The 144,179-nt window shown below is 42.0% G+C and overlaps 1 protein-coding gene and 1 long non-coding RNA gene across 3 annotated transcripts; both read left to right on the top strand.

Annotated features, from left to right (window-relative positions):
* Window positions 1-73,456: 73,456 nt before the first annotated feature.
* Window positions 73,457-102,586, top strand: CTTNBP2NL (CTTNBP2 N-terminal like). 2 transcript variants are annotated; one of them, XM_083444406.1, is made up of 5 exons: window positions 73,457-73,524; window positions 82,089-82,196; window positions 96,126-96,356; window positions 97,727-97,834; window positions 99,041-102,586. In XM_083444406.1, exons 2-5 carry the CDS (start codon window positions 82,098-82,100, stop codon window positions 100,484-100,486), a joined length of 1,884 nt encoding a protein of 627 aa, XP_083300532.1. In that variant the 5' UTR covers window positions 73,457-73,524; window positions 82,089-82,097; the 3' UTR covers window positions 100,487-102,586. The 2 variants fall into 2 exon arrangements, with proteins under 2 accessions (XP_083300532.1, XP_083300531.1); XM_083444405.1 differs by having other exon boundaries at window positions 73,501-73,785.
* Window positions 102,587-112,981: 10,395 nt separating this feature from the next.
* Window positions 112,982-123,828, top strand: LOC310679433. The gene is made up of 3 exons (XR_014512257.1): window positions 112,982-113,809; window positions 113,888-113,968; window positions 123,600-123,828. It is a non-coding gene; the product is annotated as an uncharacterized lncRNA (long non-coding RNA).
* The last annotated feature ends 20,351 nt before the right edge of the window (window positions 123,829-144,179 follow it).

The raw sequence follows: 144,179 nt of genomic DNA, 5'->3' as shown, positions 1-144,179 counted from the left end.
CCGAAAACACAGTTAGGATATTTGTCTAGGGTGGGACCCTGGCAGGAAATGGATTTGAACTCTGGTCTAAATATACGAGCCAGCACCCTAATCATTTACCACTTTCTTTGGGGGCTGCTGGATGAGTTCCTTGAGTTTCTGTTATACTACATATACATGCAGAGACCACTGCAAGTAAAAGTGGAAGCCTTGTTTGGGATTTTGAGCACATTGTTAAAGATTAGTGTGAAGCCATCAGGAATAAAGGAACATCAAATATTGTTCAGTAAATTACTGTACATGGTTCTCTAAGCACCAAAGTTCAGGCATATTGCTTCAATTTTCTGGAACTGGGGATGATCGTCACACAAGTCACAAACTTGTGAACAGAACTCGCTTGAGGCAGTGGCTGAACTGATGGTTAAGACTTAGAAAAAGGTATAACATTGTAGGCAATACCCCGTGGTTGGTCACTGAGAGAGCAGAGGGGAATTCTGTCTTGCTGTTAATCTGGCACAAGTTAGTCACGTCCTGGTCCTGTATATGAGAACAAGGTGTTTGTCGCAGAGGAAGCCAGTCAGTAAATCATACAGTTCAAAGCTGGAGTTAACTCTTTATTAGCAAAACATGATCTTCACAGACTTGGCTGAGTTTCGGGCATAATAAGCACAGCCCTGTAGGTCCTTCTCCATGAAATCAGTTGCCAAGACTAAAAGTTCCCACCTCCCCACAGCCACCTATATCTCCTCCTCTCCAGGACGTCTTGCAAGCAAACTAAGCATAGGGCCTTCTTGGCAGTTGCGCCTCCCTGTGGAAGACCCTCCTGTCAGATGTCAAGGACATGAAGAACTATACAACCTTTAGAAGACATCTGAAGGCAGCCCTCTTTTGGGAAGTTTTTAATGTTTGATGTTTTATTATATATTTATATTTTGCTGGAAGACTTCCAGAGTGGCTGGGGAAACCCAGACAAATGGGTGGGGCAGGGGCAGAGGAAGGGGGTGAGGTGGGTGCGGGCCGCCCCGTGTGTCACCACTGAGGGGGGTGACAAATTGCCAGGCAGCATTCACCATGGGGCCTGCAGTACACCCGAGCCACGCGTCTTTCATGGGAGAGACGCAGTGGCTTGGGCACGCACAGGCTCCACACTGCTCAAATGGTCTGCCTGCTGCCTCCCCCCCCCCCAACTGTAGGGCAGCTGAGTGGGAGGAGGCAGGCAGACTCCTGAGTGGGAGGAGGCAGGGTATAAATAATAAAAGTGGTAGTAGTAGAGACTGTGCCTGCATGCAACTTGTCTTTGCTCCTCATGTTTCATGCCTCTCCTGCCTCTGGGAGTCAGGGGAGGGTAGCTTGTTACAGAAGGAGGAAATACCTGTGACTCTTCACCAGCCTGACACATTTCTGCCTCTTGACCTCCCACTTGCCAGCTTCAGCTTCTGATTCTTGACTTCTCTCTGCCATAGACTCTCCCAGCTCACTAAGCCTGGCTACCCCTTCAGTTTCCAACACCTTCTCTTCTCCATCTTCTCCCCATGACCACTCATTGTTGTCCAACCACCACTCCCCAGGCTCTGAGATGTCTTCCCTTGGTAGTTCACCAGCTAGTTCCTCCCACCATTCCTCTATGTGCAACCAGTCTCTGACATCATGCACTACACAGTGGTAGACAACATGGTGCCCTCCAGATGTTGTGGGCTATAAGTCTAAGCATTCCTGACCATTGGCCATGCTAGCTGGAGCTGATAGGATCTTTAGTCCATAACATCTGGAGAGCATCATGCTGGCTACTCCTGGGCAGAGAAATTCATCTGGAATTCAGCTCAGAGGAGAGGCAGAGGTTCGAGGCATGGATAAGAAACTGTGGCATGGGACTGGAAGTGGGACTAATCCTCTCTTCTGAATGACAAGATGGTGCACTTTCAGAAGAGAGGATTTTATATATATTGTTTACCAGCATATTGGTGCTGAGGCTTACTGCTTGAGTGAGGTCTCATGTAGGACCCTGTGTTCAGGAAACAAAAAGGTAAAGATTCAGAAATGCAATGCACACTACCAAATTACCAGTGAGCAAACAACTAATTCACTGAGATAACAACTGTGGACATGTCACAGTTGGAGTATATGGGTGATATATTTCAGAATTTGCTGGTACATTGGGGGGGGGGGGGCTTGCCAGCATCAAGTGGCCCAGGAGGATCTGGCTGGGGGCTTATGATGTGACAAACCACAGCAGTCAATCTCATCCATTTCAGTTGGACTTCCTTCCAACTGAGAACACTCAGGGTTGCAGCCTCAGTTGAGCAGTCATGTGCACAAGCTCTCTGAAGGGTTGGCGGATGGAATGAACAATTTCGTGTTTTAGAATGCAGTAAACATTTCTTCTAGATAGATGTCTCCTCAGTATACTGCAGGTTAGTTTGCAGCTGAAATTGTTATAAGCCCAAGTTGAAAGAAAGAAAGAAAGAAAGAAAGAAAGAAAGAAAGAAAGAAAGAAAGACCCTGAGCTGCCTGTGTTAGAAAGCAGCAGAACTTTCCCTTATTGGGGAATATGCAGGCAGGATCATTCACTCCAAAGGAAACTGCAATCAGTCATCTCTGAAGGGGGTAATCTGGTTTAGAGGAGTTAACAAAGGATCCCTGCAGTGAGGAGGGCAAGACTGACTAAGTGTAAGATGAAGGAAGAAGATGGAGGAGTTGCAGATGACAAAAACCGACAGCTCCCAATAAGTCTGACTCACATAAAAGTGTGCAACCATTATTAACCTTAGAAAATGCTGAAGCTGTGACTCACTCATACACTCACCTTGAGCATCGACTTCATGGAAGGTTTATGTATCCCAACCCTATTAGAATTAGCTGCAATAAAGCATTTGTAATGTGATGCACATAATCCCTGAAGCTATCAGACTCTTCCATCCAGTCATTTAAACAGTGCTTTCTGACATCATCTCCTCTGTGTGACAGCCAGCTATCTTGGACTTAACAAAGCAAGAGCCTCAGACATGCATTGGAGTGCATTTCCCAGCTTCCTCTCTTGATTAAAGGAGATTCTCAGTTGCCCCTCAGTGTCTTAACTTAATGCCTAAAGCCATCTGTGTCCATGCATATGCCCATCAGTTTCCATACATCTTGGTTTTTTACTTACTTACTTACTTACTTACTTACTTATTTCGGCATTCTTTTATGTCCTGCCTTTCCAAGGAGCTCAATATGTTGTATATGGCTCTCCCTTTCTCTGTATTATCCTCACAACCACAGGATAGACTAGCCAAAGGTGTCGTGGACTGGTTGGACACAGAGGTGTGGTGGGAGGAAGAAGTTGGAGAACCACTAAGGGAAGAAGACTCAGAGCCTGGGGAGTGGTGGTAGGACAATGATGTGTGGCCACAAGGAGAAGATGGGATCTGCTGGTACTTTTGCTTTTCCCCACCCACAGGAGACATGGGGAACCTGTGGCCCTTCAAAGTTGATGGATTCGACCTCCCATTAGCTCCAACCAGCATGACCAATGGTCAGGGATGATGGGAGGTAGTCCAAAAATATCCAGAGGGCTACAGGCTCCCAAATCCTGATCTGCAATCCCTAGACCATGGTTTAGCATTTCATCTGTACCACCTACCTTAGGATGTAAACAGAAAATTCTTCAGATTAAAGTTATATTGTTAAATATTACATACTTATATTTCACAAGTATCAAGAAATATGAAATAATAATTACCCCCTGAAATTAAAAAAGATTTTTTTAAAGGAAAAATACAAAAAGAATGGTGTCTACATCAGATACGTAAAACGAGCAAGTAAAACTTGCCAACTTATTACATTCATGCCATAGCCAGCCCATTATATATAGGCTTCTTTTATAGACTTTTCAGCATTAATTCCTATTAACTCTGAATTTGAATCATTGATCTTATAACCAGATATGGTACCAAAGTAATATAATACACTTGAATTAGGACCCCATCAGTGGCTCATAAACTGTAGAATTCTTTATCCTTAAATATCACCTATTGTATCTTACCATTACTCTGAATTGCTATAGCTAGCATTTCTTATGATAGATTAAATACCAGTGGAGAAGAGGGCAGGCTTGCAAAGGAAAACCCCACTTTTAAAGTAGAATCCATTTTCAAATACTTAGATTATCTAAGTCTTTCTTCAGGCCTCAGGTGACGCTGTGATAGGGACAGATTCATCATTTGAATTTCTTGATTGGAGCCATTGTTAAAATGGACAGGAGCCCTGCCAGAGCTGGATGTGAGGATATATTCAATTAGAACAAGGCTGTTATGACCACATATCTCCAATACTCTGGCAGGGGCGGGGTATGCATGCATTTGATTGCAGTTGGTTTCCAGCCACAATGCAAAGTTTTGGTTGTCACCTGTGTGACCCTCAGTGATTTGGGACTTTGGAATCTGAAGAACAATCTTCACCCACATGAGTCTGCCCAGCAACTGAGATAATAAATGATTATAGTCTAACCCTTTCCAGACTCATGCAACCCCTTCAGAAAGGAGAGAGGTGGCTACTGAGGAGAGGACCTCTTCCTTAGTGGCACCTCAGCTCTGGAATGCCCTCACCTCGTGCTCTCAGAATGATCATGTTTAAAAATCGTCACGACCTTTATTATTTTTTTGTAAGCTGCACTGCAGGAAAGTTGGGGTAGATATATGTGAAATAGCTAACAAACAATTCTTAGGATTCCTAAATGTCAGTGTCAATGAAAGGAGAGATCATCATCCTCTGTTTCTTGCACCAGCAATTTTTCAATCTAAAATGCAAATGAAACTTGTTGTTTTTGGCATCCGTCTGTCTCCAGAGACAATGGAGTGCACCTCTGGTTAGCAGCTGTGTTAGCAGCGCCAAAGTGACCCCCTCAGGGCACAAGCCTGGGCAGTGTGCATGGAGGTCCTGGGCTGCTCAGACAAAATGCTCAGTCCAAAGAAATGCAGAGCAATGCAGTTGGCACCAGCTTGGCTGCAGGAGTTGCCAGAAGGAGGCATCCAACTGTCTTATCTCCTGAAGATATCCTGCAAGGCAGCAGAGGTCTAGGAACAGAGTTTTCCTTCTCCAAGATGGGCTACTTTCCCAAGATGACAAGCCCCAGCTGTCCCTTGTTTTCTTCTGCAGCATATGCAGAAACCAATGGAAACCACTTTCTTGACTGTTGGACCCACTATTGGTTTTGTCCTCTCAATCTGCCATGGCCTGTCTTCTCATGCATGGAAAAGTCCCTAACACACCAAGGGTTTCCCTAACACCCCAGACACATTTCCTAAAAGATGCCAGTAGACTGGAGTCCTTTGCCACTTTGCACTCTGCCTCAGCCCATTCCATTTTGTGCCTGTCTGGAAAACAACCTGCCTTGCCAATATTCCTAGCAGATGTCACCAGTGGAATATGTCAGTTTATTTATAGCTAGTTCACTTTCATTTTCATCGATGCAAGGATCCTGTACGGAGATTATGTTCCTTGGGGAACCTTGTCTCATTTCCATCGCAGGGGGGTTGACACCCTGTTGCAAATGAACAGGAACCCACTCTCCACTGAGAATTTGTATGGCTTCAGACTCTGCCTCCCTCCTCATTCTCTTCCACTTAACATTCTGCACACATGTGGCTCCAGATGTGGTGCAACATGACAAATAAGAAACCTTTTTTAACCCTTAATGGACATTTGCTCTTATTTTTGACAGCTCTCCCAATCAGATTTGATTCACTCCAACCAGACAGCTTTGGGGAATGAAGATCCTCATTGTGCATTCCACTCTGTGACCTCCTGCCAAGCTGGACCATGCACAGCTTTCTGCTTTATTGGTTTGTCATGAGCTGTTTAATGCCAGTGATGCCTTGGGCTGCAATCTTGTTAAAGGCTAACAGTGTGTTGTGCCAATGGTATTCAAAGGTGAATGCTCACACTTGACTGCATTAGAAAACCCCTTTGGCTGAATGCATGGAAAGTGAAGATACCTCTCTGCTGATAGCTGAAGGTTGCTGGCTGGGCAGAGAATAGCGGGCCCTAAATAAATGTGCATCTTTTTATTTTCAACTCTGTGGGGCACAGTCCTCTCTTTCTGCCTATTGACACTGCTCTGAAATAGCTGTTCAGCTGTCAGGAGCTGCCGGAGTTCAAACTGGAGGTCTTCCGATTGGTGTGCAGCTGCCCTATGAACAATCTTATTGATGATATGGTGCAAATTTTTGGCACTCAGCACCCTAGGAGCTTCAGTTTTAGGTCTTGCTGAAATAGAAACTGAATGCACTTTTTATCACAGACGGAAGCCTTAGACCTGTCAGTCAACTACAAAGAAATGATTAAATATCTTAAAAGTGACAAAGAATATTTTAAACAATGGTTGGAGGAGCTAGAGAACATATAGAAATAAATAAATTTATATGTGTATGAAATTTTTGAGGCAGAAGAAGGCAACATCAAAACTTTTATTATAAATTGAATTAACAAGTTGTCACCTGTCCCGAAACTGTAAATCAGTGCTGTGAAATGAACTGATGGAGCTATCGGAACAAGACCCCAAAATGCCATTTTGCCAACGGACATTGTTTTATGCTTTCCCAGGTATTCAAAGAAGTAAAAGTTAATGCAAAAAATGATAACCATCTAAGGTCTACAATAACCCATTAGAACCCATTGAAGCTACACAAAACAAGGCTGCCTCCTTTTCCTCTTGTTCATATTGGTTACTGAGCTTCTAGCAAAGTGCAGGTGGCAGAATGTCTACCTCAGAATAAGTACCAAAGTTCACAGGGACTTACTGTGCATTTAGAAGTCAGTAGCACCGATTCCACTGATTATTACTCCCTGATAAGTGTAAGATTGCCTTAGTCTGCAATCCTATGCACACCTATCTGGGAACACAACCCAATGAATACAGTGGAGCATACCTCTGAGTAAAATCCAGGACTGTGCAGAGACTATTATTAAAAAGAATATGTGACTCTAAATAAGGCTCAAATGAAAATCTCAATTTTTAACAAAAGACCCAGAGTTCGTACGTGGAAGATTAATGATTCTAATATTGAACAGCCTAAGAACTTTAGATATTTAGGTACTCAGTTCCATCAACTGAGTATCTGGGCAGGCCCATAGGAAACAACACAGCTTCAAGCATTCAAAGTAATTAAAGTCATTTTAAACTTTGCATAGTTGAGACAAGGAAGACTATTCTCCCCGCATCCACCACAACCTTAAACATTATTGAAGGGGAGATCACTCCCCAGTTATTTTACAGGACTGAAATATGGGGTATAGGGGAACCTAGGAAATGGGAAGTGGTGCAAATTTCCATTTTGAGGGTGCTCTGGTGAGTTGCAAACTACACCCTTGCTGCTTTTCTAAGAGATGTTGCTAAACCATCATAGTCATGACAGTGGGGAAAGTTCTGGCCTCATATTGGCCGGAATTGCAGAAATTTATCAATAAATGATTGGCAAATCAATATTCCCCTTGGATAGATTCCTGAGGTTTCTAAGACACTTGGGTCAAGAGAAAGACTTTGATGTGGTTATGTCAAAATAGGGCCTGAATTCTAAGGAGCTGAATATTGCTTCTTTAGATCAGCTGGGGTAGGGGAGAGGTGGAGAAGGTCCTCCCTGATATTCCCCTTTCCCACCACTGATGCTGAGGGAACATAATGAAGGAGAGAAGTCACTCTACAACACTGCTGGTCGCTCCTGCTTACTGAAAGGGGAAGCAATGAGACATGAGGAGCTCAGCACACTGTGTGGTGGCATGAGTGTCACATTGACTCCACCATCACAAACTGAACTCACTGGGTCTCACCGTCTGAGAAAACAGTAGTGGCTGATGATGTTGGGAAGCCATGAGAGCAACAGAAACCCACCCACACTGCCTCCCAAGCCTCTACCATGTGTAAGGAAGGGAGTGGTTTGAGTGAGCTATGGGGTTTAGGGTGGTGGTCTCAGTTGAACTAGTGGGAGATGGGTGAGCTGTGAGGGGGTGGAGTTGCATAAGCTGTAAAGAGAAAGGGGGGTTGGGATGATGTGGAAAGGGAAGCAGGGTTGGTTAGGTGTAATGGGAGGAGAGTTAGCAGCGGGGGGGTGGGCGTTTGGTAGGGTTGGCCAGTAATGTGAGCAAGGCCACAGTGTCTATTATGTGTAGACACACATACAGCACAGCACAGCACATATGTAAATATTTGTATGCATCTGCAGCGCAAGAAATCAGAGAAAAAAGTTAGCACAACAATATCTGGCGCTCATGCTTTGGAGATCACCTAATTTAAGAACATTTGACTTTGTTGCTACTGTGGTTGCAGGTTTTTGGATTTGTGACCTTTTATCAGTTCATTCTGAGTAGTTGGGATTTTGTGATCACACGAAGTTCTAAACAAATGAATATTAAATAATTCATTCATTAGAAGAAAAGTGTTTTGACAATGTTTTCTACCTAATATATATTGCATAAATTGTACACTACTGATAGGCATGGAAATGGTTTGGCAGATAAGAATAAATGGCTGTGGGAATTGCCATCTGGTGGAAGAAAATGTGAGTGCACCAAAGTGAATGAATGAGTTTATTACTACTTAATGTTGAGTAGATAATTTGTATCATTCGACTGCTGTGAATATTGGTGTGCCAGCCCTTTTGTCATGTTGAGTTATAACCCCTTGTTTCCTCTACCCTGCAATTAAGTTAACTGGAGCAAAGAGAGAGGTGAAGTGGAGAATGATTGATGTGAAGGTTGATCTGATTTTTCAATCTGATAATCTCAGACCAAAGCTCTCCTGTTAGATATTAGCTTTTTGAATGGTTTCAAGCTTGGTACAAAGCAAATGCACTAACACGAACTGGCTTGCATAACTAGAATAAGTGTGTTGGTACTAGCTTAGTGGTAACTAAGATATCATTCACTACAGTGCTAAATGTCCTCCAAAACAGGTGCTCCACCAAGCTGGAGTTTATCAATCCTGTTTCATATTAGACTCTTGTGCCTTACACTTCAGCCATTACACTTTAGTCATGGTTACTGCTCTCCCATCACTGCTCTTCCCAGCAAGGGAATCATAGTGACATTTTATCCTTTAAAATAAAATCATGATATTTCATCCTATTAAAAGTTGCTTTGAAATAGACAATCTCCCCTGCATAAGGAATGACTTAGTGAACGTGGATTATGAATGGCCCTTTGTTTATGGAATGGGATAAAAGAGGGGAAATCAAGAACCCTCAACATTACTGGGAATGACTTTGACTTTGCTTCAGCAAGTCATGTACATAAACAAGAGGTCGTAGAGAGTTCAGAAATGTTGTCCCAACATGTGAATGTGCAAATAGGCCTTCTGTATTAACAGTGTTCTGTGCTGCATAGCACAAGAGGCGGCATCAAAAGCCTCTGTTTTATATGAACAGTTCTGGAAAACCAAGAACCCTGAGAATGATGGCCATGTTTTCTCCATGATGCATCTCTGGGAATATCTCTGAATATGTTCATACACCAATTGCTTCTCCCCAGAAACTCCTTCAACTGTTGGCATCATACCTCCATTGCCAGGGAGCTATAAAAGTGACATTAGGCAGATCAAGTACCTTTCCAGTTTCACTGCTGCACATGCCCAAAATCAGAGCACTGACTTTTACCTGGTAGATAATGTTCTCTAGAAAGATCAAGACCAAGTGTACATTCCCTGGCAGCAAAATTTCAGTCATCAGCAGACATCTGTTCTGAGTGGATGCAAATCATTCAGAGCCAAGCTAATCATGTTAGTGTGTGTGTGTGTTATGATAAGACCTTCCAATGTCCATTTTCCATAAAAGCAGACTTATGGGTATGTTGGGTAGGGAGATTAACCTCTCCTTAGACATACCATGTCCCTATTTTAAATCCACACCACAGCAAGTAAAGCTTTGGGGACATTTAACAGGAACAAGTGACATGTGGCCTTGTGTCTTAAAAAAAAAACATTTGAGGTGTCAATATCCTGACCAAGACCCCCCCAAAAAACTGTGTCTCCTTTTAAGATAAAAAGAAAAAGCAAGAAAACTAATGACAGATCTACCTTAATCCTTAGACTGCCTGTTTGCTGGCCCTTACCTTCCAAACAGCACCATTCTGCTCTGTCCAAGGTCCTGATGCTTTGCCCACAAGGCAGGCTTTCACTGTCTTGATGCTCTGCCATTTGCCTCTCCCTGAAGCCACCTATTACTTACCACCCTACCCTCCACCACAGGGAAGCTGCCTACTCTGAGCCTCTCTCAAGAACAGGCAAGTATGTATTAGAAGCACAACATTGCTGTGAATGTCCCCATGATGAAAATAAATCAATGCTTTTAAATAACAATCGGTAAAATTTGGGTTAGCAAGCATGTCATATAAATATTGGAAAGCATAACGTGTTATGTCCAGGGTTTCTGCATCTGCAGAGGTCTTAAAGATTGAGGACAATGTCCTCCTGGACTACCTTGAGTACCAGCCATCAATGCAACCACTCTGCCATAGATTTTGACAAGTGAGGATAAGAAACAATTCCTGTCACCATGGGTGACAGGAAACTACCTCAGTTCTAGGCAGTCTTCTTAAACATACACCATTCCCCAGAGACACCAGGAGACAGCATTAAAGGAAAAGTACATGGCCCTGTAATTGAGAACAGATCTTCTCCAAGAGGGAGAGTCTTGGATAGACACTTGTCTGGAGAACTATTTCAAAGGACTGTTTCAAAGCAGAACTATTTCAAACTCCTGTACATTTTCCATCTCTTCGTCCTTCTCTCCAAGGAAAAGAGGTGGATGTGAAGAATACAAAAACATCACTTGCTACAAAGAATGTCTTCCACACCCTGGAAATGAAACAATCCTCCATTACTCAAAAGGTTGTGCCAGTGTCACTAAACATGTTGAAAAATGCAATTTGCAGAAGGGGTACCAGTAAATAGCCGAATCTGTATAAGCAGCTGCTATGCACTGATGAAGGGAACTGGAAGAAGCAGCCATAATTTTTAGTGGCTCAAAGCACTTCCACTTCGCCTGTTGCTACTGCTGACTAACCAGCACAATCTGCTTTTCCTTGCAGAAGCAAGAGTTTGGGTGGGAAATAATTTCATTTGATCCACATTTTTAATGGAACCTAATTCAGAATTTCCAGGCTAATTCATGAATTAGTATGCAGTCAACTTTCAGATTGTGCACATTTCTGAATTTTGTGATGTAGTTCTCTACTCAAAATAATGTGTACAAAAATGCATATTTTAGGGAAAGATGCATACAATTTAAATGTGTTTTGGGGTGCATTTTTGAAGACATTGTAGAAAATGGGATAGAACAGATGTAGAGGCATCATTAGCAGGCAGCTTTGGTGAACAGTGGCAAAGATGCCAAGAATGGTTTGGTAATGTATGTTGATACAGCTATCTTTGTCCTTTCTACATTGCTACAAGGTTTAAAGGACACCTACCTTGTCATACTGGTGCTATCCCTTTAGAGTTGCAGTACATTGAAACATAGGAATGACTTTTTCAATCAATGAATGAAGGTGCCTCTTTAGCATCTACCGCAGACCATAGGTGGAGATATAAAAACCTTACGTCTATCACCCAGCTTAGAGAGATCCTGTTGGAGCTTTATCTCTTTTTGTTTTAAACACATTATACAAGGGAAGCTAAACCATTTGCTTGATGAAGGCAAGATGTTCTGAAGCATCTTCACACAAATCAAAAAGACTGTGCACTATTTAATATGTGTAAGGAACTGTGACAATATCTACAACAAAGAACAGGAAAAGAACAGGAAAATAATGATGTTTGCAAATTTACCCCCCCCCCCGGGGAGTTTCTCAAAATATAGACGTGATCTATGACATCAGTTGTAAACTCGGTGCTGAATTTTTCCATCTGACATTCTGCTCCTGCCTGAAGAAGTTCTGGAAACCGCAAGCATTCCCTATCTCAAAATGAATGCACTTGAATAAGTTGCATTGCTGGAGCCTGGACATAGACTTAAAAATGTTTGACTTCTGACTTTCAAAAGGAAAATGTCAAAGCGATAATAACCTTTAGTAAGTGTCAGTTGTCTTAAAGCGTGACTCTGCTTTCACTTTATAGGAGAGCAAAATGTTACATGATGAAATAGGTTGACCTAGAAGAAGAAACAGCAGGAGTAAAAGTTATAAATTCTGTCTTAACTTTGCAGGGATGTGACACACTTTTTATATGGGCTCTATAGGGTGATCTGTGGCAACAGTTATATAGAAGACCCTCCCACATTGTGGGAGTGAGTGCTTGAGACAGAGGGATTGACATATTGGTCTTTTAGTCTCTTCCAATGCCGCGCCACTGCGCCACTACTCATTGGCCTTGGGAGGGAGAAAGAGATGAGCGTGAGGGATGTCTGTGAACAAAGCAACAGGGTGAATAGGGATAGCAAAGCATGTTGGAGAAGTACAGCTTGACCAATTAAAGGAAAAACATAACAATGAAGATATATAGTGGACCCAGAAGCTATTGATCACATGTTTATAAAGCATAACATGCATCATATTAGAAGTGGCCTAGACAGTGGTATCTTGTGCCCATTGGGAATGGTGGGGTGGAAGACTGGGAGCCCAAAGAAGTAGGTGGAGCCAGAGACAGTGACAGGTGTTACCATAGCCAATGATAGGCAGAGCTAACCAGTGTTACTTTTGTCCCCATCCTTCTTTTTGCTGAGGTCTACAAGACATCACTCAGAACAAAGAGGAAGTTGATACTAGGGCTATCCACTAGGCTAATTGTAAGAAAGAGGGCAGGCAGGCAGGTGGTGACTAGCTGAAGTGGTGGGGCAGTCCCCCATTTGTACTAAAAATAGACCAGCCTCTTTTTTATAATTTTCATTTTACAACAAACAATAGTGAAATATCTTAAAAGGCAACTTATTACATGTGTCATATTTTGACTCCCCCCCTTTCTACAGTTCCTTATCATGTTTATGATACTTTTACTGCATTTCCAAATTAAACCCATTTATCATTTATCCCATATATTCAATATATGTTTTATATCACTGCACGTTTTTACATTAATCCTGCTAATGTCTTAAGCTGTTTACAATAATCTTGTAAATCTTCAATAAATGGTTTCCATTCTTTATTAAAAACTTTGGTTTCTTATTCTTCTGGTAAGTTTCGCCATTTCTGCATAGTCCAGTAGTTTCTGTTGCCATTCCTCTTTCGTCAGGACATTGTCTTCTTTCCACCTTTCAAATGGTATTTGTGTGCTGCGCCTTGTGATCAATTATGTGGGGTGGGCCTTTCCTAGCTTCCCCACCACCACCAATATTTTATTCAAGTTTGCATCCTTGTCTTGAAAGAATTATATTTATATTTGTAATGCAGCCACACTTCCCTGGAGTCTAGCTGTGAACCTTTCGACTCCCATTCACCAGAGGTTTTGTGCTTGCTTGCTTAAGCAGTCTGCCCGTAAGTGAATATGCTGTGATATGAAGCAATCCCTGGGAAAATCAGAAGCATAGAACCGATACCATGAAGCTCTTCCCCAGATGAGACAGGAATCTTCCGCCTAGTTTTCTCTGCAGTGTAGCAGAGCTGGGGATGGTGCTCAGGGGAGTAAGAAATCTTTACTAGTTCGCATTGCAACAATGCTTAGAAAGCGGAGGGGGGATAATTATAGCAGCATTCTGCATCGCTACCTTAAAGCACACAGGAGGCCTGAGAATAAGAGTGTCTCCCTAATGGGATAACAGAGCTGGATGTTGACAAAAGCCCCAGTGAGATAGCAAACAAACCAGTCCCGTATAATTACCAAGCTTGTGTGAATAGAAAATTGACCCAGCCAATTCAATTACCAGTGTGTGTGTGTGTGTGTGTGTGTGTGTGTGTGTGTGTTTATGACTGGAAACGTTTGAAAGAAACTGGTATCACAAGACCTTTTTCCAGCAGCCAAATTTAGATTTCCTTGGGTAGGAGCCATTCCAAGGTAGGCATCAACATGGCTGTGTGGGGAGGTGTTAATTAGCAGGAGCAGCTGGCTGTCCCCAAGGAAAGCAATCCCAGTTTGTGCTGAATGCCTGCTCCCTTGACAGAAACACACGCAGAGAGCACTCCCATCTCCCAGAATAAAATGCACACTCCAGTCTTTGCTTATCTAAGTCACGTTTTACTTCCTTGCACCGTCTGAGTAATTTTCCAGGCTCCTAATATCCCAGGGAATGGTCTGAGGGCACCTGATGCTATTCATTGTCAAAATGAAGCAGGTCTCAGCTTGTTTAAAGTCTGCAGAAGGGATCCCATGCCAGCTGCTCTGAGCTTCCTGGGAGAAGAGCAATCAGGAAAAGGGTCATAAATAACGATGAAATGGTGGACTCCAGGGGCCAGATACAGCTAAGCAGTTGTGCTGGCTGGAGCCAGAGCAAAGAGCCCTGCTAGTACAATGGGGCTTTCCCCTCTCTCCTTCCCCTGAGTCTCCTGTGCCCCCCACCCAAAATCACCTTGTGGGGGTGTTCCCAGAGCAGCACACAGGGGAGGAAAGAGAAGATTGTTCCATCTGGCAAGCAGAAAAGCTTGCACTGACAGAACTATCATAATAGCACAATTATTTCCTCCCTGTATTCTGGTTCTTTCAGACATTTTAATTAGGCTTTGGATGTAGCCAGGTTCAAAATGTGCCCTGTTCTGTGGAACTCCTTGCCAATAGAAGTCTAGCGAGAGTCACCCCTGCTTGTCTATTAAAACCTGCTCTATTCAAATGGGCCCTTAGAACTTGAATTATTTTTTTTACTACTCGGCTTATTGTCATACTATTGATATTATTATTATTATTATAATCATCATTATTATATTGGTAATGAGGTAATGGAGTCAATGATCTATTACAACCCTTTTGGCATGCCGTGAGCAGTGTTTAAGCTGGTGAGCCTTGGTTAGAGAGAAGACTTTAGTTGTTGCAATTACACACAGAAAGATGCTTGTAGGTAAGAAAGGAAAACAGTTGATTATTGTAGGAAATGCATAAGTTGGAGAGAGAATTTTCTACTTCCAGTCTAACCAACTAGAAAAGAATGAGGCAGCCATTCTTGAAACCTCTGGAAATCTAGCAGAATATAGCACAAGTTTAGTGCTCATTTCTGTGTTACTTTTCTCCTGCTGTATTCCACTGTTATTCCAGAAATGCCTTTTACATCATCTGAAGGCTCAGATACAATGCAGAAATTAAAAGTGAGGGAACATCAGGAAAACTGAATAAACTGTCGTGTGAATGCAACCATATTCTTAATGGATGTGAATTCACATCCTTTAATTTTGTATAGTTACAGATTTATATCTCTGAGCAGACAAGAAGGCTGGTTGACTGAGCAAGGATACCATCCTTTAGTTTCTTGTTTGACCAGCTGATTTCTAGAAATGAGAGACTGGGAATTCTTTTTACCCAGATTGCCTTGAGGGAAGCAAAGAGGCAGTGGGGTGGACTTCCCAATAGATATGAAGGCATACCCTCCAACATTTCTCCAATGAAAATAGAGACATCCCATTCCATAATGATAATTTTACTATTTATTCCCCACACATTCTACTGGGTTACCCCAGCCACTTTGGGCAATTTCCAACATATATAAAAACATAATAAAACATTAAACATTTTTTTAAAAAACTTCCCTATACAGGATTGCCTTCAGATGGCTCGGGGGTGAGATAACTCCATACGCTTCAACATTTCTCCAATGAAAATCAGGACATCCTAAGAAAAATCAGGACATTCTGGGATGAAATCAGAACTGGGACGGCTTTTCTAAATGGGATGTCCCTGGGAAATAGGGACACTTGGAGGGTATGTGAAGGTGGCTCCATTACTCTTTGCTCAGTCTTCATTACTACCTGCACATCCTTTTGGAGGAGGATTCTTCATTTTTCAAAAGACTCAAATGCCTCTTCATTTCTCTTTTAACAATTCAAGAGGGGGTGAATAAAATTCCCAGATGTGGCTCTGCTCCCTGGCAAAATGGAAGCATCTAGGAAGTTTTGACTGAAGTTAAACTTTGAAACTTATCTTTAAATCAAGGCTAAAGGGGGAGGAATAAGCTATGCTTCTTTTGATATTGGCCAGAAATCTTCCATGAGTTAGCACAGTGTCCTCTTGGCTCAGCCTCTATCAGAATTCTGTTTCCCAGCTTCGTGTAGCACAGTATCTATTTTTCATAGTGTAGAATGTTAGTAAGGAAGAAGGGGGGAAAGAAAGAAAGTCAATATTTGGCTAGTGATCCAGAGCCTGTAGAAGTCGATGCAAGAAGTCTGACTGACTCTGAGAAGGTTTGGGCCTAGCACATAAGTAGTCTCTGTTAAGTTAATTACCATGGCTGTGTATAGATATTGCCAGCTTCATACAAAGGTAGGCCATTCTTTCTCAATTCAGATTGAAGCTGGTTTCTGAGGAAACACATCAAAACACAGTAATCCATAAGAAACGAGAAGACTAACACTGGGTGTACACAGCTTCCCAAACCGGTGGTGAGAGCACACTGGATGAAGAATAAATGGGAATGTGTGCCCTGCACTCCTTGGAAGAGGAGATCAAAAGAATGTATGTGCAAGTAAAGGTGGTGGGAGGGAGATTTGACATAGGACAAGGATTATTTCTCTGAACCAATCAATGCTAGTCCCATGGTAGCAGCAAGGTTTCCTAGCTGGCTGCCTTGAGAAGAGTATGGGATTGTGGTCCAGCATCTCAACTATTCAAAAAGTGCTTGCCATCAAGTTTGGCTTATTTGTTTATTAAATTCATAGGCCTCCCTTCCTCTCGAAGGAACACAGGGGAGCAGCTGACATAAACTCTCCTTGCTCCACTCTTCTTTCACCTCTGTTGGCTCCAGGAGGCAGGTAACAACCCACAGTGAATTGGATTTAGCACAGGAGGCATCAGCTGTTTTCTCCTCTGATACACATTAATCAGATGAGGAAACTTCTGATCCCTTGAATGGATGAACATTCAGATAGTCAGCGTGATGAAAATATATTGTTTGACCTGGACTGAGAGTTCAAATCTCTGGGTGCTGTGATTAAGTCACTACCTCCCAAGCAGACAGAAAGGCTAAAATAGGATAGAATAACCTCTGGTATGATGACCTGTGCTTGTTGGAGGAAGGATGAAAGGGAGACAAAGGCAAAATGTGCGTGTTAATTGGTCCTTCATCCTCATATAATCATATGGGGGGTGTCATGGGAGGACACCTAGTCCAATACTCTGCTAGATGCAGGTAATCCAGAGGCTGAGCATCCCTCAACAGATGGCCTCTGCTTGAAGATCTCCAGTGAAGAATAGTCTCCCTTTTCCAGAAATTGTCCATTGTCAAAATGTTATTGCCATTGAGAAGATTCTTATTGCTCAGTTGAAATCTACCCCAGTATTTTAAGCCAGTGATGGCCACCAAGTTGGATGTGACAGCCTTAATCCACCCCTTTCCCCTTTTTAAAGATTGAGCCAACATAGCCTGTCTCTAGCCTTGTGTCATTCTGCCAGTTCTCTGGGCCAGGTGAATAGACTGTGCACCAAGAAGATGATACTGGTGTCTGCTGTCTCATTGTCCTTGTGTTTTTGAAGCTACATGAAGTGTCCAAGTTCACTAAGGCCTCTTTGTATGTATTTCTTCCATCCCTGTACAACCCGACTGTTTCTAGCTGGTGGGATGCCTGAACCAAGTTTCCAAAACATTCAGATTTCAGTGACATATTGGATGCAATGTGCTGTAATCACAAAGATTCTACATGCCGTTAGAACACATTGTCTTGCCATTTCTTCCTCTTGGTTCTTGCCAAGTGACTACTATTACATTGTACATGCGGAGACTGATTGCCGATTCCACCATACAGATGAAATCACGCTGGACTAAAAATCAAAACTAAAACATAGATTTCCCTTGGGAATTACCTGGCTTCAAAGATGCATTGTAATAGAGGACCATTGAGCCAAAGAGCAATCGAGTAGCAAGTGGCAGTTTGGCAGTTTGACTTTAGTATGCTCTGTCTGAGCCTGTGATTAAACTGAAAATGTGGCAAAAGCAATTCATTTTAAACACTATCACTGCTGCATTTCACGAAGTTCATTTAGAAGCAGATCCTCCAGTATGCTAAAAACTGCCAATCGATGATCACTAATTAATAAGGAGATTGCTGTTGCCTTCTTCTTAGTGCAAGCATAGTATGCTTACCCAAACAGGCCAATTGCACAATTGCTTAAATCATTAGAGTTAATCAGTGTTCCTTAATCAAAAAGCAAGCTCTCAATAATTAATTAAGACCTGTCAGGTGAGGTCTAACAAAAATGAGACAGAAGGATCACTAAGGGGCTCTTACCAATGCTAGGACCCGTCCCTCTCCACTTGATAAAATTTGTCATATAAAAATAACTGTGCCTAATGTGAGGGGGGGGCGGCAGGGGACAGCAAATGTTACAGGAGTATACATACTTACCCAGAAGTATATTTGAGTAGACATGTGCAGACATGTACAGAAATTCTATGTGGCATTTTAAAACATTAAATCATTTGTTATGGCATAAGCTACAGTCCACTTCATCAGGTGCATGTTGAGTAATCCCAAACTGGCAGGTGTACATAGCGTGGGTGGGTGTAGCAAAGTCAGGTCAGAGAGAGACACTCATGGCTACCAACTTGGATTCCTTTAACTGAGGATTAGACTAATTCATGGAAGACAAATCTGTCAGCAGCTACTAGCCACAATGGCCATTCTACCTCCATGGTCAGAGGCATTATGTATCTGAAAACCAGCTGCTGGAAAACACAGAAGGGAAAAAGTTCTTGGGTCCTGCTTTCAAGTTTCCCATATGCATCTGCTTCGCCAACTGTGAGAACCAGATGCCGGACTAGATGGGCTTGAACCAGCAAGCTCATCTTATGTTCTTATGTTCTCAAATGACATTAAAAGAGCAAAAGATGATTACTTAAAAGCAAAATAATTACAATGACTAATTAAGACAGTGTTGGTGATAGGAATGAGTGAATCTGCCAATTTCAGTTTCCTCCAGTTTCTCATTTTTCCAATATTAAGTTCAGTTCTCCACAGTAAAATTGATTGATTATATTAAACCCACCACTTTGCTCCTCAGACAGGCCCAATGCTGTCAAAAAGCCAGTTTGACAGTACTTGAAACAGTCCTTGATTTTGACAGTCTATTGAAGCAAGTCACAGAACCTGCTTATCCTCACAGGTAGCAAAAGAGTGACCTGTCTGTTGGCATGAAGGGAAAGAGTTTAATTGGGGTCATCAAAAATAATACAAAAGGTATGGGAGATCATTCCAGCAATGGTCTCTCGATGAAGCAATGGAACAAAGGATCATAAAGAATAGAATGGCACAAAAGATGAGAAACAGGATTGCCAACTTTTGAATCTGCAGCTGTTCCTTTGAGCACAGTTTGCTTTGATCTGTGGCAATTAACACAGGGATGGTCTCTGGATGTTCTTGGACTCCAACTCCAATCACCCCCAACCAGCGTGGCCAAAGGTCAGAGATGATGAGAAGTGTAGTCCAACAAGATATGGAGGTACATAGGTTCCCCATCACTGAATTAGAAAATGAGCATGTTTCGCTCCATGCAAGGTGGAACTGATATTAAACCATTGTAAAAAGTGGAGGAGTGGACCAGTTATCCCAAGCCACAAATAATCTGCATACTTTTCAGGGAATGCTGTTACGATTTGTGAACCGTTAAGGTTAACAACAAAGGTCCGTATTGTTAAAGCCATGGTTTTCCCAGTAGTGATGTATGGAAGTGAGAGCTGGACCATAAAGAAGGCTGATCGCTGAAGAATTGATGCTTTTGAATTATGGTGCTGGAGGAGACTCTTGAGAGTCCCGTGGACTGCAAGAAAATCAAACCTCTCCATTCTGAAGGAAATCAGCCCTGAGTGCTCACTGGAAGGACAGATCCTGAAGCTGAGCTCCAATACTTTGGCCACCTCATGAGAAGAGAAGACTCCCAGGAAAAGACCCTGATGTTGGGAAAGATTGAGGGCACAAGGAGAAGGGGACAACAGAGGATGAGATGGTTGGACAGTGATCTCAAAGCTACCAACATGAGTTTGACCAAACTGCAGGAGGCAGTGGAAGACAGGAGTGCCTGGTGTGCTCTAGTCCATGGGGTCATGAAGAGTCGGACATGACTAAATGACTAAACAACAACAACAAGGTCCCTAACAGATTGAGTGTTTGTTATCACTTTAATCCACTTCTAAATTTTTGCCCCATTCCATTTATTAGTGTCATATTTTTCATCTCATCTTTACTTCTGTTTCATGCATAGGTCTGAAACTTCTGTGCGATGCTTAACACAGTGAGCCTTGTTTGGTGGGAGTTCCCAGGAGTCTTAGGGGTGATAAGTAATAACAATCCTGATTTTTCTTCTGTGCACCATCTACTGGCTTTAAAAAGAAAGAAAAAAATATGCAATTGCACTTTGGATTCTGGCTGGGTTTTGGTGGGTCCCACCCCCGAACCTGAAGCTGTGTTTAGTTCTGCACAGGTTCTGGGCATTGTTCTCGCTTGAGACCTGTCTTCAACTCACTGCTATTAGCTGGGTGTCTCATTAGCAGACCTTCTGTAAACAAGGTCTCCAGATTCTTCTGCAGCTGCCAAATGTTAACATAAATATTGAATTTTCTACTTCATTCCACTCCATGTTGCAAGACGTTTTGCCTTAGAAAAGCAGCATGTTCCTGGCGGGCTGCAGTGGGAACGGTGGGAGGAGAGAGAGAAAGGAAAATTGAGAATAGGAGACTAACTGATTTATTTTTCTTGCAGGTAGGTATGTGAACAAAAATTCAAACTGATCAGAGAGTTAAATATTCATAGGACATTATTCATTAAGATTCATCTTGCCAAGTGGGTGAAATGAGGCAAGGGAAGAAATTAGCTTGCTTGAGAGTGTCAAAGTGATTATGTGATTAAATTGCAATTTATAATTTCTCCTTCAAAAAAAATAAAAAATGTTACTTCTTGATTTGTGTTTCTCCCCTGCTCCACTGTAATGAGAAACTTGAAGGAAAATATTGCATGTGATTTTGAAGAGAGAGAAAGAAAGAAAAAGAATGCCCGAGGCTTAGTCTATGTCAAAACAACAGACATTTTACATAAGGCCAATGCATCCTCATGTTACATTTTTGAGCTACGGTCCTGATTTCTTATACACATCAATTTTACCTAGCTAAAAAGTGCTTGTAGCATTAGCTGTTTGACGATGATCACTTAAAGAGAAAATATAATAGTCCCCCCCCCTCCGACTATTTTATAGAAAAGAAAACCTACACCATCTCAAGATTGTGATTCCAAGGAAACTGATGTTAATACAGGAAGATTTGCTGTAAAGCACAATGGTGCCTTGCTGCTCTGTCCTCTAATCCTGCTAGGATTCAAGAACAGATGTTGCTTGGTTTGATTTCACAAATCTCCCCCGTTTCTGCATATTTATTTTGCAAAAAAAACCCACCCAAACTCAACTGCAGCATAGGATGGTATCTATGGGCTAATATTTCTCTTTGATTTAAACAAGCTTGTCTCCAGTCTTCTTCTTTAATGCCGCCCAATAAAGATTTAGTGGTATGCCCTGGCAGCTGAAAAATGCAATATTAATTTGTGACTTGTTTATGAACACCATAAGGCTCGCCCAGGTTAATTAGACAAGGCAGGCTTTTCTTCAAGTGAATGAGCAGGCGTGATTTTTCCCTTTATGTAACTCTGTCACCCAGTTTATTTGTACATTTTCTGTTTTATTTGAAAATACGTTTATACAACAATACATAAAATCAACCGTGACAAGGCTTATGTCAGCAGCACAACATTTAAGCCCTGCCAAGGTAGTAATCCATGGAACAGTCGCAGTTATCAGGCTTGGCAGGAGCTGGAAACCCTAGGACAGGTGGTTAGGTGAGATAGTGAAATTTGCACAAAAGTACAGTGGAAAACGGGGTGGGGAAGACAGGAGGGTGCAAAGATGCAGGTGGAAGTAACAGAACAACAACAAATCACTGACCAGCATAGGGCACATAGAAGGAACTTTCTGCCAACAAATGCATTCATGTGAATCAATTGCAAACTGCTGGCTTTCTGACCAACATTTTCAAAGGAAGGAGGCATACCTATCTAAGAAATTAGGAGACATTTGGAGTGGGATATCAAGCTCACAGAACAAAGGCCATATGACAATGGCAAAGCACATGTTTTATTTCATTTTTATTTAATGAATTGGCCCCATTACAAAGGATCAGGTTGGAAGAAATTCCACTGCCAAACTTTATTGGCGTTTCCCAGTTCTTCACATTCTTAAGCCCTGAGCCCCAAATCCTAGAGACCAATATTTCCGTATTGTTCTCAGTCTTGGACTTTGGTGGAATACAAGGAACAACTTCATATAAAGTCAAACCGGGGCTTTTTTTCCAGCCAGAATTCACCGGAACTCAGTTCAAGCACCTCTCAGGTAGGCACCATTGCTGTTATAAGAGAACAAGAGAGGCATTCATGCAGTGTTGTATGGTCAATGGACGAGGGCAACTAGGTTAGTCCCCTAAATGTTGCCCTGGTGCATCCCTCCCCAAAGACAGGGCAGCTTCTTCCCAGCATAGAGAGGGAAGTTCCAAGAGCCCTGTCGTCCCCTTCCCAAAGCCCACCTGGCTTTGTGAGGGAGACAGAAGGGCTTCAGCATCCTGTCAGAGCCATGGTGCCTCATTCCCAAAGCCTGGGAAGCTTCTGCACAGCTTAGGCTAGGAAGTGTGATGCTCATGTGCGTTACGTCAGGATGTTGCCTCTCCCAGTTGCCCTCACAAGCTGGAGCCTCTGGCCCTAACTGTTCCCCTATGAAAAATTTCACCACATGCCACCGCATTCATAGTGAGTTCCGGCACCCCTTTTTCTAGGAAAATAGCACTGAGTCAACCACTGGTCCATCCATCTCAAGAAGTTGTTGGGACTACAGCGGCCATCATCCTCAGGGAGCAAGGGTGATGGGTGGGGAATGATGAGAGTTGTAGCCCAAAATCTTTCAAGGGCAAGCCACTTGAGAAACCTGAGAAACTCCAGCAACCTCCAACCATCAAGAGACAGAATTGTGGTGGATGCAAAATAGATCTTTAAAGACTCTTAAAGCACTCTTTTTGGCTCTCCTCACAGAAAAAGGCTGGTGCCTTCAAGCCTTGTGAGAGATTCTTGGTGGACTTTTGCATGTATACTCACAAGTAAACCCAAATGTGTCCATGGCAACGATGCTTTCCCAAATAAAGGATGCAACCTCAAAGGAGCTCAGTGGAACAGTCTTCAGCCACCTGTGGCCTGATCCTGTCTTTTTACTGTTTCTGTGAAGAAGGGACAGCCCACTAGGATGGATGCATTGCAAAGTCTCTGGAATTCAATGAGACTTGCTTATATGTGCTTAGGCGAGTGCTACTGGAGGTCACAGTTGGCCCAGCAAGGTTTGTGGGGGAGTCTGTGAGCCACCCCTGCAGGGAGGGAGACCATCCCTCATGCTGGCCTTTTTGCACAAGGCAACTCCGACTTCTCTCCCTTTATTTTGTTGTCCTGGGACAGGAGAGCTGCATGTTCTGCACTCTGAACTGACATCAGGGGTTTTTTGGGGGGTGGACTCAGTTCCTCTCTTTCAGTGCCCAATATGGACTTGGTACCCAATACAGAGTCACAGAGTACTGGCACTTTGCACTGACACCACCCCAAATTACAGTCTGAGGTGACAGCTCAAGGTGGGGACTTTCAATTCCTCCATCACCCACAAAACATGATGGACTTTCCTCCTCTTCCAATTCCCATGTTCTAAAGTAGTGGGCAGAACAACTAATAGATGACAGAGCAATTGTTCATGAGTGAAGGTGGGTGGTGACTCAGAGTTCCCCTAAAATGCAAAATACTGTTGCATGCCACCCCAATCTCCAAGCTGTGCAAGATTCCAATGGTTCCAGACACTTGTCTACACCCACCATCCAGAGTGGGTAGATGACCAATAACGCAGCCCTTGAGTTGATAAGGTTGCCCACCTTTGGTCTACAGCTAATGAGCTATGAAATAATAAATGTCCTGGGATGTATACAACACTATTTGTATTGCAAATGAATGGGAGAACTTTTCAGTTCCAAGTCATTTTCTTAGAACCCAGCAGATGCTCTCATTATATTAACTAATTGTTTAATCTTCTCTACTATGCATGGTCAACAATGAATATTCAAATTACAAAGTGCTTTTCTTCAGCAGTGCATTTGTATAGACCATCAGAATTGTGCAGCCCGGCTAGATTGGGGGGGAAATTGCCTGCCAGCTGATCAAACATTGTTAGAGAGTTGATGGGCCACATTACTCTAAAAAGGGAAACCATTGAATCATTTGCACTTTATGAGCAGTTAGTGTTGAAACAGGATGCTTTTAAGCTCGAAGACCAAATGCAAGATTCTGTAAGTTGTCTGGAATTCAGCCAGGTGGACTCACTTCAGAAGGTGCAATGAACAATGGAGCTATTGAAAAGTGGTGCTGAGAATGTCTTGCATGGTGACAGATGGACCAGTTATAGCATCACTACAGTCAAGAGAAGAGGAAGAGGAAGACTGTAATGTCATGTGCCTAACCCAGCAGGCTCTTATGTCTTTTAAATGTGATGTAAAAGAGAGTAATTATATGTGCAGGAAAATATACTAGAGCAATTAGGAAGTAGGAATAAGAGCAATGATAGGGACAACAACAACAACAACTTATTACATGTGCTCTTTGTTGACATTGGTTATGGCAACCCAGAGCTATGGCGAACCATAGAGGAACAGGCAGGAAAGGGGAGAGCATCTCCTCAGAAACTATCCTGCTATGCTGCTACTTCCCTCCACCTGGAGGGACACTGCTGAAACAGTCCTTGCTTCGAGCCTGTCATCTTATTAGAATCTACTGGAGTCTGTATGGCTGCCTGCTCTGTGTGTACTATAGTGAATACTGAATTTACCCTCTTTCTGTACAATTGCTCCATGGTGAACTATTGAACAGTAAGTGTCAGGCTTACTAATAAATGAAGTTCCTAATTTGACTCTATCCATCAAGACTGACTGTTGGCTCTTTCTGAGCATAAAGAGCTTCCTTTTCCAACTGAACCTTGCTTGAGCAGCAATATCAGCCAGAGATCTGGTGTGTTCCTAGAGTAATTCACCTGCTCATCCTCCAATGTGATATATGCTATTATCTCTGAATCATATTTAGGATAAACAAACCAGTCTCTAAACAATGAAAGAAATGGACACAAATCTGACAGCAGAACTGGAGAGGGAACATTTCAGCCTCTCAGGACACTCCGTAAGGAACTTTAAGGTGGCCATGCTGGAAGAAAGCAAAAAAATAGCAATGTGTAGCTGCTGAGTTGCAGTGCATCATGAAGTTCAATGCTTTTGAGGTTCAAATGGGGTTTTTTTTTCACTTCATGTGTTAATTGGCTTACAAATGCCAGGATATCTGTGTCAAGAGCAACTACTGGTATTGTTTATATGTGCGAATTTCCATTGTTAATGAATTAGCACCAATCTCACTTCTCTGCATTTTCTTTCCTTTTGACCTTACTGCTTACAATTCACACACACAGCCATTGTGTATATATACTTGTAATTCAGAGCAACACATCTGTTGAAGTGCACTGTAGCCTATTTTGTAAGGCTCTTTGGTGGTTTTGCTGTAGCAGGCTAGCATAGCTACCTAAATGGAGACTGTATTAATTTTTTCTTCTTTTCATGTTTCATTTGTTTACCACCTTCAGCAGTTTATGAGTTGAAGAAACAAAATATACAACAAATATTACACATCTTATAACACTTTGATCCAATACAAATGTCATAATAAAATATGACTTTCAAATAAACAATTTATAGAAAATAAAGTAACATTCCATAATCTATTAGAATATAATTGTACTGGTTCTTCTTTAGTGGCAAGTCCTAGTTTGTTGCTGCCTCGTTCTTTGGCTCTGAATCCCAACTGTTGTTCTTTGATCCAGCTTCCTGCTTTGTCCTTTAGCCCTGTCATCAGTTTTCTACCACTTGTCTTATGGCTGCTGGTTCCCAGCTTGACTTACCTTGGACAGCTGCCCATAACCTCTACCCAACACAGCTCCAGTAACATGTAACCCTAATTACAACTTATCACTAAACTGTATACTATGGAGAGACCTGGTCTTAATAGAGATATTGGATTCCTGTCTCATTACATATGCTAATCATCTGCATACTGCATACTGCATATTTGCTTTTTCCTGTAGGACTAATTGCAGTCGTTAACAGTCATCAACAGGTTTACCATACGCATTGAGTCAATCACCCATCTCCCTCTACCCTCCTGAGAAAAACCTCACCCCACCCTCCCACTGTATATAAGGGTTTGGTGACTTCTGTTTCAGTGTATCTGAAGAAGTGTGCATGCACACAAAAGCTTATACCCAGAACAAACTTAGTTGGTCTCTAAGGTGCTACAGGACATATATATATATATCTCAACTGCATCAGACCAACACAGCTACCTACCTGAATGTATAACCCCAAAATTTCAGATACCCCCAAACTGATGCCAAAGTTTAGTGCTAGTTTGGTTCTGTTTTGTGCTGTGAACCCTGCATTTTGTGCCACCGCCCCCCAACTGAGTAATTGATACAGCAAATCAGGGTCACAAGTCAATGCCCCAAAATCCAACCTTGTGGGATTGACCACAAGCCAGTAAGTTGTGTGCTGGTTTGGTGCTGTTTTTGCTGCAAACCCCACTTTCTGTGCCACCCCAAAAACTGAGTAATCAACACTCAAACACATCTTGTCATCCTATTGAATAACCCCCCCCCCCAACTTAATGACCACCTTAGTGGGATACAACACAGGTCATAAAAGACAAAAGAAGCCATTACTGGTCCATAACAGACATCAGTTTCTATGAAATGACAAAACAATGCTCACAGTTTCCTGCTTGGTATTAATGATTTCCCCGAAAATCTGTATCATAAGAAGTTCAGCAATGGGCTAACCATGTTGAAGGCTACTCTCAGTGGGTGGGGGGCACTTTGATTCCCTTAAAAAGGCTGTTGCCCTTCATTTGTAAAAGGTCTTTGAATTCGGCTAAGTGCTCCATTAACACTGATCAGCATTTAACCTTCCTCGATGGTCCTCCCACATAGCTACAGACATCTTTTAAGAACAGGGAGAGGTGATTACCAGGGCATTGTCAACATGACCCAGTGAATCGTGGTCTTGCATGCAAATCCACTTGAACTTGATTTTCATTTGGAACTCACAATGTGAATGTGGAAGGTTTTTTGTTTTGTTTCATTTTGTTTGGTCTAACCTCCACCGTGTTTTATCTTTTCTTATAAAAAGAAAGTGAATCAAGAAGGGCACTCAGTTGGCTTGGGTGTTAAGTATCATGCCAAGTATTGTGACCTTCATGAAGGTATGCTATTTCTCTGGACTCCATCTATAATGTGTCTATAATTACTCTGTCTTAATGGACAATTGTGAGATACGTACCAGGAATTTTGAACTACTGACATCATCTAATGCTTTAGAGTGAAAAAGCATTCTCTGGCAAAAAGCTGGCCTTTCAAATGAAATGAATTTTGAAGCCTCTTCAATGTTCTTGTTGACATATATTTGGAACTTTCATAACATGGAGTTCACATTATATTTATTCACTTTGTCATCCTATACGTGTGTGTGTGTGTGTGTGTGGTTGGTTTGCAAGTAAAAGTAAGCAAGCCTATTCTTCATCGGAGTAACTTTCCAGAATGGGCCTATATATCAAAAGTGAGAAAACCAGTGTACTTGCATATCCATCTATTATTACAATCTGATTGACAGGCACAAAATTCCAATGTGGCCCCAGATGCAACAATCTAATCCCACACTATATCCCGAAGGGAGGGGTGGTGGGCAGGCACCACAAAGATCTAAAGAGGTCTGGCCCATGATATAAAGGGCTTATATAGCCAACATTGGTGTAATGTGCAGCCAATGTTTACATGCCAACATACCATGTTTTCCATCAGGGGTGCTTGCAAAGCCACTCCCACCCACTCTTTACAGCAGGTGGGTAAGCATGCTTTGATTAGCAGTTTGATATTACTGAACCAAGAACCAAGAAAATATAGATTAAGAGCTTTCCTGGAGTCAATGGGTCACAGCCTGTAGCAGATCAAAAAAGGACAAAGAAAGAACCAAGTCTTCATTTGTCTACTCCACCATTTGCTTCACCATGTGAAAGGATTGTATTTAGCTGTAGAAGCTCTGGATAAGTGATAGTATGCTCACAGACAAACAGCACTCCTCCAACAATGTATCTTATTTTGCCGCCTGTGGCAAAATGGGAAGGCGCTGCCCCACCCTGCCTCTGAAGCCTCCCTTATGTGGGTTGTATAGTAGTGGCTGTGAAGTGGTGGCAGCAGCAGGTTACAGTGAGCTGTTGCGTGTGAAGACCCCCAAAACCACCTCCAAATGAACACACAATAGACACAGATTTTAGTTTAAGGTTTTTGGCATTAAATTTGGGGCACAACTTTATTGATTACAGCATGTGAGTGGTTGCTTAGACATTGGTTCCAGACTACCCGAACCTGCACAGTGGAAGGAACAGGACTGACACTGGGCACCACCATATGTCAGTAAGGGAAAGCATCCTGGGGGAGCCAGAACTCCTTCGATCTCACAGCTCACCCCAGATGCTCGCAGGGGCTCTGGCGTGGCCCTAGCCCCTTGACAGGGTTCGGACAAAAGCAAGGCGAGCCCCTGGATTCCTTTAACAGAATTCCCTAGCAGCAGCGATGGAGGGGCAGGCACAGCCAATCATGTCCCCTCCCCAAAACATTGAACCAAATGCCTAACCGCCAGCCTTACAAAGTTGTGACGATTTGCTACACAGTAGGCAAAAACCAAGTGGCACCAGCCAATCAGCCAAATGGCAAAATTCCTACTGGGCCCTTCTCCAAAACAGTCGACCCCTAGACGCTTGTCTAGCAAGGCCATAAGAACCACCCTAAATATAGGGAGATGAGGGCTGGTAACCTGCTGCACGTCGCAAGAAAGTGAAACTCTCCAGCTATATGCAGCAGCTTAAGTAGACCCTCAGCAGCCAATAGCCAACCCAGCTGACCAAATTTCTGCCCAACCAATGGGGCATTGTGGCCATCCAAACAGTCCCGCCCCACAACAGGGAGGCAGTTTCTGATGATCTCACCGCAACATATGGCCTCCATGATGGAGGACCCGACTTGCCTAAATCTCATGACATCTCATGCACTTGGTGAGATTTCAGCAAGATTTCATTGAGATCTTGTGAGATTTCAGCAAGATCTCAGCAGATCTTGCTGGAAGCCACTGCCGCTGCCACCTCTCCACCACCCAACATGGTTCCCTCATCCTGCCCCATGGGTGGGCCAGCCCTGGATTAGAGGCTCTGAACTGAGCATCCAATAAGTATGGAGGAAGACTGAGTGCACAGAACGAGTTTTTGCCAAGGGAATGGAAGGATATGTTGATTGGACTTCTTTCAGTTTCTCATTGTTGCAATCTTAAACACTGTTGTCCACATTTCTGCAGCTACTTGCAATTTTTAAAAGAAATTCTCATCAGAGTTCACCAGCATTTTACTTCAAAATTATCCTAGTAAAAACATTTTTGTTTGCACTTTTGGCAAATGTGCACATTTTTTTCAAGCACGGTAACTTTTCCTAATGCTATGCATTATGTATGTTATCTCCACTAATTTTGATTCACCAAGATATGCATTTTTGTTCACATTGGATGGAGAACTGTATCATCAAATTCAGATGAGTGTTGATTTCAATGTTTGAATTCTCATTTTGTTTTGGGAAGTACAGATTTGAATGATTCACCTTTACATTTCTCCCACATCCCTACCACAGAGAGGGAAAGGTAAACACCTCCTATTGTAAGGCACAGTTATTTTACATCATAACAAATATATTATTCCATTTTTTCTCTCCCACCCCCCTCATATAATTGTGTGATGTTTATCCTTTCATGAGTAGAACTGCTGCAGATTTCTAGAGAACCATAAATGTTTTAGGTTTATGAGTTCCTAAACCTCAGCATAGTTATAGTTTCAGAAACATGCCTTCTAGTTGTGCTGTGAAGATAAAGCTTGACTGATCCTGGGCATTGTACTATTTACATTTATTCAAGAGGCAGTACTTTGATGAATAACTATGATTGCACAGACTTGAGTTTTGTGTACTGCATGAAACCTGATTCTGGGACCTGCCCTTTATAATTCTACCAAAGGGAAAGAGTGACAAGAACTAAGCAATCAAAATCTTGAGTGTATCTGATAATAAAGTTTATCCGCCCAGTGAAATGGATGCTATTTGAGATTATTATTAGTTAGCAGGGCCACTATAGTTAGCAGGGCCACTATGAAAATGTCTGTATTTCAAATATCTTATGCAAGTGAACAGCTCTGTGTCTGTTTATTTGTTGATTTCAGCTTTGCTTGTAAGCCCTGGGCTGCTTTGGAAGGAAGGATGGGTTAGAAAACAAACAAACAAACAAACAAGGCCAAATTACTTGAAGCTGTGGTAGCAAAAAAACAAAACAAACCATGGTTCTTTTGCTTGTCTTATAAGCCTAATGAGCTGTATTGATTATCTGAGGATAAAAACTGTGTAGCAATCTTCTCATTATATATTCATATCATTGTATGTGGAACCTGAGACATGGAACTGAGTTGCTTTTAGGAAGAACATATTGTTTTTTTATATATCAAATGCAGAAACCATAACTTGGAGCATATACGTGATAATTTGTTTTCTCCAGCTGTGATTTACATTTGAAATGATACTTGGTTGACATTTTGTTTATTACAGTTCTACCTTTACCCATCAGCTAAGCAGTTCAGAATACCATAAATGGTTTTGCCCAATTTCGTTTTTCACAGCAACCCTGTGAAATGGTTTTAAGGATAAGAGACAATTCATTGGAGCTGAGCTACAAATAGCTGTTGAGTGGGACTTCAGGCCAAAGGTTGGAGTCCACATGTCAGAGCCAGAAAGTCAAGAAAGTATGACTAAACAGAGAACAAACAAAGAGCCAGATCAAACTGAGAGCTAGATCCTGGAAATACTATAATCACAACAGCAAAGTCCTAACCCAAGACTCTTATAGCCCTTCTTATTGAGGAGAGCCAGTGGCCAAGCTGAGTTGGTAGAGTCACTCCAAAACCTGGGAATCGCCTACTACTTAAAGCTGCTTTCTCCAACATGGTGCTCTCTACATGTTTGGGCTACATGCTTGAACTAGCATGGTCAATGGCCAATGGTGATGGCAGTTGTAGGCCAAGATATAAATTAATTATTATTATTATTATTATTATTATTATTATTATTCACAGGTACTGAAAGTCTATTTAGGGGGCAGGGGGGACAGCAGCAAGCTTTCCCCTTTGGAAAAGTGTCACCCAGCTGCAAATTCTATTACTCTTGATTAAGATATTCCAAAATCTGGATTCTGTGGGAGGAGCTAACCATTTTTTAAAACACCAAGTGAGCATTCATAATTCCGCCCATTTGGGAATGGCGTCTTCTGGGACTTGTACCAGAGGACAACATTTCAAAGCTTCCATTTAACAGTGATACTTCTGCCAGTCCCACTCTCCACCCTCTCCAAGATGCTTTAAAAGTGTCTTGCATGTTGCTAGTCAGGAAGGCAATGTAATTTATTATTCAGCATTCAATATCTGGCAAAGAGGAAATCAAATATTCTCCTTGGTGCTATAAATAGCATCATAGCTCATCTTGCGGAATACATGAAAAGCCTTCTTGTGCTGGAGGAGCAACAATTTTGCCAAGAAACAGATGCAAAAAGAAAGCCAACCCTCCTCTAAGAGTAACTTAGGGAATTGACGGCTGTCCTTTCCCCGTGTTTAAATTTCTATTTATAGAAGCAAATCAATGCCACTATCTCAGGCTGCAAAGACAGGAAGCCGGGGGGGGGGGGGTGTCCAACTGTCCAGCCAGAATGGCAGGTGTAAAGAAGCCCACATTAAATATTAATCTGCATTAGACAAAGGGCCATTTCGTCTTTGTCACTCTGGCAGCACAAATGGAAAATCCATGAGGCCTTTTCAATTAGGCTGTGCTGACAAGGCTCTAATCGATGGGGTAGCCAGCGGGGATGTGTAGCACACAAAGTGAAGTGAGAGCAATATACTACACATGCCATGCAACTAGCCGACTTGCTCAGGTAGAGTCGTAACGCTCAGATCAAATATTTCATCTAAGTCATATTCTCCTGATTAGCAATGAATTTCTTGGGGAAGTGGGGCCATAAATCTTTCTAAATCCCTTGCACCTTTCACCCAAGGACCTTGATTGAATACACAGCCTAAACCAACAGCGAATCTGCTGTTGTCTTTTGGTATCTTCTGCTGCAGAATTGTGTATTTGGCATTGTCAGATGCTGGCATTAGTAGTTGTGTGATTGATTATGGTTGGTTATGTTAGCCTGGTGTGCAGATCCTGGTGTCCTATCACATCTGGAATGCAATTAAAAGTAAAACTGGTTTGGTTATTTGCCTCCATCTAGACCAGGGATGTGGAAAGTTTTACATTCTGAGGGCTGCCTTCCCTTCTGGAAACCTGGGCCAGTGAATGTAAACGTTACTTTTTATAGTTGGCTACTTTCTACACATACTTCTCTGTAACCTCTATCCAGACAATCTAGATTCATTAGAAGAATTCAGGGACTCACTCCAACCAGGCAAAAACACTGGGGGTGAGATAGAGAAGCCAGAAGGACCACATTTGCACTCTGGTCCTCAGGTTCCCCACTGCTGACGTGACATATCCTAAATGAAGGGAAAGCTTCTTACACTAAAAGAGCCATGTGGAAGTTATTGAGAAATGCTTCTACATGACTGTGGCCCCATAGGCTTATTATGTGGATCAATTCTTTTGTATATGAAGTCTCCCAGTGAGCACCACACATTCCCACCCTGCCTGTCAAAACAATTCTCTATGCAGAAGGTTGATTGATGCAGTTAGTGCCTTTCAAATGCTTTGGGCTCTCTTGCCCTATTCAAAAAAATTTTTTCTTCTCACACACAGCACAATATATGAATGTGGCTTTGATAACTAGGCCTACCCTTTTTCATCTGCCGTGTACAGCACAAACATCGTGAGGGACAGAGCTTTTTGAGTTTTGCTTTATCCCTGCAGAGGTTAGCACTGTGTGCAGAGAAGCCAGGCGGTAGCAGTACTCAGTGAGCAAAACATCAGGGACTGAGCTGGTCAATATAGTCTCAGTCCTCATTCATATTTTGGTCTACACAGGAGCAATGATCTTCTGAATAGGGCTTTTGTGCAGCCACAAACATATGTGGCTTGTTCAAACTGCCAAACGTTTGCATGGATCATGTCCCCCAACAGTATAATTCTTCTTTGAATATATATATATATATATATATATATATATATATATGGGTGGCGCTGTGGTGTAAACCACTGATCCTTGGGCTTGCCAATTGGAAGGTCAGCGGTTTGAATCCCCACAACGGGGTCAGCTCCCATTGTTCAGTCCCAGCTCCTGCCAACCTAGCAGTCAAAAGTGCAAGTAGATAAATAATTCCGGCAGGAAGTAAATGGCGTTTCCCTGTGCTGTTCTGGTTTCACCAGAAGCGGCTTAGTCATGCTGGCCACATACACACAACTTGCAAACATCAGGAATGAATGTAGAATATGTACATCATAATTTGTAGTCTCACTTCCATGGAGGGTCATTTCTAAACACCTGCTAGAATTACTTAGATAGGCAGGCATTCCTGTGGGGTTGTGGTTGGCCATAATACTAAATCATAATTTGTTGCATCCATGCTTTATTGAACAAGTCTGGAACAAGCTCACAAATGTTCACAGAAACCATGGTTGGTTTCACCTAATGTTGGTTAGTTAACCTTGCCAGGAGGATGGCTTTCAAATGTGTATCAAGTAACCAAACCCACCTTTGTTCATGGCAAGATGTAGAAACAATCTAGATTGAAAGCAACATGTTGATTGTGAGCACTAATCATTCTGGATTGAGTAAAAATTGCATGCTTTCACTACAAACAGGCTAGTCTGTACACAACCCAAGTGATTTCCAAATGTGTGCACTTCCCAGTATGTGTCCTCTTCCTTCTCTCTCTGTCTGCCTACCTTCTTGATTTCATTTGACTTCAGGCTGACCACACTCCAGCATTGACATATATTTGTGTGGGTGGGTGTCAGCATAACTGTTTTGTGTATGTAGTGTACACAGTCTGTGCATATGAATATGAATCATAGTCATTTCAGAGGTAAGCCCACTTAATAACTTGGGGGAGAGGAGAAAGGGGCTTAAGCAAGATCCACGTGAAATAATATATTTGATGGAGAATGTGTTCTCAGTATTTCAGCTTTGGCTGTCTAAATGCAAGTTCCAAAGTAATCTTCCAAACGTGCATGAGGCTGATATGCATGATAATGTCAAGTTATATCCCCAGACTCTTTCCACTGTTCATGAATGTTTCCACTCCACTTCCTCTTACGCTGCTGCAAGCACCAGATACCTGCCCTAATGGAAGGTCTTTTGTGGTCAGTTCTCGCTTCATATCGGAGAAGCTGGAGATGGAATCCCTGCGCAGCACACCTCTCTTTCTTTGCAACCAAAACAGCATCCAGTACTTTGGTGTGAGGATAATCTGTATGCATAACAGCCAGCACGAAGATGATAGGCACTGAATTAGCTGCAACTCCCAGATATAAGCATGCTCACCCAGAATTAATAAAGGTAGCCACACAAGTGTATTCATGTTATTAAACAGAATGAGTAATTTCTTCAATAAAGAATGTTGCTGGAAAAGGGCTTCCTGGCTAATTAAAAACACAGCTGAAATTTCTCAGCAGACTTTACAGAATGGTGACTTGATTGGCTGACCTCTAGAGCAGTAGCTTAGCACAATCTCCCTGGAGATTCCCATCTAGTTATGTGAAACGACTGTGAGTTTTTATACTGTGGGATGGATTTCAGAGAGTCCAGCACTCAAACCACAGACGTTCAAGTGTGTTTGGTAGCTGCTAATGCATGCTCCACCATGAAAGTTTCACTTGGCTGTTCTGAAAATCCAGACCAAATATAAGTGCTGAGATGAAGCTGGATCATACGAATGTAAAGCAGTATAATAAAACTGTCCATTTGAAATCAGTGAGAAATTTTTCCAGACAATTGTCTAAACCCAGTGATGCTTTTATGGGTGCAAAGACATCTTTGGGGATCCTAACCCCTTAGTCAAAGAACACTGTGAATCACAGCCATCCCAAGCATATACACAATGAAAATTGCAGCTATGAGAACACTAAAGGAGCTGTCATCACCTTTAAAATAAATTTGAAAGTGTGAAAGCGCATGAGCTCTGTGTGCACATTATGGCTACCCTAAAGACTTTGGATTGCATTCCATGTGTTTAGGTGCATACTTGGCAAAAGATATAGCCTCTTGGAATTACTCAGTTGTATCAGCTGGGCTGTTCCTTAACCTATTGGTGCTCTTAAGGGAACTAGAATGAAGAACTTGATTGCTCATACTCTATTTTATAGACTCTATATTATGGGCTTGGCAGTCCTTTCCCAAATGTTTTTATTAGGGCTATTAAACAATTTTGAATTGGTTAAACACCTGTCTTGTAACCTATTCACTTGCTGAATGACTAAATTTCCACTGGCATATTACTAACACCTCAGTAAAGATGTAGTTTTGAGATATTGGTGGAAGTACACAATGCCGTTGTCAGAAGGGAAAAAAATGTTTAATGGTTTGGCAGTCATTTCCTATTGCAGCAAATGCACCAGAACCTAAATAGTTAAGGGAAGGTCTTTATTGAGACTAACAGCCTCACCAATTTAAACATTCAGCATTGACCCACTGATTGATCCAATAAAGGTTTACTCTATCAATCAAAGATGACAACCAGGATTTTTATCCCAATGATTGCCATTTAAAGTGTGTTCACTGTCTGCAGTACATCTGAATGACATCTACAGCTGGCTGAGCTTTCCTCCTTGCATGAAAAATAGTTTTAAAATATGTTGATAATAGTTGAATAACAAGACAATTGCAAATAACTGGTATTTTTCCTGCAAAATCGAAAAGAAAAAAACCTGGGGAGGAAAAGCTACTTTGAAGTTAAATCAAAACAGAGCATTCTAATTAAGGTTGCAATTCTAATCCCTGATCTGTGCTGCTGGGGGGGGGGGGTGGAATTAGGATATAGCAGATCTCCCCATATGCTGACCTCCACTGACCTAGCCAGCGTGGAGGAGGGTAGGTCTCTACTGCTGTGATGCCCCTCCTGCAGCCACAGAAACTGCAGCAGAGGCAACAATTCAGCTATTGTTGGGCTCTAGGGAAGTGGGTAGAATGGGGTCATCCAAGGACCCTAAAATTATTTGAGCCTCTCTGCTGCATTAGCCTGAAGCTGGCATGGCAAACCAAGAGGTTCTAGCCCCATCTTCTCTCCCTTCCTAGCCAGAGATGGTGGTAGCTCGACCCCTCCATCCCAGCCCACTGCTGTGTGGCCAAAGTTAGGATTGCTCTGCTTGTAGACATTATGGTTTTTACAAAGAAAGTTTCAGCTAGGTCTGGGCTTATTTTTGCAGTCTATTTTATTGGTAATGGTGTCTCCCCAGATCCCAGGAGAGCTTTTCCTTCTCTGTTTATTCCAACTTCAGAGAAGAGCAAATCCTTCGCTCCCAAATTACTTTTGCTGTTCCTTGTCACTGACATACTAGCTGACATGATTCACGGCGTCTTAACAGAGCACCCTTGGATGGAGAAAAGAAGGGCAAGAAAGAGAGCAGCAAATTACTGTTATGTCAGAACATGAGTACGATCAGACAGAGAAGGAGATTTCACTGTCACTTACTGTCCTATCACCAAGAACAGTCTGCATGCTATGGAGAAAAGTGGAGAAGGACGAAGTCTAATTAGGGAATGAAACATGTCCATCCATTCACTCAAAATAGCAGGAACTGTAACACAGGGTAAAAACAAGAAAGCTTTCCTCAAATGGTATGAAATTTGCTCAGGAATAACAACGGCCAACAGATAGAGTTTACAGCATGGCATTAGGTGGATCAGTTAAGATCACTGCTAACACATGTTAAACCAGGGATGGGGAAACACAGCCTCTGGGAGCAAATGCACTTCTACAGGCACCTCTTGGGACTTTGCCAGGCCACAAACCATCCCAAGCCACACCTGTCACCAGCTCTGTTTTGCACCCTCCTTAAATATTTTTGTTTGGCTGGATGTGCCTTTGAACTTGCATCTTGCTTGCCTCTATAGAGGGTAAAGAGGGATGTGTGAGTATGAAGAAACTTGCCTACTGTACTAACAGTAAAACCCACTTTGTTGCTCTGCCTACTTTTGCCTTTGGTTCTGCTCATCACTGGTTTGTGGCTCCTGGAAGCCCAGACAGGAATGTGGCTCCCATGTTGTCTCTGTTAACATGGAAGCCGAACTTTACACTGATGTGACAGAACAAAGATGGGGGGAACCTGTGGCCTTCCAGATAAATGTTGGTCAACTGGCAGAAGCCCCTGGCAGCATGGCCAGTGGTCAAGGATGATGGAAGTTGTACTCTAATAACATCTGGAGGGTCACAGGTTCCCTGTCTCTGCTGTAAAGCCAACATTGACTTGTTCAGATAGATTCCATGCATATGCCGGCATATGCTCTTTCTTCAAAAGTTTTGACTGTGCTGAATCATTGCCAAACATTCATCATCTCCCCCCCCCTCCCTTATTCTACTCCTGTTTCCTGGGTATCACTGTTCTTTTCTATCAATACATACAAAAGTAGATTTTAAAAATGGGTGGATTTTAATCATACTTTCCAGGTGACTCGGAATTTTTTTAAAAAATTAAAGTGCTATAATAATGTGCTTGGTCTGCGCTATAATTTGAAGGCTGCTAGATTAAAGTGATTAAAGAATATTCTGTCATATTTTCCCCTGCTGACCTCACATTCAAAGCTATGTGAAGATGCATGGGAACTGTGCACTCAGATATTAAAAAGAGAGAAACTGAGGGAGAGGGAAATGACAGCAACTGTTCATTAAGTGTACATCAGTATTGGTGGTATCAGGCTCTCATCAGTACAGGAGCAGTAACAGCGAGACTGTTCCAGAGGTAGGGATGGAGGAGAAATTCAATTCAGTACTCATTTAAAGCCAAATCTATCCACTTCCACTTTCCAAAACAAAATACAAACTGAAACACAGCTACCCTTCAATATTCACACCTATCCAAAGTTTGCTATGAAGTTCTTCAGGCAATGTTTGCAAGAATGCATATATTAGGAGAAAGTGTTTAATGAACCCCATGGAGATGTCCTGGTGGGAATGGGGTGGAATAAGAGCGGGAAGAATTGGGGAACTGGAGGAGCCGAATCCAGGAAACGGCTGTGTGAACTGTCAGGAGAATAGCTCACCTTTGGATCATTGGATACCCCAAGTGCAGCATCCAAACTGATCAATGTGGCACCCTCTGACAACATACAGCCTCTCCCTTCAGGGGATGCACAGAGAGATCAATCTGACAGTGTCTCAGTCCTGTCATCTCCACTCCTATCACCAAGAACCCATATACATCTGTATCATCACAGAAAGTCTTCACATGTTCAGCCTACTCAGCAAAGTGTTTGCTTGCTTATCTAGTTCCAAACTTCAGAACATCAACCATATGAATGAAGGTTACTGTCCTGCTCTTCAAAAGGAGATATCAGGGGTCATGCCAAATTTTTGGTCCTCTTCTTAGCTTCTGCCTAGCCATATAGGTACTTAGAGCTTTGCAATGCTCCCTGACTTTGTAACCTGAAATTCATCTTATGCTTGTAGTGAAGTTTGTGTCAGTTATGATGGTTAAATAAAGAATTCACTGGATCCCTAGATCCAAACACAGGACAGAACACTCTCTGGTTAGAGAGAGCCTCAGCAGAGGTTTTAAAACACAAAATGTACAAAATGGGAATGCTTTAGACCTCTAAATGTTAGACCTTTTCATTCACATGAAAGGAACCTACATGCAAACAAAATTGGTGTGCGTATTTTTCACTGCCTTGCTTGACATACTTTTGCCATGTTTCCTAAGCCAATTCTATAATAATTTTTCACAGTCCTAGTCTGACTTCCTCTGGGCAAATGCATTCAGAAAAACTAATTTTGAATGAGTCAAGCAATTACATTTTCCAGTGGCAATTTTATAAGCAGAACCACAGAAGGTAATGAACAGCCTTCTGTCCACTCTGTTACCTGGAGTGATGTCAGCCACTGCAGTACTGTCACCCAAAGGTAGACCTGCAGGAGTAAAGTTGCATACTTTGTCCTTGGAAATTAAAAGAACTTGTATTGATTGGTAAACCTAAAATAGTGTGCTTTTGGTATCTACTCAAAGCAGGACTGGGCAGGAAAATGTGATTTGTTGCTTCCTTCAGCTATGGCCAAAGGCATCAGCCTTAAGTAATTCTTAATCACGTGTTCATTAGCAAAAAATTCTTACAGACTTTACAGTGGGAGAAGCAGTTAGGTAGACTCCTATCCTATGCTTCTCTGTGGTTTTCTCTTACCCAGACATCCTGATCCATCTTCAGACCTTTTCTTATGATTCTCCCAAAAAGCAAAAGTCTGAGCAGGTGGTATGTCTGCCCCAAACATTCTGCAGCTGTATACCACCATCTGCTGGACTCTTCCCTAACACCAGGCCATCATTGTATGCAAAAGGGTCCTGCAAACATTGTAGTATACAATCTTAGGACCTTCTTTCAACATGACTTGGTATCACTTTAAATGTCCTGACCATGCCGTCCATGTCCAAATTAGAGCTGAAATGATTTCAATTTCCTGCAAATCTTTTAATCTTTCTTTTCTTTTCTTTTCTTTTTTTGCAAATATTCCCAATTATAGCTATCATTTGATTTAGTTGGATTGGGGGATGGACGGACATAAAAGTAACTTTGTTTTCTTAAATTTAGCAACAAAATCTATGACAATTCTTTACCCATCCAAGTGAAATTTCAAGTTAATTTCTCTTTCCATGCGAGTATAGAAGTGGGCAAAACAAAAATGGAAGGAAGACAAATCTGGCAGACTGAATTTGCAGTGGACTGGAGGCAATCCTTCAATTTCCAAGTATTAGATTCACTTCTTTGAGAACATGGTCTCGTAGAGCAAAGCAAGGGAGGGAGGGCCGTAGGTTGGTGGTAGAGTGTTTGCTTTTCATGCACAAGTTCCTAGGTTTAATGTCCGACATTTGGAGCAACTTCCCTGCTCCACCTCCCTGGGAGCTGCTGTAGACCTGCGTGCCCTGGTGGAAGGCAGAAGCAAAGGAGCCCAGGCCAGGGAGCACACATACCACCAGCTCCCATTGGCATGAGAGAACTCTATCAGTCTTCAGCCATTCATTATTATTATAGATTTATTTATACCCCACCTTTTCACCTGAAAGGGTTCAAGGCAACTTACGGATAATGTATTGGGTACCTTGGCAGAAAGGCAATATATAAATCCAATAAATAAATAATCTCCCAGTGGGGCTAGAAATGTCCCCTGTCTGAGACCCTGACAGTGTAGACATTGCTGAAGTAGATGGAATTGGTCTCTGTGTTTGTGTTTCACCATTTTTGTTTCTGTTCCTTTTCTTCTAGTTGGTACCCTCTGTTTCATGGTAGAACTTCAAATGACACACAACCAACAAGGAGTGATCTGTACCACAGCAATGATAGATTCCCTATATAATCCCCAAATATATCTCGACTCTCTATCTGCCTTTTGGACTTCTGTGAAACAGAAGATCAGAGGCAGGGGCCCGTTAAAGATTCCAGCCCTGCTGCTTTCACCCTCTTTGATTCAAGTTAGTTCTTCCAGCAGACATCTGAGGAAGGGAGAATCATGCTAATGAGACACAAGGTCAGTCTTGAAATGTTTTATTTGGCAAATCGGGGAAGAGAAAAAGCCCTGACACTCAATTTCTCAGCTGTGCTGGTGTGAGCCTGAGACACATCAGCTCTTGAGGCTGCCCTGAGAGCTCATCTGTCTGCTCCAACAGAGCACAGTATGTTCATTTCAGGGGGAAGTGATGGGACACACGACAGCCTTTAAACAGGACCAAGGAAGCTCAGCAGGGTCAGGGTGAAATCAAATACAGAAACAACTAAATAGGTAAGGGCTCTCTGCTTGGCTTCACAAAAGCCAATCTAGGTAGAAATAGTGTTTCACAACAGCTGGTTAAGTAGCAAATGAAAGAGACAGTTTTGACTTGCTATGGTTTCCTACAGGTTCTAAATTCACTAAGGCACTTTTGTGGCACATGCGCGTGCACACGCACAGACATTTTTTTCTTGATTCTTATTTCTAGAGCCACCCAAAAAGCAAAGGTAGTGATGCTGGCCCATAAGTAAACTTCCAAAATCCATATTAGCTTCCCAATTGGTGGTCTGTGTAACCCACCCAGAGAGTCAGTGGCAACATTCACATAACGAAAACTACCACAGAGATATCAAAATTTTCAAAAGTAAGAAGCCCATCACTTGTTTTTTTGGGGGAAACTTACTTAATTGGGAACCACTGCTCTACACAGCCATATCCTTCCTGTGTTTGGGTGACTGAAGGGGGCTAGTATGTGCCCAGATTAAGAACATAAAATAAACCTGCTGGATTGGGCCAAGGGCGCATCTAGTCCAGCATTCTGTTCTCATAGTGACCAACTGGATGCTTGTGGGACACCAGAAACAGGACCTTCTAGCACAGCAGTTAGTCTATCGTACTCCTGCAGCTCCCAGTATGAAAAAGTTCTGTCCACAATAATCAAAAGATCCCTTTCAAATGGAATGGTGGCACAATCCATTTAGGGAATGACTCAAATTCTAGAAAATTCATTTGATATTCCATATAACCTAGCAGAATTAACGTTTTCTGCACTTTCTATCTGGCTGGGGGTTTCTTTTAACAGCACTGCTATTGCTTAAACTTCCAAACAAGTTAACAAGTTTCAGAGCAAATTAGAGTGTAACTAATTCATAGCATTACCCCCAAATTCATTATAAGAACCTTTTTGCACTGCATAATAATGACAATATGATTAATGAGTATCAAAGCTCAACAATCCAATGTTCCAGTCGAATAGACTCTCGGCTCCTTGAAATCCCAGCCGGCTTAGGATGGGTCAAATGTTCATTTGTTCCAGGCCATTAAGTAAAAGGTTTCTTTAAATATTAACCTTGAACTTGGCCATAGATTAGTTCTGTTTGTTTGTTTCTTATTGAAGTTTTGAAAGAGACCATTGCTGTGGGGAAACAAACCAAGAAACTTATTTAAGGAACTAATTCTAATAAGTAGAAACTCTTTCTGCGGAAGGATAGATTAAAAAAAAAAAAAAAGATGTACAAACGGAAGTTCCACAATTTTTTCCTTAAAATGACTATCATCAGGCATCTAGCAGACATAAAGTTCAGTCAGATGCATGGGATGTCTTCTGCCCATTTATTCCCTTGGGATCTGATGGTAGGTAGTACTGGGGATTCTCTACCCCTGGGTGAGTTATGTGGGGCTGGGGGGAAAATGAAAGGTAGTCTGGTGGACCATTTACATAAAATAAAATTAAGGTAAAGTAAAGGATTGACAAGCTAAGATATTGATGTGTGCAGAGGAGGTTGATGATAAACGGTCTAGAAACAAGCCTTATGAGGAACGGTTGAGGGAGCTGTGTATGTTTAGCCTGGAGAAGAGAAGTCTGAGAGCTGATACGATAGCTGTCTTCAAATATCTAAAGGGCTGTCACACTGGAAGATGGAGCAAGCTTGTTTTCTCCTGCTCCGAAGGGTAGGACTCAAACCAATGAATTCAAATTACAAGAAATGACGTTCTGATTCAACATTAGGAAAAACCTTCTGATGATATGAGTGGAACAGACTCCCTCAGAAAGTGGTGGACTCTCCTTCATTGGAGGTTCTTAAACAGATGTTGGATGGCTATCTGTCAGGGATTATTTAGAAGTGTTTCCTGCATTACAAGGGGTTGGAACAGATGGCCCTTGGGATCTCTTCCAGCCCTACAATTCTATGAGTCTATGTTTCCTCTATCACTTTCTTATTATTGTTGATCAAGATGCAGAGCTTGGGCTATTAACTTCTGATCTGTAGACCCCAAAGAGAAGCATTGCCTTACAGCCTGGTCACTTGGATTCCAGAACTAGTGTTCTGTATTGGAGGGGGGGGTAGAGAACTGACGCTATGCTGAAGAACTGAAGTTATGCTTGCTTTCCTATTTTCCCAGCATCTTGAAATCTTTGAAGCCATGTGGAGTGGAATCTCCTGGGAGAAGAGAAGTCATTGTGGTGTCTTCCACAGAGCCTGGGAATCTTTCAGAGTGTTGGAAGACTTGCATATTTGCCTAACTGAAACTAAATTAGCTGAATTAGACATGAAGTTAGATTTATTATTGCATATGCCGGGGTTTCCAAATGCAAATAGCAGGTTCTGTGGGCATGGTGATAATTATCAGGATCACAGGAGGTCGGGAGAAGAAATATCACCCTTTCTTATGCAGCTGCTGCATTCCGCAGGAAAATACCTCCTCTGAAGCTGATATTTGCTTTGGGTACCCATTAATTACCCACCCCCCCAAAAAAATCTGGTGTTATTTACATTTCTAAAAAACAACAACCTGCATGCTAAATGCAATGGTACATCTAGCATCATGTCTAGCTCTACCCTAAGGCACCCAGATTTCAAATTACTGGCATACAACCTGTACTTTTAGAAAGGGTAACTAACAAATGTTATTCAGTTTTTAAAATGCATGTCGATAACTTGCTTTTCAGCTAATTTCTTACCGCAAGGCTCCCTGTGTCCTTTGCACTTTAAGCAGTATCTCTGTTTGTTACCGAAGTAAGTGGCAGAAAATAAATCACTAATCATAATGTCAAATACAGTTTGCATAAAAATCAATCCAATAAAAAAATGGGAATGAAAGGAAGAGAGGCTGTTGCTTGAATATTTTAATTAAAATGCCACACAGTTACAGGAGCAGCAGAAACTGTGCTTGGAAAAGAGATGAAATAGTCTCAGTAAACACAGACATGATCTCTAAAACTGTTTCTGAGTCTTCAAATATTTGGGAGGTGTTACAGAAAATCATCCTGGTGGAAAGCAGATTGGTAGAAGCACAACCTTAAAAAAAGGATGAGATTAGGATAAATAAATGCATTTGTTACTCAAGAGCACCTTTTATGGCTCTGCAAAAGCCACAAAAAGACTTCCAGCCATATGCCCCATAATGATGTAAGCTTTTTCTCTTCCTCTTCCCTCTTTCCTCTGCATCTTATTTCTGAAATGGCAATAACACATGAACACTCATCAGAACAGTGTTCACCCCAAATCCCAAAAATCCTTTCAATGCATTTGTATTCAGTTCTTTTTGTAATTACAATAATACTTTGTTCTCAAATAGCACTACTGACTTAGCAGAAGCGCTCAAAGCACCTCATTGTCATTAGGATGTGCCCACACCACAGGTCGCCAGGGGTGCATGTCCACCTACAGACACCTTCTCTGAAATCAGTACCAGCTGGCAGGGTGACACCAGATGGGCTACATTGCTGACTTGTCTTAACAACGCTACACAACGCTACACAATAAAATAAAAACATCACTACTGGTTACTGAAAGGGAGAAGGAAAGGAGCAAGATAGCAGCAGTGCTAAACCTTTTGACCTCCAGCTATTGATGAGCTACAACTCCCTGGCCATTGGCCATTGGCCATGCTGGCTAGAGCTTACAGGAGTTGAAGTTCAGCAACATCTGGTGGGTCAAAGGTTCTCCACTCCTGCTCTAACTACTTTATAACATAATGACTGGACTATAAAAGTAGCATGTATTATAGCGAAGGCCCAAAACAGAGGTGGAATGGAAAATCTGTGACCAGATTTCCTGACCTTTTTTGTGTGTACTTTACAACACCCATCGTGAAAAGACGTCCAGTTGTGATCAAAGGATGAGCACTGGGGGGGGGGTTAAATCCCTCCCCCTGGACCTGCCATTAATCTCAGTGAAAGGGATGGGATCTAGTCACCTGTATCACACCTGCATCTTTCTGCCAGTGGACTAATTGCAGCTTTGGTGAGAGGAGAGGCTGGACTGGGCAAACAGGGCAAAGTGGGGCTGAGAAGTCTTGGTTCTCCAGATGTTGTTGGGCTCCAATTCCCATCAGCCCCAGCCAGCATGGCCAATAATGCTCAGGGCTGATGAGAGTCATGTTGTTGTTTAGTCGTTTAGTCGTGTTCGACTCTTCGTGACCCCATGGACCAGAGCACGCCAGGCAATTCTGTCTTCCACTGCCTCCCGCAGTTTGGTCAAACTCATGCTGGTAGCTTCGAGAACACTATCCAACCATCTCATCCTCTGTCGTCCCCTTCTCCTTGTGCCCAACATCAGGGTCTTTTCCAGGGAGTCTTTTCTTCTCATGAGGTGGCCAAAGTATAGGAGCCTCAGCTTCACGATCTGTCCTTCCAGTGAGCACTCAGGGCTGATTACTTTCAGAATGGATAGGTTCGATCTTCTTGCAGTCCATGGGACTCTCAAGAGTCTCCTCCAGCACCATAATTCAAAAGCATCAATTCTTCGGCGATCAGCCTTCTTTATGGTCCAGCTCTCACCTCCATACATCACTACTGGGAAAACCATGGCTTTTACTATACGGTCATAGTTCGACAATATCTGGAGGGCCAATAGTTTCCCATCCTTGGTGTAAAGGAAAGGGTAAACTCTTCTCCCCTTACACCCCCCATTGCTTCTTTACAGTACCCAAAAAAATGTTAAGGGCTCTAATCACAAATCTCTGTTTTGACCCTTAGCTACACACTTAAAATGAAAAATGGTGCAAATAACATCTACAGCAAGAAGAAACTGCAGTGTGCACACCAGAGAAACTACCGGTAAATATTAGTATTCAGAGGCTGCAGCCAGCTATGCAAACAGTAGTTGATGACACTCAGAAAAAAAGGGAAAGGGGAAAAAAACACTTTTTTCCAAGTTACAAAGCAAAATAATGACATTCAGATTTGAATAACCTTCAACTACAGTGTCTGCCCTGCAGGTATTTGCTGGAGCTAATAAATCCCCTATTTTAGGTAATGAGACAGCAACTTCAGCTTTGTAAGCAGAGAAACGGACATGGATTTTAATAATTCAGGCAGAAAAAGCAAAAGAGGTGTAGAAACCAAGTGCATTTCATTCTGAAATTCAAAACCTGATGTGTGTGTGCATGTGTATTTACATCCGAGCAGCTGAAGAAGATGGTAGGCGAGACATTTTACTGTAAGAATTTAATATCTGTGTTTTCTTAGTCACTATAACATGCATTCAGAGTGTAGTATAATATGTGGTGTGTATTGAGCTAAGCAAAGCTGCAATTGAACCGCTTACTTGACTGCCTGAGGATCTCACTCTGTGGAAATCCCTGTACAAAACACAGATACATGTTAACTTCTTATGATTTTTATGGAGTTTACCCCATCCTGTAGCCAGCTATGAGCTCCCTCTTAGTACCAAGGAATTGGGTAGGTTGCTGATCGTTGTTTAATTGTTTCCTCCCAATCAATCTGATCAATTTAAAGATGAAAAGTTCGGCCAGACACTTTCTTTTTCCTCTTGAGTGTATACATTAATTCACCTATTTTTATCTCATCTACAGCCATTATGGAAGCCGCTACAACATAGATTGCATCTCCAACTATAAAATTAGAAACATCTAACAAATAAATTTAAAATGTTATGAGAGATAAAGATGACAACAGTTAAGAAAAGACAGAGCAAAATCACAGTAAAACATAATGGAGGACAGGGTGTTTTGAGTTATCCATCTTCCACTGAAAAAGGCTCCCTGCAATAACATTTGTTGTTGTTGAGTCGTTTAGTCGTGTCCGACACTTCGTGACCCCATGGATCAGAGCACGCCAGGCACTCCTGTCTTCCACTGTCTCCTGCAGTTTGGTCAAACTCATGCTAGTAGCTTCGAAAACACTGTCCAACCATCTCATCCTCTGCCATCCCCTTCTCCTAGTGTCGTCAATCTTTTCCAGCATCAGGGTCTTTTCCAGGGAGTCTTCTCTTCTCATGAGGTGGCCAAAGTATTGGAGCCTCAACTTCATAATCTGTCCTTCCAGTGAGCACTCAGGGCTAATTTCCTTAAGAACGGATAGGTTTAATCTTCTTGCAGTCCATGGGACTCTCAAGAGTCTCCTCCAGTACCATAATTCAAAAGCATAAATTCTTCGGCGATCAGCCTTCTTTATGGTCCACCTCTCACTTCCATACATCACTACTGGGAATAACAATATATATATATATACACACATATACACACACACACACACATATACACAAACACACACCATATTTTTCGCCCCATAGGGCACACTGCCCTATAGGACGCACCTAGGTTTTTTTTTGGGGGGGGAGGGGAATAAAGAAAAAAAATATATCCCCCCCCCCCCAGGTGTGGGGCTGGTGCAGGGGAAGCCCGAGCTTCCCCCGACCCCAGCCCCCAGAACAGTCTGTTATCCGCAACCCTTGGGACACCGGTGCGAAGTCACGCCGGTCTCCCAAGGGTTGCACAGAGCTTCCCGAAGCCTGGAGAGTGAGAGGGGTCGGTGCGCACTGACCCCTCTCGCTCTCCAGGCTTCAGCGAAAGCCTGCATTCGCCCCATAGGACGCACACACATTTCCTCTTCATTTTTGGAGGGGGAAAGTCCTATAGGGTGAAAAATACGCTACACACACACACACACACACACATATACAGCAGTTGGATGATCTGATCCACCTCAAAGAAAATTTTCTGGTCCACCAAGATTCCACCCGTTTTGCAGTGGCAACAAAGGAGGGCAGGAAATGAAAGTAGAGAAATTGCTTGGGGGGCAGGGGACAGAGAGCCTGACAGGGGTCAAAATCATCCATTCTCCTGTCATCAGATCAATGATCTAATGCATGGGTAGGCAAACTAAGGCCCGGGGGCTGGATCCAGCCCAATCTCCTTCTAACTCTGGCCTGAGAACGGTCCGGGAATCAGCGTGTTTTTACATGAGTAGAATGTGTCCTTTTATTTAAAATGCATCTCTGGGTTATTTGTGGGGCATAGGAATTCATTCATATTTTTCCCCAAAATATAGTCCGCCCCCCCCCCCCAAGGTCTGAGGGACAGTGGACTGGCCCCCTGCTGAAAAAGTTTGCTGACCCCTGACCTAATGTGTGGAGAAGGGATGATAACCTCACTCCTCAGCTGATCTGCAAGGGGAGGATCTGTGCCTGTTTATTTGTGTGTATGTGTGTGTGCTTGCACATGTGTGAGTAGCCACACCCACTTTTACTCACACCCAGCTCTGTCTGTTGTGTGCCCCCCCCCAAAGGACTAGCCAAGCTTTAGTGTGTCCCTCAGGCCGAAAAAGGTTAGCCATCTTTGATACCAGGGGAACACTGGCTGGAATCTTACCCAATAATGGTCTAAGGGAACAAGTAGTTTCTTAAGGTAGTCCTTTAGATGTCCTGGTTCCAGGCCATTCAGAGTTTTAAAGGTCAGTATTAGCACCGTGAACAAGGCCTGGAAACAGACAGCAACCTGTGAAGCTGGCATAATATTGCCATACTGTCCTCCATTTGCCAAATCCCATTTACTGCTCTGGTGCTTCATTTCAGATCACTTTTCAACAGCTGCCCCCATAGCTAGAGATGCAGCTCCATCTTGACTCGCGCTATCAATTGTCCCCTTAAATGAAAACTGATCACAAACTTGCATTCCAGTCCTTTCATTTGTCCCACAGGCTATTTGATATATTTTGCATGCAGTAAGGATCTATCAATTCGACAATCATGCAGCATTTCAGCTGTAATAACAGATCTCGGGGGGGGGGGGGAATAACCCTATAATTTGCTTTCATTGCATAGGGAAAAAATCTAGGGCAATCTTAAAGCAATGAATAACTTTTCAGATATCAGTGCACATGGATTGGAAGAGGTAGTCATTTTCTCATAACTGCCATGCCACAAAAATCAGATAGAATCATTTCGGGAACATGGTGTTGTCACTTGCTTGAAGGTTATTTTTGACAGCAGAGTGTTTATAGGAAAAGGGGGATGCAAGAAAACACTCTGTGCAAGAAAAAATCCAACCATTCAAGTTCTCGCTTTGTTGTTGTTGTTATATTATTTTTAATAATAATAACATTCTGCATCCAGATTGCACTTGTTGGGAGTTAAAGCCCTTTATGTTCATTTTCTCACTAGTCTTTACAACAGTCCATTAAGCAAGTCAGTATTGTCATCCCTGTGTTGCAGAATGGGAACAGATGGGCCTAATCCTGAGATACTTTGACTTGCTTAAAGCCATTCTAGAGAGATCAAGTCTGAGGTGAGATTTGTATTGAATATTAGTGTGAATTTCTCTTAACTTTTGTGTACAGTTTTGGCTAATTTGCATATTTTTTTCAAGCAATATAGCATACATTTTGTATGACATTTTCCTGTGTGTGTGCACGCACATATGCAATTTGCTCAATATACACTTTATATACATTATTTGGTTGGACAACTCTGCAAAATTTGGAAAGGCCTGATTTAATAACGATAGCTGTGTTTTGGTTTGTGCATTGATTCAAGAAATGCAAATTAGGTAGCTTCTCATTAAGATGCAAACTAATTTGAAAATCTTCCCCATCCCTATGCTCAATTCACACTTAAAAAGGTAAAGGTACCCCTGCCTGTACGGGCCAGTCTTGACAGACTCTAGGGTTGTGCGCCCATCTCACTTAAGAGGCCGGGGGCCAGCACTGTCTGGAGACACTTCCGGGTCACGTGGCCAGCGTGACATCGCTGCTCTGGCGAGCCAGAGCCGCACACGGAAATGCCGTTTACCTTCCCGCTAGTAAGCGGTCCCTATTTATCTACTTGCACCCGGGAGTGCTTTCGAACTGCTAGGTTGGCAGGCACTGGGACCGAACAACGGGAGCGCACCCCGCCACGGGGATTCGAACCGCCAACCTTTCGATCGGCAAGCCCTAGGCACTGAGGCTTTTACCCACAGCGCCACCCGCGTCCCTCAATTCACACTTAGCCACTACTTAAAAACACACCAGTTAGCCACTATTTGAAAGTACTACACTACATGGTTGTTGTTTATTTAATGTATTTTTATTAAAGATTTTCTTGGTTTACAAAAGTATGTGCAATGTCTCTCTCTTTTTCCCCAAGTAACATTTTTTACAGATCAGTTTCATTTGTTGAGACATTAGGAAGAAAAGGGGGAAAGAGGTGGAGGGGGGAAAGGTGAGTGGGGGTAGGGTCGGGTGGCAATGTTTCTGTTTTACTTAATATATGTGGGAGTTTGTGTCAGTCTCACTTGTGCAGGTTCTCTGCTATTCACTTGTGTTCTACACTACATTGTTTAGTCACTGACTGATCAGTATAGTTAAGTTGGCAAGGAGCCAAAGAGATTTCTGATACGAAATCAGTACTTCATGGCAACCATGGGACCAACTCAACCATGTCATCAACCCCAGACATCAAGCAAGGCATACCCTCAATGTAAGTTCCCTCAAATACCCTCAATGGTATCTGAAAAAGTGTGCATGCACACAAAAGCTTATACCCGGAACAAACTTAGTTGGTCTCTAAGGTGCTACTGGACAATTTTTTATTTTTAAAATTTATTTTGACTGCGTCAGATCAACACGGCTACCTACCTGAACCTCAATGTAATTCTTTCCCCCAAGTGTTGTGAGGGGTGTTCTGAAGGTAAAGACAGTCCATTATGATTATCATCTAGTGAAGTTGGGATTGGTGGTGACAATTCCCTTGCAGGTGTGGTGGACCTGTCTGAGACAGATGGAAGGTGGTGGTTTCTGAATGCTCTGCGGTATGTTCAAGCAGAGAAAACCAATGATTCCATTGAAGCTCTGGTCTCACAGTTAGTCTAATTCAGCAGGGCTCTTCATACATATGTACTTAGCTATAACAACTTGTGCCATTGCCTAAGTTTGAGCTCAGGTTATCTTACGCAAGTGCCTTGTCTCCTATGCAAGCAGTTTTGTCTCTTAAGAAAGGGAGGAGAAATGGGTTTGTTCAGACATGATTCACCTGCAAGGCTTAGCAGCTGTCCTTCAGATGACTTCTACTACCTACAAAACACCCAGAATCAAATTCCAAGTATAATCATGGAAAATCTGAGGAGGGGCAAATAAATTCTACGACATTACCGTTCTTCAAGCACTTTCCATTTTAAACAATTTGTATTGTTCATTTTTTAAGAAAACAAAAACATGTTTGTCTTGAGGTGATATTAAAGATGACCAGACTCATTGCTCTGGAGAAATGGTAACTGTAAAGTTCATGAAAGCCAGATGTGTCAAGGAGACTCATGGAAATGATCACTATCAGCAGCCTAGCTGCAAATACAGAGAGACACACTGTTCCTGCCAGCTTTTTTGCTCAAGCAAATTATGAGATAAGCAGACTTTGTTTTGCATTACCCATTACTTGCCGGTTAGTATCTGGCTTTGCATCTCAGTCAGAGAATTGCATGTGTCGTTGTCACATTGCTATAAATATCTGGATGCTCCTTTAGTCTGCCTCAGTAGCCTAGTCAGCCAAGAAATGGCCTGCTTCTCCAGTGCTGAGGAAGGGACACAAAAGCTACTTCCTTCTCTAGAAAGTCACCCCACAACCTGAGCACACACCCACACACACCTACACACACACATAGTGAGACTGCATAAGAAAACCAGTATCGTGCAGCTGTTAAAGATTCCATTTTGCAGGGAGACGCTGTGGGTCAGTTGCAGCGCAGTGACTTTGCATGTAGAAGCTCGCAGATTCAATGCCCAGCATTTCTAGATATGGCTGGCAATATCCTATCTGCAACGCTGGACAATCGCTGCCAACCAATGTAGAAAATTCTGAACTACAGGTAGAGGACTCGTGGTCTCACTTGGTATAATGCTGCTTTCTGCATGCCCTCCAATGAAAATAGTAACATTCTATTCTTGTTGTGAACCGCCCTGAAATCTACGGGTACAGGGTAGTATACAAATGTTGTTGTTGTTGTTGTACATCAGTGTCGTCCCCCCACCCATCCCCCTATATTCCAATGGAATATGGGGAAAGGGTGGGGCTGGCTGAGCTGCCCCAATGGCTGTTAGCGAGAGGAGTATGTAACAATACCATACCGGCAAATGTCTTGGTTGTACGCAGGAGCCTTAGGTGATACATGGTAAAATCACAAGGCTTCCATCACTCTGTCTTGGGTGTCAGAGGAGGCACCTGTACCGGATGTTTACAAGACAGCACTTCTGTGCCAGAAGCATAGTATCTATGGTGGGCAGCTATGACCACCAAAGAGCTCCTGTGGGCCTGCACAAGCGGGCCCCTTTAGGCCACTCCTGCTGCCACCATCACTGTAGTTGGGTGCGTTGAGCAGTAGCCTACTGACTGGCAGAGTTCCGCCCCTTCCCCTCTCCATGGGTCCTACTCCACTACCATGAGGGGCTGGGCCACCTCCACCTCCTCACCCTGCTCCCCCCTTTCCCTGCCCCCTTTCCCCCTATTCAGGACTCTGTGTGACACAGTGAAAAGCTGTGATGGCTTAAGGGTTTTCATGACAGTCCTGGCATTTTCTGGACAGTTGGAGACAATGCTTTCTGTATTCTGTGTTTTCCATGTTCCTGCGGTAGCGTAAGGCAGAGGTGGGCAGAAATTGGATCTGGGTCTACTAGTAGATGTTTGAGTGATTTACAGTAGATTGGTAACAGTTTCTTATTTCCAGTTGTCTCTAGCAACCACTAAAAAAAGCTTTCTCATTCCACCCCAAAAGCAACTAGACTGCTGAAAAATACACTAGCAGTGGATTTTTATGTGAAAGGATTGGTGGATTTCTGATACTGAGAACAAATTCCTAGTCTATGTGTGTGCTGAGAGGAACCCTGTTTCTTGAATGCCCACCTGTCTGAACCTGACTTCAGTTGGTGAACCTCAGGGTTCTAATAAAACACACAAACACTATGTAGACTGTGCAAGCCTGAAGTTTGCCACTCGTGCTGTAAGGCTGTTGTTTGAGGAAGAGCCTGGATGAGCATCTCAGTGCATCTAGTCAAGAAGAGGCACCATATGGCCTTCAAATACATGCTCTCAAAAATTTAGAACCTTCCTGAAAAGTAAAACCACTGAATGTACTGGTGCTGCTCCAAAGTAACTCTTGACTCCTCATGGATAGTGTTTGAAGAAACACGAAAGCAAGCTGAAGGAGATGAGTAGTGTCCAAAGAGCTCCAACCACGTGTATAGATATTTTCTTCCCTTCCAACCTATTCGGAATATGCCAAGTGGCCTGGGGAGAAATAAGTACAACCAGAGTATCTAGTTAGCATTTGTGGCTTAGTCTAAACTGGGACAGCAGGCCCATAAGGCAGAACTTTCCAAACTTTTCATGTTGGTGACACACTTATTAGACATGTGTCATTTCACAACACAGAAATTAAGTTTTACTAACAATCTGGAGGTTAAACTAACCCCTTTCTAGCCCAATGAGGAGCATGGGAGTGTTCACACGACACACCTACACACTGCAGACGACACACAGTTTGGAAAGCTCTGCCATAAGGAACATGGACATTTACATTAAGCAAAAGTTTGCTCAGTGTTTCAAGGTCATGTGTGGAAGTGGCACTTCTCTTAAGAGATGTTGCTAGTCTAATCAAACATTTTTCTTGCTTCCCTCATAGTTGTGCCCAAGCAGAAGCTTGGATAGCAGAATATGATGGGTTTCATACTGGCATATCCGAGATCTGAAACAGGCCACAGGACCATTCGGCTGCAGCTGTAGACAGGACTGACTGGGGGGGGGGGATCTGTAATTTTTCATTATTCACCTCACATTCTCAGTTTGTTCCTCTGATTATTTTTTATTATTTTTTACTTTGGAACCCTTAGGTTTCCACTGCACTAATAATGACTCTAAATGTTCACTGATTCTTTAAGACAATTTCATGCTAACTCATTTCCAATTGCAATGTTGCCCTGGGGAGGGAAATGTTCAGCTTTATGCTACAATAAAACCTGTTGCATACAAATTAAAAGGTGCTCTTTCCAGCATATCAAAGTCAGTTTGTCTACTGATTCAAATACAAGCATATACGGTAATTAGCAGAAAGCGTAGTGCTCTTGGATATTAGACAAGCCAAACATGGTATAAATATACATTATTTTCCCTTTGAAAATGACCCTTGGTCATAAGCATTAAGAAGTTGGGACACTTCTGGTATATATTTTTGTGGAAGTCTCTACTTCCAGGCTGGATAGCAGAATATGATGGGTTTCATACTGACAGATACAAGATCTGAAACAGAGCTCAGAATCACTCTAGATCTGATCATGCCTGTGGACTGATAAAATTGTCATCAGACAACATTGTGAATTGCAGGTCTCTGCACATGTACAGCAAGATGTTCTCAGCCCTTCCCTTTTTGTATGTTACATAACAATTATGATTTCTTTGGTAGGGAGTACACTGCTCTCTGTGTGCAAATGCATCAGTGGAGTGGCTGCTAGTTTGTTGTGGTTTGTAAAGAAACTTGAATCCACAGCTCTGGCAGGTGCAGCCTCTGTGTAATGTGTACACATGAAAAGTAGCACAGAGCAAATGAGAGACAAACCAAATCAACCTATCTGGTCTGTACAGGAGCTTAATGGGAACCTGAAAATGCCCCCAATGTGACAAGCAAGATAAGACCCAATACTAAGGATGGATGCCTTACAATATTCAAAGAGAAAAGGCTATCCCTCACAGGAGTTTGTTCCGGATATTTCCTCCCCCCCCCCCAGCTTTCTCCTCCCTCCCCAACACACACAATGGCAGCCCTGACACATGAGTTATTTTCTAATATTTTGTATCCATCTTTTATTTCTTCTTTCTCATGTTGGTGTGGGTGAGGTGCACCCTGTTTGGAACCAATTTTCTTATTCCTTTTAGTTTCTTTCTTTGACACCTGATTTATAGTACTTGCTTCCTCAAGAGAACAGCAATATCAAAGTTCTTTTTTTAAAAAATAAGCAAATTGATATAACGAATAGAATAGCAAACATAAATTCAGAGTGCTTCTCTGGACTATTTCATAGTACTGGGGAAAACAAAATGGTGGCTACTCCAAATCTTCACCACTAAAAAGAATCTCAACCCTCCACCACCCACCATATATATGTAGATAGATTGATAGATGATAGATCTCCAATCTTACTCATATTGACTTGGAAACAACTCTCACTGATTTCAGGGGGGGGGGGATTCTCATGCAGCTATAACAAAGGATAGTGTAATATAAGTTGACTGTGTCAGGCAAACAACCCTGAGTGGGGCAGGCATCTTCTCCCATATACTCAGTAATCCAACTGGCATATTACGAAGGAGAGGACAACTGAGTGTCTTGATATTTGTGTTTGCACCCATAGAGAACAAGGATTTTACCAACCTCTTAACACATTACTACATCTTATTAACATTAATGTGGACACCCTGCCATTCTCCAAAGGCATTCATATGTCATCAATATGTTTCCATGGTCTCCCAGCTAATATGAATAGCAATTCCACATGGAGCACAGGAGTGGCCCCATCAACGGACAGGGTGAGGAGCCTGCATCATGGGGTACAAAGGGAAGCAAATTGTCAGTGGTTTAGCTTGTTACCACAAAGTTACCACCAGTGAAATGGTTGTCGTCTGGGGGGTTTTCTCCGTCAGGCACCAAAATATCTCAAACCATCCTTCTTACCAAGGGGCTACCATACAGTATGCTGACAAAATGCTTTTTAGAAAGTCTGCATCTGTTGCCTCTCTTTCTCATCTTTGTGCTTGTGGACAGTTATTCCAGCTTCAAACCCTCACTCCAAATGCCAGGACAGAGAGGTCAGGCGCTGCAGTGCAACATGTTCTGTGATGGAATTCACCGATACAAGGAAAGCTTTCCAGAACATTATAAATTGCCGCAGATCCATTCTGTGCAGTGCTTCTCTTTCTCCTTTCGTTTGTAATAAAATTGACAGCCAAGGAGAATTTGCAGCATAGGAAGAGAAAAGCAAGCAAAGCAGCCAGCAGGAACTGCAGTCCAGGAAACATCTGTTGACTGATTCTGGAAAATAGCGACTTTGTGTATCTCAGAGATAAAGAAACTTGGTCCTTGACATCTGTGGTGTAGCTGAAAGGCAGAAAACTCAACCAGTTGTGGTGATAGCATTATACTATAAGGAAATATGGGCTCCATCAGTCACATGCTGTTCCTTGTCATTATGACAACATTTTTCTATAGCATCGACAACCAAATGCAGAACTGCAGCTGAAGACTTACCAATGATGTGTTGAACTATGCAGTTACCTTAGCCTTGGAAGTGTTGCTCTTTTTCATAAAATCTAAAATAACATTTGGCTTTTGTACCGCAGGATTTGAGGCTTCAGTCTCATTAAGCTGGTGCCCTCTTTAACTCATGATTCTCAAAAGTGCTTCACTATATAGAATTTGGACCATGCATTTATTCAGCCTCATCTGCCTGGAGATTGGAAGGCAGTTGACACACACCAAATTGTGTGTAGTTTTTGACAGCAGGCCACATTTCTGGTATGTAATATAAGGGAAATAATAACACACACTTGTGACCCACACATGGTTTCATTTTGTTCATTTTATTTAAAATATGTGTTTCCATTAGCTCAAGGAGCCTAGCAAATCAGACACACAAAGAATATGCACATGACATTGTTTAAAAAAAACAAAAAACCAAGACCAGAATAGTCATTAAAAAAGAAGTAAATTTGTTGAAATCTATATCAAAACAACCATGGATGCAACTTGCATCTCCACTGCCACTCAGTGAGCTGTTAGAGTACAATGGTTAACCACAATGTGATATTTTTTATTTTATTCTTACTAGCTGTTCCTCTGCCAAAGTTCTTTGTGTTTCAGAAGTATAAAAGTACAAACAACAGATAACCCACACCTACAAAACGCATTGGGTTGTATTCAGTTGACCTGAATACATTGGGTTGTATTCAGCTTAAGGTGGAAAGGCCATAGCTCAGTGATAGAACATCTGCCTTGCAAGCAGAAGATCCCAGTTTGAACCCCTGCCATCTCTAGGGGTTGGGAGAGACTCCTGCTTGAAACCCTGAGCTGCCCCTGCCAGTCAGTGTAGACCGTACTGTACTAGATGAACCAATGGTCTAACTTGGTATAAGGCAGCTTCTTATGTTTCCTAACTTATATTCAGTGCAGACCCACCTAATTATGGGCCTTAGTTAGTAATGGTCATTCATTTCAGTGGGTCTGCTCTGAGTAAAATTAGTTTTATACAGCCCACTGCATGGTATTCAATAGTGGCAACAGAGTTCATATCAAGGAGAGATGAGAATTAGCCAAACCCTTCCCTAATCCACTGACAGATTCCTTCCATCAATGAAAGCTTCAGATGTCAGGAGGACAGGTCTTTAAGGCCAATCTCAGTACAAGGCAGGATCATGCCGGAGAAGGCAGTGATGGGGAAGTTGTTGAATTAAGAGTGGGGATTATTTTTATTCACTGCAACCTTGAAGAATGTGTACCTGCTCCCCAAATAATAATAATAATAATAATAATAATAATAATAATAGTAATAATAGTACTTTTATTATTTGTACCCTGCCCTTCTGACTGGGTTGCCCCAGCCACTCTGGGCAGCTTCCATCATATACAGAAACACAATAAAACATCAGACATTACAAACTACCCTATACAGGGTTGCCTTCAGATGTCTTCTAAAAGTTGTAGAGCTACTTATCTCCTTGACAAATCCAGCACTGTCAGTTGGTTGCAATTTCAGACAGTTGCAATAAGGGTTCCTGCTTATTTCTGAAGGCTACCATTTTTGCCAAAACTATACTTTGGATGCCAGCTACCACCAATTGCTCTGTGGGAAGAACAGGAGATCGAGAAGGGCAGGTGGGGAAGTCACCACAGCCTGCCACATGGCCAAAAACCAGAAACTGTCCTGCGGTAAGGATCCCAGGAAAGCAAGGATGGCAGGTGAAGAAGACATCAGGAGCCTGCTGTTGCTCCAGCTGGAGTTTCTCCTCCACACACAGAGCCATCTTCTAACAGTTGGTCTCTTGGAAGGGCCCAGCTCCCTGACTTCTAATGTACTGATATTGCTTACTGTGTTCTTTTTTAAGTGCCTTAAGTCACATGTAACTCACCTTAGCAGGATTTGCATCCTGAAAGGTGGGTTATAAATTATTGTATTTTTTAATGTTGTGTGTTTATTATTGCCTGTTGTGCACTTGACAGGCAAATAGGTCATGGTGGAGGCTAGGGGTTGTTTTAAAGTCTATTGATGTCACAAAATGAAGTGTCAAGATTTGATGATGACCACTAGCTTAGATGGTTCCGAAACAGGATTAGACAAATTCATGGGGGATAATGTTGCCAATAGCTACTAATCATGAGAACTATACAGAGCAGCAGCACACCAACGAATACAATCTTCCGGCGCTTTATTTTTCTGCAGAAAATTTCCACCTCATAAGTTAATTAGTAGCAATGAATGGATGCCAACTGCAATTAAATATTATGCAAGCTTGGCAGTTCAAAGTTTGTAGCTTTGTTTACTATATACAAATAAAATAGGAAAGCTAAATTAGATCACTCTCCAGAGCATTAGAAAATGTTCCAATGCGAATGACTCTAATTTCCATTTGGTAAGTTTTCCAGAAAACCCACATCATGGCTGGGAAGCGTACTCACATCCCACTTCTTTTCAGATGGACATAACTAAGGGCTCGTCCCCACTTCTGCATGTCCCATGACTAGAATGGTTTTCCACTTGTCCCATGACTTTCTAGGCACAGGTCCAATGAGTTTTTCCTCTGTCCTGCCACTTTCCCCAGGAAAACCCACTTTTTACCACTGAAGGCTTTACCCTCCTCTATTCAGGGCTCCCAAACCAGTAAAGATTGTTCTTTCTGTGCTGGTGATCACAGGTCTTCTGCATTTTAATGGACAGATTTATGTCTGAGGATGACTTAGGTGTCTCTCTTGCCCTTAAAACCACAAACCTGGCCTGACAAGTAGTTTTTTTGAAGGGAGCTTTTAGGCAAGCTGGGAAGTGAAGTTTTAATGAAGAAACAAATGTGCAGGGATGACCAGCTCTGTGTGTCTATATTTCCATGAGTGTATGCTCACCTGAGTGATTGATGTCTATGTGAATGAGTTCGGGGGGGAGGTGTAGTGCCGTATTTATGTATAAGCTAAACAAGCTATAGCTTAGGGCCCCACTCTCTTGGGGCCCCCAAAAAAATTTAAAGGGGGGGGGGAACAGTGTGGACTACTATGGTGATATTGATATTATTTTTTTAAAATGCATTGTATTAACTACAATTGCATTGTACAGGTTATAACACTTAATTTCATATTAATAAAGCTATTTATAATTATTAGTAGTTTGAATCATATATTTACACCTATTATTATTTCATGTTATAGCAAGTTTATAGAGACTAGATTATGAGTCCCTGTAAATTGTGTTTCTAAAGGAACTTTTGTTATTGCCAAATGCCAATGTGTTTGCATTATTAAGTTTGTTATGAATAAAAAATCATTTTAAGTTAGAGCTTAATAATTATTTCACTATTAATATACTTCTTCTTAATTGTATTTCAGTTCAACAATTACTTTGATAAAATACATTTTTTGTTATGTGCAAATGGCATTAGATACCTATTAGGTCCATAAATTACCATGTAGCATATATTCAACACACTCAAAAAGCGACAATTTGTTGTTGACAAAGGACAGCTGGACATATAAAGGGCTCCATTGTGTGGACAGGTGGAGTCCCTCAGATCCTGAGCGCCCCCCCCCCCACATGTGAAATAATGACGCAAGACAATGTGCTATGGGATTAAATTGGCCACAGCTTTATTAAATTTCAAATGTGGGTAGACCTTGGCTCAGGCATTGGGCGTTCTCCCTCCCCAGTCCCCAGCGGAGGATTTAGGGAGCATCAGGGTTATCCAGTGGGGGGGGGATGGGCCGCCTCTGGAGAACATATGTTCAAGCAGAGATAGCCGCCGCCGCCGCCGCCGCAGGGAAGAGTAATGATGACCTTTCGGTGTACGGTCAAAGCCTCCCTTCAGAAACCCCTTTAACGGGGAACCCTGGTATTGCCGCTGCAAAGAGGAAGATGGACTAAAGGATTCTGCCCAAGGCCTGATACCGCCAAAGTTGTGACATTTTGCTATGGGAAAGGCGAAACCTGCCAATGCAGGGAAATTCCTTTCCGGCCCTTTAACAGCGACCTTGACGTAGCAGCGCGTGCATACCTGTGAAGAAAAGTTAACCTGAAAAACAAGACATTAACTGAGGGTGGGTAGGGTGGGAGAAGCTCTGGAGCCAAGTGAGGATTCCTAGGTAAGATCCTCCCTCTATTGTGTGGGCAGGTAGTCCCTCACCTACCTGGCCTGGTCTCCTTGGCAACGCTTCCCCCAGTGGGATTGGACAGCTGACTGAGGTAGGCGGAGACCTCCAGGTATCCCACCTGAGGCAAGGCGAAGCCAAGCCTATGCTGATGGAGAAGCTCCAGATCCAGGGGCTGCGCGCGTCCACGCAAAGGGCGCCCCCTGTTTTATGCGGAGAGCGGTCATTACCTTCCGTAGCTAAGGGCCTCATCAAACCTAAATCTGACCCTGTGTGTGTGACTGCCTCCAGTAACACCTATTGGCATGCGGCCTCCAACCAACAATGCACACCTCTCATGTGGCCTACAGGGACAAAAAGGTTGCCCATTCACCATCATCATATGACTTCCTTGTTCTGTAGATTGCTACAGCAGACAGTGGCTAAAGAAAACCATGATTCATATGTATCTATAGCTTGTGTTTCTAGAATGGTTATCATGGAAGTTGGGCGCTCACACAGAATAAATCCTTACAGCCTTGTAGAGTTATTAAGATTTTATAGCATGCTCTCGCCACAATCATACCTCCAGGTGTTGTGTAACTAGACAAATTTGTTTATTGTGATTTCTCATTCCAGTTTCCTTTTCATTAGCCCCTTTGCTATTGAAGAAGCCTTCCTGAATAACATTTATTTACTTTGCACATCCTGGCTTGACCATGCTTTATATTAATGGTGTGCAATAACCACAAAAATTACATTGAATCTGTATCTGCTGTGTTTGGAAGAAACCCAGCCTGTTTCGGAACTGCTCTGTGTTGTTCTTATTCAATTTATTCTTTGGGTCTAAATCTATTAAATTTGAAGCTTTGTTTTGTCCCCATTGACTACACTGAGGAATCTAAAAATGGTTATAACTTTCCCCCCTTTCAAGATAAATGGATGAAATTTGTAGGCAAATCCCTTCAGAGTGGACTAAGCCCTCCAAATTTCAGACAGGTACATTCAGGATCATTCCTGCAGAAATCTTTTAATGTTTATTTTAAAAGAAAGAATGTCTCACTTTTAATTTTCTGCCAGAATTTGATGCCAGTCACAAGCCCTTCAAAGGGAATGAAGCCTGTCAAATTTCATAAGATAGGTGCAGTTTTCCCTCAAGGCCAGCCTTATGGAAAACAGAATTCACATTCAGGCCTCTAAATATCTTGGGGGAATCAATTTGAAAACTGGATATGAGGGATTGCCCTTGGGTAAGAAATTTGCCCATGTTCAGACAAGTAATTCTCGTGACTTTACCTTCATTTAAAAAATAATAATAATCTGGAAAAGTCCTTTTTTTGTTTCCTTTGCCACTCAACCCTAACTTCCTGGAAGCAGTTTTCATGAAGAAAAAAGAGAGAGTGCTATGATTTTTAACTGTTTGTTGGGAAAAATAAAATTGGGAAAGAGGCTGGCTCTCCCCAAAGTCTAATCCTGCCACATATGCCCTTCTCTCAGAGCCAAATCTTGGAGAATGATGGCTACCCAAGTAAATAGCAACACTGCTTACTTCAACTTCAACATTTCTCCTCCAAATCACTGTGACTGGGATGCACTGGGAAAATAAATCTGATTAAAAATTAGACCTGTCCGATGATCCCTCAGTTCTCCACCTCCTCCCCTCTTGAGCATTTTCCGGGTCAGCTTAGTTTTGTTTTTCAGGAAAGGGAAAGGAAATCCTGCATTTAACTTTCTGGAACAAATGAGGCAACAGAGCATTGTTAACAGTGCATTCCGATTTGGGAATATGAGAGTCCGGCCAGAATCATCCTAGTTCACCTCAGTTGGGGTACAGGCGGAGCTGTTGCATACCCTTACTTGATATACAGATCAGGATTAGTACAGTGGTACCTCGGGTTACATACGCTTCAGGTTACAGACTCTGCTAACCCAGAAATAGTGCTTCAGGTTAAGAACTTTGCTTCAGGATGAGAACAGAAATCGTGCTCCGGCGGCGCGGCGGCAGCAGGAGGCCCCTTTAGCTAAAGTGGTGCTTCAGGTTAAGAACAGTTTCAGGTTAAGTACGGACCTCCGGAACGAATTAAGTACCAGTACTTAACCCGAGGTACCACTGTATTTCCATAACAAAGATGACACAACAATGTGATGTAGTACAAGGTTTTGGTCACAGGGTGGAGGTACACATTCACAGAAATGGTTCTCTAAATCTTGACAAGATCTGCAAGCTGTAACTGTCCAAACAAGTGACTAGATTTAGTATCACAGTTAAGTTGGCTTGCACAAATATTTCGACTGGCGTTTCCTTTTCAGGGAATTAATTATTGTTTAAAAGATTTGGACTGGCAGCAGGGGGAGGGGGGATCTCAATTAAATCTTGGGAATAGTTTATAATCCTCTGTCTTATAATGCACAATTGCTGGGAAAGCACATATACAAAAATAGGTTTGAAAGCTGGAGATATTTAGGCTTTGGAAGTTATTCTAACAAGTGGTCAGATATATTTTATTGTCTTTTTGGTTGCTAATGTTCTTTTCTGACATTTGTAATTTGATTTTCAGTATCAGGAAGGCTTTCTTGAAATCGTTAAATCCAGTGCTTTTTTTCTGGGGGCATGCAGGGGGATGCATACCCCTAAACATTTTGTGAATCTTTGTACTTTTGTCTATTTACCGTATTTATTTTTCCCAATTTGAACTATAAAATTTTGAGAGAGTACCCCTAAACATTTTTTAAGAAAAAAAGCACTGGTTAAACCACATCTGGGTTTGCTTTATAAAATTTCAAGGGTGCTTGGAAATTAAAGCAAGTGTTGAACTATCAGTTTTGATAAACAGATTATCTACTTCACATGTATTTAAATATTTCTTTAAATGAGATATGTTTTTGAATGTATTTATTTTCTGCCGTATTCAAAAGTTTTCTTTCTTTCTTTCAGACAAAGTGTCTGGAACTTTCCACGTTTCATCCCACTTGAAAACCTCTTAAATAATTACTTGCACTTATTACTGATGTGACTTAATAAATGTGTACTTTACAATAAACCAAAAGATTATTGCAACTAAGGAAGCTTTGAGGGATTACAGCTGTTGGAAGGTTCTACTAGCCAAACTCTGTTTTATTTAATGGGGGGGGGGATATTTCTCAATTCTATTTAAAGCAAATAAGCATCATCAAGTACAAAATAATAGGTTAAAGAGCAAGAACCTGTGTACAAAGCACATTAATTAATGCTTTAATCTACAAAAAAGTTTGTAGATTACTGCTCTTTCCCTCTCCAACAATCTCTCTTCTAGGAGTAAAGAATAATACATTGTTGAGAACACTGCTTTGGATATTGGCTAAGCAGTTATTTCACTGTTTGGCTGTTCTGTTATCCCACCCAACTTTTCCCCATTTTCCTCAAATGCATCCTTCTATACACTTTTTCTACACTCCCACCTGCCCACAAACCCCGACCTCTTTAAGCGCCCTACTAACATCACATTTGGAATTGATGAACTGTGAATATTCTTTTCTTCCTTAAAGGGTAAAGGGACCCCTGACCATTAGGTCCAGTCGTGGCCGACTCTGGGGTTGCGGCGCACATCTCGCTTTATTGGCCGAGGGAACCAGCATACAGCTTCCGGGTCATGTGGCCAGCATGACTAAGCCGCTTCTGGCGAACCAGAGCAGCACAAAGAAACACTGTTTACCTTCCTGCCGGAGCGGTACCTATTTATCTACTTGCACTTTGACGTGCTTTCAAACTGCTAGGTTGGCAGGAGCAGGAACCCAGCAATGGGAGCTCACCCCGTTGCAGGGATTCAAACCGCCAACCTTCTGGTCGACAAGTCCTAGGCTTTGTGATTTAACCTGCAGTGCCACCCGCGTCCCTCTTTTCTTCCTTAGCATATAGTTAACTATCAACACAGGAGCAAATGCAGTTGGCTTCACTAGTTTCCTCTCACGCTGACATTGTAAGAAAATTATATTTCATATTAAAAGGTTACATGTTCCTGTGCTGTTCTCTTGGCTAAAGATGATACTGTGGATGTAATATTAAAATTAAACATTGTTAATGCATAACTGCTATTTTAATAAGAAAGAAAGTCAAATGTTTAATTTTGATTTCTATGTTTTAGTTGGGAATGGAGTTTTGAACAGATCTATAAAAATGGCAGAGGATGTGTAGTAGAGTTCTGAGGATGGCTGAATGAACTGGATCACTTTGGACAATTCTTTATTGCAAACAACGAGAAGTAGAAAACCAACATAACAAGGAATGGGAGCTAGCTAGCTTCTATTTTCTATTTTTATTTTAGCATGCAGGACTATTCAAAACTGTTCCACCTGCCTGTAAAGCAAGCTTATGCGTTTCTTTTGCTTTGTATACTTGTGGATTTATGGCTTCCATCAAATATAGAAACCATTCTGTGCAGCAAAGATATTGCTTGCTTAAACTCATTATTTGCATTTGGTGTCCTTTCATCCCACCTGTCTTCAAAAGAGCACCTTGCATATGGTTCCCAGATGGCTTCCTATCCAGGCAGACCCTGTAACCTTTACTGCAAAACAACTGCACATGCTTTCCGACAATTATTTAATAATCCTGTTGCTTCCCCATCCCCTCTAGCTGTGCAAGGAAGGAAAACGTAATGCCAGTGGTTAGTAGATTGGCCAAAATGAAAGCCCATCCTCTCTCACATACCTCCTCTCATGTTTCACAGCTTAGCTTGTTGTACTCGAAATTAGCCTTCAAAGAAAGGGAGGAACTTTAATGAGAAAACATTTCATCCAATGATTGTTCTAATTCATCTTAGTTTTAGCTTTGCACTTTGGGAAGTATAACTGTCCCATAATTGGACTTTGTGTGATTCATAGTTTCACACACAGCACAGTATATTTTTGGGAAGAGCCATAGTTCACCCAAGGTTCAATCCATGACATCCTATCTGAAACTCTGGAAAACTGCTGTCATTCACTAGATGGACCCATGATCTGACATGGTATCGTTATTATATTTATTTATATCCCACATTTTCTCCAGACCGGGACTAACAGCAGCTCTCACACAAATTGAAGTAACACAGATAAAATACAAAAAGCTAGGAACATATGAAAGATAATCATTAGAAGTGATTTAACTCAGTCAGTTCCTGAAGGCCTGTTCCCACCAAGTGTGCCTGTGACGGTGGTGGGACTGAGAGAAGGGCCCTCCTCAAAAATCTCAGAGCCCAGGTAGGTTTGTATGGGAGAATATGGTCTCCCAGATCGACTGGGCCTAAGTTATAGAAGGCTTTGTGGATCATAACCAGCACTTTGAAGTGTACGCCATATAAGGAAGATTCCTTTCGCTTACTAACATCCTATAACCTTTTAAATGTGTTTATTGGAGAGGGTAGGGAGGGGGCGAGAGGATTTCTGGTTTGGTTTGACTTGTTCTTGTTTTTATTATGCATTTTATATTTTATCTTGTATTTTTATGCTGTGAACTGCACTGAGATCTACGGATAAAGCATGGTATACAATTTTTGTTGTTGTTGTCATTGCTGCTGTTATGTACAGCACCATGTATATAAAGGCTGCATATCTGAACTTCGTTTTTTGAAGTCACAGGCTTTAAAGGAATGTGTGATTTATTCTTGACACATCTTTTATCCAAGAGTAAAAGCTCTTGAGATTGCTTTTAGCTCAGAAACAAAAACACATGTGACCACTTTGTTTTGCTTCTGTGAAGTAATTAAAGTTGCAGAAATAAAAGATTTGAAAAGTAGCAAATGGTGTTTTGTTCCACAAAGAAAGCTGAAAGATCTTACTAGTCTCTTTTTGCATCTGATAGTCATTTCATTGTGAGCTTTGGGAACCCAAACAAAGATCAGGCAGGGGAATTGAACTCTGCTTAGGACACATATTTTGTTCTGCTGTCCTATTAGAAAACTAATACTTGCATACACAGTAGAGGTCATTTCAGCTTTCACTGTTGTTAAGTTTCATTGTTCTTCAGACAGAAAGTTTAATTACTTCTAGACAAGGGGGGGGGGGAGAGCACACTATCACAACTGGATGCTCATAGTAAATGATGAAACCATTTCCAAATACTGAGAATTTTAATTAAATGTGTGTAAAATACTTCAAAGATTAGACAGGCTGGTTTAAAAAAAAAAATGCCATGCCTTTTTATAAAGCATGGATCTTCAACCACTATTACATTTAAAACTTGCAGCCCTCCTGTGACAAATAATATGCACAGCACTAGGTGAGAAGTATTTGATGGAAAGAAATTAACATCTACATGCAGCTGCTGGGAGAGATCATCAGGGGGTTTGGACTGGGTGTTCATCAGTATGTGGATGATACCCGGCTCTACCTCTCTTTCAAATCAGAACCAGTGAAGGCGGCGAAGGTCCTGTGTGAGTGTCTGGAGGTGGTTGGAGGATGGATGGCGGCTAAGAGGTTGAGGTTGAAGTACTATTTTGGGGGGACAGGAGGCGGGCAGGTGTGGAGGCCTCCCTGGTCCTGAATGGGGTAACTGTGCCCCTGAAGGACCAAGTGGACTCGCATTTTGGACTCGCAGCTGTCCATGGAGGCGCAGGTCAATTCTGTGTCCAGGGCAGCTGTTTACCAGGTGGATGTCGTATGTGTTTTTGCAAATCACCCAGGCCACAGTCCCTCATTCAGGACAATCCTATGGATTTTAAAATCAGATGGGGACCACTTGCGGAGGAAGAGGACTGCAGGGGAGCGCAGTCCAAGTGTCTCGAGGTGGTGCCAACCTCAACCATGTCCACTAGAGCGACTATAAATGTGCTCAGGAAGCTATTTGCGACACACGGCTTGCCAGACGCACTGGTGAGTGATAATGGGACTGCTTTTACTTCAAGGAATTTGTAACCAAGAATGGAATCCGCCACATTCGTTCTGCTCCTTTTCACCTGGCCACTAACGGCAAAGCTGAACGCATGGTCTCTACGACCAAAGATGCGCTTAGGCGCATAGTGCATGGAGACTGGACTCTCCAGTTAGCAGAGTTCTTATCACCCCAAAGCAGTGACCGGTCAGAGGCCGGTGGAGTTGCTTATGGGGAGGAGGCTCTTTGATCGTGTGCACCCCGACCGGGCTCTTGAGCAATGGCCATCCACTGTGGTGCGGGGGGCTCCAAGAAGGTTCTCCCCGGGGGACACTGTGTACATCCGAAACTATGGGCCCGGACAGGGTTGGATCCCTGGTATCATTGCCCACTGTACAGGTCCAGTTTCCTATGAGGTAGGGTTGGAGGGGGGACTGGTTTGGAAGAGACACCTTGACCAGATCAGAGCCAGGGCACCTCCGAACACAGAACTTCAAGGGGAACCAGAGGGCAGAGAAATGGGTACTTCGGGAGATTCTGTGCCAGGCAAGGGTGGGAACCAGGCAGGTTGCCAGTGACTGAGTTACCCCAGCAGGGTGACTTCAGGCTGCAATCCTCAGTGGCTCCATTGGCAGTGACCCCTTCGGCGCCAGCCTCCCTGACTGCCCCACTCAGACCGTGGGTACCGGAGGAACCTCCTGGGTCACCCACTTGGGCACAGAAACCGCGACAGTCCCAGCGGGAGCAGAAAAGGCCGGCACACCTTGATGACTATGTTTGTACCTTTTGTTAGGAAGTTGGGGGGAGGAGTGTTATGTATTGGGTTTAACACATTTTATATTACAAGGCGCGTTCTAACCAATTGTATAAGCGTTGGTAGACGAACGTTCTAATGGCAAGTAAGCGCATGCACTTTCAACGGTCAACGGTCAGTTCAAGCTCGGCATTATTATTGTGTCGTCCAGTCAGTTTGGTTTTTGTTTTCCTATGAGTGAATTGTTGTCACTGACAAATGTTAAATAAACGTAGTTGAGGAACTTATACTGTCTTGGGCTTCTGACTTTTTCCAAACATTTAACAGAAATCAGGTGCATAGGGTTTTATTTATTTCGTTACAAAAATAATCTAGATGGTTGTCCATCACAAATAGTTTCCAGCATGTTATGAAACAATATCATATCACATCAAACAATTATAAAATACAGTCATTAAAACCAATCAGCAATTAAATACCGGGGCACAAAATTAAACTTTTGGCCTTAAACAGTCACAGCCCATCTCCTACAGAGACCCAGTAGAACAGACAAGTTATAAACATGGGAGTGGATTCATTGCCATCAGCACCACAAGGGAGACAGAATTATACTCAGTGCACTACAACAGAGAAAGCCCTGTCCCTCATTATTGCATAGTAGAATCATAGAATCATAGAGTTGGAAGAGACCACAAGGGCCATCAAGTCCAACCCCCTGCCAAGGAGGAAACACCATCAGAGCACTCCTGACATATGGTTGTCAAGTCTCTGCTTAAAGACCTCCAAAGACCACACTCCTTGGCAGCAAATTCCACTGTCGAACAGCTCTTACTGTCAGGAAGTTCTTCCTAATGTTTAGATGGAATCTTCTTTCTTGTAGTTTGGATCCATTGCTCCGTGTCCGCTTCTCTGGAGCAGCAGAAAACAACCTTTCTCCCTCCTCTATATGACATCCTTTTATATATTTGAACATGGCTATCATATCACCCCTTAACCTCCTCTTCTCCAGGCTAAACATGCCCAGCTCCCTTAGCCGTTCCTCATAAGGCATCGTTTCCAGGCCTTTGACCATTTTGGTTGCCCTCCTCCATTTTGGTAGCCATGCTCATTGGCAGGATAGCAAGGATACATGCACACACTTGGCCAACTGTGTGGTGTGGATCACTTGTTAAGTGAGGAAGTGTTGCAACAAATAACTAGGTCCCAAATTGCTTTCCAAGTCAGTACTAACATCATAAATTGGCCCCAGTAGAATTTATATAGGCAGCCAGTGCAGATCCCACAGAATAGGTGTTGAGTTGTTATATGCAGATGCACCTGTGAATATACCAGCGGATGTATTTTCAACCAGTGGCAAACTCCTGACCTTCTTGAAGGAAAGCCCAGTATAGTGCATTTCCATAGTCTAGATGTGAGCTTTCAAGAATGAGCAGCACAGGGAAGGGAATAGCTGAAGTTGGGACAAGATCCATATCTGATAACATACACTGCTGGTCACCTGGGCCTCAAGTGTCAGCACTGAGGCAGGAATACCCCCACACTACAAACCTGCTCCTTTAGGGAGCATGCGAGTCCATCAAGCACAGGCCACACACCCAATTCCTGAGCACAAAGAGAAGGCCAGGGATGCATCCTTGCAAGGTGCCAAAGGTTCATTTCCTTTACTTCAAACATTTTTTAAGCCTCATGCTCACCCAGAGCATCACAGGGCTCTTTGCAGCCCCACAAGGCTTCCTAAAATGATAGTTTTTATTTAAGTGGGGGATAGGCTTTTAAAACTTTAGAAAAGCCCCATTGTGATTCAGTGCACAGATATTTTTTTTAATTAAAAAAAGAAGTTTGAAGAGTCCTCAAGCATCTTGCACATTTCCTAAAGTTGAGCACAACACACAAACACACAGGATCCTCATGACAGCCTCATATATACAGTGGTACCTTGAGTTAAGTACTTAATTCGTTCCAGAGGTCCATTCTTAACCTGAAACTGTTCTTAACCTGAAGCACCACTTTAGCTAATGGGGCCTCCTGCTGCTGCCACGCCGCCGGAGCACAATTTCTGTTCTCATCCTGAAGCAAAGTTCTTAACCCAAGGTACTGTTTCTGGGGTAGCAGAGTCTGTAACCTGAAGCGTATGTAACCTGAAGCGTATGTAACCTGAAGCGTATGTAACCTGAAGCGTATGTAACCCGAGGTACCACTGTACAACATTTCATGCATCTTTACTTATGCCCAGAGAGGCCACTGGCTCTTTTTAATATGTGCTGACATCAGGGCATGTTGTCCAGAAAGGTGGATAGGTTAAACCATTGCTTGTTTTTCATCTCCTGTCACATGGATCCTGGACCAGAGGAGAGCTGGCTGGGTAATTCCTCCAGATGCTGAGTTACAAAGCAGCTCTTTTGAGTGGCCAAACAATGCTTCTAATGTTTGAGGGATGTTTTCTACAGTTCAGTTCTTCTGCGTAAATTAAATTGGTTTGCATTCATTGGCATTTCCTAGCAGGGTGATATATTAACCCTGAAACATTGCTGAGTTAAATTAAATGCAATGCATAGTGCATAGCTGTATGATATTTTAAGTGAATTGGTGGTATATAAACACTTTCATAAAGAAATGAACAAATTACTGTTGGCAATTTGGGGGGAGGGATGCATGAGAGAGTGGCTTGCAGATAGAAATGTGGAAGACTCCTCTTGTGCTCAGACCTTATTTGGGGGTCTGGGACCCTTTCATTAGCCAGCCACATTTCTTACCCTGTGTTCAGACACCTGTGGATAATGTGACTAATTTCTTATCTGTCCTATAGTCAGGGGCAGTTCTTGGCAGGGCTTCAGTATCAGCCACCTGTTAGAAGAGCACTGCTGTATAGTCATGTAGTCACAGACAATGTTTATGTAAGATAGGAAAGCGACTTGGGAACTCACCTCACTGTAGACCAAGACCATGAAAGATGCTACCTACTGGTCATTAAATAAGTTCATCTCTTGCTGTTCTGAGAAAGTTCCACCAACTGAAGGGACCTAAGCTATCTGGCTTTTGTTTCCTCTTTCATCCCCCATAAGGCCAGTGGCCCATCTAGACCAGCGTCCTCTTCGCATAGTAACCAACCAGATGCCAGTGGGAAGCCTGAAAGAGGGACCTGAATGCAACAGAAACTTCCCCTTCTGTTGTTTCTAGAGACTGGTATTCAGAACTATTGCTGCCTCTATCAGTGGAGTTAGAACATAGTCATCAGGGTTAGTAGCCATGGATGTTCTTCATCCACTGTCATTGGTCAAGGCAATTTCCCTGCCGAAACCAGGCCTGAAAACAGATTGAAAGGGGTGCAGGTAATTAGAGGCAGTGCCACTGCCAGGTTATTTTGCCCCCTAGGCAAGACTAACTACTGGGGCGTGCTCACACACACACATGCTAACTTCAATTTTCAAAAAAAAGAAAAGAGTATTATAGGGAAAAAATGAAAGGCAGAAAAGTTGAAACTTCTAACAAAATTAAATTGCAAGATTAAGTAATGCAACAATCTTTGATTGTCTTTCTCAAATAAAAAAAGAAAATATTTTAGGACACAAATCATTTTGAAAAGAGTCTCTTCAAAGTTTCCATTTCAGGCACATCAATTTGTTACCAATTCCTTTAGGTCAGGTGCTGATGCTTGGACATGTTCAATTGATATAGTTGCCAAGCAATTATATTTTGCAACATTGTTGAGCAGATAAGTCTATATAGTTGCCAAGCAATTATATTTTGCAACGTTGTTGAGCTTATGTAAGTTTTTGTAAGTTAGAGCTTTGAGAAATTGCATTCAGCACTTTCCACTGGCACTGAACGTATGGGAAGGATTGTTAGAGCAACAGATACATTAGATAAATTATCCAGGAGTTTTTGTTGTAGTGTGAAAAGAAATACACTTTGTGGCAACATGGACTTTGGAAGTCTTCGAGCTATAGCTATAAGTTCATGGCACAGATCTTCAGTATCAATATCTTGCTTCCATTGTGCATCAATGATTTTTTCCAAATTATTGCTGGCTTTAAGTACGTACATCTTCAGGAAGTTTTTTTGTTGATACTGTATATATCATACAGGAAGCCAGATAGAGAATTATATTGTTGTAGCTGTTGGAATCTCTCTTCCACAAACTGTATGGCCATATCTAAGACAGCATAGTAGAAACCTGTTTTGAATTTCTTCTTTGGAGTTTGTGGTGCCTCTTCTAAGGCTTCAGTTTCTTTCTCATTTTCTAACTTGTTCTGTCTCAAAATTTGGTACTAGTATTTCTAGCTGCTTAGCAATCACAGTAGCACCTATCAGAACTTGCTGGAATTTTTTTCATCACACTTGCAGACCACAAGTCATTTGGTCATTTGCAACTGGCTTGTAGCTGAATTTAAATCATCTTCCTAATTTTGTAGTAGCTTGCTGTAAGATTGACTTCAAAAAGGATCTCTTGCCATGTAAGAAGGGATACCACAGACTCGAACTTACCAATTGCATCAGCAATAGCCTTAACTTCAATTCAGGAAGTATTTCCAGATAAACCTTTTAAGGTGCGTGTCATCAAAAATCTCATCAAAAATATGGGGGGCAGGTAAGCCCCATCCTGCAGAATCAATCACATGATGTAGCACGTGCACACCGTTTGAATGGCATTGCCCATTAATGGGGGTGGGGCTCAAATATTTTATTGGGGGGGTGGCAAAGGGACCTTGGCCCCTAAGGCTTGGTTCCTATGCCCAGTCCTGCTGCAACCCCCCCCCCCCCAAATGCCACAGACTCTTTTGCTTGCTGAAGCGCTGGGACCAGGGCTAGATTTAGGTTTGATGAGGCCCTAAGCTACTGAAGGTAATGGGGCCCTTTAGATGTCCAGCTGTCCTTTGTCAACAACAAATTGTTGCAGTTTTTTGTGTTGAATATATGCTGTATGATAATTTATGGACCCAATAGGTATCTAAAGCCACTTGCACATGCAGAATGTAGGCACCCTATATATAGAAATGAACGAATCAATTATATTTTAGGGAGCAGGCTAGCAGGCGGGCCCCATTACTGTTGCTGAACAGAACACAAAACACTGTTGCTGTATGTAGATTATGTAGATTTTATTTTATTTGTTTTTTATCTTATATTTTGGAAATGTACACCCCGGTGTGTGTCCCCCCCCCTTTGCTTTTTTGTGGGGGGGGCGCCAAGAGAGTGGGGCCCTAAGCTTTAGCTTGTTTAGTTTATACGTATATCCGGCATTGGTTGGGACAGAAAAGCCTCCACTGCTACATTTCTGCCAAGCAGCCCCGACTGAAGCTCTACCTGGAAGCATTTTTGAATTTGGCGCCAGAGGGTCCGTCGCTAAGGTGGTTGCTAAGGACGCCCTGGGCTCTCAGAAAGACGTCGCTATTTCCTCCTTCCTGCATTTGGGCCAGGCTGGAGAAGGCACTCCTCGCGAATCGCTCTGGTAAGGGCTGCTTTCTCCGGGTCCTCCCCTCGCTGAGCCTTTTTGCATAAGGAAAGAGAGCTCCCTGTTTCTCTCTGCGTGTTTCCCACCCTTCTACCCAGGGGAGGGGAAAAAAAGGCTGCTTGTTTCTCTCTGTGTGTTTTTCCCTCCTCCACCCGGTGAAAAAGGCTGTTTGCTTTGTTTCACTCGGTCACTGATAAAGTCTTCCATCGGGAGCTTGCCTACTTCAGCGTTGCCTGCCTTCTGTGCCTTGCCTTGCATGTAAGTTTGGAGCTGCTGGCTTAGAAAAGCTTCCTTCGAGTTTAAGTTTGGAGCGGCAGGTTTGAAATGCTCTCTCTGTTTGTTTGGTTAGAGAGCACAGCTTTTGATTATTATTTTTTAAGGCTACAGTTGCTCATGTATTTATTTATTTTTTTAAAAAATGTCCTCTCTGTGTGTTTTGCATTTACGTTTGGAGATGCTGGTTATTTTTTATTTTTTTTAAAGGCTCTGTTTTTCATTCAGCTTTAGCTCCCCCTTAACTTTTGGCCTCGTCCACTTGGCCCTCAGAGCGATGGTAATAATCTGGCGCTCTGGCAGAAAAAGGTACCCTGCTCTTGTTTTAGAACTTCAGGTACTAAGGAGAGGAGGATGCATTGAGCAAGTCCCAAAAGGAAAAGCAGGAACTGGGGGTAGGGCCCCTTCAGAGATCAGTCTGCACCTTCAAATGCAACTGATGATCAATAAAAGTTATTGCAAAAAATTTTTAATAATTGTACATTTGGCAAAAATAAGTGTTTGCTTGCACAGTTGTAACAGATCCTATCATGGGAAAACACAATTACAACTATATAATGTGTGAAATGACCCTGCATGTCTGGGACTTGGGAGCTGTGTGAGAGAGAGAGATTCTAAGGTTTGGTCGCCTTGTAATCCATATTTAATTTCCTAAATGAGAAGTGCTGCTGATCAAGATTTTACTGAGAATCCTCACAATCTCAGAAGTGCAAGGATGGTTGTGGTAGCTTGGTGATACAGCATGAAGCACTTTGCACATGCCCAAGCTGAACAAGTTTTTAAAAGTTTTTAAAAGCATATTTTGAATGGATGAAAGTGTATTTATTTGTTCTAAGTAATAAAATGAGTCTTTGGTGTGATAACAACGAAGAGGGGGGAATGAAAATTACTGGTGATTGTGGGGTACCGTGAGCACAAAGGTATGTTTTGGGCAGGAGCAGGTCAGATAAACCTTGTGGTCACAGACTTGTTTAGAGGATTGCTGTATGAAATGTTTGGTTTTGGATTGTTTTAGATCTGCTTGAAAACAATTTGGTAAGTATCAGAAAAGAATTGAGGGTTTTTATTTCTTTTTAAGGGGTGCCAGGATAGTGTTCGATAGGACTTCTTTCTGGAAACAGATCGAGACTAGGAAAAGCAAATGGCTGAAACAAAAATAGAAAGTATTTATATTGACTACTTAAATAAAGGTCTGCTTTGTACTACTGAAACATTTGCAGTACATGACAATTTGTTTAGTATATTTCAAACTTTATTCATGACTCAGTGAAGGATTCTGGCAATCACTTTATGTTTTGACATCCTCTCAATTAATATTATAGTGATCTTACATGTCACCTGCAGTGGTATGTAGTTTTGTATGACATTAGAGAATATTGTAAAGCATTTCTTCCTAGAATGATTTTTTTTTTAATTTAGAAAACTTCTGAGTAATGAGATTACTAATTTAGTAATTAAAAACTGACTTATTTGTATTTTCAAAAATCAATATTAATGTATGATATGGTTCCTCAAGGTTTGCCATCACTGTAACTTACTCTAGCCACTACCTCCAAAATCTCTGCTTCTTTTAAAGCTATTGCTCTTGCATGCCACTGCTATACTGAATCTGTGTTTGTTGAAGGTGTGTTTAGTGCCCATAACAGCACTGACAGCGTAAGTTTGCAGGAATTCGAAAAGCAAACACACTGTTGTATAGGAAATTAGTTGTATGTTCTAGTTTTTTTTTTTCTAAAAATGAAGATGTTATATTTCTAACGATTGCTAGCAGTAATTAATTTGGATTGCCAGGAAACAAAGATTGAGGTTCTGATTTGGATATATTGAAGAATATGATTTTAAAACTTTTAATTCCTATGCTCATGAACAGATTTGTATGTATTTCCTTTTGACTATAATAATACAAATATGCTCCTGCAGATCTCTTTAACTGCCACCACCCAAAACTATTGCTATGCATTTTGTAAATTTGATAATTTGTTATCCTCACCGCTTTGGCTATTGTGCCTCCAATATTAAGCAGAAATGTTGCGGCAACTATAGTTTGTTCACGTGCAACACTACACACATGCCAGTGACTTCAATGGAGGAAATGGAAAGAAACCAGATGGCCATATGGCCATTCTCAACGTTTCAGGCAGCAAACAGTGATCTGGATTAAACTCAGAATTATAATTCTCAAGATCCCATAATGCAGCAGACTATTCCAGGACCCACTAGTGACATAGCTTTAATGGCTTTAATGTTATCTTAGGACACCACTAGATAATCTTGTGTGTTCTTCACTTCCCCATGCCTTTTTCAGCTTTCATTGTTGCTGCTGTCTCCAGCTGGCTTACCTCAGGCAGACTAAAATGGGGATTTCCACACTGAACACTGTCTGCCTCTTTTGGAAACAAGTTGTGTCAGACTGAATTTTTTTCTTACACTCCTTCTGACTGAGAAATCCAAGATGTAAAGTAAGGGTGGAGGGAGGTGTGGAGGAAAGTGAGAATGAAACAATTGTTCATGTGCATGGGAGGTAACTTTGCACAATTAATCAGAATGCATGGCTGCCTCCTGAAGGATGGCGTATGTCTTCCTGCTCGTGAAGTCCAAGTGGTCTGCCCTTGATTCAGTTCTGGGTTTCATGCAATGTCACTTTTGCATTATTTTATTATAGATATAGAATGGTTGGGGGACACTGAACAGTCCCTTTCCCACCCCTGGTAAAGGCTCTATTTGATTTACTTGGAAAAGCTGCCTTTCACACATTTGCAACTACTGTACTAAGAGTATGTACAAGGATGAATGAGGAAAGCCCTTGAAAGGCTAGCTTGTATCTCAGAGTAAATGTTTAGCAGTCCCTGGATTAGGCAGAATGATATCCAGTTAGAATCACCGGAATATGATATGACGTGAACTGAAAAAAAGCTCTTTATTAGGGGGATGATTGTGAGAAATGAATTGAAGCTACTATCTTCAGTTTGGAGAAATAAAACTACTGTCTTCAATTTGGAGAATTGAAGAAGGTAAACCAGCAGTGACTTTGTATGCTACAGTAGGTTTTGTGCAGCTTTCTATAAAAATGGCCATCTAGCGATATGGTTTATGAAACAAGGGTGCTGCCATTTATCTATATTTTATTCAGGGTTTGTGCCTCTGATAATTTCAAGATGACAAAAAACTTTAAAATCCCTGCTGCTGGCCATCACTTCATGTTGGATGAAGGCAAACAAGTTGAAACTTCTTCCAGTAAGATATAAGCTGTGCTCAAACATTTTATCTGGATGGTGCATTGGAGCTCTGACCCAGCCACCTCAGGTCCATGGGCTTCTCTTCATAGAATCATAGAATTGTAGATAGAGTTAGAAGATACCCTGAGAATCATCTAGTCCATCCCCCTGCAATGCAGGAATATGCAGCTTTCCCAAACGGGGATCGAACCTGCAATCAGCACCATGCTCTATCTAGCCAACTGAGCTATCCAAGCTTTTCATTTCTGATTTAACTGGGCTCCCAGTCACAGGGAGGTTTCTAAACTTGTTCAACCAAATGCACTTAGAAATCCTCTTTGTATGTTTGCACTAAACACAGAAATGTCTGAAGAGGAGCCCCCACATCCAAAGATGTTGGTCTTATTTCATTCTTATATTGGGGTGAATGTATTACCATGGCTGAAGGAACTGTGGTTTAGGAAGCAAGCTGATTTTGATAGAGGTTTTCAACCAGTTTTCGATGGGTTGCCCTCCCGTTGAAAGACCTCATTCATAGCATGTTCATTGGTGGCAAGGAGTAACTTTCATCAGTTTATGGTGTTATTAACTTTGATTCCTATCATTCCTGCCCATGGGCCAAACTACCTGGAGCAGATGGGAGTTGTCCAAAACTTTTGAAGTGCACCATGTTGGCTACCCCTCTTCTATAAGTAAAAAAACCAAACATAGACAGGGTAGTTTTGATCATATCTGTTCTGCTTCCATTGCTGAATGTGAACAGATACATGCCAGCTGATGCTGTGAACCAGATTTGGCTTGACAAATCCAAGCATTCATTCTTTACAGTACCAGTTAGCTATTTCTAGTCTCTTTTTAGGTGCTTCCAAGTCACACAGCCTGGCCTGTGTGAGTGATATTCATGAACAGCATTTCTTTGAGAACAGCCTCCAATTCACAGGCCCCATAGAAGTGACTGTTGCAAACTCTGCCTTTAATGGACAAAGTGCTGGCTTAGATCTATCACTTGGCATCATTGCTAGCTGATTCTCAGAACAGTGCTGGAAATTTACAGTACAGCAAAGAGGGAAGTGCAAGAGAATTGGTGACAGAATAAATAAAATAACAGGCATGTCTTTCTGATGATGGAAAGAATGTGCATCAAGTACCTTTCCTAGCATTGGAATTTGGCTTCTCAATAAAAGTTCTGAAAATGCCTCTCAAAAGACAGTGAAGATTATTGTTGCATTTTAAACCTGAAGCAAAGCGGTAGCAGCACTATCAAGAGTTCTGTAGAAAAAAAATAGATATACAAAAAACTGCATCCTCACAGACTATAAATGTAGAGGAGCCTGTGATTTTACCATATCAGTACTTAGAAAGTACTGAATGCCTTTGCAATCACTGAGAAGTCATTTAATTGGGTTTCTTGTGCACCTGAAGACTGAGCAAAAAATATCAGATTTGTACATACAGATATTTATATGGCTGTTGCTGAATGAATCCCTCTTCTTCTTCTTTTAAAAAGGAAGACCTTTATTTTAAGTAGCTATCAGTCAGCATAGAAAAATAATAATCTATTTTTATTTGGCACAAGGATACATACTTGACTTTTAGATTTTTCCAGGTTCATTTTTCTTCATATCTTTAGTACGAGACAGCGATAAGGGGTTAGTGATTGTGGGAAAGTGATGTTTTTTCCTCAAATGAAGAAAATTGCATCTCTTAGATTTTATATGCAAAGTTCTGAGTTGTGAAACTTTATAGTAAGCAATTGGACCCAACTGAAGTGTGACTTGAGATGGACAGTGCATGATGTGATTGTGAGTTACTTCTAGGTAAGTGGGCATAGGATTGCTGCCTAAATAACATTTTTGGAGTCCCATTGTATACTTGGCATTCTATACCATGTAGAGTGTAAATACTTTGTGCCATAAAGCCTTTGATGTGCCACAAGGCTTTACTCATTTTTTACTTCTTAGTAGACATGCATTGAACTGTGCTTTTAAGCTTCTGCCCTATATATTTACTTATTAACGTCAACTGAATTTTCTTCTGAGGCTACTGACATCTGGGTAAACACAATCTGAGTTGCGGTTTTTAGGCTGCATTCACAGTCTACTTAAAAATTACTCAGTTTAAGGATGCTGCAACTGCCCTAGAGTAAGTGGGTTGTGGACACTTTTTAGCAATAGATTAATGGAAATAACTTTTTAATCTCTAAAGTATACAGATAAATTGAATTAGCGCTATACATGTAAACTTCTGTAGACATTGCTGTGCTTGCATATATACTACAAGGAAGTAATACATTCCACATTACATGAAAATGACAGCATATTCTCAGCGAGCACATAGGGGAGTTTTTGAAGTGCTGAAAATTCCAGAGTTACTTGGATACAATGAATTTAAATGAGGTTTGTGCACAGAGGAGCCTTGTTTCAGTAACAGGTATGTGTTGTCAAAGAGTTTAGAAGGACAGGAAATATCTTCAATAATTGCAGGAAAATGCTGGCCTCTGTTTATTGTAGTTTATGCCAAGGAAATAGCACCAGGCATCTGAGGCAAAACCTTCAAGCACAGATCTTAAAAAAGAAAAACCCTCACTGCTGGTACATATTGCTATACTGTATTAGGCTGGCCTTTCAGAAACACTGCAATCAGTGTTTTTTCTGATTGGTGCATTTGTGGAAACAATATCATTCAGAAATGTCATTCTTATTGAATTATGATGCAATGGTCATGGTTTGTTTAGGTTTAACATGAAGGAGGCTTTTGACAGTAGTTCCTGTTCAGCCTACAAATGAAATGCAAGTTGCTGTCTTCACAAAATAATTCTGCTGCTTCGCTCTGGCTAGAATGTGTGCGCATTTCTTGGTGACATTTTAAAAATTTGAGGATAGCACAGAACTTACTAGCCGCAGGGTAGAGAAGAAGAAAGCATACTAACCAAATTATGTGATCTATGTTTCTGCAATGGGTAGTTCCCTGCCTACTTTAGGTTTAGTAACTGTGAAAATAATAAATGGATTCAAAGGTTGGTAGTATAAGACACCTAAAGTAAATCTACAAGTGTATAAATTATAGTGTGATGTAGAAACACTCATAAGAACAAGAAGCAGCTTCACCTTACAGTACAGATGTCAACCCTTCCCAACATGAAAATATGTGTCAGATTTTGGGTTTTTATATTACAATCAGTGGAATATATGGTCATCTGTTTACTGCTGTTCAGTAAACCATTTCTGAACTTCAGTTACCAACCATTTGCTGCTACTTCTATCTCACAGCTTTTCCGTAGAGAAGTGCTATTTCTTGTCAAGATTCTGAGAACTTTATGCAACTCATCAAACTCTACAGGTAGATATAAAAACCCAAGACAAAGGTGTACTACTGTTTGGAATGGTTTACAGTGGTACCTCAGGTTGCAGAAACTTCAGGTTACATACTCCACTAACCCAGAAATAGTACCTCAGGTTAAGAACTTTACTTCAGAATGAGAACAGAAATCGCATGGCAGCAGCACCACAGCAATGGGAGGCTCCATTAGCTCAAGTGGTACCTCAGGTTAAGAACAGTTTCAGGTTAAGAACGGACCTCCAGAATGAATTAAGTTCTTACCCCAAGGTACCACTGTATTTTTAAGTAAATTGTGGTCCATCATATTTTGCTTTATGTAGCAGTGCCTTCCTGAAGGACCTGTTGGAGTTGCCAGGAAGTTATAGTAACAGTGCAAATGTGTGCCTGAGGGAAGGATTTCAGAAAACAGGGAAATGTGGCTGTTAACTTCAAGATCAACATATCACCTCCTCTGTTGTGTCGGTACCAATTTAGGTCTGTCTGGTCTTGTTGGAAATTATGAAAGCAGGCGTTTGTGAGTTTTCCAAAGTGTTTAAACTTCCCCTTAGACAGTCAACTTGTTTATCTGCAGTACTGAATGTACCTGTACATGGTATGCTTACTGTTGTAATGAGCAGCTATGCTGGGTTCAAGCTGCCACAATACCACAGAGAGCCATACTTATGCATTCATTTGGAGAAGAATCTCTAATGAGACCAGCAGTGTCTTTTCTCTCCCTGCCCTGCCTTTGACATCTTTAATGTTCTGCTGAAGAACCTAATATTTCATCTTGAACTCCAGTATGGGACTGATCCAATGAATGCAGTGAGAATTCAGCAGATGGCCTAGTTTCTTATGACATATTCAGTACATTCATGCATCTTCTCTGAGCAGCTGGATCACTACTATGCCTTAAACAAATCTAAATGTGTCTTTGTTTAGATCAGCATAGAATAATACAAATCACTTGCAAAGTGGTAATGGATGTGGAACATTTTGCATGCAATAGTCTCTTAAGCATACAGAAACTTTGAGATAGATATATCATAATTTCAAGATGCTGGCTTGCTGTAATTTGTTTTTTGACTATTTGATGGAACAAGGTGAGTAGCTGGACTCAAAATGTGTAAGAAAACTAACTTTGGGTAATATGCTTTCAAGTGATTGGTATCGTAGTGACTTCTAATAGATGGGGCTTCAAATTTATTACGTAGGATGACTCCTAGTGATTCCAGCATGAGTGAATGCCTTGAAACTTTGTCAGAGAGTGTCTGTATGTAGGATGTGGTTTTACACACTCTATGTAGTATTTCAGACATTAATTTCTAAGTTTAAAATTGTAGGGCTTTAGAATGGTTCTCAGTGGGATATTTAGCTATATAGTCTAAATGCCAAGTTTGGTTAATGAGCCCTCTCATTATCCTAGTTAAATGGGTTGTTACTTGGTTGCTAGTGCTGCTGTATTAAAAGTTGTGTTGTTCCCAGGCCATCTGGGTGTGCATATGTTTGTGAGCCCAGGGGAAATGGTGAAGGATTGCTGATTTGCAAAGTAATTATGCTGGCCATAAAAAAGGAGAAGTGTTGGGTGGGTGTGTTTTTTAAAGGAGCTTCCAGACTGAGACCTTGGAAACTTCAAACTTGTATGTCATAGGTTCTTTATGGCTTTATAAAAGTATGCTTGCTGGCTGTTCAAAAACAGTATCTAGCTTAATGTTCTCTCTCTCTCTCTCTCTCTCTCTCTCTCTCTCTCTCCAGGTGTTCAAGATGAATCTGGACAAACTCAGCAAACCTGAACTACTGACACTATTTAGCATTCTTGAAGGGGAACTAGAAGCCCGAGATGTTGTCATAGAAGCCTTGAAGGTAAGCTATCAATTACTGGAAGAGCTGCTATGCAAGAGTGCTGCTGCAGGTGCTGTCCTCATTTTCTACCCAAAGATATATTGTTCGCTAGCAATGGTTTATATACTGTTCAATAGTTCAGGCTTTATTAGCAGTCTTGGACCTCAAATGCTATGTAGCCACCTATATATTGGCATTTCATGTCCAAATTGATAACAGGTACAGAAAGTGCTATGGTTAAACACCTGGATTATTACAAATTCAAACACATCATTTTTAAATCAGAATTGTTCTCATTTCATCACAGAAGAATAGTGCAACTTGAAGATCTTGTTCTAACTGTCATGTTTCAGCATGTTGTTCTAAAAAAATGGCCTGGTGAACAGCAGCTGTAGGAGTCTCAACAGGCAGAAGCAGCAATACAGATATTTCCTCTGAATACCTAACTATCCTCGCTGGCTTCTATCAGTCCTCTTCTGAGGCCTCCTCTGCAGTACAATATTTGTACCGGGTTAAAGTCTGTTGCTAGGAGACATATTGGCATGATTTGGTTCTCAATAGACGTTATCCGCCTAGTATTTTTAAGTGTTTTCATTGCATTTAATTTATGCTTACCCCTTTTTTGCATTTTCGGCTGGCGGTGATGAAAACAAAGCTTGCTTGGTAAATGTATGTATTTGCTTAACTACTTAAAGAATAAGCAAGAAGAATAAACCACCACAATTTTTTGTCTGTTGGTGTTTTCTGCACGTTTCTGAGCACAATTCAAAGTGTTGGTGCTGACCTTTAAAGCCCTAAACCAGGCATAGGCAAATTCTGGCCCTCCAGATGTTTTGGAACTACAATTCCCACCATCCCTATCTAACAGGACCAGTGGTCAGGGATGATGGGAATTGTAGTCCCAAAACATCTGGAGGGCTAGAGTTTGCCTATGACTGCCCTAAACGGCCTCGGCCCTGTATACCTGAAGGAGCGTCTCCACCCCCATCATTCAGCCCAGACACTGAGGTCCAGTGCCGAGGGCCTTCTGGCGGTTCCCTCGCTGTGAGGGAACTAGGCAGAGAGCCTTCTCGGTAGTGGCACCCTCCCTGTGGAACGCCCTCCCATTAGATGTCAAAGAAATAAACAACTATCTGACATTTAGAAGACCCCTGAAGGCAGCTCTGTTTAGGGAAGTTTTTAATGAATGATGTTTTAATGTATTTTTAATCTTTTCTTGGAAGCCGCCCAGAGTGGCTGGGGAAACCCAGCGAGATGGACAGGGTATAAATAATAAATAATAACAATTACATAACTTTATAAGGAACTTTTTAAGCCTAGCTATTCTGAGCATAATGTCTAGGCAAGAGGAGAGGTGGCGAAAATACAACTTGTATAAAATGGCATTGTTCTTAGTGAAACGGTGTGGCAATCAATCATTTAAGGTCATTCCTCTTAGCTTTTCATTCAGTCTGAAGGTGCCCGTTATGTAAAAGTTAGAGACAAATAAGCATGGGTTGGAGCATGTGAAGACAAATGATGTCCTGGGTAGACTTGTGCATGGCTATTAATGAGTAAGAACATAGATTACCTTAGTATATTTTATTAGTATTTATAATTTTATTATTATTTCACAACATTTATATCTTGTTTGATTGTAATAAAACTAATAAGCCATTTACAAAAATTAAAATTAAAACATTAAAATCATCAATAAAAGACAGTTAAATAATTCTTAAGAAAGTTAAATCAGCTGTAAGCAAAAAGAGACCAAAGCACATGTCTGCATTCTACATGTAGGTTTGCCAAAAAAATTTTTTAGAACACAATGTTTTAAGCAGCTGCCAGATAGAGCACAGCAATGGGGCCTGCCTGTTGTCAACAGGTAGGGAGTTCCACTAGATACCTCCCACATTAAACTGTATGAATTGAGCAGTGTGCCAGATGGAGTCACCCAGGCAAGGGCAAAATCTGTAATGAATGTTTTAGTGCTGCCTAAAAGCTAAAAGAGAGCTACTGCTACTGCTGTAAGACTGTTCTACCTCAATATCTTCTAGGGTCAGTGTAAAAACTTGTGATTGTTTAAAGGAATTTAAAGACAATTAACACCCAATAAAAGCAACCAGGGATCGAATTTGCAGAACATTTGCTGCAACATCCACTGCTGCTATGCTGTTAGATCCTGGGTTCTTCTTGGGTGCCGCAGCTGGATCTTTCTGTCTGCCAGCCTCATGGAATCTGTAAACAAACAAACCCACTCAGGGAATCAAGTTGTTGGGGGGGGGGGGGAATCTCCTTTCCACTGCCTTTACCTGCTGTGAATTGTTGCAAGTCCCCACTTGTCTGTATTAAAATTAATTAGAAGGCATTTGAATGAGTAGTCTGGGCACTTGCTGTTGCCACAGCAAGTTGCATGAGAGATCAAATCAAAACACAGATCAGCAAAACAAATATCAGTTTTGCTAAAAGTCTCACAAACATGTAAAGAAAGAAAACAAGTTGCCATCTCTGAAAACCTGTCTAGTCGCTTTGAAACCTGTAAGTGCTCTGGTTTCTCTTAATCCACCCTGTACCCCCACTGCACACCAACCCACCACTGTCACTGCCAGAGGTACAGGAATGTCATAGAATTATCATAAATATTTGAAGTGCTTGGCAGTTAAAACTCTCAGCCTATAAAGCCTAGAAAAAGAAGGGGCTTCATGCTTTTGGTGGGAAGGGATACAAAGATGTATGGAGGCATTACCAATGCAGAAGGAAGAGGGGATGCTCTGGTGCTTATCTATCATCTATCTATCTATCTATCTCTCATCTCCTGCCCATCTGACTGGGTTTCCCCAGCCACTCTAGTGGCTTCCAACAGAATATTAAAAACACGATAAAACATCAAACATTAAAAACTTCCCTAAAAGGACTGCCTTCAGATGTCGTCTAAAAGTCAGATAGTTGTTTATTTCCTTGACATCTGATGGGAGGGTGTTCCACAGGGCAGGCGCCACTACCGAGAAGGCCCTCTGCCTGGTTCCCTGTAGCTTTGCTTCTCGCAGTGAGGGAACCACCAGAAGGCCCTCGGAGCTGGACCTCAGTGCCTAGGCTGAACGATGCGGGTGGAGACACTCCTTCAGATCTTCTCTTCGAGCTCCCTTTCTGCCTTTCCATTTTTTAACATAGGCAATTGGTGTGCATATGGCAGCTGTAGTCTATAGACTACAGACCTGGCTGTCTGAGTTACACCTGAGTTGACTCCTCATCTTGTTCCAAACAGAATAAGAAAGGGAGATAAGTCATTCTCCTTTCCTGTTCCACATATTAGGAAGAGGAAAATCAGATGCTTACTGCTTATCCTGCTCTGAATACTGAGGGATAAAAGCTGAATGTATGCACAAACATTTTTTTTAAAAAAAGGAAGCCTGTTTGAATAAAACCATTTAATAATGCTGTCTTGTCTCTTTTCTCTTGGGAGACATTCGGATATGGGTTCCAGTTTCAGGTTTTTCATGTGGTATAGACTAAACTGATTTCATTTCTGCAAAATATGTGCAATACTTCCTCAGCTGACAATGATTTCTGGTTCTGTCTGAGCTGGCTGCCTTTAAAATAAAAAAAGGATGCTTTATTCTCCTTTTACTTGCCTTCTTCCTCTTTTTGTTTTTTCATGCTTTTTATTTACCACTTTCTTATTACTGTTTCTGTGGAATGAATCCAGTATTTTAGTGACTTTACTAAAGCTTTATCTAGTACATGCAAGCAAAACCAATTTGTCTTTCCATTTGGTAATTTTGGAAAAGGAAGGAAATGGGCCTCTTTCTGCAACCAACTATGGGGAAGTCCATGTGCTCATCCTTTTCAAAATCTGTGCCAAGATACTACTTCTAATCACAAATGACACTGGCTTATATCCAACAGAAGCCTGTGAAATGACTTCTGAGGAAGGGGAATTTCCTGCCCCCATTGCTGCAGCCCTCAGAATCCCCTGAAAAGTGTCTCCTGAGGGTGTTATCCTTTTGGGTGAATTGCTTTACAGACTAAGTAAGAACTCCCATTCTAACACTTTAGGATAATAGATTTGGCATTTCATACCAACTTATGTATATGGTTATGCATCAATTCTAGCTGAGAACAAAAGGAGTTGTTCACCTGCTATGCATGTATGAGAAATTCAGTTTGCATTTAAAGGTGAACTTACCTAGGACACTTTCCTTAAGATGCAAACTAAAACAGACATCCTTTGAAATTTGCACTTCTCTGAATTTTGCAATGCAGTTCTCCTGCCCAGTAGAACTGTGTGCAAAAATGCATACATCAGGGAAAACAACATTAAAATGAATTATATTTTGGGAAACTGCTTTGCGAAAATGTGTTTATGTTAAAATTACACACAAATAAGTGTATATTAGTAGAAATTCAGTGATGAATTTTCAACAACTTTTTAAATTTTTTAAAAAAAACCTGACATGGATATGGGAAGAACTGAACTTATGATTGAGAACCTGAGAGCAACTGACAGATTCACCCATCCCTGCCACCTGCACTAACTTGAACAATAAGCTGGGCGTTATGCTTTCTCAAGTGGCAAACTATACAAATACTGCAAGATAATGAAAAATTGCTCATTTAAATTGAAGCTCATTTGGGGGAAACCTGTCTTGTTTTACTTCACCTTTGTGATTTAATTCCTGCATCATTGCAAATTTCTTTGCACATGAATTTAATTAGCGTTTGTCTAGATGAAGAATTTACAAAGAGAGAGAGAGAGAGAGAACTATTTCAAGCTATACAGTGTTTGAAAGATGTACGTTCCAAGGAACTGGGCAAAAATAATTGAAATAGTACACAGTGGGATAGCTGAACTTTTGACTGATAGTATAGGAAAGAGGAAAATTGATGAGAGTAACATTAGCATTTCAGCCTTGAGGAACAGTCATAATTAGGTAACAAGAAGATTATTTGCCTTGAGCTTTTTCATGAAGAAAGGAGAGGAATAAAAATAAAATCTTGAAGTAAATTAAGCAATGATAGACCATAGATTACCTAGTTGAGCGTGGTTTTCTTTTCAGAAACTAGGATGAATGTTTTAATGATTGGAACTGCAGTCGGGATTACTTACCAGGATAGCTAGGAGTCATGCACAGGAGAGTGGAGACAATATTTAGCTGATTCCTGAAAGCTGAACAGGATTTGAACAGCAGGTGATTGTGTGTGTGTGTGAGTGTGTGTGAGTGTGTGTGTGTGTGTGTGTGTGTAAAAATTAGTCAGGATCTTTGAAACTTACTATGCAAGGTATGTTTATGTTAGAAATCAGTATTGGCTCATATTGCAGCCCATTTTCTGCTAGTAGAAACATACTGCAATGTAAACCAGAGAATGCTGAAATTAGCTAGTATGGCTTTGGAATTCAAATGCTACTGGACTAACCGTGCAGATTTGGGCTTGGATTATAGCCAAAAGCTGTTTGTGCTTGCCAATGAGACCTTGGGCACACACAAGACTCAAGAAGGAAAATGATTCTTTTCCTTTACTTCATGCTCAGCTCTGAAGAAGGAAAATCCTGCACAAGTCCTCCTTGCTACTCCTGCTCATATCTGTATAGCATAGCATAGGCCAAACTAACTGTGTGAATGCAATTGAGTGTTTGTTTGTTTGTTTGTTTGTTTGCTTGCTTGCTTGCTTGCTTGTTACACAAATAGCAGCCTTAGAGGGGGATGCAAAGGGGAGTTTAATTCCCTCTCTACCTCCTATGGTCCCAACAACAAAATTTGTGAAGCTTCTGTTTGCATCTCAAGAGAAGCCTTCATAGGCTTCAGTATCACAGATCAAAGGTGCAGCAGTAATCTACTGTTGCAAAGGTTGTGCACCACCCCCAATCTCTGCCAAGTGGTAGCAAGATTCCAGGTACTCTCTCAGAGTTGTTTCAAAATCAAGGCACAGCGGAGGCTAGTGGTTTATTTTACACATGTTTACACCTGTCTTCAGTGGAAGGGGTTCAGAACATTACATCCTTAGAGTGTCTCTCACTGCTCTCATAGCTCCAGCAAGCTTTTTCTATGGCATCATGCTACTCATCATCACCTTGACAGCCTCCCAAATCTCCTATCTCTGTCCACTCCTTGAGCAGAGGGGAAGGATCACTTTTTGCATTGCCAATTGCCCTTAATGGCCCAATACCTGAGTCCTCATTGTTGCCCAATGGTTCTGTATATTGCTAGCCTGGCCAGGCTGGTTTGCATAAGCAAAGCCAGGAATTTCTTGTTCTGGTACAGTTCTTCAGCTTGTATTTCCCCCTTGTATCCCAAATAGTATCTAAATACTACTGTTTATTAATTTCTACCATCCACTAACAGGCCCCAGTGCCCTAAATCTATGATACTACTAATATAGAACTTGAGAAGGGGAAAGAATTAGAATTTGTTATGAGAGCCAGAAAACTTCAGAGGAGTTCTGTGTTAAGAAATACAACTTAGAAAACTTTCCCATAAAATGTAAACATATTTTTTGCTATTAAAGACTCCATTTACCTGGGTAGTAGGTTCATGGTAATCTAAAGTCATTGGGTGCAAATTTCATTCTGCAGAGGTGGTAAAGTGTAGACAAAGGGCCACACCTTATTCTTGTATATAAAGCAGATTGATCACTTGATTGAAAAGTGGCATGATTAGCCAAATAAGCTTCGTGTGTCTGTGTTTTCTTTTAATACACTGGCAACTTTTAGCCATTATTATATTGAACATCATTTTGATTTGGAGCTTCTGCAGACTAGAGATAAGAGGGTTCAGTCTTTTATCAAGTTTCTGGCTGACAGATTACTTGCATTAATCTAGTCTCATTCTCTCTCTACCCCCATGCTATGACCTCAGTCTTGTGTTTATTTTCAAACGTCTGTCTCTAGGAGAGAAAAAACTAGCAATAAGGAAGTTCAGGATTGCATGGTATGCTATTTAAAGAAGATGCATTTTCTGTGATCTAGAAGAGGCACTGAATTGTAAACCACCCTGTGATCTCTGGATGAAGGGTGTTATAGAAATTTAATAGTAGTAGTAAGTACTGTAGTAGTAAAAGCAGCTTGAGAAATGTAGGATCTTATAGCCAGTGCTTTTTTTCTGGGGGTATGCAGGGCTATGCATACCCCTAAACATTTTGTAAATCTTTTTTACTTTTGTCCATTTACTGTATTTATTTTCCCCAGTTTGAACTATAAAATGGTGATTTTCTTGAGTCACCATGAAAGTACCCCTAAACATTTAGGGGTAAATATAAACACTGTTTATAGCATAGTGAAGCCAGGTATTTAAGCAACTTACATGTATGATGTTATAAAAGGACAAGAAACACAGTGGATGGTGTAACTCTGTTTCTTTGCTTCAGAAATACTGATAGCAACTAAACATTTTTAATTTTTAAAAAATAATTTTTATTGAATTTTCAAATTGTAACAACAAATTTTCCACAAATCTTAATTAAATCTTAATTGAACAATTTATATATCCAGTTTTCTCTCCCCCCCCCCCCTTTGGACCCATTGGCAGGTTTTGACTAAACTTTCACAACGATATAAGAGTTAGAACCAGCAGGGTATAGAATTTGTTTAATAAATCAATACAGAAATACGGGGGCAACTAAACATTTTTTAATAGATCTAGAGGATGTGTAGTAGATCAGGAGGAAACATTCTGTTAAGCCCTTGTAAAAAGACCATCCAATAAATGTTAAAAACCCTGTGGGAAGTATTCTCCAAAGGCAGTATGGAAATAATAATTAAAGTGTCTTCCTTTCAAAGTGTTGCAGTGAACAACTCTTAATTCAATACAGTGGTACCTCTTGTTATGAACCTAATTCGTTCCAAGGGTCTGTTGTTAACCTGAAACTGTTCTTAACCAGAGGCGTGCTTTCGCTAATTGGGCCTCTTGCTGCCGTTGCATCACCGGCACACAATTTCCGTTCTCATCCTGGGGCAAAGTTCTCAACTCAAGGTAACTCTTCCAGGTTAGCGGAGTTTGTAACCTGAAGCGTTTATAACCTGAGGCATTTGTAACTCGAGGTACCACTGTACTAGCAAAGTGTCCTGTACTCAGTGGCATCTTTCCATATCTGTGTTCTTGCTCCTTGCCCGGCTCATCACTGCAGCTGCTCCTTGCCCATGTCTCCATCGAGTCCTTTTTCCTTCATTCGGGAAACAGTGTTGGCGCTGATGCTGGAGGTCTAAGCAGTTCTCTTCTCTCAGGAAAATGTCCTCTAGAGTAAATAATGCAAGTGTTCAAGGCAACTGCCTTTGTCTCTTCAGCTATTTTCCTTTTTGCAAGCAAACTTAATAATGGCTCATTACTCTCATTCAGACTCAACAAGTTTGTCAGTGCTGACTTCCCTATCAGTGTGGCGGCAAGGAAATGGGAAGTTTTCACTTTGGTTTTAGATTAACTACCACTTGCCATATCTTCCAAATCTGAACAAACTGGTTTTCTTGCGGGCATTTTGATCTCTACATGGCAATATAATGGAAAATACTATAATTGACCAATAATTTTAAAAATGCATAATCGTTCTTTCTTTTAAAAAAATAATCCTCTCAAATGAGTCAATGTCTCATGATCTGCCTGTTTCCTGTTTTCCTAATCTCATCAGGCTTTAAAGATTTGTCCTCCCGGATAAATTACTCCATACTGGAGAAAGAACTGTCTTTTAGGATTTCCTGCTTTGTGGTTGTAGTTTTTTAAAACTCATAGCAACCCATGAATTGAACAGTTTTTTGAAGTAAACAATTGTTCCATTTCTGGAAAAATATAAAATTGAACACACATACAAACAGTTATTTCTACTTCCCACTCGTTCCAGAAGAGTGGCTATTCACAAGTCTATTTTATATATTGGTATTTTGAGATTGCTTTAATCTAAGGTTGCTTTAAAGGCTTCTGTGAAAACATAGCTATGGTTTTCTTCTTGAGAAAAATACATTCTTTGGTCCCTGTCCAAAACGCTTACAAACTGGGAAGTCTCTTAATTTCTTCAGGATCTCAGTGAAAATGTTTTCTTACATATTTATTTAAATTCTATTACATATCCCACCTTTGAGGCTACCAGGGAACCAAAGGTGGTGTGCATGTGGTTTTCAGGCAATCACTTCAGGAAGGTGGTGACCTCATGAGCTTTCAGACCATATCCTGGAACACGCTTAAATCCTTCCTTACTAATAGTGGCTCATTCTGTTTTAACAAGTGAAATAGATCCAGCAACAAAATGTTACAGATTGTAAAGGGGACATTATTGCCTTCTATACAAATAGCTTGCTTTTTCTGTAGTTTTAACTGCTGTATGTTGTTGCACAGAGACTCAGCAGAGCTGTTGCTTTATAGAGCTACGGTTTAAAATTAAAGTCTTTATTGAAGCTGAAAGGGCTACTTTACTTAACTTGGTATGGCTTCAACATGTGTTTGTGTTCATGGAGACCCCCAGATGTTCAAGCATAGCCATCATTTAATACAGCTACGGTATTAGTGTTGCAGGAGACAGGATCACTTTGCCACAAGAACTACTATATTTTTAAAATAAAACAACAACAACAACACATCCCATCCTATTAATCCCAAAGTGTTTTGTGAACAATAAGCAGGAACAGTTTTGCTTAAAGGAGTTGCTCTTACTATATGGGGCTGGAAGAAAAAGCATGATCCCCGCTTCCATTCTTTTTGTTGCTTTCATTCTCTGGCCAATATGACTGCAAAACAAATACACCTTTCTGAATATGCAGCCTCTTCTGGGATTGCAGTTCCTCTGCAGAGTACCCCATTTGTTTTTTTAAAAATCATCTCAAGATTTTTGATGTTTCAAAAGTAGAATAGGAACCTGTTGGAAAATTTTCTCTGCAGAATGTCTTTGATAACTCATGCCTAGAGAGGATGACAGACAGTGTTGCATTCTCAAGAAGCCATGATGATAAGGATTCTAGATATTAAAATTTGAGAATTGTTAGGCTGTACTGTTAAAGTGCATTGCACTCTGGAGTAGGAAAAGAAGAAAGAGACTTCTTATGAGCAGGTTAATAATACAACCCCTCTTTGCGTCATTGAGCCATTAATAAATATAGCTGTATTGTTCTGTGGTTTCTTTGGTGTACCTGAATCCCCTGTATATATTTCAGTATGTTGTTTGCCTATTCTTTTTCCTGTTTGCTGTTGGATGTTTACAGTAATCCTTTCCAGCCAGTGTATCTCAGATAGTGAGCTGGGACCCACCAGTGCCCTTTCAGACTGGTCTCAGTGCCACAGCTTATCCAAGCTAAACTATGGCCTCTTACTTGGACCAATGTCTGCACCAGAGATTCCTTGCATACTGAGTAAAGGTGGCCAAGAGGCAGAGAGGTTCATGGTGAGAGGAGGGAAGGAAGGCTTCCCTCCCCTGAGGGAAAAAGGCCAGGGGAAGTGTTTGAATGAGAGATAAAAGGTTAATATTTAATATCATCATTATCATCAAAACTGGGAATAGAAAGGAAGGAGGATAAGAGAAGACAGCTAATATGGGAGGAAAAAGTCACAGTAAAAGAGCCAGGAAAGGAGGGTTAAAGGAACTGGTGTTGGGGTGCGGTGAAGATCCTATGCTATAAAATGCATGTGAAAGAGGCTCCCATGCCTTCAGTTAGCAAATGTCTGTACTAAGCTTGATGAAAGCCAAGCTATGGAACTTCTTGCCATGAAGAAAAGATGTGGGAAAGAATTCAGTCATTTCAACGTGGAGTAGAAAATGATACCAGTAACTGTCAGCAGATTATGGTGTCATGGTGAAAATTGAAGCCAGGCAGTATTTATTCCACATTAGTTAAGTCAGAATACTTTTGCCTCTGAGTTTAGCATCAGCTGTGGCTCTGCCCACCAGGGTTATGCATCCTTTGACAGACAGAAACATTGTCCACCCTTGGGTTTAAATTATCTGTTTTGGGAACAGGTTAGTCTGATTTTTCACAGGTCCCAGGAGTTTGCTACAGGGATCCAGGCAGAGCGCCTTCTCAGTAGTGGTGCCCGCCCTGTGGAACGCCCTCCCATCAGATGTCAAAGCGATAAACAACTACCTGACATTCAGAAGACATCTTAAGGCAGCTCTGTTCAGGGAAGTTTTTAATGTGTGATATTTTAGTGTATTTTTGGTTTCTGTGGAAGCCGCCCAGAGTGGCTGGGGAAACCCAGCCAGATGGGCGGGGTACAAATAAATTGTTGTTGTTGTTGTTGCTTGGATAACTGCTCTTGTCTGAAGAAATAGCTTTGCCCTGTTCATTAGGTTTACAGTAGTCAAAACAGGTCAGGCTTGGTCAAAATGACATTGTGAGCTGCACTGGGAGGAAGCAAATGCTATTGGTTCTGTGCTGTTCGTAAGAACAGATTTTCACAAGACAAATAGCGACATGAATTAATTTTTTGGCTGCTTTTGTATAAATTAATCAGGGATTCCATGTAGGATTAATGCTTCTGCATACTTCAGTCCTCATAAAGATGAATATATGATGGATCATCAGTCTAAACTTCAGAATGGTATTAAATTTACTGAACAATTAAATTTGTTGAAAATACACCATTCTTTCATTTAGCATTTGTGTGGACTGAGATTAGGCAAGCATCATTCTGCTTCTTGAATTTCCTGGAGTATTTTTCCTCTCCGGTTACAAAAGCCATTCATGAAATGCCATGTTGTTCTGTGCTCAGTAATTCTGAATGAGTATCAGTGTTCCCATCCCAGTGTGGGAAAGCAGAGCTGTCTGTAGTTCGGAACATGTGATTCAGCTGGTAAACTGGGACTTGTTTTGTGTGTAGAGAGCTTTTATGGGTATTGAACAAGGAAAGAGATTCTGAAATAAATTTCCCGGAACAGTCTGAAAGCAAAGTATTTCCATCAGCCTCAAGACTGAAGGCTGCTTCACTGTTACTTTGTTTAACAAGAACTTTATAGACCCACACTGTGTATCTACTACAGCTAAAATCCTAGAAGTGGAACTGTTCCTTGCTCCTATGTCAAGCGTGTGCCAGTAAGTGGAATGTGTGGAGCAACCTTGAGCTGAAACAATGTCAGCAGCATGGTATTGTTGAGTTAAGCTGCAAGTGAAGTAAAAGTCAATCCACTGATTATCTTGTATTTGGAGTTGGGAGAGCAAAAGTTGACCTGTCAAATACGCCTTGACATCAATAAGCGTTTGTGTAAGTGACACTCTACCTTTATGTTTGTGTCATCAGATAGCAGGAGTGGGACATAGCAGGAGTGGGACATCCCCCCTAGGGAAATATTGCCTATACTTATTGGCAGTATCTCTCCAGGGTTTTAGCCAAGGTTTTAGCCCTACCTGGAGTTATAGGGAATTAAACCAGGGATTTTCTGCATGCAAAACAAATGTTCCAATACTTAGGAACATGGAGAAGTGGGGTGGTGGTGAGGTGGTGGTTCTGTGCACTTGTGCACAAAGCTGTTTCCTCTTCTCTCCCCCTTGTTCCCTACACTAAGCTCAAAGTGCTCAAACCCAGCTGCTCTGCCCTTTAGCTCCCTACCCCTGCCAGTCTAGAGTGTTTGCGAATAAAGAGTGAAGAAGAAACCTCCTCCCTAGCCTGTTTGTCAAGTTGTTTGAACTCTATTCACAAAGGAAACTTAATACTTTTCTGAACCAAATCCCGGAATCCTGACAAATTATCCAATCTGCTTTACTATGTTGTACTTTTTTTTTTTGTAATAGATCCAAGTGAGTGTATTTGTAATCTGTAGGCCAGTGTTGGCAACAATGGAAAAGGAAGCAGCTGTATAACCAGCAACTGCCTGACCTTGATGTATTCATCAGCCACCATAAGCAAACACAAAGGGGTCATGGGGCTGTGCATGTACTTTGGTTCTTTAGTTCAAAGGGTTCCTTTTGTGTTGATCTTGGGAATTTCTTTTTTGGCACTAATTAAAATACCACAGACCTCTGCATTTTGAAACTGGGCTTCCTTTTCCTGCAAATGGTTTCCTGCAGGGAAAAGTGAGGATGTAAATGGATGGCTGTAGTTAATGATGGTCGAGATCATGGTGAGAGGAAAGGATAGTCGTCAGTTTCTGCTCTTGTAATATCTTGTAATAAGATATTAATTCCAATGCCACATAGCATATTGCATTAACCCCCATGCATCCTTATCCATTGTGGTCTATGTCAGAAGTACGAAGCCACCCTAAAGATTACTCAGTAAGCAGTGCTTTAAAAACAACCCACTACTTAATCTTAACATTAAATCCCCATGCCTCTTAAGTTCCGTATAGGTTCCGTATAGAGAAGCATGCACCCCATTAGATTAATTTATCACCACACTAACAGGTAGTTTATTGCCATAAAGAGAGGCTGTTGGGTAGGCAAGTGCTGACCTCAGCTTCTTCCCTTCCTCTTCTGAAGTGGCTCAGGAAGAGAACCCCCATGCTTTCTTTGTTTACTGCAACACTACCCTTCATAGCTCATAGGAAGCTGCCCAAATCAGGCACATTGGATCTCCAGGATTTCAGATGGAATTTTCTCCCAGCCCTATTGGAAGATACCAGAGATTGAACCAGACACCTTCCACATGCAGAGCAGATGTTCTACCACTGAGCTACAGCCTTTCCATGGCCCCTGCTTCTTTCAAGGCTGTTTTCTTGCCTTCTCACTTCCTTCGCTTGGTATCCTCCTCTCTTCAGCCCCATTCCATCAATCTCAATGGAAGGAACCTCCCATTTCTCAGGTTCTCTTGTTGTTGTAAGTTGTTGTTGTACAGTAGTAAGGCAGTGCTATAATAAGTAGCTCTCATGCTGTTTTCCCCCCTCCCAGGTCCTTCACAGTCACTCATTCCACTCACAACCAGCCAGTTGTGCTGGTTTTTGCACTCCTGCCTGTCCAGTATTTCATGACTCCTGTTTCCATGAGGTGACAGGATTTTATCTTGAATTTTATTTCTATTTTCCCCCTCTGGTAGCTAATAACATTAAAAACTTAATCATATGTTTCAGGCCCGGCGCAGAGATACTTTCATTGAAGAGCGCTATGGACAATACTACATTAATAATCCATTTACAGCTCTTCAGAGAGATTTTGAAGCACTGAATGAAGAGAATCGTGATGATAAGCAGCCTGTTTGTACCAATCCCTTGTCCATCCTGAAGGTAGTGATGAAGCATTGCAAGAATATGCAAGAAAAAATGTTGTTCCAACTAGCTGCAGCAGAGAGCAGACACAGAAAGGTGGGTTCCAAGACCTTTGTACTTTGATCAAAGGAATAAAATTCTTCCTGCTTAGCATTTGGTATTGCAGAGCAGTTTAACACTACATGTTGAACCACATTTTCTCCCTCTTGATGTGACACTTTCAGTGTGTGACATGCATGGTTTTGCACATTTCCCAGTCTCAGCCTTGTAGTTTAGCTGATTAAAATAGCATTGCAGTGCTAACATTCTTTTTATGAAGCTCCCAACAAGCACACTTCAATTAGTAAAGCACAAATACATTGCTGTTTTGTTTTTGTTTTTAATTGATGCTGCTATTGGAATGTAGAAAACTTTTCAGAACTGACCAAAGTCTTGTTATCATCCAGCTTCTCCTTTCCCTGTTGTGCTAGATGTTCAGTTAACCCATTTTAGCGCTTTGACCTTAAAGTTTCTGCCCCCATAAGATGATAATTATCAATCTCTGGTTGCAGTTTGATCATAGGCAGCTTTAAATCTGCAGATATGTGCTTTCCCAATAATTACAAATATCCTAGAAAAACAGCTGCTGACAATTCTGAAAGGAAGCAACCACTTCCTTTTAGAACATTAACAAACTAGAACCTCTTTTGGTCAGTTATTGCCCTGCATTTTGGTCATTTCCCCAAGTTCATAATTTAGAAAGATGCAGATCAATCTTTTCCTTCCTCTCCAAATGGTCTTGAGTTGTAGACTAGCATGCCCTATTGTATGTTAATATATCTGTCCCAATCCTATAAAAAGAGTTGTCCAAATTGATTTGATTTACACCAGTTACACAGTTTCATAAACTCCAGGGCAAGCATGGGGGCTTGGGAGAAGCAGAAGCTTACACATTTTATCTCTTTTGCCATGGTCTAATTTCTAGTTGAGGAAGACCCATAAACTTGCATGCAGAAATGCCTGTTGTGCTGAAAAATGGGAAAAGAAAAATTGAGTCCTCTCCAGTTACTGGAAGAACAATATTGGCAGCAGTTGGGTCTAGTTACAGCTGCCAGAGACATGAGACAACATGGAGCACTCCGCTGATGCTGTTTGGCTCCTCTTGGTTCTACTGAGAACTTGCTCTCACTCTCTCAGACTCAATTCCACCTGGTCATGAAGTATTTTCTGTACCTGTGAAGAATTAGCATCTGAATTTGTTTGTTTTCCTGTTCCTTCTCTGTTCTACCATGAAGTGACACTTTAGCGTTGTTCAGAAGCCTTATGCTACTAGGTAAAGGTCAAAGATTCTGTATGACTGTATTTTTGTGTGTTTTGCTTGAAATGTTGCTTTAGGCAGAAAGGGGCCTGGCCTGTACATCTGGATACATTTGTAATTGTTGCTGTATTTAAAGGTGATTGATGGTGTTCTTCTTCTGGTCTGAAAGGTAATCTTGGATCTTGAGGAAGAGAGGCGGCGGCATGCCCAAGATACTGCTGAAGGAGATGATGTCACATACATGCTGGAAAAGGAACGAGAGCGGCTCGCACAACAGGTATGCCTTCTCACTAGTTAGTCAGCTCTTGGAGGGGAATGATTAATTGCTGCTTAGCACAGAAAACATGCCTTATATGGGTGGGGAAACTGATGGCTAGCATTGGTATTTGTGTATTTGAGAGCTTCATTCTCCACCGCCAGGGAGAGACTAGACTTACTAGAGTGAGATTTTTGTCCAGTGTGTGAAAGTAGCCTGCAGAAGCAAGAGATGTAATAACATTTGAGCATAAAAGGAAATCATGTCTCTAAGAAGAGGTTTATTTCCAATGCACATTGCAAGTCGCAGCAGGGAGACTCTAAATGGGACTGCAGTGGGAACCCCATGCCTGCAGTTTGGCACTGGGACTTTCTTCCATTGCCATGCCACTAGTTTCCTCACCCACACAAGGCAAATAGTAGATGCACAATGGAACTGGTGTGTGTAAGGGTTGGGGAATGGATGGGAGAGAACATGTGGGTAACCACAATTCATTTATTTTTTTGCTCCATACTTGCACACCATAGGTATGAGACCCTTGCCATGATTATGGCTGAGGGAATGTGGCTATCAGTTGGTAAGTAAAGGTAAAGGGACCCCTGACCATTAGGTCCAGTCATGGCCGACTCTGGGGTTGTGGTGCTCATCTTGCTTTATTCACCGAGGGAGCCAGCGTACAGCTTCCAGGTCATGTGGCCAGCATGACTAAGCTGCTTCTGGCGAACCAAAGCAGCACACGGAAACACCATTTACCTTCCTGCCGGAGCGGTACCTATTTATCTACTTGCACTTTGACGTGCTTTTGAACTGCTAGGTTAGCAGGAGCAGGGACCAAGCAACGGGAGCTCACCCCGTTGCTGGGATTCAAACCGCCGACCTTCCGATCGGCAAGTCCTAGGCTCTGTGGTTTAACCCACAGCGCCACCTGTGTCCCTTTTATCAGTTGGGGGGGTGGAATAAAAGGTCCCCACCCCTAATCTACATTATGTTGACTTTACATCTTATGGTTGATGTTTGTACTCCTTAATCTGGTCATTTTCTGTGCACACATTGAGCTGGGAGTGCAGACTGCTCATGAAACTTAATTTTTATCTACAGTGATCCTTATATCCATCCACTCACTAACTGATATGATTGCCTTTGGGAACCTTTGTGTGTACGGAGTGTGCACAAAACTATTTTTTACTTACTTCCCCCCTCTGAGCTTCTTTACCTTCCTTTCTATAGCTGGAATTTGAGAAGTCGCAGGCAAAGAAGTTTGAGAAAGAGCAGAAGAAGCTATTGGGCCAGTTGGAGGAGGAGCATGATCGCCAGCAGCAGCTTTCTGCCATGCTTGTGTTGGAGTGCAAGAAAGCCACAGCCAAAGCCGCAGAGGAAGGACAGAAGCTTGGGGAGCTGAGGCTGAAGCTAGCTGAGGAAAGAAGCAAAGTAAGCCACTTGGAGGGAGAGCTAGCAGCCCAGAAGAAGAGAGGCTTGCAAATGGAGGCGCGAGTGGAGAAGCAGCTGTCCGAGTTTGACACTGAACGGGAGCAGCTGAGGGCCAAGCTGGATCGGGAAGAGAATCGCACCAAGGCCCTGAAGGAAGAAGTAGAGAATCTGAAGACAACTCTAAAAGAATTAGAGGCCTCATATAAAACTGGGAGAGGCAAAGTAGAGCACACGCCACCAAAGGTCTCAAAGGTATCCACAGCAACTGCCACAGAGGGCTCAAGTAGGTCAGTCACTTGCCAGACAGAAAGCCCCTGGACAGAAAGCCTCAGCCAGGGAAGTACTATTCGACGGGCACCTATATTATCACCTATCTCTGCCACTGCTTCCCACTCTTATACCAAGGCAAATGGGCACTGTGATGCTCATGTACAAGCAAGTATGGAGCCAGCTCTGCCCAAGGATGAGCCGATTGGACCAACAGCTGAGAGGGCCACAGAAATTAGCAGCTCCCCAGCGAGAACAGTTTCCCTTTCGCCTTCAACCCCACCAGTCCCTTCCAGTGGGATATTCTTTTCTCCGAGCAACACAGCTTCTTCATCTCTGACACCCTCCCCATGCTCCTCCCCAGTGATGACTAAACGTTTGGTTGGAGCATCAGTCAGCAGCCCCAGCTACCAATCTTCGTACCAAGTGGGGATCAACCAGCGCTTCCATGCGGCACGTCACAAATTCCAATCCCAATCTGATCAAGATCACCAGCCAAGCGGTCTCCAAAGTCCTCCATCTAGGGATCTGTCACCCACCCTGGTGGATAATTCTGCCGCAAAGCAGATTGCCCGTAATACAGTCACTCAGGTTCTCTCCAGGTTCACCAGCCAGCAGGGTCCCATCAAGCCAGTTTCTCCCAACAGCTCCCCCTTTGGCACAGACTACCGAAGCCTGGCCACTCCCCTGAGCCCCAAAAGTGAGTGTGGCCCAGGCAAGGTCTCTGGCCCATTGAGTCCACTGTCACCTGGAATTAAATCACCGACCATACCCAGAGGAGAAAGAGGGAACCCTCCACCAATTCCTCCCAAGAAACCTGGACTGACTCCTTCTCCAGCCAGTCCCACTCCACCAACTAAAACCTCCTCTCAGGCATCTTCTCTAAGTTCTCCTATGGACTTGGCAAGTAACTGCTCAAGCAATCCTGTTGTAGCCAATGGGAAAGAAATTGAGCTCTTATTGCCAACCAGTAGCTAGCTTCCAAAAGTGTTGCATTCCAAGTGTTTGCCATTCCTGGAGCTGAAACAGCTGCTACACTGTCTTATCCACTTTACGTTATTTATTATTTGGCTAGTAACAATATCTATTTGTATAGCACGTTTTGTGTACTTTTCCTTTTGATTTATAGTATATAGAAAATAACACAACTTGTGTACAAACCTTTAAACACTAGATCTTCAAGGTGTCTTAATGGCAGCAGGCACATCAAACGAACAGAGAAGCAGTTGATTTCCTGTGCTGGGAGCTGACCAGTGGACTATGACAATGAAGCAGTTGCTTTTAAATTATGCAGCAAAATACACTCCATGCAAACTTCCATTCCAGACAGACATTTCCTAAGAAGTGCCTGAGCTTAAGCTGCACTGCAGCCATGCATGTGTTTCTCTGCAAAACCAGAAGTGATTGTCCAATTGAAGCAAGCACAGATTCCTCTCTGAATCATGAATGTTGAAATAACCACTGTCCTTAATCCTTTCCAGTAGTTCTGTTATCAGCAGAAATGAAATGTTCCAGAGGCCGGCCAATTGGTTCCCTCTTAGGAATCAAGTCAGTTAATGTCGCTGCATTGTCAGGCACATTTGGCCTTAATAGGGAGCTTTGTACATCCTGAGCTTTTTCTATGTGACCATGTAAACACAAAATAAAAGGGGAGGGGGGCTTTAAGCAATCAGGGTGCCATTTTCCCCCAGTCAAGTACTCATTTCTTTTTATATGTAGAGAGAGAAAATAGGTGAGATTAAATCTGGAAGTGTTCCACTAGTTTTTTTAAAATATTTTTCACATATTTTGCTGTTTTGTATGTAGAACCTCTGAGAGCAGAATCTTCTGTGATAATGATCTTAACATTACTTGAAATGAGAAGTGGTTAGTCAGTTCTATGTATGTTTTAGCACTGGAAAGATAGGGATCCGTGCTAGATGATTCAAAGCAATAACGTTGGGTTGTATCCAGCTAAGTTTTTCTCAAAGTAAACCCATGGAAATTAATGATGCTTGCAAAAGCCATCCCTCCCTGGGAAGAGTATAGCATTTTCAAAAGTTGTGTGTGCTGCAAGGAGAAAAGGAAATTTCTCCGTCATCTACACAAACTATTTCTTTTTCTTTCAAGATCCTCAGGGAGCCAGAAACATTGTGTGGTGCTGGTGACTTGCAGTTCTTACTCAGCCCACCAGCTGCTCTGGTCACACTGACATCTGGACCTCTGCAAAGGTCCCTCCCTGGTGGGGAGGTTGTCTTCTCCTGCACCGGACACGAGGTCTTGATGCTGCTTCAAGACTCCACTATCTCCTACTCTAAACTTTATTTCTAAGCTATATTGAAGTATTTTAGCAAAGTGACTGATATTTCTGAGACTAGGAGGCCATACCACTTGACTATATACCTCTTAAATTTTGATCAGAGTACCGTAATTTCAGTTGGCTGCCCCTACACTAACAGTACTCCAGAATGTCTTATAGACAACTAGGATAGCACACAAACAGTTCATTTGTGCAGTGCAAGTTTCTGAATATGGTCTGTGCAGCTGCATACTGGGTGAATGGTTTCTTATTGGTATCTCTGTGAATCATGAACTATTAAGGGTATTGTAGCAGCCCCTAAAATCTTTCCTTGGAATTAGACTAACTTGTATCTTGATATGATAGAGATTTATAGATAATAATATTATTAGGAAAATGCACAGAGTATTGTAGTCTACAGTGGATGGTGGGAAGGGAGAAGGCAAGAGGAGATTTATATTTTTGCCAGTAGTCTGTCTTCAGAGATTAAGCTAAACACAACTATTAAAATGTTCCCAGCTAATCCAGTAAGACATCTAGTGTTAGTATTGTAGGTTTTCTATAGACCTGAGTGTATGCAGGAAAAAAACAACATGTTTATTCTTCTCAGAATCCTGTATCGCTGGAGAAGTTCCTGGATAATAATGATGATAATATATTTTAATGAAGTCAAAACTGCATAATCTAGTATTATCATTAACACTGGTATATTTGTAAAGTCAAATGTATGAAGCACAGTCTTTTTACCATTTTTATAACTGGCAGCATTAAACACCTCAAACGTTCACACTATCAACAAAGGGTTATATTTTTATTATGTGAATATTGTGCAAGAAAATGTTTGAGAAGTAGGTTGGGCTGCTTGTATCATGAAATGTTTTTAACTGGATAGCCATGAAGCATTTGCTAGCAATTTGTAGGCATTTTGTTAGCTGTTAGTATGTCTGAAACACATATATAAAAATGTGCTAATGCTTCCAGTAGCTGGCAATAGCAGGGGCAAAGCTTTTAAAACAAAAATAAGAAACTCCCTACTACTTGGTAGGAATGCTGCCAGTATTTGACACCACTTTTGTCCTTAGCTTCTGGGCAGTTTAGTCTTTACTCTTCAGAGTTCTTCTATACAACATCCATGCCAACCATTGCCATGCAACATAACATTATGATGTGATGGCACCTCTCCAGCCAGCTTTTGGGTAGGGAACCACACCTCTTCATTTCCGCTGCACCTTCTGATTCCTCAGTCTTGCATCATGCAGCAGTGAGCCAGCACCCTTGGGAAATATGTATGCATTTGTAAGAGGGTGCATTAGGTGCATACCTTAAAGATTATCTGCAGTTTAGGTACATCTGAGATTGCAACCAATGACACAAATTTCTGTACAGAACTTTTTGTGCTTAGGTGCCAGCATTTGACAGAGGATATGAGCACTTGGTCAGCTCATTTCCACCTATTTGATCACACTTCTGCATATAACCTGATTCTTTTTCCACTTCTGGGGGTGGAGTCAGACTTTGCATAAGGCAAAGTCCTCTCCCTGGTCTGGAATGTTGCAAAGCAATCCGTACAACATCAAAACCCTGTTAAGGTTCCACCCACCACTTTCTACCATCCAGCGCTCAAATCTATGAAGGTATTAATCTCACCTATGGCAGTCTACTTAACCCAGCCCATTTTCTAGAGCTATGACTCCTAGGAGCCTTAGAGCAACTCTGCAACCTGCTTTGAAACTACGGGAATAGAAGCAAAGAGACGATTGCCGACAGAGCATCTCTATGCTGCTGCTTTATTTTGTTTTGTCTCTTGCAGCTCACATACAGGATTTTTTTTCTTCACAGACAATTACTCAAGAGAAAGGGGGAGGGGGAGTTTTGTCCAAAGTCTTCTTTCCTTACACTAAGAAGAAAACAGTGTCTGCACTGTCCCGGAAGTCAGAGTCTGAGACTTTGAACTAATTTACTGGAGGATGGGACAAGTTAAAAATATATTTATGACTAGGAAAATTCCAGTCTTCTGACTCTTTCTTAGACTTCTTGCACTATGACCATGGGATGATGTGGTTAGAGTGTCAGACTTGGAGAACCTGTGTTCAAATCCCTATTTGGTCTTGAAACTCACTGGATAACTGGCTGAGAATATGTAACTCGTCCAAACTTACATCAGAGGGTTGTTGGGAAGATAAAATTAGCAGAGGTTACTTCCTACTGCAGTTACTCTCTTCATTGTTAGAGCAGAGTCTTGATTTGTGCAGCAACTTGTCTGCAGCTCTGAGAGCCATAATTTTCCAGTCCAGGAGTGTTCAAAAATAATTCTCTTATGCCACCTTGTGTTGTGAATAATGCATGCTTCTCTGTATGCAGACATATATTCTTGCAACTATTAAAATGAGGGGATTGAAAGGCACGCTTGGATTTAGGCTTATCTCTTGAATGTTATTTCTCCAGGTGACTGGTATTTTTCTTAATTCAGTAGAATTTCCACCTCAGTAGGTCCTTCCCCCCCCCCCATAGAGCTACCAACATATGGGAGAAAGATTACAGCATTTGGGACTTTTTAGTTTAAAGAAATGGCGAGGAAGCAGTAACTGGATTGAAGTTTTTCAACTTCTATAGACAAAGTGGTTAGAGAAAAGTTATTTTCCTTCTCTCATAACTCTAGAACCCATGGACATTCAGTGAAGTTGATTATGATGAATACAGACTGCATAGGCATAGAATTGACATAAACACACTCAAAATATTCATTTCACATTCTGAGCAGCTAGAAAATTTGCAGGTTGAAACGCAAGTTTACTAAAATACAAGTTGCCTGACTGCACTGGAGGAATTAGGTTACAGCTCCCCAAACAAGCAAAGAAGCAATGGGTTTTAGCAATGAGGCACAGCAGAGACTGTGGTTGTCTTTGGGATATATTATTTACTTACACATATATACAACTGGGGCCTATGATAGAAGGGTTCACAGCATTGACACCCAAAAGGGTTCTTGCTTTTCACATAGCCACAGCTTTGGATTCAAGCAGAAATCAGCCATGGCTCGCTCTCTGCCTTTCCAACCTGCAGCTTTTCCATCTAGGTCACATCACAGCAAACTCTGCTCTAAAACTCAGGTTTTGTCCTTTTAGCTGAGAGATGGAGGAAGGCCCTCACCCATTTGCTGTGCCAGAGTCCCCTCTCCTTTGCTTTCTTAATGGCCCAATACCTTTCCTTTGTTCTTCTGAATGGTCCATCATCCCGAGTGGTTACCACATCAGGAAACTAGCCTGGCTTATGTTTTAACACTTGCTGGGTCCAGGAGTTAGAAAGTCTGGCACCCACAAACAATACATTGTTAGAGCCCAACCCCTATCACCCCTACCTAGCATGGTCAATGACCAGCGGTGGTGAGTTTTGGTCCAGCTGCATCTCCTCATCTTTGTTGGTATGTTCTGTATCCAGGCCCAGGTCGTGAGCCACATCTTGCCCCTGAACAGGTGAAGACTTTTCCTGTGTACCTGTACCAGGAGTATGACAGAGGCTTAGCCTGTCCTCTTTATGCTTGAGTTGGAGGAAGAAGAGAGCAGGTTAGTGGAAAGGGTGCAGGGGTGACAACTTGAATAAAATATGCGGGGGGGGGGGACAGTTAAACGATGAAGGGGACTTTGTGGGTTTCCCTGCCTCCGAAGAGGAGGGAGGTGAGGTGTCCGAGGGAGAAGGATCAGACTGGGAGGTTCAACCAGCGGGGAGAAGTCCGAGCGGATGGGAGGCTGGTTTTGAATCCTCAGAAGATGATGACAGTTCCTTCAGGGGATTCCCCGCATCTTCGACCAAGGAGAGAGAGGAGGTTGTACGGGAAAATCGCGCCAGGGGTGGGGGTGGGGGTCCTGAGGAGGAGGTGGATGTCAGGGAACTGCCATCAGTGCCGGAGAGAGAGAGCAAAATCCAGAGGGATTCCGGAGAGCGTAGCACCAGTGGAGAAGGGGGGCAGATGGGGGACGTGGCGAGGCGGTCCCATGACTCCTTGCTGGGGACCAGCGGGGAGAGTAGAGGTCCTCCGCTGCCTACGTCCTCCTTGCACGGAAGGCTTTCACGCAGAGAGAGTAGAAGGAGACTAGGCGTCAAAGAGCTTCTTTGCTGGAAGAAGTTTAAGAAACGCCCATTGACGGATTCTGCCAGCGATTGAGACAGCCACGGGTGAGTGGCTGTCCGGACAGAAAAGGTTCACTCAGGCAATCCAGCCAGGTGTTTGCACCAGCTTACGCATGAGCAACCCCTAGAACCATTACACCCACCATGCATAATCGATCACAAGACATGGCATGCACACACTGTTTGAATGGCAATGCCCATCAACTGGGGCAGCAGCCCCCTTAAATATTTTAGTGGGGAGGCTGAAGGGACCTTGGTCCCTAGAAGTTGGCTCCTATGGAAAGGGGTGCTCAGCATACAGTCTACAAGATGAGAGTGGAATAGGATCCTTGGGAGTCAAGGAAAGAAGCTCAATCTGCCCAGATCTGGCGGGTGCTAGAGAGACAGCTGAGGAGTTAGCACTGGATCAAGGAGGGAGTAGAAACTTGTGGGGAGTGCAGAGGGTGAAATAATGTTGGAAGCTGTGGGTCTTGTGGCTCTAGGTCATAGGAAGTTCTCAGAGGGATTAGGAAACTGACTGGCCTAGTATTTGGCAGTCTGTAGCATTTGTGACTCATGATTTCGTGAAAATTACAACCTTTAAACCAGACTTACAGAATGTTCCTTGCTCTGCAGAGCTGCCTGTTGGAAACTTCAGCCAAAGGAAATATTGGTTGCTGAAAGGCACTTTCCCTGAATACGTTGACATTCTGCCACAGTGGACCCTCCTGCCAGTTTATTAATTGAAACCTGCTATGACTTCTAGAAGAATGACGCCAATAATGAGCTTTCTGATGAAAACTTCCTCTGGAAACATTTTCATGGCTTATCCACCAGAGAGCAGCCTTTCCATATCAATTCACTCACATGGCCAAATTTTGCTTAGGATCCCTTCCAATTATATGAGTCCAACTGATCACTGCTCAGTCCTCTAACCAAATGCCAGTGGCCAAAAAGAGTTGACTATTTGAAATGTTTGTTTTATATTATTTCAGAATGTATAAAGCATTCTTCATATAGAGAAGACCCGAGTAATGTACAGAAATAGAATATAAAACATAGTGTATGTCATAAAATAGTATTAAAACACAGAAACAGACAAGAATTAAAAACTGCAGAAATAAAATTGACTAATCTGGGTAGGCTTGGGACAAAATAAAGGTTTTCAACAAATGTTGATAATTGATAACAGTGTTGGCACTTGCTTCACTTGGAGGGGAGGAGACATTTCAGAGTGCCTTGCTGTCCCATAGTCAAGTCACAACATGCTTACTGCAGGGGCGTGAATGGGGCTTTTGGGACCTGAGTGTGCTGTTGACAGCTTTTAGGATGCTCCAGAAGAGAATAATTTTTCCTTGGCAGCAAGTAACAGAGCAATCACTTGCAACTAGCGGAAGCGAGAATTAAGTTAGCCATTTCTGGGGTTTGTATTTGAGATTACTGGTGCCTTACTATGGGGTAAATTGACTTATTATTATTATTGTTACATATTTATTTATACCCTGCCTTTTGCCCCCTGAAGGGACTCCAGGTAGCTTACAGATAAAAACATAGAAAAACCAATCATTAAAATACAATTAAACATTGATAGATTTAAAGCTATACATACATACATTGTTCTTGTTGTTGTTTAGTCGTTTAGTCATGTCCGACTCTTCGTGACACCATGGACCAGAGCACGCCAGGCACTCCTGTCTTCCACTGCCTCCCGCAGTTTGGTCAGACTCATGTTTGTAGCTTCGAGAACACTGTCCGACCATCTTGTCCTCTGACGTCCCCTTCTCCTTGTGCCCGCCATCTTTCCCAACATCAGGGTCTTTTCCAGGGAGTCTTCTCATGAGGCTGCCAAAGTATTGGAGCCTCAGCTTCAGGATCTGTCCTTCCAGTGAGCACTCAGGGCTAATTTCCTTAAGAATGGATGTGTTTGATCTTCTTGCAGTCCATGGGTGCAGTCTCCTCCAGCACCATAATACAAAAGCATCAATTCTTCGGCGATCAGCCTTCTTGATGGTCCAGCTCTCACTTCCATACATCACTATTGGGAAAACCATGGCTTTAACTATACGGATCTTTGTTGGCAAGGTGATGTCTCTGCTCTTTAAGATGCTGTCTAGGTTTGCCATCGCCTTTCTCCCAAGGAGCAGGCGTCTTTTAATTTCGTGACTGCTGTCACCATCTGTAGTGATCATGGAGCCCAAGAAAGTAAAATCTCTCACTGCCTCCATTTCTTCCCCTGCTATATGCCAGGAGGTGATGGGCCCAGTGGCCATGATCTTCATTTTTTTGATGTTGAGCTTCAGACCATATTTTGCGCTCTCCTCTTTCACCCTCATTAAAAGGTTCTTTAATTCCTCCTCACTTTCTGCCATCAAGGTTGTGTCATTTGCTTATCTGAGGTGGTTGATATTTCTTCTGGCAATCTTAATTCCGGCTTGGGATTCATCCAGCCCAGCCTTTTGCATGATGAATTCTGCATATAAGTTAAATAGGCAGGGAGACAATACACAGCCTTGCTGTACTCCTTTCCCAATTTTGAACCAGTCAGTTGTTCCATATCCAGTTCTAACTGTAGCTTCTTGTCCCACATAGAGATTTCTCAGGAGACAGATGAGGTGATCAGGCACTCCCATTTCTGATACATACATACATAAAATACATACATACATGAAATCTATTTACATATATAAAATCTATATAAAGCATACCAAGATTTCGATAAAAACAGTACAGCACCAGGTCTCTCATTAAAAGCAGTCAGTTCCAAAAAGCCTGTTGGAGTAGAAAGGTCTTCACCTGCTGGCAGGAGGATGGCAAGGAGGGAGTCAGTGTAGCTTTTCTAGGGAAGGAGTACCAAAGCCTGGGAGCAGTCATCAATAACATGCTAATAACTCCCAAAGTTTAGAGCTGGGAAACTACAAACTAAAGTGATGGCTAATACTTGTGACAAAGGGGAACTGGTGTCAAAAAGTGTGTTTGTGCCTACATAAACACACACAGATGAACCTCAAACTGATACCTTAGAAATTGACTTAAGCTGACATGTTCATTCTGTGGCATTAGTTCTGTAGCTAGGGAATGTAGGAATTGGATGAACGAAGGAACACAAGTAGAAAGCTCTTTCTGGTGGTGTGGTGAAGTCCTATGTTCTGATGTAGCTCTACAATGCCACCTAGAGTGCCAGTCACCATGGCACTCTTTTGGAAAGACTGCAACAGATCTACATCCTGGGTTGTATCCTGTGTTAGGTGTACTCGGAGTTAAAATTAATGGGCATGACAACTTAGAACCATTTGTTTCAGTGGGCCTTAACTGGCTATAACTCCCTATCTTTTGTTTTCCAACAAACTCTTTTAAAATCATACCTAAGATGGTTGGAACTGGCCAGCTTATACTGAAAAGGTGAATCTTCCTCTAAGTCAATTTATCACTGGCCACTCAAACAACTGACATTAGAAATGGAGCTTATTCTGCCCCTGGAGAAAACAGCTTATGGTGGGCTCAGGTGCCTATAAATAAGTGAGGCTCTAGCCTCAGTCTCTGGAAATATCTGATGTCCAAAGATGCTCGCTTTTAGAACCTCTCTTCTGCAAGGAACTCAGTACCTGCTCTGAAACCCAAGACTTTGCTTAAGCAGATAACATATAACAAAGAAAGTTAAATTTATTTCATTTTATTTGCAAGCTTCTCTGTGTGTGTTTGCTTGAGACCACATGGTTAAGTTATACTTCATAAGGATATTTCACAAGGTTTGGGTGAGGTTCTGTGTCCTCTGGAGTTTTTGGGGGGACCAAAACCTACTGGGCACAATAGGTGGGGCAGTAGGGCCTAGAAACATCCCAAGCACTAAACAGACAAGTGCGGCAGCCTATCATAATTCTTTGAGGAGGAACCCTTGTCTAAAAAGGGGTCTCCCAGCAAGGAGTTCCCCCAATCCACAACAGGTGGAAAAATCTGTGTGGCCACTGTAGTGGCCAGTTGTCCATGAATTGACTTTCACATCTCCAAGGCATGAACAGAATCTCCCCAGATACCTGGCCCTAGAGTTTCTCCATCACTGAAGGCCAGGATATTGTGTCCACAATCACCTCAGATCAGAGGTCCACAGAGGCATCCTGTTTCAAAGGAAGTTCTAACAGATCCTGTTTATAAAGATACCCAGATAAAGATCCTCTTTATAAAGAAAATGTCTCTAAGAACATATGCTGGTCAGCAGAGGGCAGCATTGTTCAGGCAGATGCTTATTACTCCTTTCCACCTGGCAGAAAGAGGTTATTATTTCATTCCCAAATCGGTGCAGAGATGCAAACAGGCTAATGGGAGTTATGGCACTTTTTCCTTAGGCCTCTGTGTGATGAGCACACAAGCTTCCTGGCGTCACAGAGCTGCTCTTGAAAAGCCTGGTTCATCTTTCGCAAGCCCATCCCGCCAGAGGCGACTTCATACCTCTATTCCTAGGCAGCCGGGTAAACACAGCACTTTCTCAAATGCAGAATGGCTATTGGAATTGTTGCTGTGCGCAGCCTGCTATCTCTAGCTCCCGAGATAAGGCCGGATGTGGTGTACTTCTTCACCAGGCACACAGGAGCGAGAGATACCAGGCTGCACACAGAATGAACAGGATTGGAGCACCAATGGCAAGAAGCTGGGAGCAACTTAAGGGGCAATTTCTGTGAGGAAACAGGGTGGTGAGGAAAGAGCTAAAGCCATCCTCCCACCATCACAGTCTGATCATGGGCCTGGGTGAAGCTCTATAACAGCTTTTTGTAAAAACTTTTCACTAAGGGCCAATGAAAGCAATGTTTAGGCAAAAAGGACGATGCCCCACCAACCAACCTACCTGCCTTCTTTCTTAAAAACCAGTTCAGGAAGTGGCACTGCCTGTCAGTTTTCTCCTCCTCAATCTCAGTGCTGCTATTGTAGCGAGAAGGATGGGGGCAAAACTAGAATTAGTTGGCTCTGCCTGTTAATGACTCGGGTTCCCCCTACTGCTGGGCTCCCTGCCTTCCTCCCTAACAGTCCCAAAGGATGCAAAAAAAACCTCACTGGTTTGTGCTTATTGTAATGCAGTTCGTCGTATGTATCTAGGATCAACAAAGAATATTTCCCTCCTGGAATGTGTAGTTGTTTCTTGACTCACTTTGGGCAAATCTCTTTGCTCCAGAGCCCCTTTTCCCCCTTTCAAAGGGAAATTCCAACATCAGCAGCGACTGTTCTCCTATTGTCAGCATAATAATTCCATCCTGAAGAGAAAGTGTAACCAGATCTTTCCCAGCCCCACACACCGAGCAGGGCAGAGGGTTGGCGTTTGTTTAGAAAATCAATGGAGAAAAACCTAATTACATGATGTGGGTGGGATGGACAGCCTTAAAACCATTTCGTTTTAGAATAATATTTGGCACGGAGAAGAAAAGAAAGAAGCAGCATTTAACACAAGTCTTTCTCTCTCTCCCCCCACCCCCACCCCATCTTCCTGGAAATTTCACTAAATGGATCACATTGGGCCATGCCAAGGATAAAATATGTCCAGCTGGCTTTTATACCTCTCATCCTCAGTGTTATCATGAGCTGTGAGTGTTAAAGATGGAACAAATGCAAGAAGAGTTGATGCGCTGCTCTTCATAGGGCTTTGATGTGCTAGCAGCACAGAGGCACATGGAAAGTGAAGGATGGAGGATGAAGATGGAGGCTAGAAGGCTGGCGGGGGGGGGGGAGATTGTGTTAAAAGATTGTGTTAAAAATCTCTCTCATCTCCAACCCAAACAAACCAATGCTGATGACTTTGATTTAGCCTAAGTGAAATACGGTTTGGAAAATTTGGCAGAAACTCGGGTGGCTGCAGGAAATGAGGGGTCACTAACTTATTGGGGTTCATGAGCACATTTGCAATCTAGAGAAGCAGTTTTTTTTTTTTTAAATAATATTTTATTGAGTTTTACAACAGAAGCTAGAGAAGCAGTTTTGGGCACCGCACACTGTGATCTATTGGGTACAATAGACTCCTTCTCACAAGCCTAATTTCAGCAGTGGGAGGGGACTTTGTGGGAGGGCTGACCCACAGGTGTCGTATTGGCAACTTGTAGGGTAAACTATAGGGCACTAGAACCCTATAGATTCAAGGCAAGTGGAGCCGTGTAGAGTAGGGGGAAGAAAAGGCCCTGCTTAGTGATTCCTAGAATGCTCCATGACTGCTTATGGCTTCCGTTGTAGCAAACTCCCCACAGACACAGGATGATTCGCTGACGTTGATTCCATCTTTGTCATGGGTAGAGCATTTTAAGGTGGTTTTCTTCGATGACTGTATTCCACCTTATAGTCAAGACCATACCACTTTTACTTTCGCGGATGAGTGGCCCCCTGTCTCCATCACCGAAGTTATAACTTTAATTGGCCAGATGAATGCAGGAAAGGCTGCCGGCCCTGATGCTATTCCATCTGAACTGATCAAAGTCAAGCCAGAGTGGTGGGCTCTGATACTAGAGGAACTATTCACTATGATACTACTTGGCTTATAGCTTCCTGGGTCTGTCTCTCATGTTCTGTCTATATGTTTAAGCAGACACCTAATTATTCTAATTGCTGTGATTTTCTGGATAATTCCCCCCCCCCCATAATTATTCCAAATTTTGACTTGTTCTTTGGAATTTGATCAAAAGCCTTAGTATCATTTAAGGACAATTGGTATTTTATGGATTTGACAGACATATATAATATTTAAAGCTCACCCAATCAATCAGAAATTTATCTGTCTTTGATTATTGATCTGAACATACATAATTTGATTTAAATGTTTTGCTTGAATTAATAATTACAAGGTACTGATTAGTAATAGTAATGGGCATCTTATTTCTATGCAGCCTTTCCACAGTTAAAACCATGATCAAGGCGGCTTACAACATGAAAAGATGTGCATAATTACAAGCATAACAAAAGTAGTCAGTATATAAAACACATCAAAAAGTACACAACAAAATTTAACAATTTCCACATAAATCACTATAAGATCTAAATCTACAGATACAAAGAATAATAATAATCTCCCCAACAAAAACCTGTAAACAATCGCCCAGCCCAAGAGTCAGTGTCATAATTCAATTAAATAATATATGGTATTTGTGTTTTCATGCATTGCTTTGCTCTCTGTTTATTTTCTGGTCAAGTATTGGGCAAAGATCCCAAATGTGGCATGTTTTAACAAGATTTTGACCCACTCAGCATTAATGAGCAAGGAAGCTGTCCATCACTGGTAGATTTATTCCATCTCCTTGTTTAAAATTTAGATCATAGCTAAGTTATATTGGCTGTGGAGTATCTGTCTCCATCACCAAATAGGCTTGATTACTAATGTAGTTTATATGATTCCACCAATGGCAGACTCAAGTGGTCCACCATAAATACAGCTGACTAGTTTAGCTGAGTGGTGTTATGAAAAGATTTCATATGATGGATTAGTGCAAAGAAACCAAAATCATCTCCATACCCACCTTTCCTGTATTCAATTGCATTGGAGGAATCATTCTAGAGTCTCAATTTACTACTTTGGCATGCTGTCATTTCATGAGACTGACTCCAGTGACATTAAGGTGATTTGGAAACTGTTGATCAAGTTTACTGTACTTATCTCAGTCCCTGCTATTGACTTATGCTTTAAATGCTTGTGGATGAGCATGAATCTTGTGAAACCTGAATTTCTTGTGAAATTCCAGGAGCTCAGCTTTGTTTTCCTGACAAAGTTGAAGTTTGCAGATTCCATTCCACCCACCCACAAATTGTAAATGCATTCTTCCTGATGTGAGATTCAAATGACTTTTGTGTTTGTTTTTGCTTTTCCTAAAGATGCTCAAAATCTGTATCCTTGGAAAACATCTGGAAGAACACCAGTTTCCCTACAGACACTTCTAGATTTAATAGCCCTTTTGGTAGGTCTGCTTCCCTCAGGAGTCTGGGGGGTAGGTGGCCCAGGTGAGGGCATTTTCTGTGAATTTCCCTTCCCACAGAGGTGTGCGTGGCTTCTTCACTGTACAGCTTTTGGTGAATAATGGAGAGACGCCTCTTTACCCTGGACTTCAACATCTGAGGTGTCTGCTCACAGGGCCCACCTATGTCAATAATCTGTTTTAACTGTTTTCAATTCTGGGGGGCCACTAGGGGCGCATTGGAAGATGGCTGACAATAACATCTCTCCGACCCACACGAGGTAATTAGGAGGCTGTGATGGGAGTAAATAGCCTCCTTGCCCCCCCCCCCCAAGTTTGGGGGGGCTGCCCTTTCCTGCTGTGCCCTATACCACCCCCGAATTTTGTGGGGATGGGGGCACTAGGCAGAAAGCCCTCCTGTGGATCTCGGCGCTCCTGGACGCTGTCTCTGATCCGTGCCTCTAGCTGCAATAACTTCAAAAGAAACAATTAGGAGGAAGAGAATGCACATATTTCAAGGAAGGAGGGGGAGTAAAGACTGCTAACTGAAGAGATGTCTGATAGAATCATAGAATCATAGAGTTGGAAGAGACCACAAGGGCCATCGAGTCCAACCCCCTGCCAAGCAGGAAACACCATCAGAGCACTCCTGACATATGGTTGTCAAGCCTCTGCTTAAAGACCTCCAAAGAAGGAGACTCCACCACACTCCTTGGCAGCAAATTCCACTGTCGAACAGCTCTTACTGTCAGGAAGTTCTTCCTAATGTTTAGGTGGAATCTTCTTTCTTGTAGTTTGGATCCATTGCTCCGTGTCCGCTTCTCTGGAGCAGCAGAAAACAACCTTTCTCCCTCCTCTATGTGACATCCTTTTATATATTTGAACATGGCTATCATATCACCCCTTAACCTCCTCTTCTCCAGGCTAAACATGCCCAACTCCCTTAGCCGTTCCTCATAAGGCATCGTTTCCAGGCCTTTGACCATTTTGGTTGCCCTCCTCTGGACACGTTCCAGTTTGTCAGTGTCCTTCTTGAACTGTGGTGCCCAGAACTGGACACAGTACTCCAGGTGAGGTCTGACCAGAACAGAATACAGTGGCACTATTACTTCCCTTGATCTAGATGCTATACTCCTATTGATGCAGCCCAGAATTGCATTGGCTTTTTTAGCTGCCGCGTCACACTGTTGGCTCATGTCAAGTTTGTGGTCAACCAAGACTCCTAGATCCTTTTCACATGTACTGCTCTCAAGCCAGGTGTCACCCATCTTGTATTTGTGCCTCTCATTTTTTTTGCCCAAGTGCAATACTTTACATTTCTCCATGTTAAAATTCATCTTGTTTGTTTTTGCCCAGTTCTCTAATCTGTCAAGGTCGTTTTGACGTGTGATCCTGTCCTCTGGGGTGTTACCCTCCCAGTTTGGTGTCATCTGCAAATTTGATCAGGATGCCCTTGAGTCCATCATCCAAGTCGTTGATAAAGATGTTGAATAAGACCTGGCCCAAAACAGAACCCTGTGGCACCCCACTAGTCACTCTTCTCCAGGATGAAGAGGAACCATTGATGAGCACCCTTTGGGTTCGGTCAGTCAGCCAGTTACAAATCCACTGAGTGGTAGCATAGTCAAGACCGCATTTTACCAGCTTCTTTACAAGAATATCATGGGGCACCTTGTCAAATGAACAAGACGGGTTGGAGGAACAAGAATAAATCATGAGAAGACACACCAAGACTTGGTATGTCAAAGGGCCTGGGTGGGGGAGGGGGAAAAAACTTTCCTTTCTTTTCTCTATGTGATTAACCAAGAATCCCCCCCCCACACACAAGTCACAAGGCAGAAATGCAGTTTAAATGACTTAAGCTGTGGATTTATGACTGTGTGGAGATAATTGTCTAACCAAAGCATGTTGCAAGAAGATCGTAGAAAGTATAAGAGCTTTGGAATGACGCAGTAAAAAATACTGTCGCCATGTTGGCAAGTTCTGTCGGAAGACTTAAGTCTGGGAGGAGGAACAGAGCTGTTTTTATATTGTGGGTGAGACTCCTCTGAGGGGCTTAAGAGGTACAGATTTGCGAGATTAATGATGGAAAGAGTGATGTTATTTATGAAAGCGATGATATATGGAAACCATCTTGATATGAGATTTGGACGAACGGAAAAATTCACACAGGATTATAATTGGTGTTTATCTGCTTAAGGAGATTATCAGAAGAGATCATAAAGAAAAAAAGAAAAAATATACGAACAAGATGAGATGTGGGAACAGCAAGATAAGACTGGATAGAATTATGAACATTGTTTGGACTGATTGGATATTAATGCAGTAGCAAGAAGATTATCGGAATCCCCCTTTGGAACTTGAAATATGGGTCCCCTCAACAAAAAATTAAAATTCGGCTTTGTAATTCAGAATTTATGTGATGTGATTTGATTTGATTTGATTGGTCGGTTAATAAAAATTATTTATATAAAAAAAAACTGTTTTCAATTCTGAATTCTGAATTATAATTTGAATAATAACCTACCCTGGGACCTGCTGCTGAAGGGGGTCGTAAGAATCAGAATAATAATGCATTAAAAAAAAAAAACTAATGCAGAGGAATAACTTGTTATAGGAAAAGTCCTAGAAGGGAAAATGACAGAACACTACTTGTCACCAAGAGCTCCTAGCTGAAACCACTCCGGTATATCAGCAATGAGCCACAATCCTGAATTGGAAGAGATGCAATAGGGGACCTAAAGGCTGGAGAAGTATAGTAGTACTAGTAGTATTTAGTAGTAGTAAAGGGATGCAGGTGGCGCTGTGGTCTAAACCACTGAGCCTCTTGGGCTTGCCGATCAGAAGGTCGGCGGTTCGAACCCCTGCAACGGGGTGAGCTCCCGTTGCGCTGTCCCAGCTACTGCCAACCCAGCAGTTCGAAAGCACACCAGTCCAACTAGATAAATAGGTACCACTGTGGTGGGAAGGTAAACAGTGTTTCTGTGTGCTCTGGTTTCCATCATCATGTCCCGTTGCACCAGAAGCGGATTAGTCATGCTGGCCACATGACCTGGAAAGCTGCCTGTGGACAAACGCTGGCTCCCTTGGGCTGCAGTGAGATGAGTGCCACACCTCATAGTCACCTTTGACTGGACTTAACTGTCCAAGGGTCCTTTACCTTTTACCTTTTAGTAGTAGTAAACTTATTAAATAGTGATTTTTAATGGGTGGGTTATTCTTGTGGTCGTTCTGCTGCCCTGGGAAAGGGCATTCATATTTGATTTGTGAATAGGAGCCCCCCTTTCTGCTGTATTCAAATTTATCTTGCTCACTGTCTTTTGAGGAGACTCATTCTGCATGCCTCTCCCCAACTCAGTACTTCACTCTAGGAGACCAGTAAAGCTTTTCTGTCCACAGCTGCCTCTTGTCCGCCTCACAGGCAGTGAGAGAGTGTGTGTGTTGCTGGGTGATTAATCTCTTGTGCTTGAATAATTGGCCAAGGCGGCGATTAATAACCCACCCACCCTTCTCCAATCTTAGACACAGTGCTGCCTGGTAAACACGGGCCTTTTACTAACTGTGACTGGGGATGTTCCGACTGTTGGGACACAAAAGAACAGCACCAGTGTTATTGTAAAGGCTGCAGGGCCCAGAGCCACCAAGGTAGGCCGTGTGTTAGGATCCAGGGTCAGATGTGTTTGACGGCGAAGGGTCACTGAGGCGGGAGGTTTGTTTGTGGAGGGCTTGCAGCGATGGGAATGTCGGCTGTCACTTAGGGGCTGAGGAGCAGGCTGCCAGCCTAAGGGGGGAAATGCCTGACAAGTTTGGACTAGGAGGCGAGTTGATGGGCTGAGAGGTGAAAATTCACAGTTCAGCACAAGGGGCTTCTCCTGAAGAGGTGTTTTATGTGAGGGGGGAGATGCAGCTACAGATGATGCCTACCCACACACAGCTATGGTTTCATGGGAAAGGGCTGTAGCTCAGTGGAAGAACATCTGCTCTGTACTCAAGAGGTCCCAGGTTCAATCCCTTGTATCTCCATGTAGAGTGGGATATCTCTGTCTGAAACCCTGGGGAATCGCTGCCAGTTAGTATATCGATGATCTTGAATTGTAGGATTACTAACATTTAGAACATGAAATTGGTAAGATTCACACGATGTGGTGAAGACGTGTGAGATCCAGAAGAAATTACTGAGATTTCCCTTGTGGAAAGAAGCATGCAAGCAATCTCATGAAAGAAATGTTAGCTGCCAGTGCAGGAATACACATACATTCTGCTGTAGAAATGGAGGCACGTGCTCAGAAAAGCCATATCTGTCAATTTGAATTAGGTCATTCATAAATAAATAAATAAATAAATAAATGTTAACGTTGAGATCAATGGGGTATATTCCCAGTTAAAGGTATAGTTTTACAGTCAAAACTAAGTGTTTTTCACAATAAAGTTAAAGCAGAAGGCAAGCTCAAATGCAACTCTGCAGTAGAAAAATTCACCAGAATGCCCATCAAGTTTTGTGAGGTGTTTAAAACTGTTTGGAAATACTGATAATGAATACTTTCTAGTGTTGTTGATGATGATGATAATGAAGATGAAGATGATTAATAATTAAATTTGTATACTGCTCTTCATCTGTTGATATCAGGGCAGTTCCCAGCATAAAAATACAAATAAAAACCTGAAATGCACAATAAAAACAAGAATAAAAACTACACACACACACACGTGTGTGTGTGTGTGTGTGTGTAGACAAATTCCATACAGAATAGTATGGGGGTGGAGAAGAGGGGAGATTGTTTTGTCAGGCAAGCTGATGGAATGATTGGAGGAGCGTGAATTGAGTTCCTCCCAGAGGATCATAGAGTTGGAAGAAACCTTGGAGTCCCTCTGATCCAACTTGTGTCCTTTGCAGGATCTGCAAGCGACACAGGATGCAGTTACAACACCCTTGGCTCATGGCTGTCCAGCCTGTGCTACATATTGACTACCAGATATTCACCAAATTATGCATGGGAACCACAACTGCAACTAGACACAAGAGGTGTCAGACAGGCAAACAGCCACACAAAGAAAACAGGCTCAAACATACAGCTATCCATACCAACAGCCACAGCCACTCAGCCATATGCACTGACCCATTCAATGGCTATTCCTCTCTTGTGACTGCCTTGCCCCATATTCCGCTCCACAAACAAGCACTTTGTATCTGCATTTGTACCTATCTATTGACCAAGTGGACATATGCGCTATGGGTTTTCACCCTTTGAATATCAGCTGCTGGTGTGTCCCAAACTGAGACGGGTTCTGAAGCTTGCTCAACCATCATTGTGCAAGTCAGCTGACCCCACTTGACATGTGGTTCCCGTGACTTTGCTTGTGTGCATTGAACTCTGACATTGTACAAAAAATGTTAATATGTCGGGAGCTTAATGTTGTGTGATGATACAAATATGCAGAATGCATGGCAATTTCCAAATGTGAAAATGTGATTTTTGGGAATTATTGGGAAACTCACATTTTGAAGTTTACATTTCGAACCTCTTTTGGCAGGGCTTTCAAACAGCCCCCCTTAGAAGCAGGGCTCATTCACTTATTGTGCTGTAAATGCATTGAAATCTTAGTGTATAGCTGGGGTGGGCAATCTGTGGCCCTTTAGATCAGGGGTCAGCAAACTTTTCCAGCTGGGGGCCAGTTCACTGTCCCTCAGACCTTGTGGGGGGCCAGACTATATTTTTTTGGTGGGGGGGGTGAACAAATTGCTATCCCCCACAAATAACCCAGAGATGCATGTTAAAAAAAAGGACACACGCTGCTTCTCGGACCATCCACAGGCTGGCTTTAGAAGGCGATTGGGCTGGATCCAGCCCCCGGGCCTTAGTTTTCCTACCCATGATTTAGATGTTTCTGGAATATTTGCTTATCCACAGTGTTTTATTTATATACCAAACGCCCACAAAAAGGTTGATTAATCTTGCAGTGCACACCATGAAGTCTCTTGAAGGCATTCATTCTATGGCTGTAAATCAGGGAAGGGAAGTCCAGATATTCTTAGATTCCAGCTGCCATGATCTCTGACCCTGGGCCATACTGGTTAGGGTTGATGAGAAATGGAACCTAGCAACATCTGGAACAGTGGAGGCTAGTCCATTAGGGCAAAGTTAGAAGTGCCTCACCAACCACTGCCTGACTTCTTACTTACAACCAGGGCAGGGAGTGGCACTGGTTATCAGCTTTCTCCTCCTTCGTCTCAGTGTTGCCCTTGTAGATTGAAGCGGGGGAGGAGGAAGAAGAGGACTAAAGCAGAATTAGTTTGTCCTGCCTAAACTAGAATTAGTTTGTCCTGCCTCATTGGCTCCAGCTCCACTTCACATTGACCTCCCTGTGCTTTGCCCTGCCAGTCCCATGGGCACCAGCCACCATTGATCTGGAGGACTACAAGTTCCCAACTCACTATATAGGTATACTTGCCCTTTATTCAACTATTGATATGTGTGTGGCACTTGCAGACATTTTTATCTAACTCTTTGGCCTTGAAGCAAGAGAGTGCCCGGGGGGGGGGGGGGCAAAAGAGAGAGATCCGAAGTGAGTGCCTCTTGTGCGCCCCCCCCCCCCAGCTGGATCAGGCCTATATGTACAGGCAGGGTGTTACCTTGTGGATATTCAAAGTGCCTTTTCTAAATTTTTAGCTTTTTTTTTTAAAAAAAAGAAAAATGTAAGCTTCCAACTTTTTAACTTATGGAAATAATAAGAAATACTACCCCAGGTGTGGACAGTATTCAGTCATGCAGGGTCTACTCTTCTTATTTTCTTTTCTGTTTAATTCTTGAGATTCAGTCTGCCTTTACCAGGGTGCAAACTTTTAACACTGAAGGCCCTGCCCTATGGGACTCTAAGTCAGTTGAGGTCAAGCAGGCATTATCTCTGCCTTCTTTTATGTATCTTAATAAAACTGGACTGTTCAGACACATCTTCGGAACATATATTTTTTTGTTTTTCACCAATTGGTTTTTATTGGATTTTTTTATTATTATTTACTCTAATATTATATTTTTATGTTGTACACTGCCTTGATTATATTTGTTATGTAAGTGTGGTGTATAAATATCTAAATAACAAAATAAACATGCCTCTATTTAAATTATAGTAATTATTTGAACCTATCTACCCATATTGTCTCTGTCAGTTCTCTTTTTCAAGGGGCTTGCATTAATTTACAAAGCCCCCGAACAACTTAGGGATCACCTGAACCCTTATATCCCAGCTCAGTCACTGAGATCTTCTACAGGAATATCATTGGTTGTTCCCCAATCCCTACATTGGTGAAACTTACTTGACAACTGCAAGATACAGAACTTTTAGTGTCATTGGCCCAGTATTGTGGAATACTCTGCCAAGAGGGATTTAGCTGGCGCCTTCTGTTTCAAATTTTAAGTGCCTGCTGAAAACTTTTTTGTTCTGCCAGGCAATTAAGAATACAACTTTCCACAATAGTTAATTGAAGTCTGATTTTTATCTTTTTTAATATGGCTTTTAGTATATGGTTTTATGTACTTTTGTTGTAAACCACTTTTATGTTTTATGAAACAGTGGAACATAAGTATTTTTCATAAAATAAGTAAGTAAAATTATCATACACAAATTGTGTTCAAATGCGTGTAATCTCTTACCATTCTTTGGTGAGGCGTCATTACATAGCTGCTAAAGATGCCAAAATAGCCAGGCTTGGGCGTTCCATACACAGACAGGTTGCCGAATCCAACATTCCTTGGCACAAAATTTGTACTTGTCTAGGCACAGAGCTTGAGCTGCTGTTAGGACAGAGTATGAATAGCATTACGTAGGATGCACACATTGCCTTAGAAATGAGATGAGTCGCAAATGGCATGGAAGATTGTGAAGACTACAGTGTATGGGGAAAGATCATGCCCTAGAATAGGGATGGGGGCTCTTTTCAGCCCAGGGGCCATCATTCTTCATGAATTAGCTTCCAGGGGCTATAGATAGTGGAACCTTGGTTGTCAAACATAATCTGTTCCGGAAGACCGTTTGACTTCCAAAATGTTCAACAACCAAGGTGCAATGGCCAGTCGGCAAAATCCATTGAAAAAATCTGGGTTGTCTACATTCAAAAGCCGAAACGTTTGACTTCCAAAGCGTTCGACAACCGAGGTTGCACTGTACCCTTGTTGGGTGGAGTCAAAAGTAAAAATGATAAGAGCAATGGATGCAGCTACACAAAACTCAGAAGTTTTTCCACCTACACACCCCTTTACATCCTCTGTGAAATCAAGCTGGAGGTATTATCAGAGTTCAAGAACATACAGGAGGAAGGATTGTTGCTGAGTCATGGAGCTTCTGATTTGCAGCATCCTCAGCATCTCCAGGCTTCTGCCAGCCAATGTAGACAATGCTAAGCTAGATGGAGCAATGGCCCAGCTCAGTAGAAGGCAGTCTCCTATATTCCCTGTGTTTCTATTCCAGCAGGGGAAAGTCCTTGAGGGGAGTGCAGAGCAGCACCGGTGATGGTGAGGTCTGAAGAGAGGGATTGTCCTGGGCTGGATATAAAGCCCTAGAGAGCTTCATTTGGCCCCCAGACCTGAGGTTCCTCACTCACTGCCCTGGAAATCTTGCAGCAGCTGTGTTTAGAATATCTTAAAAAGCAATTTCACAAAATGGAAGAGCTCAAGTCCTTTTATGAAGGCTGTGTTTGAAAGATGATTTCTCCTAATGTTACCTAATAAGAGGAGCAAAACAGAGGAGGGAAACCTAGCAAAGGGCCTTTGAATCAAATCTGGTCTGCTGATTTTCTTTGCGGCTGCAGATTAGCCCCAATAGGCAGAGATAAACTCATACAGCTGGAGGTGAACTAATTGATACAATAAGTTATGTAATTGCCTTGCAAAGAAGTTAATGATCTGGCTCATGGAATGCTTTGATCCTGTCTGAAAGGCAAGAATATTCACTAATGGCTTCAATTAGACTTGTGGGATGAAATTAATTTCATCCCATGGGTGAGATCTTCTCTGGTGTTGACCACTGACTATAGGGAATGTTTTCTTAGTCAGATGTACAGTATGTTTCTCCTCATAAAAGTGGGTATGTGCAGGGCCCACACACAGGTGAAGGAGACCCAAGCCAGGGTCCAAGGAAGTCCAGAGGCTGCTGGCCAGGACTGTAAATTCATTGCCATGAGGAGGGAAATAAGGCTAAATTGCAGATCATGCTTGGGGATCTTGGGGATCTTTGTACAAAACACATTTCTCCGTCTTTATATGGGATGTCCAGATCTGCTCTGATCTGCAGAAGCCCACTTCAAGCAGTATTAGAACAAGAAGGGTAATGTTCTGGAGAAGGAGCTGCTGATCAGTGGACAGAGACAGACAAAGAGATTGCATAGAAAACTATATAGCTTGTAGTCGCTTGAAGGCCAAAGTTACATAATATTATGTAAGCTATGCCGCTGCAGCTTTAAGCCATGCAGGCATTTCTTGTGTATATGTTGGCAGGAGAAAGTATCAGATTGTGGCAGAAGGAGGTAGGAAGAAGCACCATAGTGGAGGACATCGAAATCCCAGAGATAGGAGGAGCCAGTGCTGCTGATAGGATTTAGAGACTCAATTTGGAGCAAGTCCAATGGAGTGAGTTCATGGGTTGCTTTAAGACCAAAAGACAGAGAACTGTGTCCAGAGAACACAGAGAACTACATCTGCATTGGAATTGAAAAAGTGTTTTTAATTGTTTAAATTGTGTAATTGTGTAATTTTGCAATTCTTTTTATTGCTAATGGCTTTTATTGTGAAATTGCTTTCAGATATTTTCTGGGAAGCTGGACCACAAAGAAGACTGATCGCTAAAGAATTGATGCTTTTGAATTATGGTGCTGGAGGAGATTCTTGAGAGTCCCATGGACTACAAGAAGATCAAACCTATCCATTCTTAAACAGCCCTGAGTGCTCACTGGAAGGACAGATCCTGAAGCTGAGGCTCCAATACTTTGGCCACCACATGAGAAGAGAAGACTCCCTGGAAAACCCCCTGATGTTGGGAAAGATTGAGGGCACAAGGAGAAGGGGACGACAGAGGACAAGATGGTTGGACAGTGTTCTCGAAGCTACCAGCATGAGTTTGACCAAACTGCGGGAGGCAGTGGAAGACAGGAGTGCCTGGCGTGCTCTGGTCCATGGGGTCACGAAGAGTCAGACACGACTAGACGACTAAACAACAACAACATACAAGCCAACCAATTTTATTGTTAAAACTTATCAACGGACTGCTTTGAAAGATGGTGAGCTCTCCTTGGTTGCAGGCATTTGCTGAGGCTGAATAGCCATCTGGCCAGGGATGCTGAAATTGCATATTGCCTTGCAGATTCTGCTTAGATTACCTCCAAGGGCTCTTTCAACTCTACAGTTCTATGAATATATTCTTCTGTCATGTGCTTTTAAAACAATGATAAGCCTGGCCCAGCAGCAATAGCAGCAGCTCAGAGTCCACTAGGGAAAGCAGTGCTAGAAGTGTACATTCCTTTATTAGAATTGACAGCATTTTCCTTGATCATGGCCATGCCATCCCATTACTGTGTCTTTGTCAGAAAATCCTGTTTCATGCAGGAATTGCTAAGTGGAATTCTGTGGACTAGGAAGAACAAGCAGTCAGAATAAATTATCCTGATGATCTCTTCTCACTTTAATCTAGGTATCTCTATGTGACTACACCCTCAGAATGCACCAATTCCAGACTTAATAGGTAGACATGTTTTACTTCTACCATGAAGTGGCCACCATGAAGGGAACTGTAACGGAATGATGGCAAGGGGGTGGGGGTGACCTAGTGACTTTGGGGCATATCTGCATTATTGGAATGAAATAAATACGCATGTAGAATTTCCCGAGTGATGTTTGCAAAATGTTGCATACATTTTAAAACCCATATTATTTTAAAGTCTTATTTGGCTCTGTAGCAGCAAATGCATTGAAAAACAACTGAATATGCATATTGTCATTAGGCAGTGGTGTGTTAACCGTAAGACAGCCCGGGGGCATACATTTACATGCATAGAAATGCGTCCACCATCACTCCACATTCTGAATCAATGGCAACATCATCTGATGGATGGAATGGGTGTATGTGGCATCCAATCCTGGTCCCTGTGTGAACTCAAGACCAAACTAACTCTGACATGCACACATTTAAAAAACAAGCAAGCAAAGCCAGCACTGCAACTGCAGGAGCCAGATTAGATCCACTATTTGGGGAAGGGAGTTAATTTTGGAGAACCTGTGGTCCTCCAGATGTTCTTGTGCTACAGCTCCCATCACTCCCAACCACTGGTCACGATAGCTGAAGCTGATCACTAATCTCTAGGGGGCCACAGGTTCCCCACATCTGGATTAACACCGGGTCTAGTTTAGCCCTCAGATACACACACGGCGCTCACACAAGAAGTACTCCAGTTCATTTGAACAGAGAAGAAAGGTCTATGTGAGTGTAGCAATGCACACACAATCATCTACTTGCTTTGTTACAATGGGATGGACTTCAAGGGTTCCCATACCGCTATGAAAATAATTGAGCTGATGCATAATCAAAATGCCAGAATGTTAGCGGAGTTAGAAATTCCCCTTTGAGAGCAGCACTGGGGAGAATATCACTTCTGGGGTTATGTATAATTTTAGCATGACCTGCTGCACAAAACATGAATGCTTGCTGAGTGTTCTTGTTCAGGCATATCACAAAGAAATCCTATTGAGCTTTTGAAGAGAGAAAATATTTGAGAAAAACTATGTCTAAGCTGTATCCAACAGAGCTCATCTCTTTGGTATGAGATAGCCGGAAGCAATGTTGGAAACAACAATACAGGGGGAATTGTTAGAGTTTTCTTTTACATATGTAGGCCTTTATAGAACCACAACAAAAGCCATCCATCCTCAACAGAACATTTTGTATTGCTAGGAACATCAGAAGAGTGATCCTGATGGATCACACCAAAGGTCAGCATCCTGTTCCCACAGTGGCCAACCAGATGCCTATGGGAAGCTCACAAATGGCTCATTAACACAACAGCCCTGGATGGCATTATTAATATAAGTATTAAATGGTCACACGGCACATGATGCAGCCATCTTGTTGAAGCTAAGCAGGTCTATGGCTGGTCAGTGACTAGATAGAAGTCCACCCGAGAACCTCATGCATGCAGAAGGATGGGTAATATCCAACTCAGGAAAGACCCATTGGCAGACATGGCTGGTGAAAGGGCATGACTGGTCCAAGCAATATTTCCTTCTCCTGTCACTTGAAGCATCCATGTGCTTGTTCTGCTTCTCTCTGACTGTAGACCTAATCTCCAAAATGGAGCAGCATGACCACAAACTGAATGAATCTAATGACATCAGGAAGCAGCATATCCTAATCCATTTTTGCATTTATTTCTTCAGGTGTTCCTAAATTTGAGCACCTGTGTCAAACCTTGGTCCTGCCACGAGGCAAACTATGCTGGTGAAAAAATGGGTAGGTGGCAGCTCTTATATACTCCAATACATTCAGAATCCAGAGAAGGTTGTGAAATGCGGGCAGATCTTCCAGTTAAAAGAGAGGTCTGGAGGGTGGCAACATGAGAACGGGCCTTCTCTGCAGTGGCTCCCAGTCTGTGGAATGCTCTCCCCAGGGAAGTTCACTTTCATTATACACCTTTAGGCACCAGGCAAAAACATTCCTTTTTAACTAGGCCTTGGGTTGATTTGACATCCTATCCCCTTTTAAAATGTTTTTAACATTTTAAAAGGGGATAGGATTTTAAAAGGGTTTTTTGGGGGGTGTTATTGGGTTGTTGTTTTTAATTTGATTATGTATGTGGTGGTTTTATATTTTGATTTTGTTCTGTGAACTACCCTGAGCCCTCCTGGTACAGGGCAGTATATAAATTCAAATACTACTACTACTACTAATAGCAGCAGCATTTGAATCTATTGAACCTTTACCTTTTACCTTCACTTTAGCTTGCATCCTAATATAAGTTAATATGGGAAAGTTTCTAATTATAACAATAGTCATAATAAGAAGAATAGTTCTGCATTCCCTTCTCCCTAGCAGCTTTCACAGCTCATCTAGGGTCATAGTGGTCTGCGGTTGTAGGGATTGAAGACCTGCCACTATTTCTGTAGCAGAGTCCCTGTCCCCAGCATTCTAGAGAGTCAATGTGGTATAGTGGTTAAGAGCAGTGAACTTGTAATCTGGTGAACCGGGTTCGCGTCTCTGCTCCTCCAGATGCAGCTGCTGGGTGACCTTGGGCTAGTCACACTTCTCTGAGGTCTCTCAGCCTCACTCACCTCACAGAGTGTTTGTTGTGGGGGAGGAAGGGAAAGGAGAATGTTAGCCGCTTTGAGACTCCTTAAGGGGAGTGAAAGGTGGGGTATCAAGTCCCAACTCCTGCTGCTGCTCTTCTTTTTCCTCCTCCTCTTCTTCTTCTTCTTCTTGAGCCATCCAACCAGCATGCAAGGGGAGCTGTTTAGCCACTGAATGCTAAGCATTTACAAACACTGAAAACACCAAGTGCTTCAGTTTCAAGGGAATGGTGTGCAAGTTCTGTTACATACAATGGAACTTCACAGAGAACACAATTGAAGTCGCTCAGAAAGAAGGTATTGGAGCACCCATGTATGTGCAAAGAAAACAGTAGATCTATGTGAAAGGCAACATGTGGAGATCTGCATTAATTGTTGCAGTTCATCCCTAATTATTTTTATTGTATGAATGTTTTATCTTAGTGGAGGGGGGGTGATTGTAAGGGTGAGTGGTTTGGACTGTCATTTAGGACTCATGGCCCCATCCCACATTGTTTAGGAAGGCCACCCAGAACAGTGTTTCGTGTTTCGGGGGTCACAGGCAACTGCAGAGAGGAGAGAATGTTAAATCTGAAGCGGAAGGTTAAGAAGTGCCTTATTAATGAGATTGCTGTTATTGGAAATGAAGAGCAGAGAGACAGCTCCTCATCACCACCACCACTATGGTAATCTTAGACCAGATTTTAAAAGATGTCAGCAAGCAAAGCAACTTATGAACATATCGCTTTGCTTCCCATGACTAATCCAAAGGTCCCTGAAATCAACAGAACTCGTTCAGCTTGTTATCCGCAGGGGGGAAAGGTGTTGTGTGAAGTTCCTGAGACTCTGGTTCAAACACTTTTCATAAGCACCAAAAATTCGCTGAAGATAAGAGAGAGAATGAATGACCCAGAAAACAGGATGGAGAATAAGAGAGGGGGAGAAATACAATGGGTCTGAAGAAAAGCATTTATAAGAAGGAGGGATCTTATGAGGAGGGATTCTGTTGCAGAAAGAAATTCCTGCCAGTTTGATATCAACCAGTACCATAGTCACCACTAACTACAGGAGGGGGGATTCAATTCGGATCACATTTAAAGCCAAATTCACAAAATTCACACTTTCTGAAATAATATGAGAACCAAAGCAGGGCCATCCTTTGAAATTCTCACTTATCCAAATTTTGCAATGCAGTTCTTGAACCAACCACTGTTTACCAAAATACATATATTAAGTAAAAGTGTGCTTGAAATAGATATATTAGTGAAAATAAGTAAAAAAAATCATTATATTAGGAGAAACTGCTTGCATAAATGTGTTTACTGGGAGAATTTCCATGAGGATTAAAAAAAAGAAAATTCACAAATTGCTGCAGAAAGGCAGAGAACCAAATTTAAGATTCAAGAGAACAAAAATAGACAGTTTTATCCATCTCTAGTCACCACTGGGGAAAAACAGAGAGCCTTCTTACTTTGACTCTAATGTTGCTTGTAACAGACATCAAGCACTTAATAGGAAAGCAGAATCACAAACCATAAAATAGTATATAGTTTTGCAGCAGCAGTAAAATAAAAAGCAAGGAGACTGGGAAAGAGAAGTTACTGTATGTAGGAGTCTGGGCTACTGCAAGGCTTTTCTATGCAAAGAGGGATGGTGGCAAGGAAACGTAAGCCCAGAGGTAGTCAGTGTTGCAGATTTCTGTTGCTGGTTGGACTACAACTCCAATAAGCCCCAACAGACAAGGCCAACGATCATGGATGATGGGAGCTGTAGTCCAACAATATCTGGCAAGCAACACTTTGGCCACCCCTACTTTAGGCGGCTCTCAGAGGACAGGGTGAGGGAGACCACAAGTTTGCTTTGATCATTGTGGTCATGCAGTTTTATTACAAGAAGTAAAGCAATTTTCACACATTTGGCCAACTTCACAAGTTTAAATTATTAAAATTCTCAAATATTGCTGTGACAAGCTCACTGTGTGGGATTTCCTGTGGGTATATGGTGGTATACAGATGATGATGATGATGATGATGATGATATGGCTGTGTATTCAAGACTGCAAGGCTAGCCTAGCACCAGCTCGGCTACAATCCATGGCTATGGGCTGCACTTGACTTGGTGAGTCACCAGCTGTGTCGACCTGCAGCAGATGAATAGCTGAGATCATGGTAGGCCACTATCCTCCCTTCATACAGTGTGGTTCCTACCTGTGTGCTCTGGGAATTAGTTTTCACATTTGTGAAGCAAAGGTGCTTAAATCTGTCAGGATTCTATGTGATAAGAATTTTAACACGGAGTTCTCCCTGTCCAACCTTTGCAACGAAGAACTTTATACCCATTTTGACATACACCAGATCCTCCTGAGAAGACCTGCCTGCCAAGAGAAGAAATGGCACATGAGGAAATACATCTTAAAGACATTTAGACAGGAGAGACTTTGGAATCTGAAACAGTAAACACAGTTGCTGAGCTCCACCGATCAGGTGGTGCTCTGGAAAATGTAAAAGACCTTTTTTTAAAATTAAAAAAACCCCCAAAAACCATAAATCATGCAAGTAAATAATTAAAAAGGAAGAGTGTTTGTTTGTCCTTGTTTGACCAGATGCAGAGGTTTCTGGATGTTTGGGACTATCTGGCAGGAAACCATGTGTGTAGGTTAGAAAAGGCCGACAAGTGTCTGTTATGCAAAAAAGACTCTTGCAATATTCAAGGAACTCTTCAACATATCGAAGTTGACAGCACCTTGAAATGAATCCATAATGCTGAAATCCCAGCCAGATAGGAACCATTCCTGTCTCCAATCTCCCGTCCCCCCCACCCTTCCCCCACCCCAGTTACCTGCCTCAGCAGTTCTGAAGGTTAGGAGTCGGTGCTGAGGTAGATTTTGCTCTTCCATGCCCATCCTCCTTAATGGGTGCTTTGTATCAACAGTGCTTTACTCATTTATTTTGTGAAAAGATGCCCCTTTCGACCAATTGGTTCCCAGGGTAGTTCCCAACTAATACAAGAGCCAAAGGCCCATTTAGGCCAGCATCCTGCTCTCACAAAATAATAAGTACAAAATAATAATAATAATAATAATAATAATAATAATAATAATGATAATGATAATAATAATAATAATAATAAAATTTTTATTTATACCCCGCCCTCCCCAGCCGAAGCTGGGCTCAGGGCAGCTAACAACAATAAAATAGTGCAACGTTCTAAAAACATTTCATTATAAAAATTAATTAAAATCCAATTGATGGCAAAATAAGACCAGCTGTTAAAAGAATCTGACTGAAGCAATTAGAGTTCAGAGCTTAAAAGGGCTCAGATGGAAAGAACACAACACTTAAGAGACTATCTCTTTAGGTCCGATGCAGAAAGGGATCTAACCATGATTGCTTCTACCAAGAGCTCACCATGGTTCCCACTTATCAAAATGCCCGAGCCAGATACCTGGCAAAGCTCCCACTTGCCGTACTAAGAATCGCTTTTACAGAACTACGATTCCAATTGATGCCCTTGGATGGACGGTACAGCAAAGTACATTATGAAGAGAGACTCTGTCTGTGTGGACAACCCTGTGTTGAGGACCTGTGCCATTATTTATTGCAGCGCCCGTTATATATAGACCCAAGAGACCAATTTATAAAACCCCTGTGTACGAATGGAACACATTTGAATAGGGGGGAAAGGGTGAAAGGGCTGCTGAGCGACACTGACGACTTTATTACTTATAAAGTAGCAGTCTACGCACTGGCAGATAAGAAGATCAGGAAGAAGGAACTAGACAAACGAGCGGTCAACTGCAAAGGAGATTTGGATATTTAATTTGGCACATCTTACCTGAGAATCTTCTGCTATTCTATTTAATGCAACAAATAATTTTAGTAGCTGTAACCGTGGTTTTATTGTATGTCTGTGCCCGATGATTTTTATGGTTACTGTGGGGGTTTTTTTGTTGTTGTTCTCCTTCTGAATGATGCCGTGGCCTATGGCTAGTGCAATAAAAAGTTTAATTGGAATTGGAACAAGCTGCCTTATGCCAGCTTGAGTCAGTGTGTGGTCATCTAGCTCAGTCTTGTTGGAACTTAGGGGTAGTCACTATCCAGAGTTTCAGAGGTTTTCCCCAGTTCTATCTGGAGATGCCATTGATCCACTACTGTTTAATCGGGGTGGCAGTAGCTGTACAGGGATTCAGACAACAGTCTTTCCCAGACCTACCCAGAGATGTCAAGGCTTGACCCCAGAACCTTCTGTATGCAAAGCATGAGATTTAACATTGAAGTACAGTCTCTCCCTTGCTTGGCACTTACAAAATACCCAGTAGGTGCCAAGCAAGTCATCCAGGGGAGGGAGAGCCATAAATTTGATGGGTGGTGCCAATATTGTCAAGATGGCCTTGACTTTAGTTACTGGGAGCTAGCGGTGTACAAATCTGTCAATTTTGATTTCTCTCACATTCTCATCTCTCCAATATTACATTCAGTTCTCCACATTTACACAGCAAAAGAGAGAGAGAGAAATTCTCATGAAAATTCCTCAGCATTTCAGGATTATTTTTTCCTAATCAGCACATTTCTGTTTCCACGTTTGACTGTCATTGACATTTTTTTCAATGCATTTATGCACGCCATTTTTACTAATGTATGCATTTTTGGCACACTATTTGCTAATATATAAATATTGGTTGGTTGGAGAACTGCATTGCAAAATTCCCAGAAGTGCAAATTTCAAAGGATTACAGCACTGTGATTTGCATATTGGTTTGAGAAGTGTGAATTAGATTATTTTCATGAAAAGGCAAACAAAATTTAAATTTCCCCCCTTCAATCAATAACATGGTGCAACCAAACTAAATATTTAATGATGATGATGATGATGATGATGATGATGGAGGAAAGATGTTGAGAAAATATTAAATTTACCGGTGGTATTGCCAAAAGCAGAACTAGCCATGAAGGTGAGAACTGAACCAAGTAATGCTCCACTTGCTTCTGGCACCATTGATTGACCCAACAATATCTAGTAGAGTAACCAGACTCTACCTCCTAGAGCATTCAGGGAATGAGCAAAGCCAGGCAACTGCAGGCTTGTATGTATGCAGAGAAACTCACACCTCTTAGCAGCTTTGTATCTTGCGGCTGAATTTTGATGTCCAGATTCAAAATGTCTGGCAGAGTTTCAGACTCTGAACTGAGAAATAATCTCATAATTGCTTGTTCAATGCCACAAATTGCAAGGGATGATAATCGTAGCATAATCAGAACTATACAGATGCTTTTTGGGGTAAAAGAATAATAATGCAAATGTAATGGTGATGATGACTTGCTCCATAGGCCCATGGGAGTTGGAATCCAACTTCATCTGAAGGGTCACTCATTCCCCATTCTTGATAAGCACCTTTATTATTACTCTTAAAGCAGATAGGTCAAGTTAATTTAGCGCTACTGGATACACTCTACTTTTACAATTTTATTTTAGGTATGCACCTAAAAATGTGATATTTGATGGCAAAGATACATTTGTAAATAGATCATATCTATATCTGTGGCATAATTGTTTAGACGGCACGCATGAGATTGCCTGTATTTCAATGATGTCATTCATTCGGAAGTTAGGCAAGTAACAGTGACAGATAGCCGTTAACACAAAAGCACAGGGTGATCTCCCATTATTGTACTTATGTGACAATGACATCGTTTTGTTCCATGGACTCATCCAGTGCCATGGAGTCATGCATGATTACAAGTGGGAATCTGCAACAAATTTTGATAGTGTAGGCCCAGAAATGTTCTTGAATAGCATGTCAAGTGGCTTATGAATCTTATAGCAGTGTTTGGGGATTTCAGGGGGAGAGCCTCAGGAGTGGAGGAAGGAAAAATGACATTTCCCCCCTTTCCCATCATCCTGAAACTGTCCCCCATTGTGATATATAGGTGGCAACCATTTTAGGCGCAACCAATTGATGTGCAATGACCAATGCATGGGTCCATTTGGACCCGGAAGAAGGCTGCATGGGGTAGGGTGGGGCATAACGGTGCAGGGTGCACTTATACATACTCTGCCGATGTGCACAGGGGCCAGGAACAGAACCCACGTGTGAAATGGTTACCAGCTTTATAGCAGTAAAGGGCTCCTGACACTGAACCTAGCAAAGGGAGTTTCCAGAGGGGTGAGAAAGGGGGGGGATGTTCTTTTCTCTTTCTATGTTTCCTGAAACTTCCCCACAGTTTGGGGGTAAGAGAATTTCTCAACTCTAGTGCGCACAATCCTGTTCCTACACCACCTCCATGTTCTACTAGGGGTTCAAGCAAGCCACTACTCTATTTCCCCTCCCTTTTCCTTTCATTCTATTCTGTTCTCGGTTCAGCTGACATCTTCAACTGTCTGTGAATTAGCCGCTCCCAACATTCCATAGGCATTGGAAGTCCCTGAGCACAGATATTTATTGAGCCATTGGGTTTTTAAAGAAATCTTTTAAATTTACAAACTAGCATAATTCCACATGTCTAGGGAGTATGCAAAAGGCAGTAACTTATTTTAGGGTGACCCTATTTCATTCCCAAACCATTTCATTTCTAATAACTTAGCTACAGTATTTCTCTGCCATTCTTCTTTCTCTTCTTTGGAACAAATAATGAGTTGATGTGCATCTCCCTGCTTCTGCCCTCACCAGCTAATAATGGGAGTGGGGCAGGGACTGGGATAACATCACATATATGAGTTAGATGTCAAGAAGGGTCATAGCTCATTGGTAGAGCACCTGCTTTGCATGCAGAAGGTTCCAGGTTGAACCCTGGAACCTCTAGGTAGGGCTAGGAATTTCTCTTTGCCTGAACACTGGAGAACCACTGCCAGTCAAAGCTGAGTTAGACAATGGGTCTGACTCAGTATGAGGCAGCTTCCTATGTTCCTTTAGTACAAAGAAAAGAGAAACAAGAAGCAGCATCTCTTATGCCTCGTTTGACAAAGCAAAGTACAAAATAGAACCATGTATTTGAGCACACATATATCATACCTGTATGCCCATTACAAAGGCCATATTAACTTTAGCTCCCTGTTAATTGTAGATTTCCTTGCCAAACCAGTTTTGTTTCTGTGTCATGTGCGAAAGAGCTCTAAGGGGATGGAGTTTAGGATCTGTCTGCAAATGAGTAAAAAAAACAGAATATATTCCTAATTAATTTCCCCCGGCTTTCCATTCTGCATGAGCTAATCAAGATTGCCTCCCCAGACCATTAAAATCAATGAGATATTCGCAGCAGTTTTGCACAAATTTATGCCAGGGTGATGTGAAAAATTAAATTAGAGAAAATGTGCACAGGCAGCTGTCATCGATGCAGAACGCAGTTGTGTATATTTCCTCTTTCTATGTGGAAATCCAACAGAGACTTAAGCATCATTTTCTAGTTTCAGTCACTTTTTTGCCCAGCAGGAAATGTTAAATGTGTATATTGGGAAAAGTCTGCACTTCCAAGTAAACATACAGAAAACTAAATAAGAAAGACAAACTGCAGAAGTGAATGGGTTGGACACAGATGCTGAGGATTAAAAAGAAACCTTAGAGATTTCTGGTCCAGAGTAAGGCTATTTTTTCTGGTCACAAAAACCAAGAAAAATATATTTTAATTTTTTTCAGAACCATATAAAACTCTTTTAAAAAATAAAAGAAACATTGCATTTTGATCTATTGTCCAAATGATCCAAATTTTATTGCCAAATGCCTATGCTTTTATGTGCTTAAACACAATGAGTTATGGAAATCTTAAAACAATGGAATGATCCTTTTTATTGCTTTCAATTTGTTCAAAGTAACAACTCCTTTTTTTGCTAAGTCAAAACTTTCTTCTTTCTCTCCATTTTATGGACTTGCAAAAATGTCTCTTCTGTTTTCAACCCTCTACATATGCATGTCATAAATACCAGGGCAAGATCCAATGCTTGTGGATAGTCCCCTCTCACCCAGACCTTTTTTTCCTCAAGGAACATTTTTATGGTTAGTGAGATTTGGCAACCTCTTCCTTAGAACCTGCTCTGACAAGATAGGCTTCAAATTCCTTGAAACAGATCCAAAAATGTGGATTCCCAGTCCCCACACTCTGTGGGAGACCCTGGCCTGTCAGTCACGTAGTGGAGTTTATAAATCTGCTAGCACTCTAGGTAATAGAAATGAAGGGTGTGTCATGGGTGGCCTATCAGTCATGCTCCTCCATCCCAATTACACTCTGCCTCTTAACATGTTTAAGGCTCCAATTTGGAAGAAGTCTGCAAACCTGGGGCTATCAGGAATTCCCACCCCCCACTAAAAACATGTTGCAATCCAAGATGGAAGAGCCAAACTGCCTCTAGATCCTAAAAATAAATTTAAAAAAACCAATGGTATTTAACATATAGTGATCTGAAATTATTTATTTCTATAGGCCCCTAATGGATGTTGATTGTCTGCATCACTTCTGGTTCATCCTGAAGGCAGCAAGATCCTAATGATTTTGCCTTATGACTGACCTAGAAATGTCCTACATCAGACAGATTAAGATTGAAGCCACGACCATCTATTGGGGTAGGGAAACTGCAGACCTCCAGTTGTAGCTCCTATCACCCACTTCTGTTAGTCATGCTGGCTGGGGCTAATGGGAGTTTGAGTTCAACAACTTCTGGAGGGCCACAGACTCAGCATCACTGTGTCTGTAGCAAATCACTCTGATCTATCTGGATTGTACAGTCCGATTATCTAGCAAATAACAATGTCATAAGAAAATGTAGGATGCTGTCTTACACCAGGCAAGTCTATTTGGCTATTTGCCTCTTAAAGAGATATAAGTTAGCCCAAACATTCCTTGACTCTGGGTCCTAATTCTTAACTTCTTTTTTTCCTTTTGTGCCTTGCTCAGTTTTGTTTATGACATATCACTTTTCTCTTCTTTTATTTAGCTTTCAGTTGAATGTTGTTGCATTCCTATATGAAATTACCTTTATTTTTTTGAAGAAAATGTTGTTAATCTTTTGCAAGCTGCTTTGAGATTTATTTTTTATATTAGGCAGAAAGTAGTGCTATAAATAAAGTAGGGTTGCCATATTTCAAAGAGTGGAAATCCGAACACAAAAGTTGCTGAGCTTTCTTAGACAAAGTTGTTGAAATCGGCTCTTCCAATAAGGGTTGGACATTTCAGTGGTTTCCACCCGGGCATGGTTCCCGATGGGGACATATAGCAACTCTAAAATAAAGTCTCATCTGCGCTATACATTTAAAGCTGCATCTTGCCACTTTAACATGGCTTTCCTCAAAGAATCCTGGGACCTATGGCTTGTAAGGGTGCTGAGAGTTGTTAGGAGACCCATTTTCCAGTCTCAGAACTTCAGTTTTCAGAGTGATTTAACAGTCAGTCCAGGGTACTCATTATCTCACAAGTCATATGCTGAAAGACCTCAGTGTTTCTGTTGAGTCTAGGTTTTGATTTTTTGCAGGTTTTCTGGTATTTTCTCATTCTACCACCCCAACCCGAAAATGCATACTTTCACATAATAGTAGTGTTGGATTTGTGGTACAAATGCACAAGATAAGATAAGACAACAAAAATGAGCGATGACGCCAGGTTGGACCACATAAGTGCTCAGGGCAGAACATGGGAAACGAAAGTTTGCAAGCGCGTTGAAAATGCTGTAATGAGGATGTATAGTGCTACTTGAACTTCCAGAATAAAGATTACAAAACACCACAAATGAGCAATGGAAACCCTGTGGTGAGACTTGTTGCATATGGTCCAGGTCTAGTTTTGAAATTATAGAAAATCCACAGGTCTGTAACTGAAGTGAAGTAAATGGATAGATGATAGATAGATGATAGAGATAGATGATAGAGATAGATGATAGATAGATAGATAGATGATTGATAGATAGATAGATGATAGATGATAGATAGATAGATAGATGATAGATATAGATAGATAGATAGATAGTTAGATAGATAGATAGATAGATAGATGATAGATAGATAGATAGATAGATAGATAGATGATTGATAGATAGATGATAGATAGATAGATAGATAGATGATTGATAGATAGATAGATGATTGATAGATAGATAGATGATAGATAGATGATAGATAGATAGATAGATAGATAGATAGATAGATAGATAGATGATAGATAGATGATAGATAGATAGATGATAGATGATAGATGATAGATAGATAGATGATAGATAGATAGATAGATAGATAGATAGATAGATGATAGAGAGATAGATAGATGATAGATAGATGATAGATAGAGATAGATAGATAGATAGATAGATGATAGATAGATAGATATAGATAGGAGAGAGAGAGAGAGAGAGAGAGAGATTGCTGTGTGCACCAGAGTTGTCTGAACAGTGAAGTGTTTCAGGAGCACAGCGGTAACTGAATATTTATTTTTGAAATATTTTATCTGTTTACATATATACAGGCTGTGCATAGGTGGAGGCACAGCTTTTACACTCCAAAAGACAGTCGCTACTCCCACATCAGAACTCCAGGGGAACAGCAAGCACCCTAGGGTGCTTTTACAGAGTTAAAACTTGCTTTCTCAGCTTCTGACTCAAAACTACAGTCAACAAATGAATTACAGGAATGTTAGGTGGGAGGGAGAAAGAAGGGAAAGAAAGATATGCCCTTTTCAGAAAGATGGTCTAATAATTAATTCCCATGGCACCATATCTCCTCTATTTGCTTAACAAAGGAATGAGCTTTGCCAACTAGATTGTATTACTTAAACCATTCTTTACTTGGCTAGAAGGAACCCTGTAGACCAGGTTTAGCTGTGCTAAACCAGTGCAGCATGGCACAGGGACTCACTTCCGCGGCGCTGAAAATCACATCTGCACAGACGCAGATGCCGAAAATCATATCGCGCATGCAATCTGGCCCACAGAGGGATCTCTGCAGGACAGATCTAGCCCAGGCAAGATAAACTTTGCTGACCCCTGCTGTAGACTGCTCAGACCATCCCCCTAATCTCGTAATACTATGAACTGGGTACAATCGCTGAATTACCATGCAAGTTCCAAGACCTAGAAAGCAGATTATTTGGATGAGCCTCTAGGAATATATTCAAGATGAAATAGGTGTACTCTATGTATGAACCATGTATTACTTCTCAAAACGAGAAAGAAGCCCTGAGTTCAGAGCATGGAATATAGATCCTCCCATTTAGACTACCCGGTGTATTACATCGCAGTTAAGTAATGCTGTCTGGTGCCCTTGAGTGACCTATGTGGAAGTAATCTGTGGGCAAAGATCGAGGATAATGGGTTGCCTTCTTTAAAAAGCCAAACTGTTCAGTCACTCTGACTTTGAGAAATTGCCTAGGGTCACAGCCCAGATAAGAGGAGGGAAGGAGGGGGATTTGTTCAGGCATGGCCCCAACGTGTCATAGAACTTAGTTCATGCTCAATCATTGGATACCATTTGAGCTCACTCACTTTCTTGAATACACTAGATTGGCTTGAAAAGCAAGGTTTGATATGGTGGGCACATATGGGAGGGGTGAGGAACACCCCAGCAACAGCCTCTTTCCCCAGACTATGCTTTGGGTCACATCCTCAAGTGTTTTTGTGTTGTCTTCTTGAACTCTGATGCCTCTTGCTTGCCTAGATGTGAAAAGGAGTGTGTGTGGAAAAAACTATCTTACAGCAAAAAGTACATAGGGAGTTAGTCCAATTTTCCTTCTAGGGTTCTCTCCATTTCCTGTCTGAAGATTCTTAGGATTGAACCAGGGACCTTTTGCATGCAAACTCAGTGTTCTGTCACAGAACTATGACCCTTACTCTGCATAAAGCTTGCTTATTGACCATGTGAATCTTGCGTGGCTTCTGGGATGGCATAGTAGGTCTCTTTGTGAATTCAGACAGGAAATTCAAGCCTGCCTCTCTCTCTGGTCCACAGGTTGCTGCCTCAAATTCTAGCTATTGCTTAGTTACCTAGAGCTTCTTCAGTGTCATGCTGTAAAGACTTCTGGATTTACTTGGGTACCTGGGAATTCTAGTCAGATGTATGTGGCCTTGTCTTCATTCCCAGGACTCTGGGAGTGAGTGCTGCCAGCATGTCCCCAACAATTTATTGTTTGTCATATTGTTTGCGCTCCCGACTTTTCTTCAACAAAATGGAACAATATAGGGACGTATCCTATTTTCCCTTCATCACAACCAAGTGAGGTAGGTCAGACTGAATAATACTGACTGACCAAAGTTCAACAAGTAAATTTCATGGCTAAGCAAGAATGTGCTGCACTGGCTTTAGAAATGTTGTGGGGAACGTCAACAGCGCAGCTCATGCCAAAGGGTTAATCCTGTGTTTCCAAACGGTTGGCAAACTCCATGTTCACATTCTACTCTGAGAATGCTGGAAACAACTAATTGCAGGCTAATTTGTGTTTCTGGAGAAATGACTCACACAGACCCCAAAAGCAGAATCTTCCAAGATTCCATTACTACACAACCTGGATGCAACAGAAGAATGTCCAACGGTGCCGAGATGCTGTTGAGGAATAAAGCACTACTCCCCATCATTGCCAAAAGCCCATCTTTCATAACTAGCTGGTGGGAAGAATAAACTTTGTGCGGGAAGGAGTTGGGAGGCTTCAAGGCATCTCTGGAGCCTTATAAACTGACAGGACTGTTTATAATATTCTTAAGTGCCTTTGGGTGGTGAAATAGCTGTTTGGTTTTGGTTTCCAATCCTTAGCCGATGAGAGGAGGCTCTCAAAGGGGTTTCGTACCCCCCACCCCCATATTCATTATATAGTGCCCTTTTACCCAAGGCTGAGCCACCCATGAGGAAAAGTAAGGCAAATGCCTCAGGCAGCAGGATCCACAGGGACAGCAGATCCGACTTCCAAGGAATGCATTGCCTGCTGCTGCTGCTGCTGCTGCTGCTGCTGCTGCTGCTGCTGCTGTAGCAGCAATGGCTGCAGCATGTTTCTTGGATGCTGGATCTGCCACCTTCTCAGCAGCTCCCCTACCCCATGCCCTAGGAGGAGGAGGAGACCAGTAGTGCCTCCTATTTGCCAAGAGGCTGCTGTGCAATGTCACCTCCACAGCGGCCTCTCAGTGAATAAAAAGCACTGGTCTTTTCCCACCCCTAGGGAGGAAATAGTGGGGGCAGCTCTATGGGTTCTCTTGGGTTCTGCACTCACCCGGCGTAATTCAGAGTGGGCCTCTTTCCCACCCATAATGACCTTTGATTCCCATCTGATTTGATCCCAATGTAGATCTTCAATCCCCTCTTGTTTCTGATGTAGATCTTCACTCACCCCATCTTCCCTGGTTGGGGAGGGGCATATGTCATTTTGTGGTTCACCTCAGGTGCCAAAATGGATTGGCCCAGTTCTGCATTTACAAATAGCATTTGTGCTTTGCTCGACACCTAAAATTAATTCCCACCTTTGCAAATAAGGACTGCCTAGCTACTCTTGATTTCTGTTTTCCACCTATCAAGGAGCTTGGCTGTTGTTTAACCTAAGGATAGAGATGGCACCTCAAAGAACCGCATTTGAATGTTTTTTACTTCTTTCCCTATTCCATTCTAAGATTGTGACCAGATGCAGATTCCATGGTTTCAGCATCAGCCTCAAAAAATCTCCCCCCACTGTTTTGTTTTCGTCTGGTGTCGTCCAGATGTCTTGGACTATGGTTCCATTGCTGGCTGGGGCTAGTGGGAGTTGTCCAAAATATCTGGAGGGCACCCAGATTGACAGATCTAGATCAGCTTTTGCCAACCTGGTGCCCCAGCCAGCGGATTTTTGACTCAGTCAGAATCAGCATGGCAGATTTTTTTCACTACAATTCACCTAGCCCCAGCCAGCATGGGGCACTGTTGGCAAAGGCAGATCTCGCCTGATGCAGTGTTCTGGAGAACTCAAGAGCTTATACAGTATCCTGTGATATTTTGGGTGGCATAATGCACATATTGCCCTAATACAGATTTTGGAATGTTTCATATGGGCCAATACAGCTGACATTCCTTTTTGTGTAATATTTGCAATAACTGATCTCTTTGTGCTATTGTGCCTCAGTTTCTCAAATTACAGATTTATTCTTCCCTCCCCTGGGTTTTTTTCTTCTTCTCTTTCTTGATTGGCTTTGACTTGAACATATTTTATTCCTCTCATGATCTATTACCTCTGAACTGCATCTACCCAGGTTAGTTAAGGATATTCCCTTAGCAGTTACTGAGAAATTGGGTGCTCCAAGGTTTAAGACTGAGCCTGGCAAATTGGGAAATGGATTTCAGAAAATAAAGGAGCAATGACTCAAGACTTCTGAGGAACAGTGATGGGGGCAGGAGGGGGAAATTTGGGATCATTTTGATACAAGTGGCAAATGGCATGGGAAAGCTGAGGTTATGAGATCTGCTTTCCAATACGTCAGCCATTGTGACACATGTGCCAATAGTTTGTGGCCACTAAGGGGCAATTAAGTTAAACCTAAGGAGGAAATAATTAAAACGCCAATTCTGAAATCATCTTTTGTGAGCATAAGCATAATAAGACAATGGAACACATTACCAAGGATGCTGTAGAGCTTGCTTTGCTGACATTACTTTTTAAAAACAAAAGTCTGGAGAAATATATCTGAGGTATAATTTAGGGCAGAAATTTGCCAATTTCTGGCTGTACATTGTCAAGCTCTGCTACAGAGATCTAGTCCACTTTAAATCCCCTCTTTTGCGGACAAAATAGAATCCAGTATCATACTCAGTCCAGTTCATTGGCAGAGTCAGCTGAGGAGAAATCCTTCACCTCAACTATCCTATATTCTGTCCACATGTTAACATCCCTTGACCTTTGGAAATGTACTTTCAGCAAGACTTGAAGGGTTGCAAAATTATCCAGGCTGATTCCACCCCATATTCTGAAGCAGTCATGTCACCCTCTGCTGACATAGAGCATGCACCTGGAGCATGGTCTAGAAGGCAGATGGAGCAGGAGCCTTGCTTGAAGTTAAAGAGGTCTGGGTCAAGTCAGTGCCTGGATCAGAGATTGCCTGGGAAACCTAGGCAGGTTGCCTTATGGGCCATGGAAGAAAGGCTAAAAATTAATTAAATAAATAAAGCCACATGGATAAACCAGGAGTTTCTTGACCAATGAGAGGCAAATGCCAAACCAGAACAGCTGACAAGAGTGCAAATAATAAAAGGGCCATATTACATGAGGTTTCGTATGCTCTTCCCCCTTATGGGCTATGTCAGTTGTGCTGCCTGGAATTCCCCAGCAGTTCCACCAGTCTGCTGTATTAAGCTACCCAGGAAGAATACAGTGGTACCTTGGTTCTCAAACTTAATGCGTTCCGGAAGTCTGTTCCAAAACCAAAGTGTTCAAAAACCAAGGCTCGCTTTCCCATAGAAAGTAATGCAAAATGGATTAATCCATTCCAGACTTTTAAAAACAACCCCTAAAACAGCAGTTTAACATGAATTTTACTATCTAATGAGACCATTGATCCATAAAATGAAAGCAATATTAAATGTACTGTACTATAAAATAAAGAAAACAGTATTGTAGATGATAAAAATTAAAATTAAACTTCAATTACAATTACAATGGGGGGATGCAAATTAGCAGCACAACAGGAAACACAGGGGGACTCAAAATGGAGCACGTTCGGCTTCCAGAAAAAAGTTCAAAAACTGGAACACCTACTTCCAGTTTTGCAGTGTTCAGGTTCCAAGTTGTTCGTGAACTAAGCTGTTCAAAAACCAAGGTATCACTGTAATGCATTTTGTAGTAGGGTGCTGTGTCTTGCAGGGAGTGGGCACATCAGAATCTCTTCCTGCCTGCAAATCAGAAGAGTGGCCTTTCCTTACAGATTCATCTGTGAAAATTGTCTCATTTCCTGTCAACCATAAGGACTCTCATCCAAGGTCTTATTCCCCACTTGGGGAATGTAATGTATCTTCTTAAAATGCACTACTTTAAGCACTCTTGCATGTGCATGTTTATCACTTTATGATCACATTTATGATGTGTGAAAGAGCCATCACAGATCAAACTTCACAAGATTCATTCAATTTCCAGCCATACATTTTCATCACCATCAAAATGAAACTGTTGAGCAATCAAGCAGTAGGAGATAAATCAATTGACAGGAACATACATGTGTGAGCATCTTAGATGTTCCCCATCGGGTACCGCCAGCAATAAAAACAACAACAATGCAGGGTTCTACAGATGCTCACTTCTGCAAGAAGCCAGAGCTTGTTTATTCAAAAATACCCTCCAGAGCACATCATATTAGGATGGAAGCCACCATCCAGGCTTTGTCATCTTCACTCTTTATGACATTGGTTCTCTAAGAGCTGCCTTCTCCAACCTCATGCCCTCCAGAAGTCTTGGACTTTCTGTTTCTCATAATGTTCCACTGGTGGACAGACCTACTTTCTCATAGCTTCATTATAATATAAAACCAGATGGCACAATCAGAAGCCAACCAGTTCATTACTAACAGGCCTTCTTTATAAGATTATTCAACATCTGTTGAAGAGAAGGTGTTGCGCATTACTCCAGATGAGGTAGCATTGTAATTGAGGATAAGATACTAAAGCTAAGATTGCAAATGGCCTTTGTCATCCCAGATTATTAGCCAATAATATTAACACATTTAAAGGGAGAGAGCAACCATGGTTGCATTACTCAGCATTCCAACAAAGGAAATTATTGACAAGGAGTGAAAAGGAGACACAGAATGTTTTGGCCAATCGCCCTGTTAATTTGGGCTGCATTGGTAAAGGATGAATTGATTAATGTCCTATGAGTAACAGCCTATTGTCTGGCCACATTAAACCAACTTCTATATCCTGGATCTTCATGGAAGCTTTAATGACTTTTAACTGACAAAAACTGAACTTTCTGGGAAAGCCGCACACATTAAAATGTTGAAAGCTAAAAGTTGTTGACCTGCTGAAGGAAACCTCACATCTATCTCTCTGTTCAAGTTCCCAGCAGTATAATAAGTTTTCAAAAGTGGAAACAGCATACATATCATGCAAAGAACGCTTTGTGATCTTTGACTTAAAATAAAATTCATACCAGTAAAGCAAATAA

This window comes from Podarcis tiliguerta (assembly GCF_965153285.1).
Source record: "Podarcis tiliguerta genome assembly, chromosome: 6".
NCBI lineage: Eukaryota > Metazoa > Chordata > Lepidosauria > Squamata > Lacertidae > Podarcis > Podarcis tiliguerta.
The sequence above is the reverse complement of the archived record's forward strand: the minus strand, read 5'-3'. Positions and strand labels throughout refer to the sequence as shown.

Coding starts and splice junctions, on each gene's coding strand:
- CTTNBP2NL (XM_083444406.1), top strand. CDS start 82,098: ATGAATCTGGACAAACTCAGCAAACCTGAACTACTGACACTATTTAGC. Junction 82,197..96,125: donor TTGTCATAGAAGCCTTGAAG/GTAAGCTATCAA, acceptor CATATGTTTCAG/GCCCGGCGCAGAGATACTTT. Junction 96,357..97,726: donor CAGAGAGCAGACACAGAAAG/GTGGGTTCCAAG, acceptor CTGGTCTGAAAG/GTAATCTTGGATCTTGAGGA.